This window comes from Amblyraja radiata, chromosome 3 (assembly GCF_010909765.2).
Source record: "Amblyraja radiata isolate CabotCenter1 chromosome 3, sAmbRad1.1.pri, whole genome shotgun sequence".
Classification (NCBI taxonomy): domain Eukaryota; kingdom Metazoa; phylum Chordata; class Chondrichthyes; order Rajiformes; family Rajidae; genus Amblyraja; species Amblyraja radiata.
Window position 1 is genome coordinate 19,835,088 of NC_045958.1, and position 115,562 is coordinate 19,950,649.

General features: G+C 44.0%; 1 protein-coding gene across 2 annotated transcripts; it reads left to right on the forward strand.

Annotated features, from left to right (window-relative positions):
* Positions 1 to 26,320: 26,320 nt before the first annotated feature.
* On the forward strand, positions 26,321 to 80,604 carry slc25a46 (solute carrier family 25 member 46). Of its 2 annotated transcripts, none has more exons than XM_033017413.1 (8): positions 26,321 to 26,710; positions 50,514 to 50,556; positions 53,154 to 53,211; positions 55,273 to 55,350; positions 62,007 to 62,107; positions 64,841 to 64,897; positions 70,422 to 70,479; positions 79,254 to 80,604. In XM_033017413.1, exons 1-8 carry the CDS (start codon positions 26,323 to 26,325, stop codon positions 79,830 to 79,832), a joined length of 1,362 nt encoding a protein of 453 aa, XP_032873304.1. In that variant the 5' UTR covers positions 26,321 to 26,322; the 3' UTR covers positions 79,833 to 80,604. The 2 variants fall into 2 exon arrangements, with proteins under 2 accessions (XP_032873304.1, XP_032873306.1); XM_033017415.1 differs by lacking the exon at positions 26,321 to 26,710 and adding an exon at positions 34,641 to 35,112.
* Positions 80,605 to 115,562: the final 34,958 nt, after the last annotated feature.

Below are 115,562 nucleotides of genomic sequence, written 5' to 3' on the forward strand. Positions count from 1 at the left end.
AACACTTATTGAACAGGATGCCCCGTTTTTAAAAGTAAACCTGGTTGTCGTATGGCCAAGTCAACGAAAGAGCCACGAAACAAAATAATTACAGCCTATCCTATTTGTATGGATTCAATACAAGGAGAATCATCTTCGTTATTGATCCTATTCGGTACTTAATTTTTGAAAACTCTTATCAAGTTAATTCCATACAATTCATTTTGAACAAATCCATGTTCATTTCTCTCATCAATCCACATGCGTCCAAATGACAATTATGCTCTGAATATTATGTGGGGCAGTCGGCTGTGTGGATTTACATTGAAATGTTTGAGTGCACAAGCAATTGGCAGCATTTAAAGAAATAATACATGATTTTAAAAAGTATTCCTTTAATGCACAAAAACCTAATGGGGAAAAGTTATGAAGAAGGGATTTGTTTCATTTGAATCAAAATAAAAGGTTTATGTTCCCAGAAATATCAGGAAGCCCAGGAGGAGGACTAAGAGACAGGAGATGCTGTAATTTGGAGCAAAAAACAAACTGCTGGATCAACTCAGCAGATCAGGCGACATTTGATGATGATTGATGTTTTAGGCTGAGACCCTGCATCAGAACTGAGTGTGTAGATAGGAGATATAAAGAAGTGAGAGGGAGGGACGAGGCAAGTGAATCTGAAAGTAAACTGGAAATAAGCATTACAACAGACTGTAAAGTCTGTAAGGACTTTGTAAAGTACATCAAACGTGAGGGCAATTGTGCATCCCATGCCTTGTGGTCACCAGGGACTATACTGGAAGTTGGACAATTTATACTGGACAATTTTTTACATTAATCAAGCCAATTAACCTACAAACCTGTAAGTCTTTAGAATGTGGGAGGAAACCGAAGATATCGGAGAAAACCCATGCAGGTCACGGGGAGAATGTACAAACTTCGTACAGACAGCGCCCGCAGTCGGGATCGAACCCGTGGCGCTGCATTTTTACTGTAAGGCAGCAACTTTACCGCTACGCCACCATGACAGACAGAAGTGGGAGAATATGAAATGACAGCATTACAGCTCTTGCAGCGCCTGAGACCCGGGTTCGATCCTGACTACAAGTGCTGTCTGTATGGTAAAGAAGGCAAATAGTATGCTTGCCTTCATTGGTTGGCGCATTTAGTGCAAGAGTCAGGAAGTCATGTGTCATGATGCTGCCCCACAAGTTGGAGAATTGCATGCTGTTCTGGTCGCCTTATTACAGGAAGGATGTGGAGGCTTTGAAGAGGGCACAGAAGAGGTTTACCGGAATGTTTCCTGGATTAGGGAATTTTAGCCGCAAGGAGAAATTGGACACGGTTGGATTGTTATCTCTGGAGCGCCAGAGATTGAGGGGGGACCCGATAGAAGTATATATCGTCATGAGAGGCATAGATAGAGTAGAGAGTTAAAATCTTTTTTAGCAGAGTGGAAATATCTAAGAATAGATGGGATTAAGGTGAGAAGGGCAAAGTTTAAAGGAGGTTTTATTCAGAGCATGGCCAAGAGGCAGAGGGGCATATAAGATAGTGACTTTTAAGAGATTTTTTGATAGGCACATGGATATGCAGAAAATTGAGGTATATGAATCAAGTGCATGCAGATGCAGTTGATCTTGGATAGACACAAGTGCTGGAGCAACTTGGCTGGTCAGGCAGCATCTCTGGAGAAAGGGAACACGTGGCATTTCGGGTCAGAACCCTTCTTCAGACTGTATCTATCTTGGCATCATTTTCAGCACATTGCAGGCCAAAGGATCTATTTCTGTGCTGTGCTGTTCTTTTTTTCAATTCAATTCAATTCAATTTATTGTCATTTGGACCCCTTGAGGTCCAAACGAAATGCCGTTTCTGCAGCCATACATTACAAACAAATAGACCCAAGACACAACATATTTTACATAAACATCCATCACATTGCTGTGATGGAAGGCCAAAAAAACTTTTCTCTCCACTGCACTCTCCCCCCCCGATGTCAGAGTCAAAGTCAAAGCCCCCGGCGGGCGATGGCGATTGTCCCGTGGCCATTAAAGCCACGTCGGGTGATGCAAGGCCGCACACCGGGTCTTGGTGTTAGAGCCCCCGGCGTGCGCTCGCAGTCCCGCGGCCATTCCAAGCCGCGCGGGGCGGTGGTGTAAGGCCCCGCTCCAGGAGCTCTTCAACCCCGCAACTCGGGCGGGAGAAGTCGCCGCTGCGGAAGCCCCGAAAAGCGGTCTCCCTCCAGGGACCCGCGGGCTCCCGGTGCCGCCCGCCAAACCCGCAGTTGCAGCCACCGAATCTCCGGGGGTCGGGCCGCAGCAGCTTCCACCACAGCTCCACCCGCTCTGGACTCGGCCAGCTCCGCGACGGTGAGGTGAGTAGTCGGCACCACAGCCCCCGGTCTTCCTGTTGGAGGCCGCTCCTCGTTGCAGCCCCAACGACAACGGAGACCCGACAAAGAAAAGGTCGGGTCTCCCGTGCAGGGAGAGATTTAAAAGTTACCCCCAACCCCCCCACACCACCCCAACCCCCCCACACACATACCCCAACAAAATTCTATGATCTATATGGCACATATTTGTTCGTTAACTGTTCAGCCGCTCTCCAATGCTATTGAGAAATGTAAATTGATTAAAACACGTACACCAAGGCAGAGGGGAGGGAAGAGAGATTGGATTACAAAAGAAAAAAACATATAAAATAAAAACATTCTCAAATGTAACTTGAAACTTTCAAAACTAGAAAGAAGATCCTTTGTATTCTCACCTCCCATCCCAGTTCCACATTTCCCTTTTATGCTACCCGCTGTACTTAGCCACACGCATGGGAGGAAATCCTGGGGGGGTGGGGGGGGGGGGGGGACACCTCCCTCCCATGTTTTGAGAGGTGGGGGACAATCCCCCCCATGTTTTGTAATCCGGATTTTGAAATTCAGTGAAAAGAAAATCTATTAAAATCTCCGCTTTCCGCGAGACAGTGGGGTGTCACTGTTAAGCGCTTGTTAAATGCCTCTATTAACATTGTATTAATCAATTGTATTTTGACCTTCAAGTATTACTGAAGGTATTCATGGAGAATTTCTTAAAGTTGTCTGATGCGTGCACAATTACCATTTGAACTAAGGTACACAAAAATGCTGGAGAAACTCAGCGGATGCAGCCGCATCTATGGAGCGAAGGAGATAGGCAATGTTTCAGGCCGAGACCCTTCTTTAGACTGAAGGGTTTCGGCCTGAAACGTTGCCTATCTCCTTCGCTCCATAGATGCTGCTGCACCCGCTGAGTTTCTCCAGCATTTTTGTGTACCTTCGATTTTCCAGCATCTGCAGTTCCTTCTTAAATACCATTTGAACTAATTGGATGTATTGGTGGATGGGAAACATTTAAATGGGTATCGGATTTAAATGGGTCAGGTCATTAAGGGCTCCGGTTGAACGGGTTTCCTGGCTGGCTTGCAGGTAAGTCCCTCATTCACGGTCACTCACGTTATTTAGTATTTTTTTCCCATCTCTCTCTCTCCCCCCTCCAAGGTTGGTTCTTCTGTTTGCCTTTATTTACTTCAGTTTTATTTGTTTAAGTGTTATTTATCACATTGTTGCTTTTGAAAGATTCAAGCGTGTATCAGACGTTTTCTAAGGCGCTGCGTCGACGATCGAGGCTCCCGATATTGAAGCCCCCGCTAGGCTGATTTTAAGCCGCACCGGGCGATGAAAGGCCCCGCGAACGGGCCAATTGAAGCCCCACGATCCGGGGTGGACGAAGCTGCTGTTGCTGGAGTTCGGAGTCGGTCACCAACCTGGCCAGCTCACAGCAAAGATAATCTTTGGTCCACAGGGCCCACGACTGTAGCCTCCAAAGGGGGGGGGGGGGGGGAAGGTGGTGTGTGTGTGTGTGTGTGTGTGTGTGTGTGTGTGTGTGTGTGTGTGTGTGTGTGTGTGTGTGTGTGTGTGTGTGTGTGTGTGTGTGTGTGTTTATCTACATATGTGTATTTGTGAGTATGTGTACATATACACATTGAACTTTTTTCTCTTGTTTATTATATTGTTTACAGTGTACTATGTTTACATATTCTGTTGTGCGGCTGCAAGTAAGAATTTCATTGTTCTCAGACATATGACAATAAAACATGCTTGTCTCTCTTGATTCTTTAAGTTTAACTGGAAGTCATTAGCACTATCTCTAAAGACTACCTTACACATGCAATAACAAGATTTATTTTTTTATGACAACATTTAATGGACAAATACTGCAAATTTTGCCAAAAGATAATGGGGGAAGAAATTAGATGTTTGCAACAGAGTCGTAAAACTTAGTGAATAAATCTTAGATATGTGCATTTCATCACACATTTGCTCCATGCCCTCATTCCCAATTTCTTATTTATAAATAAAATCAAGTACTTCAACCGTGCTGATATTTTGACATGAAGTTCTGGCCAGTTGGTGTGGACAAGACTTGAGAGATTTTCAGAAAAGACACAACATATTCTTCGAGAACTTTATGTCTTTGTTGCCATCTCTCGTTCATTTATGTCATGGTGTTAAAGTGAGAAAAATCTGAAGGCACACATGAATGTTGAACCAGGAAGAAAAAAAGTGCACCACACTGTAAATTAAGCTGTGTGTATAAAATTAAATGCATTAATGATAAATAAATAAGTATGCACTATTATTTGGATCACACTTATGGATCACACTTCAGACATTCCTCATTCATTTAACTAAGTCACTTTGCTCTCTCTTGTGCTCTGTACTGCTCTAATTACATATTATATCTTCCATCTTCTCTGATAAGCCAAAATCTATTCTTTATTGTAGTTAGTGCCACATGGTTATACAGCATGGCGGCAAGCCCTGCGGCCCAACTTGTCCTTGCCAACCTAGTTGCCAACCTGAACTAGTCACATTTGCCAGTGTTTGGTCCATATTCCTTGAAACCTTTCCTATCCACGTATAGTCTCATTACAATTGTCCGTGGCTCTACAGCTTCCTCTGGTATTGGTTTATTGTCACGTGTACCGAGATACAGTTTAAAAAATGTTGTTTTGCATGCTATTCAGGTAAATCAAATCATACATGAGGTCATCAGGTAGTGCAAATGAGAAAACGAAATGCAGGATATAGTATTGCAGCTACAGAGAAAATCCAGATTAAAAAAAATACAGAGGCCAAATGAGGTAAATTGGGAGATTGGGAATACATCCATAGCTTGTGCAAGGTCCATTCAAGAATGTGATAAGAGCAAAAAAGCAGCTGTTCTTGAATCTTGTAGTATATATTTATATATTTGTATTTTCTATCTAACGGTAGAGGGGAGAGGAGACAATGACCAGGGTACAAATGGTCCGATTATGTTGGTGAGGCAGCAAGATGCATAAAAATAAAGTTGATTGTCATGGGGAGGGGGTGATAAATTAGTTTGTGTGATGGACTGGGCTGTGTTTACAAGACTGCACTGTCTTGGTAGCTGCGACATTATATTCTGCACTTTGTTCACTCTCACAAAGAGACATTGGAAACATGCTGAATTATTCAGCATTCCGAGGAAATAGTGGCATTGGTGTACTTTCTAGACAGCAGCATCAATGTGCTTGGACCATGACAAATGATACCAGGAAAAGGCCGTTGTTCTGAAAGAATTAATTACTATTATCGGTTGCTGTCATATTTAAGCTTTCCTGTTGTAAAAAGGCAATTGCCATTGCATTGTGGGATACTTGGCCAAATATCATGGCAAGGTTTGTTTTAAGAAAGTTGAATAGTTTAATCAGATAAGAAGGGGCCAGGGGACGATTACTAGTGCTATTGGAAAGCCTGGCTTTTGGCAAAGAGTGAAAAGCAACTTCATATTTGGAGGTGGCTGATGTTTCTTGGGACATACAATTGATACTGAGTCTGGGGGGTATATTAACCCCGGTTTTCTGGTATTCCTGTGTGTGTTGCTGGAGAATTCAGACGTAATACTGTTGCCTCTGGGTCTCTAGAACCACACCTGTCGGACTTTAAAATTAAAGCTTTGAATGGTCTTAACTGTTGTCTTTGTCTGTTACAAAGTGAACGTTTTCAGTTCCATATATCCACCATGTGTGATAGTTGCCCCTTAGGACCCTGTTAAATCTTTCTCTGCTCACCTTAAATTCATGCCCTCTAGTTTCCTTCTAGGAAAAAGACTTTGGCACTTAGCCCAACACCTCCGCTCTGTTCACAATAACCAACCTGATCTCCCGGTGGCTCAGCTCTTCAACTCCCCCTCCCATTCCGAATCTGACCTTTCTGTCCTGGGCCTCCTCCATGGCCAGAGTGAGGCCCACCGTAAATTGGAGGAGCAGCACCTCATATTTCACTTGGGCAGTTTACACCCCAGCGGTATGAACATTGACTTCTCCAAATTCAGTTAGTCCCTGCTTTCTCCTCCCCTTCCCAGTTCTCCCTCAGCCTACTGTCTCCGCCTCTTCCTTTCTTCTTCCCGCCCCCCCTACCCTCACATCAGTCTGAAGAAGGGTCTCGACCCGAAACGTCATCTATTTCCTTCGCTCCATAGATGCTGCCTCACCCGCTGAGTTTCTCCAGCATTTTTATCTACCTTGGCTCTTCACCTAATGCCTCTCATGAATTTATATATCTCTTTAAGGTCAGCACTAGGCCATCTATGTTCCAGGGAGGACTGTCCAAGCCTCTGCCTGTCCTTATACCTCAGCTCCCCTAGTCTCAGTAACATCCTTGTGAGTCTTTTCTGCACCCTTTCCAGCTTCATGACATCCTTCTTATTGTCGGGCAACCAGAACTGCACACAATATTCTAAGTGTGGCCCCACCAGCAACTTGTGCAGTTGTAACATGATGTCCCAACATTTTCACTCAATGTCCTGACCGATGAAGGGAAGCATGTCAAAATTCTTCTTAATCACCCTATTGATATGTCTCCATTTTCAGGGTTAACAACTTTGGTAGTTTTCCTCCCACTCAGATCACAAAATGTATAATCGATCTTAAAGACTGGTAACCTAGAAATGAAATACTTTCAATTTCTTGCTCACACCTGAAGACCCACGATGTTAACTAGAATTTGTTAGAGGGAGCAAAGTTAAGAGATGTTACAACTTACATTCATGCTAAATGATTCTGCCCTCACTAGCAGGTGGCACTGGGAATACTCCAGATTACCATTTTATTATAGGTACTGTTTATTAACCATTTTCCTAACTCTCTATAGTCGATCTGCAAGATGTTGTAAGGGTTAATGCGGTAGCAGCCATTTTATTTTATTTTATTCTAGCTATAGCCGACATTTTAAGTCATGTACTAGTATATTATAGAACAGACTTTGCAGAATCGACCTTCACTATACTAGAGAAACACAGATAAGTTGTTCTCGTAGACTAAACATTCCATTGCTCTGAGCTACATCATCCTTATCACACAATGGTGCCTTCTTTCATAGCAGCTATCTAACTCCCTAGTACTCCCTAAAAACTCCTGTGTAAATCCCTGATACAATTAAAGGGACCCTATTGTGTCTTTACAGACTAGCTTCTTTTGTGCATTTATGGAAAAATACTACCATGGACTGATTACTGGGTATAAATATGCTTGTACTTCTGTATATTTTTGAGAGGGTGATCGCGGGCGCGTGAGTGAACTTCGGTACATTCAAGTATCTGTGTCCCTCTCCCGTCATGATGTTAAAGTAAAAGCTTTTGACTGAGACTTGTGTCTTTTGAATTATTTTACAATTTAAGTCTAACAGACTTTCACAATGTCATCCCTTTTTATGCTTATATCGTTGGTTCAAATGTACAAAAAACATCTGGCTCCACAACCTGCTTGCAACCCAAACCGTCAGCTGTTACCACGTGGAGCTCATACACAGCCACTCTTAAAATGGTCACTCCAAAAAATGGTCATCTTACTCTAGGAAGGATATCATTTAGCTAGAAAGGAAGCAGAAAATTTTCAATAGGGTGTTACCAGGAGCTGAGGGCTTCAGTTGAGGAGAGACTGTTTGGACTGTGACTTTTTTTTCCGCTGGAGCGTAGAAGGCTGAGAGGAGATCTAAGGTGTTCAAAATCATGAGGCATAAAGTGATAAATCATGGGAGTAGAATTAGGCCATTCAGCCCATCAACTACTCACCATTCAATCATGGCTGGTGTATCTCTCCCTCCCTACCCAATTCTCCTTCCTTCTTCCCAATAACCTCTGACACCTGTACTAATCAAGAATCTATCTATCTCTGATATCCACTGACGTCCTCCACAGCCTTCTGTGGCAAAGAATTCCACAGATTCACCACCCACTGACCAAAAACATTTCTCCTCATCTCCTTCCTAAAATAATGTCCTTTAATTCTATGACCTCTAATCCTAGATTTACCCACTAGTGGAAATCCTCTCCACATTGAATGGAATTTGAATGGAATTTATGAATGGAATTTGAATGGAATTGAATGGAATTTGAATGGAATTTATTGAATGGAATTTATTTGCCACACAACTAGGGTCGGTGGAATTTGGGTTGTCAGCAGCGGTACAATAATAAAGAACACACAACCACAATAAAAATGTAACACAAACATCCACCACAGCATTCATCACCGTGGTGGAAGGCACAGAACTTGGCCAGTTTTCATTTTCATTTTGCCCCGTGGTCGGGACCTCCACCCTCCGCAGCCGTTGCTGCGGGCGTCCAGATGGTAAGGGACAAAGTCAAAGTCAAGGTAAGTCCAGGATCGGCTCTTCCCCACCGGAGACCGCGGCTTCAGGTTGGTGTAGGCCGCAGGCCGGCGGTCGAAGATTTAATGTTCCCGCCGCGCCGCAGCCAGAAGCACCGCAGACCGCAGGGCCGATGGTCGAAGCTCCCCTCCAGGGATGATGGTAAGTCCATGCCGCACCCGCGATAGAAGTTGGCCGCAGGCCGGCCGTGATGGCTTCTTCTTCCCCCGGGTCCTCCGGACGCCGCGCCATCTGGAGCTCTGCAGAACTTGGCCAGTTTTCATTTTCATTTTGCCCCGGGCCAGCGAAACGGAGCGCTCCCCTCCAGCGAGCCCCAGCGAGGGCTCGCCCGCTCCACGCCGAGAGTCCACGCTACGCCCGCCGCTGAAGCCCCCGGGCGCATCTCCGGAAAAGGCCGCGCCGATCCTCGTTGTTAGGCCACGGGGGAGGCGACCTGGAAAAAGTCGCCTCTCCGTGGAGGAGGCGACTGAAGCGGTTTCCCCCTCACCTCCCTACACCACCCCCCACACAAGACACACAAAGGAACATTAAAACAAACTTTAAAACATACTTTAAAACATACTAAAAATTGAAAAGACTAACGCGCTGCTGACAGACGCAGCTGCTGCAGCGCCCCCTACGAACTCCCTATATCACTCTATCCAAGCCTTTCAGTATTCTGTATGTTTCAATGAGGCCCCCCCCTCAAACTTCTAAACTCCAGCACGTACAGGCCCAGTGCCAACAAACACTCATTATAGGTTAACCTACTCATTCCTGGAATCTTTCTTGTAAACTTCCTCTGGACCCTCTCCAGCGCCAGCACATCTTTCCTCAGATATGGTGCCCAAAATTGCTCACAATACTCCAAATGCCGCCCTACCAGCGCCATATCGAGCCTCAGCATTACATCCCTGTTTGTGTATACAAGCCCTCTTGAAATAAATGCTAGCATTGAGCTTGCTTTCTTTACTACATATTCGACTTGCAGATTAACTTTTTGGGAATCCTGCACCAGCACTCAAGTCCCTTTGCACCTCCGATTTCTAGATTCTCTCCCCATTTAGAAAATATTCCTGCTACCAAAATGCATGACTCCACACTTTGCTACACTATATTCCATCTGCCACTTCTCTGCCCACTCTCCCAACCTGTCCCTTCTGCAGAGTCCCTGCTTTTTCTACACTACCTGCGTTCCACCTATTTTCGTATCATCCGCATAGATAAGATGCATGGCCACAGTCTTTTTCCTGCAATACAGCGGTACAGACAACAGCCAATAGGTGCAGGAGCAGGGCTGGCCTTAAGCCGATTGGACCGATTGCTCCCAATTGGGCCCCGCGCTGATGGGGGGCCCGGCGCAGTGCCAGGCTTGGCACTGCTACTGGTTTATACCAAAGATAAACACGAAAAACTGGAGTAAGTCAGTGGGTCAGGCAGCATCTCTGGAGAAAACGAACGTGACGTTTTGTGTCGGCGCCGACGACGTAGTGCGGAGCAAAGATAAGGGGTGTGGGGTGATGGAGGGTCAGAGCAAATGACGGGCCCCGCACGACAGCAGCGGCCAACTTTGGCAGCGACAGCGATAGCGGCACCTCCTGCTCCTCCAGCATCCCGCCAATCCGCTAACGGCAATACCGATTTCAAAACAAACTCCTCCACACGCCGAGGCCGGGAGGGAGGGGGAGGCCCCCTTTCGCTGTCTGGGGCACCTGCACCACTCGGCCCCGCACCTTGCTGCAGGCGGTGGCGAGCAGATCCCAACGGCCTCCCCCATTGGCGGCGGCGGTGGGCAGAGGCGGCCAAGGTAGTGGGTCAATTATACCGTCCCTGTCCGATGAGCGCTGACCTTCCTTCCACCCCCCCCCCCCCCCCCCCCTCCCTCTCTCTCTCTCTCTCTCTCTCTCTCTCTCTCTCTCTCTCTCTCTCTCTTGTACGCCCTCCTTATCCTGTGACCCCTCCTCTCCACTGATCCCCATTCCCGCCTCTATTCAGTCCTCACTGGCATCCCCTGTGCTCCCCTCTCCATCTAACCCCCCCCCCCCATCTATTCATCCTGCACAGATCTCCCTATTCACCTCGCATTGATTCTCCTGCCACCCCCCCCCCCCCCTCATCCATCCTACACTGGTCGCCCAATTCATCCTGTACTCACCCCCTTTCCCATCCACCCTGCACTGCCACCCCCCATTCATCCTGTACTGATCCCCTCATTCATCCTATACTGACCCCCCCCCCCCCAATGCATCCTGTACTGATTCCCTCATTCATCTTTTACTGGCTGGCAACAGGGAAAAACAGTTAAGTGAGAGCCCTGTGGAGTCATCTGCTCTCGGCTCGGGTAGATCTACCCCGGGTGAAGAGGGGAGAGAGGAGTGGAGAGAGAGTAGAGGGGTTGAGGGGGAAGAAAGGGGTAGATGGGGTAGAAGCCCAAAGGGTAGGATGGGGCTGAAGCCCAAAATTTAAAGCCTGGGCTGGTTTTTCACCGATGGTTATTGGTATTCCAGGATCTAGTTAATTAAATTACTTTTTTTTTCCATTTCACAGTCACTAAAACAAGTGGTATTGTAACTATGTACTTTTCAGAGGTGATCTACACATTTTGTTTGTTACTTGTAGGCTTACATGTATGCAATCTATCTATATTACTAAAAGTCTGTTCTTGACCGGTTTTGGCCATCTGTGCCGCGATTTCCGAGAGAACGCCGCCACCTACGGCCGTCATTTTTGGGCACCTTGCTCAGAACTCCCCTCCGCCGCATGTGTGCCGAGGATTTTTCCCGTCGATTAAAAATTACAGAGATATTAATGTTTTTACAAAATTCCCCATTCTCTCTGCTGCCTCCGCTGGCGGCAACGGGGAAGGACTATAAAACCAGGAAGTGGTGTGCCACACATTCTCTTCAATATGGAGGAAGGCAGAGGGTCACGTTTCTCTGAGCTGTGAATAACACTGAACACATGTCTACTCAAATGTAAGTGCCCTTAGTGGTTCTAAAATTCTTGCAGAATGTGTCTATTGGTTCTAAACATTGCAAAAAAGTGTCTATTGGTTCTAAAGCTTGCAAAAAATGTCTCTATTGGTTCTAAAGCTTGCAAAAAGTGTCTCTATTGGTTCTAAAGCTTGCAAAAAATGTCTATTGGTTCTAAAGCTTGCAAACAATGTCTCTATTGGTTCTAAAGCTTGCAAAAAGTGTCTCTATTGGTTCGAAAGCTTGCAAAAAATGTCTATTGGTTCTAAAGCTTGCAAAAAAAGTGTCTATAGGTACTAAAGCTTGCAAAAAAATGTCTATTGGTTCTAAAGCTTGCAAAAAAATGTCTATTGGTTCTAAAGCTTGCAAAAAAATGTCTATTGGTTCTAAAGCTTGCAAAAAGTGTCTCTATTGGTTCTAAAGCTTGCAAAAAATATCTATTGGTTCTAAAGCTTGCAAAAAAATGTCTATTGGTTCTAAAGCTAGCAAAAAAATGTCTATTGGTTCTAAAGCTTGCAAGAAAATGTCTATTGGTTCTAAAGCTTGCAAAAAATGTCTCTATTGGTTCTAAAGCTTGCAAAAGGTGTCTCTATTGGTTCTAAAGCTTGCAAAAAATGTCTATTGGTTCTAAAGTTTGCAAAAAATGTCTCTATTGGTTCTAAAGCTTGAAAAAAGTGTCTCTATTGGTTCTAAAACGTGCAAAAAATGTCTATTGGTTCTAAAGCTTGCAAAAAAAGTATCTATTGGTTCTAAAGCTTGCAAAAAAATGTCTATTGGTTCTAAAGCTTGCAAAAAAATGTCTATTGGTTCTAAAGCTTGCAAAAAGTGTCTCTATTGGTTCTAAAGCTTGCAAAAAATGTCTATTGGTTCTAAAGCTTGCAAAAAAATGTCTATTGGTTCTAAAGCTTGCAAAAAAATGTCTTGGTTCTAAAGCTTGCAAAAAAGTGTCTCTATTGGTTCTAAAGCTTGCAAAAAATGTCTATTGGTTCTAAAGCTTGCAAAAAAATGTCTATTGGTTCTAAAGCTAGCAAAAAAATGTCTATTGGTTCTAAAGCTTGCAAGAAAATGTCTATTGGTTCTAAAGCTTGCAAAAAAAGTGTCTATAGGTACTAAAGCTTGCAAAAAAATGTCTATTGGTTCTAAAGCTTGCAAAAAAATGTCTATTGGTTCTAAAGCTTGCAAAAAAATGTCTATTGGTTCTAAAGCTTGCAAAAAGTGTCTCTATTGGTTCTAAAGCTTGCAAAAAATATCTATTGGTTCTAAAGCTTGCAAAAAATGTCTCTATTGGTTCTAAAGCTTGCAAAAGGTGTCTCTATTGGTTCTAAAGCTTGCAAAAAATGTCTATTGGTTCTAAAGCTTGCAAAAAATGTCTCTATTGGTTCTAAAGCTTGAAAAAAGTGTCTCTATTGGTTCTAAAACGTGCAGAAAATGTCTATTGGTTCTAAAGCTTGCAAAAAAAGTATCTATTGGTTCTAAAGCTTGCAAAAAAATGTCTATTAGTTCTAAAGCTTGCAAAAAAATGTCTATTGGTTCTAAAGCTTGCAAAAAGTGTCTCTATTGGTTCTAAAGCTTGCAAAAAATGTCTATTGGTTCTAAAGCTTGCAAAAAAATGTCTATTGGTTCTAAAGCTTGCAAAAAAATGTCTTGGTTCTAAAGCTTGCAAAAAGTGTCTCTATTGGTTCTAAAGCTTGCAAAAAATGTCTATTGGTTCTAAAGCTTGCAAAAAAATGTCTATTGGTTCTAAAGCTAGCAAAAAAATGTCTATTGGTTCTAAAGCTTGCAAGAAAATGTCTATTGGTTCTAAAGCTTGCAAAAAATGTCTCTATTGGTTCTAAAGCTTGCAAAAGGTGTCTCTATTGGTTCTAAAGCTTGCAAAAAAATGTCTATTGGTTCTAAAGCTTGCAAAAAATGTCTGTATTGGTTCTAAAGCTTGAAAAAAGTGTCTCTATTGGTTCTAAAACTTGCAAAAAATGTTTATTGGTTCTAAAGCTTGCAAAAAAAGTATCTATTGGTTCTAAATCTTGCAAAAAAATGTCTATTGGTTCTAAAGCTTGCAAAAAAATGTCTATTGGTTCTAAAGCTTGCAAAAAGTGTCTCTATTGGTTCTAAAACGTGCAAAAAATGTCTATTGGTTCTAAAGCTTGCAAAAAAAGTATCTATTGGTTCTAAAGCTTGCAAAAAAATGTCTATTGGTTCTAAAGCTTGCAAAAAAATGTCTATTGGTTCTAAAGCTTGCAAAAAGTGTCTCTATTGGTTCTAAAGCTTGCAAAAAATGTCTATTGGTTCTAAAGCTTGCAAAAAAATGTCTATTGGTTCTAAAGCTTGCAAAAAAATGTCTTGGTTCTAAAGCTTGCAAAAAGTGTCTCTATTGGTTCTAAAGCTTGCAAAAAATGTCTATTGGTTCTAAAGCTTGCAAAACAATGTCTATTGGTTCTAAAGCTAGCAAATAAAATGTCTATTGGTTCTAAAGCTTGCAAGAAAATGTCTATTGGTTCTAAAGCTTGCAAAAAATGTCTCTATTGGTTCTAAAGCTTGCAAAAGGTGTCTCTATTGGTTCTAAAGCTTGCAAAAAATGTCTATTGGTTCTAAAGCTTGAAAAACGTGTCTCTATTGGTTCTAAAACTTGCAAAAAAGGTCTATTGGTTCTAAAGCTTGCAAAAAAAGTATCTATTGGTTCTAAAGCTTGCAAAAAAATGTCTATTGGTTCTAAAGCTTGCAAAAAAATGTCTATTGGTTCTAAAGCTTGCAAAAAGTGTCTCTATTGGTTCTAAAGCTTGCAAAAAATGTCTATTGGTTCTAAAGCTTGCAAAAAAATGTCTATTGGTTCTAAAGCTTGCAAAAAAATGTCTATTGGTTCTAAAGCTGGCAAAAAAATGTCTATTGGTTCTAAAGCTGGCAAAAATATGTCTATTGGTTCTAAAGCTTGCAAAAAAAAGTCTATTGGTTCTAAAGCTTGCAAAAAGTGTCTCTATTGGTTCTAAAGCTTGCAAAAAGTGTCTCTATTGCTTCTAAAGCTTGCAAAAAGGGTCTATTGCTTCTAAAGCTTTCAAAAAGTGTCTATTGCTTCTAAAGCTTGCAAAAAATGTCTATTGGTTCTAAAGCTTGCAAAAAAATGTCTATTGGTTCTCAAGCTTGCAAAAACATGTCTATTTAGTTCTAAAGCTTGCAAAAAGTGTCTCTATTGGTTCTAAAGCTTGCAAAAAAATGTCTCTATTGGTTCTAAAGCTTGCAAAAATATGTCTATTGGTTCTAAAGCTTGCAAATAATGTCTCTATTGGTTCTAAAGCTTGCAAAAAGTGTCTCTATTGGTTCTAAAACTTGCAAAAAATGTCTATTGGTTCTAAAGCTTGCAAAAAAATGTCTATTGGTTCTAAAGCTGGCAAAAAAATGTCTATTGGTTCTAAAGCTGGCAAAAATATGTCTATTGGTTCTAAAGCTTGCAAAAAAAAGTCTATTGGTTCTAAAGCTTGCAAAAAGTGTCTCTATTGGTTCTAAAGCTTGCAAAAAGTGTCTCTATTGCTTATAAAGCTTGCAAAAAGTGTCTCTATTGGTTCTAAAGCTTGCAAAAAAATGTCTATTGGTTCTAAAGCTTGCAAAAAGTGTCTCTATTGGTTCTAAAGCTTGCAAAAAATGTCTATTGGTTCTAAAGCTTGCAAAAAAATGTCTATTGGTTCTAAAGCTTGCAAAAAAATGTCTATTGGTTCTAAAGCTTGCAAAAAAAATGTCTATTGGTTCTAAAGCTGGCAAAAATATGTCTATTGGTTCTAAAGCTTGCAAAAAAAAGTCTATTGGTTCTAAAGCTTGCGAAAAAAAGTCTATTGGTTCTAAAACTTGCGAAAAAAAGTCTATTGGTTCTAAAACTTGCAAAAAAAAGTCTATTGGTTCTAAAGCTTGCAAAAAAAAGTCTATTGGTTCTAAAGTTTGCAAAAAGTGTCTCTATTGGTTCTAAAGCTTGCAAAAAGTGTCTCTATTGCTTCTAAAGCTTGCAAAAAGTGTCTCTATTGCTTCTAATGCTTGCAAAAAGTGTCTATTGCTTCTAAAGCTTGCAAAAAATATCTATTGCTTCTAAAGCTTGCAAAAAAATGTCTATTGCTTCTAAAGCTTGCAAAAAATGTCTATTGCTTCTAAAGCTTGCAAAAAAATGTCTATTGGTTCTAAATCTTGCAAAAAAAATGTCTATTGGTTCTAAAGCTTGCAAAAAATGTCTATTGGTTCTAAAGCTAGCAAAAAAATGTCTATTGGTTCTAAAGCTTGCAAAAAAATGTCTATTGGTTCTAAAGCTTGCAAAAAAATTCTATTGGTTCTAAAGCTTGCAAAAAGTGTCTCTATTGGTTCTAAAGCTTGCAAAAAAAATGTCTATTGTTTCGAAAATGGTTCATACTAGCGCTCCAGAAAGCGCTGCCCCTCCCCCTGGTTGGCTTGGCTTGGGTGTGTCTTGAAATTGAAAGACACTACTTACTGCAAATGGTGGCATGAAGTTGAAAGGTACTACTTACTGCAAATGGTGGCTTGGGAGCTTTGGCTTGAAGTTGAAAGGCACTATTACTGCAAATGGTGGCTTGGTTGCTTTGGCTTGAAGTTGAAAGGCACTACTTACTGCAAATGGTGGCTTGGTTGCTTTGGCTTGAAGTTGAAAGGCACTACTTACTGCAAATGGTGACTTGGGTGTGGCTTGAAATTGAAAGACACCCGTTACTGCAAATGGTGGAATGGAGTTGAAAGGCACTACTTACTGCAAATGGTGGATTGGTTGCTTTGGCTTGAAGTTGAAAGGCACTACTTACTGCAAATGGTGGCTTGGGAGCTTTGGCTTGAAGTTGAAAGGCACTACTTACTGCAAATGGTGGCTTGGGTGTGGCTTGAAGTTGAAAGGCACTACTTATGCAAATTGTGGCTTGAAGTTGAAAGGCACTACTTACTGCAAATGATGGCTTGGGTGTGGCTTGAAGTTGAAAGACACCACTTACTACAAATGGTGGCATGAAGTTGAAAGGCACTACTTACTGCAAATGATGGCTTGATGTGGCTTGAAGTTGAAAGGCACTAACTGCAAATGATGGCTTGGGTGTGGCTTTAAGTTGAAAGGCACTACTTACTGCAAATGATGGCTTGGGTGTGGCTTGAAGTTGAAAGGCACTACTTACTGCAGATGGTGGCTTGGTTGCCTTGGCTTGAAGTTGAAAGGCACTAACTACAAATGGTGGCTTGGTTGCTTTGGCTTGAAGTTGAAAGACACTACTTACTGCAAATTGTAGCTTGGGTGCTTTGGCATTAAGTTGAAAGGCACTGCAAATGGTGGCATGAAGTTGAAAGGCACTACTTACTGCAAGTGGTGGCTTGGGAGCTTTGGTTTGAAGTTGAAAGGCACTACTTACTGCAAATGGTGGCATGAGGTTGACAGGCACTACTTACTGCAAATGGTGGCTTGGGTGCTTTGGCTTGAAGTTGAAAGGCACTACTTACTGCAAATTGTGGTATGAGGTTGACAGGCACTACTTACTGCAAATGGTGGCTTGGGTGCATTGGCTTGAAGTTGAAAGGCACTATTTACTGCTAATGGTAGCATGAAGTTGAAAGGCACTATTACTGCAAATGGTGGCTTGGTTGCTTTGGCTTGAAGTTGAAAGGCACTACTTACTGCTAATGGTGGCTTGGGTGTGGTTTGAAGTTGAAAGCCACTACTTACTGCAAATGGTGGCTTGGGTGCATTGGCTTGAAGTTGAAAGGCACCACTTACTGTAAATGGTGGCATGAGTTGAAATGCACTACTTACTGCAAATGATGGCTTGGGTGCTTTGGCTTGAAGTTAAAAGGCACTACTGTAAATGCACTTACTTCCTGTTTGCACTGTATATTGATTTTAGATAAAACACTACCACTTACGGCTGTGATTTTTGGCCATCTTACTCAGTCCCCCTCCGCTGAGCAGGTGCAGCGAATTCTTCCCATCAATGAAAAATAAAAGTGTTTAGTTTTTTTTTAAATGTTGAGAATCTCTCTCCTGTCAATCACTCCATGAAAGCCACACCTTTTCCGGTTGGGGGAGGGGAGGGGTTATAAAACCCGGAAATGTGGGTGTGGCTCAGTCTCTGCAAGATGGAGGAGGGAGAGGTCACGACTCGCTGTCTTTAGTGGCTTTGCACCCTACTTCAAATGGTATGAAACTGCACTTGAATTTGGTGGCCTTGCACCCTGCTAGAAGTGGTAAGAAATTGCACTTGAATTTGGTGGCCTTATACCCTGCTTGAAATAGAATTTCGAGGATTAGCCGTGAGTCAACTACCAGCCGTGAGTGAGTGAGTTGCCAGCACAACAGGCTTGATTGACTGAGACGCCAGCCCAAGAATCCATTTGGCGCACAATTTGCATACTAGCCCTCTGGAAACCAGTCCCTTCAGCCCACAACACCCATACTAGCACTCCAGAAAGCCCCCCCCCCCCCCCCCCCCCAACTGGCCACCAATATTAGAATTGGTGGAGAGGTGGAATATTGCGTTGGATGACCAGCCCTCCTGTGTGATGCTGGGACCCAACGGGTTCCACTTAGTCTAGTTTTATATTAAAATGTAGCTTAGATCTGTTTGGTCCATTAACTCGCAGGCACTGTTTAAGCGCACATTTTGATTACTTTCCATTCTACCATAGAGATATAAAGTCTATAATAGACTTTATTTGTTTTTTTATGATTCTACAGACCTTGGATGGGAACCTGTGCTCACCAAAATTGTTTCCAATTGGGCCCCGCACCTCCGAAGGCCGGCCCTGTGCAGGAGTAGGCCATTGGAGCACCGCCATTCAATGTGACCATGGCTGATCATCCACAATCAGTACCCCGTTCTTGCCTTCTCCTCATATCCCCATGACTCCGCTATCTTTAAGAGCCCTATCTACCTCTCAAGTCAAGTCAACTTTATTTGTCAGACACACACAAGATGTACAATGAAATGAAAATGGCAATGCCTGCGGGATTGTGCAAAACAACAGAACAGAACCAGTATTTACATTTAAAAAAATAAGACACAACAGTAATTAAGCCCGGTGAGATCAGAGTTTACAGTCCTGATGACCTATGGGAAGAAACTCCGTCTCATCTCTATTTTCGCAGCATGACAGCAGAGGCGCTTGCCTGACCGCAGCAGCTGGAAAAGTCCATTGCTGGGGTGGTAGGGGTCCATCATTATCTTGCTGGCTCTGTATCTGCACCTCCTGGTGTATAGGTCCTGTAGAGGGGTGAGTGTAGTTCCCATGGTACGTTCGGCCGAACGCACTACTCTCTGCAGAGCCTTCCTGTCCTGGGCAGAGCTGTTGCCAAACCAGATCGAGATGTTTCCAGGCAGGATGCTTTCTACAGCACCAGAGTAGAAGGACTGAAGGATCCTCAGAGAGACTCTGAATTTCCTCAGCTGCCTGAGGTGGTAAAGGTGCTGCCTTGTCTTTATCACCAGTGTGGCAGTGTGTGTTGTCCATGTCAGATCCTCTGTGATTTGGACTCCCAGGTATTTAAAGCTGCTCACCCTAACCACAGTAGTCCCATTTATCCCCAGTGGCATGTATGTCCTCAGTTGTTCTGCCCTTCTAAAGTCCACAATTAGCTACTTAGTATTAGTGACATTCAAGAGGAGGCTGTTGTTCTGACACCAGAGTGCCAGGTCAGCCACTTCCTCCAGGTAGACCTTCTCATCGTTATCAGAGATCAGGCTCTCTTGAAAGTATTCAGAGAACTTGCCTCCACTGAGGCAGAAAATTCTACAGAATCACAACTCTCTGTGTGAAAAAGTGATTCCTCATCTCTGTTCTAAATGGCTTATCCCTTATTCTTAAACTGCGGCCCCTGGTTCTGGACTCCCCCAATGCCGGGAACATGTTTCCTGCTTCTAGTGTGTCCAACCCCTTAATAATCTTATATGTTTCAATAAGATTCTCTCTTATCCTTCTAAACTCCAGAGTATACAAGCCGAGTTTATGAATAAGTTTATTGGCCAAGTATTCACATACAAGGAATTTGCCTTGGTGCTCTGCCCACAAGTGACAACATGACATACAGTGACATAGGAATGATACATAAAACATTAATAATAAAACATTATTGATTAAACATGTGTTTATATGGTTGAAAGGGTCAAGAGCTTCAAATTCCGGGGCGTGCACATCTCTGAAGATTTTTCTTTGTCCGAGAACACTGATGCTATTATTAAGAAAGCCCATCAGCGCCTCTACTTCCTGAGAAGATTACGGAGAGTCGGTTTGTCAAGGAGGACTCTCTCTCTAACTTCTACAGGTGCACAGTAGAGAGCATGCTGGCCGGTTGCATCGTGGCTTGGTTTGGCAACTTGAGCGCCCTGGGGAGGAAAAGACTACAAAAAGTAGTAAACACTGCCCAGTCCATCATCGGCTCTGACCTCCCTTCCATCGAGGAGATCTACCGCAGTCGCTGCCTCAATAAGGCTGGCAGTATCATCAAGGACCCACACCATCCTGGCCACACACTCATCACCCCGCTATCTTCAGGTAGAAGGTACAGGAGCCTGAAGACTGCAACGACCAGGTTCAGGAATAGCTACTTCCCCACAGCCATCAGGCTATTAAACTTGGCTCGGACAAAACTCTGAACATTAATAACCCATTATCTGTTATTTGCACTTTATCAGTTTATTTATTCATGTGTGTATATATTTATACAATGGTATATGGACACACTGATCTGTTTTGTAGTCAATGCCTACTATGTTCTGTTGTGCTGAAGCAAAGCAAGAATTTCATTGTCCTATCAGGGACACATGACAACAAACTCTCTTGAATCTCTTGAATCTTGAATGTGAATTAAATAAAATACAAAAGCAAAAGGAGGCTACAGATTTTTGGTTATTGAGTAGAGTTACTACTCGTGGATAAAAGTGATTCAAAGAGTTTGTGGCCAGGGCGAGTGGGTTATGAGATAATCTTACCCGCTCGCTTCCTGGCCCTTACAGTGTACAGTTCGTCAATGGAGGGAAGGTTGCAGCAAATAACCTTGTGAGCTGATCGGACGATTCGCTGCAGCCTCCAGGTGTAGTGCTTGGTGGCTGAGCCAAACCAGACCATGATGGAGAAGGTGAGGACAAACTCAACGATGGCCGTGTAGAATTGGACCATCATTGCCTATGGCAGATTGTGCTTCCTCAGCTGCCGTAGGAAGTACATCCTCTGTTGTGTCTTTCTGACTGTGGAGTCGATGGTAGCCCCCCACTTAAGGTCCTTGGAGATGATGGTTCCCAGGAGCTTAAAAGACCACAGATGTGACTGTGGTGTTGTTGATGGTGAGTGGGGTGAGGGGAGGGGGATCCTAAAGTCTACAATCAATTCCACTGTCTTAAGTACATTGAGCTCCAGGATGCCAGCAATGGCACCAGGACGCCAGCCCTGTCACTTCCTGTCTGTAGGCAGCTTCCTCCCCATCCTGGATCAGTCCAATCATGGTTGTGTCGTCTGCAAACTTGAGAAGCTTGGCAGAGGAGTCAGTGGAGGTGCAGTCATTGGTCTAGAGAGGGGAGAGTACGCAGCCTTTTGGAGTGCCCCTATGCTGAAGGTTTGTGGGTCCGCGAAGTGCTTTCCCAGCCTCACATGCTGCTTCCTGTCTGTCAGGAAACTGGTGATCCACCGACAGAGGGGTTCCGGCACAGTCAACTCGAAAAGTTTGGAGTGTAGTAGCTCTGGCACAATCTTATGTTTCAATAAGATCCTCTCTCATACTTCTAAACCCCAGAGTATACAAGCCCAGCCGCTCCATTCTCTCAGCATATGACAGTCCTGCCAACCCGGGAATTAACCTTGTAAACCTACGCTGCACTCTCTCAATAGCAATAATGTCCTTCCTCAAATTAGGGGACCAAAACTGCGCACAATACTCCAGGTGTGGTCTCACTAGGGCCCTATACAACTGCAGAATTACCTCTTTGCTCTGATACTCAACTCTTGTTATGAAGGCCAACATGCCATTCGCTTTCACTGCCTGCTGTGCCAGCATGCTTACTTTAATTGACTGATACACAAGGACCTCAAGATCCCGTTGTACTTCTCCTTTACCCAACTTGACACCATTTAGATAATAATCTGCCTTCCTGTTTTTGCTACCAAAGAAGGTAACATCACATTTATCCACTGCATCTGCCATGCATCTGCCCACACACCCAACCTGCACAAGTCACCCAGTATTTTCATGGCATCCTCCTTACAGTTCACACTGTCACCCAGCTTTGTGTCATTCACAAATTTGCTAATTTGCAAATGACACATAGGACATAGACCTAAGGTGACAGGCAAAACAATGTATACACCTCTGCAACCTCTTGTGTTTCCTCTTCAGCTTTCTTTAACCACAGAGAATGCAGTCTCATTTTAATTGAAACTCATCATTCCAGGCAATGTAAAGGTGAAATTTCTCAGATCCTTCTGGAATATAATGATCTTCCTATACTGTGGTGACAAAAACTCCAAACAATGCTTCAGTTGTGGATTAACCACCATTTTATGAAGTTTTAATAACCTCCTTACTTTTATACTTCATGCCTCAGCTAATAAAGTCCACTGAAAATGCTTAATTACGATTAAATTCCATATGCTACGACTTTCTCCATTGTACGAGTTGATCAATGTTGTCCTGTAACCACCCTCCTCACATTCAACAGCAGAAATGTTCATGTCATCGTACTTCATAGTTTGTATCGGGTGGTTGCATGTAACATCGGTAGTGGGGAAACTGCTAGAGTCAGTTATTAAAGATGGGATAGCAGCACATTTGGAAAGTGGTGAAATCATTGGACAAAGTCAGCATGGATTTACAAAAGGTAAATCATGTCTGACGAATCTTATAGAATTTTTCGAGGATGCTCAGTGCTGGGACCCCAGCTATTTACAATATATATTAATGATCTGGATGAGGGAATTGAAGGCAATATCTCCAAGATTGCGGATGACACTAAGCTGGGGGGCAGTGTTAGCTGTGAGGAGGATGCTAGGAGACTGCAAGGTGACTTGGATAGGCTGGGTGAGTGGGCAAATGTTTGGCAGATGCAGTATACTGTGGATAAATGTGAGGTTATCCATTTTGGTGGCAAAAACAGGAAAGCAGACTATTATCTAAATGGTGGCCGACTAGGAAAAGGGGAGATGCAGCGAGACCTGGGTGTCATGGTACACCAGTCATTGAAAGTAGGCAAGGTACACAAAATTGCTGGGGAAACTCAGCGGGTGCAGCAGCATCTATGGAGCGAAGGAAATAGGCGACGTTTCGGGCCGAAACCCTTCTTCAGGTATGGTATGTTAGCTTTCATAGCAAAAGGATTTGAGTATAGGAGCAGGGAGGTTCTACTGCAGTTGTACAGGGTCTTGGTGAGACCACACCTGGAGTATTGCGTACAGTTTTGGTCTCCAAATCTGAGGAAGGACATTATTGCCATAGAGGGAGTGCAGAGAAGGTTCACCAGACTGATTCCTGGGATGTCAGGACTGTCTTATGAAGAAAGACTGGATAGACTTGGTTTATACTCTCTAGAATTTAGGAGATTGAGAGGGGATCTTATAGAAACTTATAAAATTCTTAAGGGGTTGGACAGGCTAGATGCAGGAAGATTGCTCCCGATGTTGGGGAAGTCCAGGACAAGGGGTCACAGCTTAAGGATAAGGGGGAAATCCTTTAAAACTGAGATGAGAAGAACTTTTTTCACACAGAGAGTGGTGAATCTCTGGAACTCTCTGCCACAGAGGGTAGAAACATAGAAACATAGAAAGTAGGTGCGAGAGTAGACCACCAGGTCCGTCGAGCCCGCACCGCCATTCGCTCATGGCTGAACACTAAACAGACACACTTACCCACAAACAGTAGACACAAGACACAGAACACAAGACACTACCCTCCCCTTTATACCGCTATCACCCCTCTCCACCCCAAGAACCGCGTGATCTCCTGGGGGAGGCAAAAAAACGGATAAAAACCCAGGTCCAATTCGGGAAAAAAATCCGGGAAATTCCTCTCCGACCCCAATCCAGGCGATCGACACTTGTCCAGGAGATCACTCAGGTCTTACTATACTAACCATACCTAGGTCCATATCCCTGCCCTCTCCCCGTAGCCCCTTATCCCCTTGGCAGCTAAAAAACCATCTATTTTAGACTTAAATATATTTAACGTTTCTGCTTCCACTGCTCCCTGGGGCAGTGAATTCCATAAATTAACCACCCTCTGGGTGAAGAAGTTCTTCCTCATCTCAGTTTTAAAAGAGCCCCCCCTTATTCTGCAACTATGTCCCCTAGTTCTAGTTTCCCCGATCATTGGGAACATCCTCGGTGCATCCACCCGATCAAGGCCCCTCACGATCTTATATGTTTCAATGAGATCGCCTCTCATTCTTCTAAACTCCAAAGAGTAGAGTTCCAGCCTACTTAACCTACTTTACCTGAGGGTAGTCGAGGCCAGTTCATTGGCTATATTTAAGAGGGAGTTAGATGTGGCCCTTGTGGCTAAGGGGATCAGAGGGTATGGAGAGAAGGCAGGTACGGGATACTGAGTTGGATGATCAGCCATGATCATATTGAATGGCGGTGCAGGCTCGAAGGGCCGAATGGCCTACTCCTGCACCTAATTTCTATGTTTCTATGTTCTATGTAAGGTCATCAGGTCAAAGGGCGTAACGCATGGAGTAGTTCAATCCTTCTGGAGCACAAGGCAGCTTCCAGCATACACTAGTAACACACGAAACACGTACATTCTTTCCTGTTAAAAACCGCCAAAATTGTCAATTTTTGCGCTGTAAAATATTGTGGAAATTGGGGTAACCGTGAGAGAAAACCGCCAAAATCACTGCTACTCACTGACTTGCGAAAGAGCAGCGTGCCTGCAAAGTCCCGACCCATGACCGCCCAGGGCTGGTCACCCTCTAGTCTGAACCTGAGCACCAAGGTGCAAGCGGCCGAAAGAGAAGATCCCTTGGGACAGCCCCCACTGTCCACCCGGGGTCAGCGATGTCCTGCTACAGCCGCCCTCAGCCCAACCTCCCCCTGTGCGGTAGCACTGTGATATGCTGTGGGTCGGCAGCGCCCGCACACAAGGGGCTGGGTGGAGCGGGGCCGCGGCTCCAGGCAGCAGACACATGGGGCCATAAACCCAGCAACGTCCCTGTCAGCTGCAGCAGAGTTGGGGACAGTCTGGTCCCTCCGCCCACCCAGAGTCACTGACCACCTCCAGTTTAAATTCCATTTGGAATATTTTGGAGGACCAAGAAATCAAGAACCAAGCACCGGACAATGGGGTGATTCACCTCCCCGACCCCAACCCCCACACGGGGTGATTCATTGCCCCCGGACCCCGACCTCCACACCGGGGTGATTAAACCCCCCCGATTCACCCACCCGGCCCCCCACCACCACACAGGGTGATTCAACCGCCCCCCCCCCCCCCCGACCCGGAGTGATTCCCCTCCTGGGTGCCAGGCGTTTCAGCCACCAAACACCGGCCGCGGGGACAGACGTCCCGGGGTCCGCGAGTGTGGAACCCATCAGCGTGGAGTCCGGATGATGGGACAGAAGACGGGTCCGCTGTACTGGCAGCCGTAGTAAGTGCTTACCTGATGTTCGCCGCTTATACTCCAGAAGGTATTGCTTGGCATGGGTCGTGACCTCGACTGCCGTGCAACCTCCGGGAGGTTGGTGGTTGGGGGGGAGGATGGGGGGAGGTGGGTGGTCGGGGAGGCAGTGAGGGGATCATGGTCGGACGGGGGGGTCGGGGTGCCGGTGCAGCGCTGTCAGTGACTCTGGGTGGACGGAGGGACCAGACTGTCCCCAACTCAGCTGACAGGGACATTGCCGGGTTTTCGTCTCCGTGTGTCCGCTGCCCGGATCCACGGCCCGCTCCACCCGGCCCCGTGTGTGTGTTACACCTTGTTGCTCGGGTTCCGAGCAAAGATATCAGAGCGTTTGGTTCAGAGTGCTCAGTCACCCTCCACAATTATTTACAGTGCAAAAATTGACCATTTCTGCGGTTTTTAACAGGTAAGAAAGTACAGGTTTCATGTGTTAACAGTGTATGCTGGAAGCTGCCATGTTCTCCAGAAGGATTGAGCTGCTCCCTGCGTCACACCCTTTGACCCGATGACCTGAAGCACTCATATATATTACAATGAGGGATACAGTATCAAGACGTTTGCTAGATCATTGGTCACTGGTTTTAAAATCGTAAAAGAGCCTTCCACCATTATTCTCAACCTCCTATTTCCAAATCAATTTTCGAATCTATTAGTTCTAACCTTCAGGACCAATCTTCAACGAATGCCCTTGTCAAAGGTTCATGAAGGTTAACAAGGGTTCACAGGTAAGACACAGGTGGCGGACACCCAATTTCTACGGCAAGTATCAGCAAATAGAAGGGCATCAAAGTAAGTTACAATTTCGGACCAGTCTGATTTTGCAGGTGGATGGGAAAGATGTCTCTCCATCATTGATGCTGCCGCTCTCTGTGGCAAAGGCCCAAAGCATCTTTGATCCAAAGATCCAAGATAGGCCACTCCTGCCAAATGCAACGGGCTGACGTGTTGTACGCAACGGAGCGGAACGTGGGGCTTTTTGTCGTCCATTTCAGTAACCGGAACCGACCCGCAGTGTAATCAACGTTGCTGTAGGATCTGTGGTGGGATGACAATCCCCAGAATGCACGACGTCGCCGCCGCCCGTTATTTCCGGCTGAGGTCATTTCCTGTTGTCGGGGGTGTTGACGCCGCCGCGGACGCTTGTCGCTTTATTTCCCCCCCCATCTCCGGTTCGATGTATTCACGGCGGCCGCAAGATTTCAGCGACGGACTGAGCGGCCGAGGTTGTGAGGATGTGTCGGCGGTGGGTGGACACGCCGCCTCGGCAAGGGCATGGGATTGCAATGACCCTTGGGCAACGGAGAGCCGGTTCCGGGCCCCGGTAGTCGGGCCTTGGGGAGAGAGAGCGGCGGCGACTCCACCCCCAGCACCAGCCCCAGCCCCACCTGGCACTGCGGGGGTGGCTGCCCCAGAAAACGCGGCGGGATCCTCTGGCGAGTATTTAACATGAAGTAGACGGGCAGCGTGTGGCGGCCGAGTGTGTGCAGCAGGCGGAACCACTGATAGATACGGCTGGGCTCTCGCACCTGAGACCCAAGGCCGGTCGATCCTTGCTTATTGCAGGGTCAACTCTGCCTATTACCGTTCATGTTACGTTCAGCGATTTATTATTAGCCAACGCCAGGACGTCAGTCGTTTCCCCTTTCTTACACTTGCAATAACATTGTAGAACTTGGACAGCACCAGTTCTTCAATGGAAATTTTGATGTTCATTTGTCCAGGCAGATTTCGCCATCAGCGAGTTCACAAAATATACCTAATCAAAAGTTCCTTTTCCACTTAGTGTTCAGTATTCCTCACAGTTTTGACTGGATATGGCTTTTGACATGGTTGATCACACTCCCCTTCAGTGTCACTACACAAAGTAACTGTCTTACCCCTGGTTTACATCTGTTTTCAAAAGCTGGAGAATCTCCTGCAATTACAACATTTTGATTTGATTGTACTTCAGGAGTCCCCAAATACATGTTCCTTTATATGTTCTTTCCTCTGAAGTTAATTTTCAGGGGCAATGAGCAAATTGTATGTTGGCCTCCTGGGTATTTGAGTACACGAGCAAAAACACCTTATTTGTGAAAACACGTTTGGAATATTGTTAATTGGTGTAGTTTCACACCCAAGGAAGAATAAGATAAAGAGAAGACCATGCAGGTTCGGAAGAATAAAGTCTTGAATGAGTGATTTGTCATATGAAAAGAATTTAAGCTAACTGGGCCAAATTTAGGAGAATGAAAGATCATCTCATTGAAGTGCATAAAATTCTGAAGTTGTAAAGAGTATGAATTGATGTCTACTGGAGTGTCCAGAATCAGTGTAAAATAAGAGGCCTGCCATCTGGGCAGAGATGAAAGGTGTGGAGAGGATGTTTCTACTTGTAGGAGAGTATAGGCACAACCTCAGAATAAAAGGATGTGCCTTCAGAGATGAGGAGGAAATTATTTTATTAGAGGGTCATGAATCTGTGGAATTCATTGTCATAGACGGCAGTGAAGGCTAAGAAGTTTGGTATTTTTAAAGTGGAAATTGACTTGATTAGTAAGGGTGTCAGTGAGAAGGCAAGGCAAGGCAACTTTATTTATATAGCACATTTCATACACGAGGCAGACTCAAAGTGCTTCACATAAAAACATGTCATACAATAAAACCAAATAATAAAATGAAATAAAATAGAAGAATTAAAAGAAAATAAAAGCAAAATTAAAAATGCATTATAAAAAGTGCAAAAGTTAAAAGTGCAATGTAGTTAAGATTTAGCTGAAAGCTAAAGTAAACATAAAAGTTTTCAGTCTTGTTTTAAAAGTGGTCAAAGTTGAGGCAAGTCTTAAATCTTCAGGAAGTTTATTCCAGCTATTTGTTGCATAGTAACTAAATCCTGCTTTCCCATGTTTTGTATTTACTCTGGGAATCACTAACAGATTGGTCTCAGAAGGCTTATATAGTGGAAGCATGTCAGTGATATACTTTGGCCCTAAACCATGTAGTGATTTATAGGTGAGCAGAAGGATTTTGAAATCAATTCTCTGACATACAGGGAGCCAATGTAAGGATTTAAGAATTGGTGTAATGTGTTCAAATTTTTTGGTCTTTGTTAGAACTCTAGCAACAGCGTTCTGAACAAGCTGTAGCTGCCTGACAGTTTTTTTTCGGAAGACCTGCAAGGAGACCGTTACAATAATCTAGCCTACTAGTAATAAAGGCATGTACAAGTTTTTCTAAGTCTTGAGCTGACATGAGTCCTCTTAATCTTGCTACGTTTTTGAGGTGATAGTAGGCCGATTTTGTTACTGATTTGATGTGACTGTCGAAATGTAAATCTGAATCCATAATAACCCCGAGATTTCTGGCTTTGTTTGAAGTTTTCAGGGACAGAGAGTGAAGGTGTTGGGTTACTTTAAGCCTTTCTTTTTTAGCACCAAAAACAATTATCTCCGTTTTGTCCTTATTTAGTTGGAGGAAATTTTGGAACATCCAGTCTTTGACTTGCTCAATGCACTGGCACAGCAGATCTATGGGGCGATAGTCATTTGGTGATAGCGCTACATAGATTTGAGTGTCATCGGCATAGCAGTGGTGGTCAATATTATTATTTCGCATGATTTGCCCTAGTGAGAGCATGTAGATGTTGAATAAAGAGGGCCCTAAGATCGAACCTTGCGGGACTCCACACGTCACGTTGGTTGGTTCTGATACAAAGTCGCCAATGGAAACAAAATAGTTCCTATCTTGTAGATATGACCTGAACCAACCTAAGACTGTGCCTGAAAGCCCCACCCATTTTTCCAACCTGTCCAAAAGTATTGAGTGATCAACAGTGTGGAATGCAGCACTGAGGTCTAATAGCATTAATATTGAAACTTTGCCAGAGTCTGTGTTAAGACGGATGTCGTTTACAACTTTAATAAGGGCGGTCTCGGTGCTATGAAGAGGTCGAAATCCTGACTGGAAGTTGTCGTAGCAGCCAGTTGAGGCCAGGAAGTGATTAAGTTGCTGGAGGACAACTTTCTCAATGATTTTACTTATGAAAGATAGGTTTGATATTGGTCTATAGTTGTTAATAATAGAGGCATCTAGGCTCTGCTTTTTTAAAAGTGGTTTAATAACTGCAGTTTTCAAGGCTTTCAAGGCATTGCCTGATTGAAGAGAGCTGTTAACTATTTGCAGTACAGGTGCACAACCTTTTATCCGAAAGCCTTGGGACCAGACACTTTTCGTAATTCAGAATTTGTCGGTCTTCGGAATGGAAATTTTTTTGCGTAGATTTTAATGGCTGGCTCAGTGGTAGAGTGCTCGGCTCATATCCGCAAGGTCGCGAGTTTGCGCCTTGATCCTGGCAGTTACTCGATCGCGAGTTTGAGTCTTCAATGTCGTTTTTTCTTGCAGAATAAATGTTTATATGAAATGCAGTGTAGGAGAGGTGTACTGACTGTGGGCAGAACTTTGGAAGTGATTGCCCACCAGTCTAAAAAGCCGCTGTGTCTCCCTGTCCCTGGGATAGCAGGGGGCGATCAAACAGCACAATACCCCCCTCCCCCTCCAACTCCAGAGGAATCCGCTCCCCGATGGGCCGCTACGGCGACAAGTGGCAGTTTGCCCACAGCCCGAGCTGCGCCCCCTCATCCGCCACCCCAAGAACAAGACGTACCTTGCACACCATCAGCTTCTGCGCATACGTGTTCCTCTGGAGTTGGAGCGGGGCTGGGCTGGGCTGCTGCTGGCTGTGGGTCTCTGGGATCTCCGTGCTTGCAGTGGGCCCGGGGGTCGGTGGGCGGCGGTGGGAGCTGTGGACCTACGGACCTACCTCCGTGGAGCTAGCCAGCTTCGGAGCGTGGAGAGCTGCGGGGGCGAGCTGCTGCGACCCGACTCCGGTGGATGGTGACACCGGGAGCCCGCGGGTCCCCGGTGGGAGACCGTTTTGCGGGGCACCGGCAGCGGCGACTTCTCCCGCCCGAATTACGGGGTTGAGAATGACCTGGAGGGGGGCCTTACAACGTCCGGCGTGGCTGAGTGGCCGCGGACTTGCTAGCGCCCGCCGGGGGCTTTGACCTCGACTTCGGGAGAGGAATGGAGAGCAGGGGAGAGACAAGTCTTTGCCTTCCATCATAGTGAGGAGGAGACTCACTGTGATGGATGTTTATGTGAATTGCCCTCTCCCTCTGCAACTGCAAACAACCCCACTCTCCTGCAAGGGCGGTACAGTTCCCGGAGGATGGCAGGTGGCCGGAGACGTCAGGGCCAACAGGAACCCGCTCCCCGATGGGCCCCTACGACGCCCCGAGCTGCGCCCCGTCATCCGCAACCCAGGTTCCTCTGTAGTTGGAGTGGGGCTGGGCTGGAGTTGCTGTTGGCTGTGGGTCTCTGGGTTCTCCATGCTTGCGGTGGGCCTGGTGGTCGGTGTCCAATTGGTCCTGACGTCTCCGGTGACTGGCACGGCCGACGTGAAGACAGTGCAAAGCCCCCGCGCCGGTGCAATGGGCGGGGAGCTGGAGAGGGGAGGGAAGGGGTCACACACATGGCCGGGAAGCAGAAGGGTGTAGGTGGGGTGAAACTGAAAGGAGCGACAATCTGCACTGTGTATCGTGAGTCTACCGTGGGAACTTTTTAACTCAGCGGGCAGGCAGCAGCATATTGTCAATTATTAACCCTCCCGTGCAATATACCCTCACCTTCTCTTTTATGAATGGGGATTTAGTTCCCCTTTCTTCGAGGACCGACCGGAGGTTCCGCTGTCACCTCTGCGGGCCGCCTTCGGTGAACGTTTTCAAGGACCTTTCTTCAAGGACCGAAAAAATGGCCGCTATTCGGAGGTTTTCGTTATTTGGATCTTCGGATAAAAGGTTGTGCACCTGTATGTCTAAGAAGGCCGAAGAATGGGGTTGAGAGGAAAAGATAGATGGGCCTTTATTGAATAGCGGAGTAGACTTGATGGGCTGAGTGACCTAATTCTGCGCCTATGACTTGTGAGAAGAAATGTATTCACCCGAGGGGCAGTGAGACTCCTTTTTAATTGGCTGTGGAGGCTAAAGTTAACAGGTTATTTATGTGCATGGCATCCTGGATTTCAATTCTTCTAAACCGTATATATTTCTACATTGTTTTCTATCATCCAAGTCCTTGCCCATTCACGTAGTCATGAAGTATGGAAACTGGTCCTTCAGCTCAATTTGTCCATGTTGACCAGGGTGCCCTTTCTAAGCAAGCCCCATTTACCTGCATCAGGCCCATATAGCACTAAACCTTTGCTATCCATGTACCCGACCAAGTACCTTTTAAATGTGGATGTAGTACCTGCCACAACTACCTCCTCTGGCAGTTTGTTCCATGTACCCACCACTGTGGAAAAAGTTCCCCTTCAGGTTCCTATTAAATCTTTCCCCTCTCGTCTTCAAGCTGTCCTGACCCAGGGGGGTGGGGGGGGGGGGGGGGGGGGGGGGGGGGGGAAGAAGGGAGGCAACAGATGATCTCATATCGGATGTCCTTGTATGGAACACATCTTGGGAGCAGATGTGACGGAGACAGTGGGATTTGGAGTAGGGTATGGAGTCTTTGCAAGAGGCAAGGGCAGGGTGGGAAGAAGTGTGGTCCAGATAACTGTGGTCAGTAGGTTTGTAACATGTCAGTCGATGGTCTATCCTGTGATTTTCACGTATCCTGGATAAAGGACTGCCTTCACCCTATCAATTCCCCTCATGATTTTATTCACCTCTATAGATCACCCATTTGCCTTCTGCACTCAAGGGGATAAAGTTCTAGCTTACTCAATCTCTACCTGGAGCTCAGGCCCCGGCAACATCCTCGTAAATCCTGCATCTTTTCCAGCTTAATAATATCCTTAATATAGCAGGATGACCAAAACTGAACGCAATACTCCAAATGCGACCGTACTCATTTCTTGTCCAACTGTAACATAATATTCCGACTTCTATACTCAATACCCTACTGATTAAGGCCAATTTACCAAAAGACGCCTTTACCACCCTATCTATCTATGACGCCACTTTCAAGGAACCATGTACCTATTTAAGAGGGAACTGCAGATGCTGGAAAATCTGAAGTCTGAAGAAGGGTTTCGGCCCGAAACATTGCCTATTTCCTTCGCTCCATAGATGCTGCTGCACCCGCTGAGTTTCTCCAGCACTTTTGTCAACCATGTACCTGTATTCTGAAATCCCTCTGCTTCTACAACACTCCCCAGGGACCTGGGAATGTCCTGACCTGGTTTGACTCCATAAAATGCAGCACCTCACACTTATCTGGTATCTCCATTATAGAAAACTCCATTAGCCATTCCTCAGGCTACTTGCTTAGCGGATCAAAATATTGCTTTCATTTTTGATAACCATCTTTACTTGCTACAAGACCACCTCTTGAGCATCAAGTGCAAACATACTAATCATGCTTTGGCCATTTTCATCCGAATTATTGATATAAACCAGAAACAGCAATGAGTCATAGCCTTCTAGTCCAAAAAAATTATTCTACCACCATCCTCTGCTTTCTTCCATGAAGCCAATTCTGTATCCAGGCACCTTGGACTTCCCGGAGGGGTGGAAGATTGCAACCTTCACGTAGTCCACCCTGTTTCGACCAATGCAATCAACTCGATGTGCGCAAATGGAAGATCAAATAGAACAAGTTGTCCTACAACTTTAGGCTGTGCACGCCACACGAAAGAGGAAGAAGAAGAATTCTTCCCGGATTCCGTGCGATTTATTCTTCCAGAGCAGCTGACCATGTCGGACCTTATCAAAGGACTTGCTGAAGTCTGTGTAGACAATGTCTTGTCAGCCTCCTTTGTTACTTCTTCAAAAAATAACAAGGAAGACTTAACTTAATCCTGTGATGCTTTACTTTTACCGTCAAAGATCTCGTTGCCATCTAAATCAGTGTTATAAATTGGAAAATGTTGTGGACCCTGCATTAATCCCTGTGGCACCCAACTAACCACAGTCCATCAATCAATTTCTGCTTTCTGTCAGTTAACCAATCATCCATCCACTTCAGGTGCAGTTAGTTCACTGTTTTGTAAGGAACACTGCTCTGTCTCCAGTAGCTACCTTGAGTTTTAGGTTGCATGCCATTTCATTTCTCCTTCCCACTCTCACATAGACCTGTCTTGGCTAGCTTGCAACTCAATGGTATGAACATTGAATCTTCCAATTTTGGGTAACCCACAAACCCAGTGCTTTTCACTGACGTACTTGACTGCTCAACCTGTTTTGCATCTCCCAATGTTCATCTTTCCCACTCCCCATCCTCCTCCTTAACTGGTTCCATCTGCTCATTATCCCCCCCCCCGATCTGGTTCTACCCACCAGTCTCTCTTCACTATGTATCGCTATATACTGGCACTCCTTCCCTGTCAGTCCTAATGCAGTCTCAACCCCTGCCTCAACAAATGCTGCTTGACCCTCGTAGTTCTTCCACCATTCCATTTGTTTTTCCATCCAAGCCAGTTTATTACTCTAAAAAAATATGTACTCTCATTTTATTTAATCGTTTCTTGTGTGGCACCTCATTGAATGCATTGTGAAAGACTAAATACACTGCATTGCTTGGATTGCCCTTATTTATTCTGCAAGTCAAGACCCTGAAGACTGCAAATTTGTCAAACATAGGCTGATTGGTTCATAGTGGAGTAGAATTCGGAGAGTCTGAAGAGGGGTCTCGACCCGAAACGTCACCTATTCCTTCGCTCCACAGATGCTGTCTCACCCGCTGAGTTTCTCCAACATTTTCATCTACCTTCTGATTGGTTCATATGTTTGTTTTATCTCGCCTTCAAACAAAGGATAATTTCTTCCACTGGAAGACCAGCACGTTTTACTTGACAATCTCCCAGCAGTGGTTGTGGCTCAAAGTCCTGTGTCACACTGCTATTCTCAACAAAAGTTACTTTATCTACTTCGAAAAAAATTGTATACCCAGCACCGTGTGTTGTCAATTTTCACATTCTTTCTACTACAATGACTATAACTATGCACAACATGTTACCTGATGTACATCTGGTATTTTACACAGTTCTAGCATGATATTCCCATTCTTGTATTCTGTGCTTGGTCAATAAAGTAAGTATCCCTTCTAACTGTTTAATTGCTTATTTCCCTGCCCTGCAGGAAGGGATCTGTGGATATGCACTTCAAAATCCCTCCCTTAGCAATTGATATCCTATAATTTTGCATATATTGTCTTGCATTGTTTACCCTTCCCAAATGCATTAACTGAGCAAATTGGATTTAACCAATCATTTTCTGAAGCAAGCAATAATGCATCTAATAATAATAATATATCTTTTATTGTCATTGCACGTCAGTGCAACGAGATTTAGTGTGCAGCTCCACTGATGTCCAATTCAGAACAAGATTACACCAATTTCTGTGCAGAGGAGGACTTTGGGGAAGCTATTGCATTCTGTGTATCTACAACTTCTTGCTTTACAAAAAAGTTGTCTCCAATTGCCCCTTATTCCAGTTCCTTTGTTATGCCTCAAATTTCTTACATAGGATTATACGAATGTTTTAAATGAAACATTTAACTTGCTTTGTTGGTTGATGGATTTATTCATAAAGGGAACCTGTTCAACTTCCATTCGTCACAAGTAACAGCACTCAAAGTCTCCAAAATAATTCAAATGCTTCTATTAATCTTTATCCCACTCTCACTCTCATAGCCTGGTGTAAATTAGAGAAACTGTAAACAAAGTACATCTGGCTCCTCTTGTCAGAACATCAGTGTTATTCCTATGATGCAACTGCAGATGTTGGTGTAAACTGAAGATAGTCACAAGATGCTGGAGTAACTCAGCAGGACAGGCAGCATCTCTGGAGAGAAGGAATGGGTGATGTTTCAGATCAAGACTTCTTCAGACTGAGTGTTATGTCAGGGTTATGCCACTGGGTCAATTGGTTAGTTTTTTGACATGAAGGCAACATAAAGTAGATCTTACCAGGAAATAGATTATTTGAAAGACTAGTGACTAAAATCAGTAAAATGTAGAAAGGAGAATGGAGATGTTAAAGAAATTAGTAGTTAGTCTTTTAAAAGGACGTGAAAAGACTTGATTGGATTCAAATTTATCAGGTGTGGAATTGTTGAAGTTGAAAGTGGAAATAAAAAGGAAACTGGCATTTTGTAGGTCAGAAAAGGCAAAGAGTATTAAAATGGAGAAGGAAAAAATAAATAAAATGAAGATTGTTGTCTCTTACTTGCTTGGGCCAAGTCTCAAGAGTTTGCATAGAACATACTGGGTTAAGAAATATTAAGCCTAGCTTGTTTGATTTCTTGGTGTCTCCTGTATCAATTGTTTCTAATTTTGCTGATCACCGAGAATTGAACTCTGACATCTCTCAGCAGAATGTTTAAATATTGTAAGTCAATTCTCCGTCCAACAATGTTCATTGATCACTCAAAATTGTGTGAAGGCTAATGGTAGAATCTGTAGGCAGTTGATGGGAAATAAGGAGAAAAAAATTACCCACAATGTTATCTACTTCGATGATAGACATAGCATTATTCTGATATCATCCTTTAAAATCTTTTTGTATCCTCAACAGTGCATTTATAACCAACATTTTATAGATATTGGCAGCGTTACTAATTCTGCCTCGATAAAAATAAATTAGCATTTTTTGTTTTTGTTCCCGCTATATTAATCTGCATTACAATGGAAAGACATACCGATTTTCATTGTCCCATTTAATACTGAGGCAGAATCGCAATTTAACAGTTCAGTTATTCACATGGAAATAATTTAATCACTCAATGTGTCAAACCTTCCTAAAGCAGCAGAGGTGTCTTGGGTTTTAATAGGTCACTAATGTGGAAAAGGTGATATATGTAGCAGTCAGAGTTCTAAGAACTTGAGTTTTTGGGTCAAACATTGGGAATGGCTTGTCAGTCATGCACAGGCTCAGTGGGTGGCTATACAAGATTATTAACATGTTTTAAGTGTTAATCTGCAGGCAAATTTGGTACAAGCCTATGACTGCAGAATGATTCATGCCAATAATTTAAGAAAAAAATCAACTGTTCTCTGGCAATGTTTATACTGGTGATTACAGATTGAACCCATTCATAGTGATACAGTGTGGAAACAAGCCCTTCGGTCCAACTTGCCCACACCAGCCAACATGTCCCAACTACACTAGTCCCACCTTGGTCCACATCCCTCCAAACCTGTCCTATCCATGTACCTGTCTAACTATTTCTTAAATGTTGGGATAGTCCCAGCCTCAACTACCTCCTCTGGCAGCTCGTTCCTTACACCCACCAACTTTGATGTGCAAAAGTTACCCCTGCATTCATATTAAATCTTTTCCCCTTCATAAACCTATTTCCTCTAGTCATTAATTCACCTACTCTGGGCAAGAGACATCTACCCAATCGATTCTTCTCATGATCTTATACACCTCTAAGATCATCCCTCATCTGCCTGCGCTCCAAGGAATTGAGTCCCTGCCTACTCAACCTCTCGGGAGGTAGTCACCAGGTGCTTGTGATTCGTATGCACCAGGTGAAAAAATGTTTGTGTTCAGCATATACAGTGCCCTCCATAATGTTCGGGGCAAAGACCCATCATTTATTTATTTGCCTCTGTACTCCACAATTCGAGCTTTGTAACAGAAAAAATCCCATGTGGTTAAGTACACATTGTCAGTATTTAATAAAGGCGATTTTTATACATTTTGGTTTCACCATGTAGAAATTACAGCAATGTTTATACATAGTCCCCCCATTTCAGGGCACCATAATGTTTGGGATACAGTAATGTCATGTAAATTAAAATAGTCATGTTTAGTCTTTTGTTGCATATCCTTTGCATGCAATGACTGCTTGAAGTCTGTGATTCATGGACATCACCAGTTGCTGAGTGACTTCTCTAGCGGGCAGAGTTCTAAGAACTTGAGTTAGTGGGTCAAAATTGGGACTGGCTTGTCAGTCATGCACAGGCTCAGTGGGTGGCTATACATGTTTTAAGTGTTATCACTTAAGGTACAAGTGTAAGGTACAATCCTATGACTGCAGAATGATTCATGCCAATAATTTAAGAAAAAAATCAACTGTACTTTGGCAATTACTAGATTGAACCCATTCATAGTGATACAGTGTGGAAACAGGCCCTTCGGCCCAACTTGCGCACAAGCCTATGACTGCAGAATGATTCATGCCAATAATTTAAGAAAAAAATCAACTGTTCTTTGGCAATGTTTATACTGGTTATTACAGATTGAACCCATTCATAGTGATACAGTGTGAAAACAAGCCCTTCGGCCCAACTTGCCCACACCAGCCAACATGTTCCAGCTACACTAGTCCCACCTGCCTGTGTTTGGTCCATATCCCTCCAAACCTGTCCTGTTCATGTACCTGTCTAACTATTTCTTAAATGTTGGGATAATCCCAGCCTCAACTACCTCCTCTGGCAGCTCGTTCCATACACCTACCACACTTGATGTGCAAATGTTATCCCTGCATTCCTATTAAACGTTTATCCCCTTCACCTTAAACCTATTTCCTCTGGTCATCGTTTCACCTGCTCTGGGCAAGAGACTTTGTGCATCCTCTTATGCACCTCTAAGATCACCCCTCATCCTCCTGCGCTCCAAGGAATAGAGTCCCAGCCTACGCAACCTCTCGGAGGTAGACACAAAATGCTGGAGAAACTCAGCATCTCTGGAGAGAAGTGACGTTTTGGATCAAGACCCTTCTTCAGACTGATGTCAGGGGAGGGGGCAGGACAAAGATAGAATATAGTTGGAGACAGTAAGACTAGTGGGAGAACTGGGGAGGGGATGGAGAGAGAAAGCAAGGGCTATCTGAAGTGAGAGAAGTCAATGTTCATACCGCTGGAGTGTAAACTACCCAAGCGAAATATGAGGTGCTGCTCCTCCAATTTGCGCTCTGCCTCACTCTGACCATGAAGAGGCCCAAGACAGAAAGGTCAGTTTGGGAATGGGAGGAGGAGTTGAAGTGCTGAGCCACCGGGAGATCAGGTAGGTTAAGACAGCCTGAGCGGAGGTGTTCAGCGAAATGATCTCTGAGCCTGCGCTTGGTTTTGCCAACTAGAGAAGTTGACACCTGGAACAGTGGATACAGTAGACGAGGTTGGAGAAGGTGCAAATGAACCTGTGCCTCACCTGGAAAGTCTCTTTGGGTCCTTAGATGAAGTTGAGGGGGGAGGTAAAGGGACAGGTGTTGCACCTCCTGTGGTTGCAGGGGAAAGTACTTGGGGAGGGATTGGTTTGGGTGGGAAGGGACGAGTTGACCATGGAGTTTTGGAGGGAATGGCACCTCTAATTTCGCTTGTGTAGTTTACACCCCAGCCGTATGAACATTGACTTCTCTAACATCAGATAGCCTTTACTTTCTCTCTCCATCCCCTCCCCTTCCTAGTTCTCCTACTAGTTTTACTGTTTCTGACTATATTCTATTTTTGTCCCTCCCCTGACATCAGTCTGAAGAAGGGTCTTGACCCGAAATGTCACCCATTCCTTCTCTCCAGAGATGCTGCCTGATCCGCTGAGTTACTCCAGCATTTTGAAATCTACCTTCGATTTAAACCAGCATCTGCAGTTCTTTCCTACTATTCAACCTCTCTCGACAGCTCAGACCCTCTACCCCTGGCAACATCCTTGTAAATCTTCTCTGTACCTGTTCCAGCTTGACAACATCTTTCCTATAACATGGTGCCCAGAACTGAACACAATACTCTAAATGTGACCTCACCAACGTTTTATACAACTGCAACATGACCTCCCAATGTCTATACTCAATACTCTGACTGATGAAGGCCAATGTGCCAAACTACTTTTTGACCACCCTATCTACCTGTGACTCCATCTTCAAGGAGCCAGGCACCTGCACTCCTAGATCTCTCTGCTCTACAACATTCCCTAGAGCCCTAATATTCACTGTGTAGGTCTTGTCCACGCTAGACTTCCAAAAATGCAACTCCTCACATTTCTCTGAATTAAATTCCATCAACCATTCCTCAGCCCACCTGGCCAATCGATCAAGATCCTGCTGCAATTTTTCTCAACCATTACTATCTGCAAAACCACCCACTTCGGTATCATCTGCAATCTTGCCGTGTATGTTCTCATCCAAATCATTGATGTAGATGACAAACTGTAATGGGCCCAGCACCAAACCCTGAGGCACACCACTAGGCACAGGACTCTAGTCCACGAAGCAACCTTCCACCATCACCATCACCGCACCTTCCTTCCATGAAGCCAATTTTCTATCCTTCAGCTATCTGGATCCCATGCGATCTAACCTTCCAAAGCAGCCTACCATGCGGTACCTTGTTGAATGCTTTGCTGAAGTCCATGTACACAACATCTACAGCTCTGCCCTCATTGACCTTTTTGGTTACGTCTTCAAAAAACAATCAGATTTGTGAGACGCGACCTCTCATGTACAAACCCATGCTGACTATCCCTTATCAGCCCTTGTTGTCTAAATGCCTACATATCCTATCCCTCAGAATACCCTCTAGTAACCTTTCAACTATGGATGTTAAGCTCACTGGCCCATAGTTCCCAGCATTTTCCCTGCAGCCCTTGAATAGAGGCACAACATTTGCCACCCTCCTGTCCTCTGGCACCTCTCCTGTATTTAAAGACGACTCATAAATTTCAACCAGAGCTTCTGCAATTTCCTCTCTTGTTTCCCACAATGTCCTCGGATATATCAGAACAGGCCCTGGAGATTTGTCTTCCTTCATACACGATAGTACCTTCAGTACCTCTTTGACTGTAACATCGACTGCTCTCACGACACTTCCATTGACTGCCCCAAGTTCCACTGTCCTCCCGTCTTTCTCCTCGGTAAATATGGAGGAGAAATACTCATGGTGGATCTTGCGAATCTCTTGTGGCTCCACACAGAGTTGACGGCTTTGATTCATGAGGGGACCCACTCTCTCTCTCTCTCTCTCTAGTTACCCTTTTCCCCCTAATGTATTTGTAAAATATTTTCAGATAAATAATTGAAAATTGGCTACTTCCATAGTGATAAGTAGTATTAATGTTCAAATTAACGAGGATGAGGCCGATCTTTGCTAGATTTGGTAAATTTTCAAGGATTAAGACCAGTGACTTCAGATGAAGGATTAAAGAGACTGATGGAAAGGATCTGTGTTTGAGTTGCCTATTAGGATGGGTTTTCTTCAAAAGCCGATTTGATATTCAGAATGCTTTGAAGTAACAGATCTGGCAGAGATAACATTTGAATCAAAGCAGGGCTGTGGAGTCGATACCCAAAACACCCGACTCCGACTCCTTGATTTCTTGTGTATCTGATTCTGACTCTCACTCTCACTCAAAAACAGTTTTTATCCACGAGTAGGTACACACAATTGCTGGGGAAACTCAGCGGGTGCAGCAGCATCTATGGAGCGAAGGAAATAGGCGACGTTTCGGGCCGAAACCCTTCTTCAGACTGATGGGGGGTGGGGAAAGAAAGAAGGAAAAGGGGAGGAGGAGGAGGAGCCCGAGGGCGGGCGGATGGGAGGGTGGGAGGAGACAGATAGAGGGTTAAGGAAGGGGAGGAGACAGCACGGGCTAGCCAAATTGGGAGAATTCAATGTTAATGCCATAAGGACGCAAGGAGCCCAGACGGAATATGAGGTGCTGTTCCTCCAATTTCCGCTGTTGCTCGCTCTGGCAATGGAGGAGACCCAGGACAGAGAGGTCGGATTGGGAATGGGAGGGGGAGTTGAAGTGCTGAGCCACCGGGAGGTCAGGTAGGTTATTGCGGACTGAGCGGAGGTGTTCGGCGAAACGATCGCCCAACCTACGCTTGGTCTCACCGATGTAAATGAGCTGACATCTAGAGCAGCGGATGCAGTAGATGAGGTTGGAGGAGATACAGGTGAACCTTTGTCGCACCTGGAACGACTGCTTGGGACCTTGAATAGAGTCGAGGGGGGAGGTGAAGGGACAGGTGTTGCATTTCTTGCGGTTGCAACGGAAAGTGCCCGGGGAGGGGGTGGTGCGGGAGGGAAGGGAAGAATTGACGAGGGAGTTGCGGAGGGAGCGGTCTTTGCGGAAGGCAGACATTGGGGGAGATGGGAAGATGTGGCGAGTGGTGGGGTCACATTGGAGGTGGCGGAAATGGCGGAGGATTATGTGTTTTATGTGTTATCCACGAGTAGTTGCTCTAGTCAACAGCCAAAAATCTGTAGCCTCCCTTTGATCTGGTATTTTGTTGGTTCACATGCTTGATCAATGGTGTTTTATCAATAATGTTTTATCATTAATAATGTTTGGTGTTTTCTGAGTCATTCGTAACTGTCACTGTCATGTTGTTACTTGTGGGCGGAGCACCAGGACAAATTCTTTGTATGTGAATACTTGGCCAATAAACTTACGTACTCGCTCTCGCTCTCGCTCCCACTCTCACTCTCACTCTGACTCCTAGGTAAAATAATTCTAAATCTGCTATGATGACATTACACAAGGTGGCATTTCATAAGAACTACATGAATCATCAGGCTACCTTTTAAACCCATATATCCTTAAAGTTTTGAGTCCAATGGTTGTAGCTATGCTATTGTGGCTTTTTTATTTATTCTTGAAAAAAAAACATAATTCATTATACTAAAAGGAAAAAAAATTACATATAGGACTATGACAAAATTTAAATTCCATTTAAATTCCATTTAAATTCTCACATGACTTGAGAATTAAGGGACAGAAGTTTAGGGGTAACATGAGGGGGAACTTCTTTACTCAGAGAGTGGTAGCTGTGTGGAATGAGCTTCCAGTGGAAGTGGTGGAGGCAGGTTCGATTTTATCATTTAAAAATAAATTTGATAGGTATATGGACGGGAAAGGAATGGAGGGTTATGGTCTGAATGCAGGTAGATGGGACTAGGGGAGAATAAGTATTCGGCACGGACTAGAAGGGCCGAGATGGCCTGTTTCCGTGCTGTAATTGTTATATGGTTATATGGTTAATTAATTAAAATTATATAAGCTTTATTCCAAAATGTATTAAACTAAGGCCACAGGTATGCACTAATGGCTAAACTATGACTTAGATATAATCATCTTAGCACCAATGTAATTTCTCATTCTTTTGGGTGGAAATTCTCATTCTTTTGGGCTGGGAACTGAATATTCAAGGGTATAACCTCCTATCGAAAAGACAGACAGAGGGGGTGGGGTTGCCCTGTTGGTGAGGAATGAAATTCAGTTCCTTGCAAAGGGGTGACATTGAAATAGGAGATGTGGAGTAAGTATGGATAGAACTCAGGAATTGTAAGGGTAAAAAGACCCTAATGGGACTAATCTACAGACCCCCAAACAGTAGCCTGGACTTAGGGTGCAAGTTGAATCAGGAGTTAAAATTGGCATGTAGTAAAAGTAATGCTGTGGTTGTTATGGGAGATTTCAACATGCAGGTAGACTGGGAAAATCAGGTTGGTGCTGGACCCCAAGAAAGGGACTTTGTAGAGTGCCTTCGTGATGGATTCTTAGAACAGCTTGTATTTGAGCCTACCAGGGAGAAGGCAATTTTGGATTTAGTGTTTTGTAATGAACCGGATTTGATAAAGGACCTCGAGGTTAATGAGCCATTAGGAGGCAGTGACCATAACATGGTCAGGTTTAATCTACAATTGGAGAGGGAGAAGAGTAGATAGGAGGTGTCAGTGTTGCAGTTGAATAAAGGGGACTATGGTGCCATGAGGGAGGAGCTGGCCAAAGTTGACTGGAAAGATCCACTAGCAGGGATGACAGTGGAACAAAAATGGCAGGTGTTTCTAGGAATAATACAGAAGGTGCAGGATCAGTTAATTCCTAGGAGGAAGAAAAATTCCAAGGGGAGAAAGGGACGACCATGGCTGACAAGGGGATGTCACGGACAGTATAAAAATTAAAGCGAAGTACAATGTAGCAAAGATGAGCGGGAAGCAAGAGGATTGGTTAATGTTTAAAGAACAACAGAAGATAACTAAAAAGACAATATGGGGAGAAAACGTGAGGTATGAAGGTAAACTAGCCAAGAATATAAAGCAGGATAGTAAAAGCTTCTTTAGGTATGTGAAGAGGAAAAAATTAGTTAAGACCAAAGTTGGACCCTTGAAGACTGAAAAAGGTGAATTTATTTTGGGATGGCAGATGAGTTGAACAGGTACATTGTTTGTGTCCTCCTTAGTGAAGACAGATCCAATCTTCTCGATATAGTAGTGGCCAGAGGATCTGGGGTGACAGAGGAACTGAAGGAAATCCACATTAGGCAGGAAATGGTGTTGGATAGACTGATGGGACTGAAGGCTGATAAATCCCAAGGGCCTGATGGTCTGCATCCCAGGGTACTTAAGGAAGTGGCTCTAGAAATCGTGGATGCATTGGTGATAATTTTCCAATGTTCTATAGACTCACGATCCGTTCCTGTGGATTGGAGGGTAGCTAATGTTATCCCACATTTTAAGAAAGGCGGGAGAGAAAAAACGGGGAATTATAGACCAGTTAGCCTGACATCGGTGGTGGGGAAGATGCTGGAGTCAATTATAAAAGATGAGATAGCAAAAAATTTGGATAGCAGTAACAGGATCGGTCCGAGTCAGCATGGATTTACAAAGGGGAAATCATGCTTGACTAATCTTCTGGAATTTTTTGAAGATGTAACTAGGAAATTGGACAAGGGAGAGCCAGTGGATGTAGTGTACCTGGACTTTCAGAAAGCATTTGATAAGGTCCCACATAAGAGATTAGTGGGCAAAATTAGGGCACATGCTATTGGGGGTAGAGTGCTGACATGGATAGAGAAGTGATTGGCAGACAGGAAACAAAGAGTAGGGATTAACGGGTTCCTTTCAGAATGGCAGGCAGTGACTAGTGGGGTACCACAAGGCTCGGTGCTGGGATCGCAGCTATTTACAATATACATCAATGATATGAATGAAGGGATTCAAAGTAACATTAGCAAATTTGCAGATGACACAAAGCTGGGTGGCAGTGTGAACTGTGAGGAGAATGCTATGAGAATGCAGGGTGCCTTGGACAGGTTGGGGGAGTGGGCAGATGCATGGCAGATGAAGTTTAATGTGGATAAATGTGAGGTTATCCACTTTGGTAGCAAAAACAGGAAGGCAGATTACTATCTAAATGGCGTCAAGTTGGGAAAAGGGGAAATACAACAGGAACTGGGGGTCCTTGTACATCAGTCTATGAAAGTAAGCATGCAGGTACAGCAGGCAGTGAAAAAAGATAATGGCATGTAGGCCTCTATAACAAGAGGAATCGAATATAGGAGCAAAGAGGTCCTTCTGCAATTGTACAGAGCCCTGGTGAGACCACACCTGAAGTATTGTATGCAGTTTTGGTCCCCTAATTTGAGGAAGGACATTCTTGCTATTGAGGGAGTGCAGTGTAAGTTTACAAGGTTAATTCCCGGGATGGCGGGACTGTCATATGCTGAGAGAATGGAGCAGCCATGATCACATTGAATGGCAGTGCTGGCTCGTAGGGCTGAATAGCCTACTCCTGCGTCTATTGTCTATTGAAATAAAGTGTGAGTTTAAAAAGTGGGATTTTTTCCGATTTACGTCGTCTCTGAAATTTATGTTCAGGTCGGACTCAAGGCTTTTTTACCGACTCCGACTCCAGCAGCACCAAAATTGCACCGACTCGACGACTCCACCGTCCTGAACCAAAGGAATATAGCTTTTTCCCCCCCATTGGAAGTGATTCGTAAAGGTTGTGTTGAATATTTGTATTGTGCATTTACTGTCAGATGTTCTTGTGCTTGTCTCGCTGATCACTTTCACCAATTCCACTATTTTCTCACAGTTACTGCGTTGACTTTCAATTATTTGAACCATCTACAAACTTAGCAGGAATACCTTTTTCATTTCCCCAAACTGCAAATGCATCGAAGGAAGGCTAGCTTCCCCATTATTAGATTAATGCCAATGTGTTTGGGGTCTATATTTTCAGCTGTCCAGCTTGTTTTGTCCTCTGACTTGATGGCATTTGCTGAATATTTAAAGTCTCCACAAAATCATGGAAATGTTTAATTTCTAAAAATATTTTAAATTAAGTTCTCAGAGCAAAATTATGCAATTTGGCCCATCCAGTTTACTCCACCATTCAATCATGGCTGATCCATCTTTCCCCCTCAAATCCATTCTCATGCCCTCGCTCCATAACCTCTGACACCTTTACTAATCAAGAATCTGCAAATCTTTGTCTTAAAAAAAAATATCCTAATGATTTAGGTTTGATGTAGGTGACATAATTAAGAAGTTTGCAAATGGTTGATGCAAATGAAGTTTGATTCCTCAAAACCTTAAAACTAATTTGATGGTTGGAAAGGTGATTAAAAACAAGGCATAGAATACAAAAGCACTATGGTAATTCTTGATTATATAAACCCCACAGCTTGTATACTGCTTAAAGTTCTGGTGAACATTATGGGGAAGTTTTCCATGGATGCTAAAAGGATTAGAATTTTTTAGGTGAAAGATTGGATAGGTCAGGGATATTTTCTTTCGAGGTGTATAACAATTATGAGGGGCCTAAATATTATAAATATGAAAGGCCTATTTCAACTAGCTGAGGGTTGAAATTACAGGACATAGATAGTAATTGGTAGAAGAATTAAAGGAGTGAGAAGACTTTGTATTCCACCTTGAAGATTTCAGGAATTACTGTAAGTAAGTAAGAATCCAGCAAGTAAGAATTTCATTATTTTATCAGGGACATATGATCGTAAAACACTCTTGACTCTCTTGAATTAATAAGTTTCTAAGTTTCTGCCCTAAAGACTGTAGAGGCAGAACCTTTATCATGTTCATGTTAAAAGTCCATTTGAAGAACCATGATCTACAGAGTTATGGAGCAGCAGCTGGATGGTGAGATTAGCATAAATAGGATGTGTAGAATGATGGTACACAAAAATGCTGGAGAAACTCAGCATCTATGGAGCGAAGTAAATAGGCAACGTTTCGGGTCGAAACCCTTCTTCAGACTGAATGACTGTTCTCTGTAGGAAATCATCTGCGATGGGCAATCCACTTCTTTTGTCTATATTTCTTATGGACTGGAAACATCTTTTTTACAGTGCGTATATTGTTCACCTAGCATCGCACTGCCTTTGCAAGTCAGGCAACATTTGTGGAGGGAAATGGACAGTCGATATTTTGAGTCGAGACTCTTCTACTGGACTGAAAGAGTGGAGGGGAAGTTGACCAGTATAAAGAGGAGAGAGGGTTGGGCAAGAACTGGCCTGTGATCGATGAATCCTGGTGAGGAGGGGCGGATTTGTGGAAGAAGTCGGGGACAGAGGGATGGGGATAACAATGGAGACTGGGACGTGATTGGTGGAACTAACCAGGGGCTGCAGATGATGGGACAGGAAGGTGAAGTATGGGACATTTAAGGGAGGTGAATTGAGCGGATGGGAACAGCGGAGAGAGGAAGGGGCCAATGAGAGGAGTTTGTGGGTGTTGGGCAGATGGTGCGTGTGAGGAAGAAGCTGGGTGATACTGGGTGGACTGTAGTTGGAAAGAAGGGTACAAGTGGGAGGATGGGAGTGGATAGAAGGACTAAGCATGGAGGGAGAGACGTGTGCAGGAAACAAGCTACCTGAAATTGGAGAATTCAATGTTCATTCCATTGGGTTGTGGATATCGAGGCGGCATGTTCTTCCCATCAAACTAGATCATCAGCATCTGACATTCTGCCTTGGCAGCCTACAACTTGAAGCATCAATATTGAATTCACTGATTTCAGGGATCCAGTTTCCTTGCCCACCAACCTAACCCCTCTATCTACCATGATCCTCCAACAACCTGCACCTTCTTACCCAGCTTCTCCCTCACCTACCATCTACCCATCACCCATATGCTTCTTAATGGGGGCCCCCCCCACCTCCACCCGCCCATCCCCCAACCACCACCCACTCCTTCTGTTCTCATCTGCGCAGACTACCTCCCATACTCCATCTTCCTTTCCCATCAACTGCAGCCCCTGGTTACTTCACCAATCATGCCTTATTAGCCTCTATCTTCACCCTTCTCTCCTCATCCTGATTGCATCCACTAATCCACCCCTAGTCAAGCGTGTTTAATTGTCTCATGGGCCAAAACCAAAACAATGAAATTCTTGCAGCAGCATAACAGGTCTGTAAACACAGCAATCAGCTTCAGCTTCAGTTAGGTATGGTCCCTCATTCATATTTTCACAAAAGATAAAAAGGAAGCCATTCAGCCCATTTAGCTTATGCTGGGGTTGAAGAACAATGAGACAGAAACGGGAGGCAGAAACTGTATTACTGTGCAATCCTAATTTGCATCATTTTCCAATAATAATGACGTTGAGAAAAATTGGAGAATAAATAACAGATTTAATTGTATATGGGATGGTGGTAAAGTAGCTACACGCGGTATTGTTAACATTGGCAGAATGTCGCACTGATAAAACGGTTGAACATTGAATCAATATTTATGCTATTAACATTTCCTATTTGACTTGACAAAGCAGAGTTCTGGGTATTGGATTTCTGAAACAAAATTAACATTTTGGGGATATTCAGATCCTCTCACATATGGGGAAATTCTTGTGGTCATTCTTCTTAGTAACCTTGCGAAATGTCATTGACCTTAAACATGAACATTTTTCAAAACTGGTGTTGTCTGGCCTTTTTGGATCATAAGATCATGAGATAGCAGAATTAGGCCATTCATCCCATGAAGTCTACTCCACCATTCAATCTTGGCTGATCTATCTCTCCTAACCCCATTCTCCTGCCATCTCCCCATAACCTCTGACATCCGTACTAATCAAGAATGTATCCACTGATTTTGCCTCCACAGCTTTCTCGAGCAAAGAAATCCACATATTCACCACCCTCTGACTAAAGAAATTTCTCCTTATCTCCTTCCTAAACAAACATCCTTTAATTCTGAAGCTATGGCCTCTTGCCCTAGACTCCTATTAGTGGAAATGTCCTTTCCACATCCACTCTATCCAAGCCTTTCACTATCCTGTATGTTTCAATGAGAGTTCCCCCCTCATTCTTCTAAACTCTAGTGAGTACAGGCCCAGTGCTGTCAAATGTTCATCATGTGTTAACCCTCCTGGGATCATCCTTGTAAACCTCCTCTGGACCCTCTCCAGAGCCAGCGCATCCTTCCCCAGATATGGTGCCCAAAATTGCTTACAATATTACAAATGCGGCCTGACCAACGCTTTATAGAGCCTCAGCATTACAACCCTGTTTTTGTCTACAAGCCCTCGAAATAAATGCTAGCATTGCGTTTGCTTTCTTCACTACCGATTCGACTTGCAGATTCACTTTGAACCTGCGCCCCCAAGTCCCTTTGCACCTCCGATTTCTGGTTCTCTCCACATTTAGAAAATAATCTAGGCCTTTATTCGAACTACCAAAATGCATAACTCCACGCTTTGCTACACTATATTCCATCTGCCACTTCTCTGCCCACTCTCCCGACCTATCCTTGCCATTCTGCAAAGTTCCTGCTTTCTGTACACTACCTGTAGGTATGTTGCAAAGCCTACCTGAAGCGTCGTTGAAGATCTGCTGCTGAGGGTGTGCGCGATTTTGGCGCCGTTTAGAGGGGGCGGGTTTAAAACGCGATTTTCTCTAAGCTGTTCCAATCGAAAATGTTCAGCCTAGTTAATTATTAACGAAAAATCGCTGGAAGACCCCGTCGCAAAAGCTATTATTAGGTTTAAAGGCCTTGAATAATAGTTATAGTAGTTTAAAAATCAATCTCTAAACCCGCGACCGCCAGCAACCGCAGGGTCTCGTAAAGCAAATAGCAGAAGTTAGGTTGTATATTTTTACATTAAAAAGGGCTTCTAAAGATCCCTTTATACTAAGTTTAATATTGCGAGTAGCTCAATTTGGGCCCATTATATCGCGCAGTATTTTTCTCGGCATTTGGGGCACAAATCTACCGCAATGTGAACGTTCTAAACCAGCGCGTTCCACAGGGACCCACAGGAAAGCTGATTTAAATGGGCATTTATTTACAGCAATTAAACACTAAATTCCTTCCATTTGGCCTATAAATTAATGTAAATGAGATTTAAAAATCATGTTTTATTGTGAATTATTTGTGAATATTATTTGGACATTTAGGCTATTTAAAAATGTTAATCATTTATTAAGAAATGGATAGATGTTTAGATCTAGTAATTGAAGTCTGAAATTAGCTACAATTAGGTAACTAACTAATTATATGCTTTAATTTCAGGTCATCCAAGTAAGATTATTTTATATTTGTTTCAGAATGCTTCAATCTATGATAACTGAAAATTTCATTCAGTTCTCTTAATTTTTAAGAAAGTTATGGGCTTTTGACTGTTCACGATCACAGCTTTTTTGTTATGTCCATAGAAAATCAATAGGGAACAAGATGCTCATTTCCCAGTATGAAAATGGCCATAACTTTTTAAATACTTGAGATATGAAAGTGAATTAGGTGTCAAATTAAACTTATTTTTATGCTTTATCTGATGGGATAAATTACAGACTTGATTTTTAAAATCTCAAAATTTTGTAACATTGCTACTACCTGCCCCTCCACATATTTTTGTATCATCTGCAAACTTGGCTGCAAAAGCCTTCAATCCCCGCATCCAAATCATTAATATACAACGTGAAGAGCAGGGGCCCCAGCACCGAGTCCAGCAGAATTCTAACTTGCAGTCAACCAGAAAAAGCCCCCTTTATTGCTCGCCCTTATGGATGTTACCATTTAAATTATTTTTTATAATAATGTTGGTAAGAAGTTAACATAATTACATTTCTAAGAGGAAAATTTCAACTATTTACAGAATGCAAATGCTGCTTTGGTCCTGGTAGTTTTTGAGAGGGTGCTTTTGAGCCACCATCTCCAACCATTGCAGTTTGGACAGTGAGTGTACTCGCACTGTGCTGTTGTGGAAGTAGCTGATGTATTTAGACCCAGTGTTAATATGTTTTTTTACAAATGAAAATGGTGTGGCTTGGAGAAAGCTTTGGGTGGTGTTCCTTACATGAACTTCCGCCTCACCTGGAAGGGAGGATGTATAAGGACTAGAAAAGGAATAGGTGACATTTCGGTTTCTCCTCATTGAAGACTCATGGTATTAATGGTTTCATGCTTTCGTGCTGATATAAAAGTAGCTAAGAATGGAAAGGAACAAGTATATGTGATTAATATGTATTTTGAAAGGCCATTAACAGTAACTGTTTACCTTTCTTATTTTGTTACAGATCAGTTAAACAGATTTGCAGGATTTGGCATTGGTCTTGCAAGGTACTGTTTATGTTTCAAGTCTCTTATGGAATTCTGAGCTTACTGCTGAGCAAATTTGCATGTTGCATAAAATGAATAAGGATATTTGAAATCACTGAAAATTATGTATTGATTACTGAACTGTGCAAAGGAAAATTGATGCATTCAAATGTAAATGATTGGAAAGAAAAACTATTGTACAACAAAAGTGTACATTGTCAAATGCATGATTCAGAGAGAAATAAAATAAATCCTTTATATATTTTAATTATTTTATAGTACATTTAGATATAAATCAATGATGTGCCAAATCTTGCTGGACTTGAATTGTTACTGACAGTCTCCCTAAATTCATTCTCGTCTGACTTCTTTTGATTCCCCAGAAAATACCATACTGTTGCATGGTTTGAACTGTGAAGCTTGTTAACATACATAGGAGTATCCTAAGTATTTTGACAGCATTCAAAGCCAGCAAGTTTAACTAAAGCATCAAAAATATATAAATTAAAAGTGAACGTTACTTTTTAATAACAAAATCATACAGCATGGAACCAGATCTTTCGGCCTAACTTGCCCATGCCAACCTAACTGCCCCAGCCACACCAGTCCCACCCACCCGTGTCTGGCGCATATCCCTCTAATTCAAATGTCTTTTAAATGATGTTATAGTATCTGCCTCAACTACCTCCCATGGCAGCTCATTTCATGTACCCACCACCCTTTGCGGAAAAGGTTGCCGGTCAGATTTCTATTAACTCTTTCCCCTCACAAACCTCTGTCCTCTGGTTCTTGATTCCCCTACTCTGGGTAAAGGGCTCTTTTTTTTCCCCCCCCTCATAATCCTATACACCTCCATAAGATCACCTCTCATCCTCCGGTACTCCAAAGAATAAAGTCTAAGCCTGCTCAACCTTTACCTATAGCTCAGGCCTTCAAGACCTGGCAACTTAACAACCTATTTTCTATAGCAGGGTGACCTAAACCTGGATACAATACAATAAATGTGGTCTCACCAACTTCTTGTGCAACTGTAACATAACATCCTGACCCTGACTGATGAAGGCTAATGTGTTGAAAGCCCTCTTGACTACCCTATCTACTTGTGACACCACTTTCAAAGAACCATGTACCTGCACTCCTAGATCCCTCTACTGTAAAGCACTCCCCTGACACTTACCATTCACTGTGAAGGTCCTGCCCTGCATTGACTTCCCAAAATGCAACACCTTGCACTTATCTGCATTAAACTCCATCAACCATTTCTCAGCCCCCTTGTTCAACTGATCATGATCCTGCTGTTATCTTTGATAGCCATTTTGCAATCTATAGTACCACCTACTTGAGCGTCATCCACAAACGTACTAATCCTGCCTTCCACATTCTCATCCAAATTATTGATATAAACCACAAACATCAATGGGCCCAGCATCGATCCTGAGGCACACCACTAGTCACACGCCCCCCTGTCTGCAAAACTACCTTCCACCATCACCCTCTGGTTCCTTCCACAAAGTCAATTTTTTTATCCTGACATTTAGCTCTCACTGGATCCTATGAGATCTAATATTCTAGTGTAGCCTTCCATATGGAACCGTATCAAATGCCTTGCTGAAACCCATAAAGACAACGTCTACAGGGATGCCATCATCAATCTTTTTGGTTTCATCTTCACAAAACTCAATCAGATTTGTTAGACATCACCTCCCGCATACAAAACCATGCTAACTATCCCTAATAAGCCCCTATCTATCTGAAGGCAGCTTATCTTATCCCTCGGTATACTCTCCAGTAACTTGTCTACCACAGATGTAGGCTCACTGGTCTATAGTTCCCAGGCTTTTCCTTGCTGCCCTTCCTAAATAGAGGCACAGCATTAGCCACCCTCCAGTCTTCCAGCACCTCACCTGTATTTAATGATGATTCATGTATCTCAGTCAGACCGCCTGCAGTTTCTTTTCTAGCTTCCCACTGTATTCGGATATATTTGATCAGGCTGGGAGATTTTTCTACCTTCGTACACTTTAGGACATTCAGCACCTCCTCGACTGTAATATTGACTGTCCTCAAGAACTTGTTTTCTCCTTTGTCTCATGAAACATGGTTCTGTGGTTCTGTAATTTCCTGTTGAAATCAAAGGGATCTACTCTGTAATTTCAGCCACCTGTCCAAACCAGGATATCTTAGTTAAACCGTGAATGCAGAAATGAAAAAATATGATAATTTAGTCATCCAAATCTGTCAATGAGACCAGGACTTTTCTTTTGTCTGTATAGAAGTCCTGATCTTCAGCAACAATCAATCTGTTGGAGGAATTTTGCACGCCAAGCAGCTTCTCCGTAGGAAAATGCACAGTTGGCATGATAGGTCGGAACCCTTCATCTATATTTCTCCACTGATGCTGCTAACACACTGAGTTGCACTAGCAGATTGTTTGTTGCTCCTGATTCCAACATCTGTAATCTCACATGTCTCCAGTCCTGGTCTTCAGTTCAGAATCTCTGCTATTTCCAACGAGATTCAGGCTGATAAATTGGTACCCGCCAAAGGCGAGGAGATTTGTAGCTGAGTAAAATATTTTGTTTTTGCATTTTTATCTAATTCTACATTATCTTTTAAAGTCTCTTCACAGAAAATGTTTTGGCACATCCCTGTATTGTTTTTCGGCGGCAGTGTCAGGTATGATGTTTTGTAAGGTTTTCTTAATGTACTTGCAAAAACCTATTGAAATAGAAAGCAATAGAATGGGGCAGGTCTTCCTCCCCATCCTCGGCACTCATACCAAGATTTACCAAGTATCCCCAGTGAAATCTCCTTTTCCAGAGTGACAGATTCATTGGGTTCCTCGTGGAGTTCAGCAGGACATTGCAATCTTCTGCTGGCCTGCCATCTGAGCCGGTGCTAGGTTAAATCTGGCATAAGCACAGCAGTCCCATTGGAGTGAATGAGTGAAATGGCTACTGAGTCAAAAGTAATAACTTTTTATCATTAGGCTAAGGTTCAGTGTTTTAAACTTGTTTATTAAAATTTTAAATGTATTTATACATTTTTGGTTGTGTCAAGTATTTGTGACAGAATATTTGTGATTTCATTAGCATTCAGTAGCCTAATTGCACTGATATATTTGGCCGCTGAGTCTGAAGAGGGAAAACGTTCTGGCTGTCAGTGATATTGAGTGGTATATCAGCTTCCTTGTGATAGAAGGCTACAATGGGGCCTTACTGGGGGAAAAGAAACGTATGCTGTGGTCAAGAGTCTAGCAATTTATCTTTAAAACAACAAAAAATTTGTGCCAATGAAAACAGCTTTCACTTGCATGATGTCTTATGTGCAAGTAGCAACACGATAAAGACTAGGAAATCTGTTTTTGCAATATAAAATAAGGATTGACCAAGAGTCTTCCTCTTCAATTATCAATGGTATGGTCTTTCATGGCCATTTTGAGTGGTCAGACTAAGCATCTAATCTGAAATTAGAGTAACAAACTACTAATTTTAAATCAAGTGTCTGGAATAGAAGCCAGGTTCTTTTTGCTTAGAGACAAAAGTTCATAGGTTGAGCTCTGGCTGATACCAAAGAATAACGATGTATTCATGTGTAAGAAGGGACAGCAGATGCTGGTTTAAACCGTGCATTCATTCAGGCCACGGTGTATCGAAGAGCAAAATTGAAAAAGTCAGTTATCTGAGGTGCTCGACTGGTATATTTGTACTTTTAAATTATTTATAACTACCATTTGGAGGGACATGTGAATGGTGTCTCCAATGGTCCGATAATAAAGAACACCACCGGTTGTTGCTCTAAAACAAAAGTTATCTTATTTCTGTTCTAGACTAGGGAAATGAGAAACGAGCCTAGGTTTCCTATAACTATTAGAATCTGAAACGCACAATTGAAACGCAAAGAAACTGCACTTGTTAGATGAAAAATAAAAAACAGAAAATGGTGGAAATGTTCATCAGGTCAGGCAGTATTTGGAGATAGTGATGCAACTTAATAACTATCCTTGCCATCCTTTGTTAGCCATGGATAAATCATCGTTCTCAGAGTCCTGAGGAAGGGTCTCAACCTGAAATGTCACCTATTTCCTTCGCTCCATAGATGCTGCCTTACCAGCTGAGTTTCTCCAGCATTTTGTCTACCTTTGATTTTCCAGCATCTGCAGTTCCTTCTTAAACAATTCTCAGCGTCCTTATTTCTTGTTGGAATATGTCTTTAGTTTAATTATCCTACTGAAAGTCACTGACCTCAGTAACTGTTTCTCTAAAATGCAGAGGTTTTCCAGAACTTGATATGCAAATATGAACATATGAAATCTTTAACAAATTGCCAAGAAATGGCACGGTGGCGCAGCAGTAGTGTTGCTGCCTTACAGAGCTTGCAGTGCCGGAGACCCGGGTTCGATCCCGACTACAGATGCTGTCTGTATGGAGTTTGTACTTTCTCCCCGTGACCTGCATGGGTTGGCTCTGAGATCTTTGGTTTCCTCCCACACTCCAAAGACAGTGGCTTGGTGTATGTGGAAATTGTCCCTAGAGGGTGTAGGATAGTGTTGATGTGTGGGGATCGCTGGTTGGTGCGGACTCGGTTGGCCGAAGGTCCTGTTTCCGCGCTGTATCTCTAAACTAAACTAAAGAAACGTTTTTAAAACTTGCGGCTGTACATAAAATTATTAATATCAGGTTTGCAGTGTATGAAAAGTTTTTTTAAATTTCTAACCTCTTCTATTTTCTATTTTAGGTCAATTATCATGCAAAAAATTATCATCTTACTCCTTTCACCGTTGTTAACATAATGTACAATTTCAGCAAAACACAGGTAGGCCTTTACAACTGTCTTATGCTAGTTAAAAACAAAATCTTCCCCACATACTTGCTCCCACTCAAAAAAAATTACATTCCACTTTCCCTGTGTACCTTCCCAAGCCATATGACAGGTGAAAATAAGGTTCACTGGCGGAAGTTGTCTATAGGTCTCCAAAGAATAGTGCATTGAATGACGGAGGCACAAAAGAAAGATACTGCATTACTTTGTGGATGACTCAGATGGTCGATTCTCAGATGGTCACGTCAATCAATTCAGCTTGTTTATTTATGTATTGTATTTATTTACCTTTCTTGTACATCAGTGGAGCTGCACACTAAATCTCGTTGCACTGACGTGCAATGACAATAAAAGATATATTATTATTACTTTAATTTTCGTATAGATTAAGGATGTCAAATTGGCAAAGATAAGCTTGAGAATTTTCAGGCTTTATTTGGACATTTTCTTGAAAGTACTTGTGGACCAACCAAGAATAGACTTATTTTAGAACTCGTGTGTGCAATGAGACAAGGTTTTAATTCGTGTGTGCAATGAGACAAGGTTTCTGTGAGAGAGCGATTATTATATAATAGAATTATGTATACAACATTCGAGTGAGAATATAATAAAACAGATATGAGTGCAGAGTAGGAAAATAAACTAAAAGGGGAGATGGAGGTGCAAACATTTAGTGAAATATTTCTTAATTCGCAACAAAGACAGTCCATTGAGGAATCATGACTTTCTGAAGGATTTGTCCATAGCTAACCAAGGGAGATGAGACTGATATCAAATTGAAAGAATAGTGGTGGGCCTAAAGATTGACAGTTTTAAAAATATACTAAAGATGTTTTAAAAAGAAAAATATGAAAATATTATGAGAGTAACTTAGCAAGAAATACAAAAACAGCTTGTAATATCTTGTTCAAGTGTATAAAAATGTAATGGCTGGTTAAAGTAAAGTAAATATTTGGTCCCTTGGATCTCCAGAGGATGACTTAGGAAATAATGAGATTAGAGGAAATGGAAAAGAATTTCAACAAATATCTCCAGTCTATCTTTAAAATAAAAGATACCATAAACCAAGTATGATAGGCAATCCAGGAAGAAACTTAAAATAATCCCTATTTTATAGTTACAATTCGATCAAATGACTGACTGATATCCTGAATTTGATGGCCTTAATGACTGGTGATAATGGATGTTATCTTGCAAAAATCCGCATATATTTGAAAACAAAAGATTAACATAAATGTAGGAAAGGAGATGGAAAGCTGGAAATTACAGACTGGATTTTTAAAAATATATATTTCAGTGCGCAAATATTGGAATTCATTATTTTTCAAGTTGTAGAATGACATTCAAGTGGGATCAGCGTGTATTTAAGGAAGGGAATCCTATTTGACAAATGTATTGCTCTTTGAGGATGTAATATGCACAGTTGATAAAGAGGACCAGTGGATGCCATTTAGATTTCCAACAGGTATTTGGTTTGATATGAAAGTATGACATTAGAAGTATCGTAAATCTCCAATAATACTGCGTCTAATTGTTCTTATGGTTAGGCATCAGGCTCGATCAAAAGTAACAATTAAATGAGTATATTTCAGCCCAGTCCAGTCAATCATTTTCTGCCATCAGTGCTATCAAAATAGCAGAAATTGTTGAGCAAAACTCAAAGTGCTGGAGACACTCGGCAGGTCAGGAAACATCAGGGACATAGTTGCAGAATAAGGGGGGGCTCTTTTAAAACTGAGATGAGGAAGAACTTCTTCACCCAGAGGGTGGTTAATTTATGGAATTCACTGCCCCAGGGAGCAGTGGAAGCAGAAACGTTAAATATATTTAAGTCTAAAATAGATGGTTTTTTAGCTGCCAAGGGGATAAGGGGCTACGGGGAGAGGGCAGGGATATGGACCTAGGTATGGTTAGTATAGTAAGACCTGAGTGATCTCCTGGACAAGTGTCGATCGCCTGGATTGGGGTCGGAGAGGAATTTCCCGGATTTTTTTTCCCGAATTGGACCTGGGTTTTTATCCGTTTTTTTGCCTCCCCCAGGAGATCACGCGGTTCTTGGGGTGGAGAGGGGTGATAGCGGTATAAAGGGGAGGGTAGTGTCTTGTGTTCTGTGTCTTGTGTCTACTGTTTGTGGGTAAGTGTGTCTGTTTAGTGTTCAGCCATGAGCGAATGGCGGTGCGGGCTCGACGGACCTGGTGGTCTACTCTCGCACCTACTTTCTATGTTTCTATCTGTAGACGCAATGGGCAAACTTTTTCAGTTCAAACCCCTTTTTCAGAAATCAGTGTTCATACGGTTGTAACTTACCCAAGCGGAATATGGGGTGCCAGTTTGTATGTGGTCTCACTCCGCAATGATGTAGGCCAAGGACAGAAAGGTCAGTATGGGAACAAGGACAGGAGTTAATGGTTCGCAACTGGGAGCTCCAGCAGGCCTTGTCGAACACTTGCACTCTACCCATCGAAACAGTCACCTTGCTTGATGAGCATCGGGGGCAACAAAAAAGGAATGGACGGTTGGTGTAAGTGTAAGTCAACCTGTGTCTCACCTAGAGAGGCTGTTGAGATCCTTGAGTGGATGTGAGAGGGGCGGTAGGGACAGGTGTTATATCTGCAGTTGCAGGGGAAAGTGCTTGGGAATGAGGTGGGGAGAGGAATGAGGAGCTAAGTTGTGGAGAGAGTGATCTCTACGGAAAGGTGTGAGGGCATGAAGATGCCACTGATAGTGGGGTCACATTGAAGGTGGCGAAAATGTTGGAGAAGGATAGACATAGAAAACATAGAAAATAGGTGCAGGAGTAGGCCATTCGGTCCTTCGAGCCTGCACCGCCATTCAATATGATCATGGCTGATCATCCAACTCGGTATCCTGTACCTGCCTTCTCTCCATACCCCCTGATCCCTTTAGCCACAAGAGCCACATCTAACTCCCTCTTAAATATAGCCAATGAACTGGCCTCAACTACCTTCTGTGGCAGAGAATTCCAGAGATTCACCACTCTCTGTGTGAAAAATGTTTTTCTCATCTCGGTCCTAAAAGATTTCCCCCTTATCCTTAAACTGACCCCTTGTTCTGGACTTCCCCAACATCGGGAACAATATTTCTGCATCTAGCCTGTCTAACCCCTTAAGAATTTTGTAAGTTTCTATAAGATTCTATAAGATCCCCCTCAATCTTCTAAATTCTAGCGAGTACAAGCCGAGTCTATCCAGTCTTTCTTCATATGAAAGTCCTGCCATCCCAGGAATCAGTCTGGTGAACCTTCTCTGTACTCCCTCTATGGCAAGAATGTCTTTCCTCAGATTAGGAGACCAAAACTACGCAATACTCCAGGTGTGGTCTCACCAAGACCCTGTACAACTGCAGAAGAACCTCCCTGCTCCTATACTTAAATCCTTTTGCTATGAATGTGTTGTGTTGGATGCGAAGGCTAGTGGTATATTTAGTTTCAGAGTTGCTATTGGCATAGTCTAATTGAGAAACTGCAGTACAATTTACAGATTTCTCATAATGGACCACTAGCTTTTCAATCAATACATTAAAAATAACCTACTTGAACTAATGTATTTATGAAAGCATTCTCCTGATTTGCTCTTTATAAAGACTCCCTCAAAGTTCTGATTAAATCTTATATCTCTTCTGCTGCAAGAACAAATCCAGTTCTACAGTCTCTCCCTGTGAATGAATTCCCTCAATCCTTATTATTCTGCAAAATTTTCTAAGCTCTCTCCAGAGGGTTAATATTTCTAAACTGCAGTAGCCCAGAATTGTATGAAATATCCTGCTATTGTCTTCCATTAGGCCGCCTGGTATCCGATTACGGGTTCATCCTCATAAAGTGCAAGTGAAATGAATTTGCCAGCAGCGGTATAATAAAAAAAGAACACACAATACACAATAAAAATTTAACACAAACATCCACCACGGCATTCATCACTGGTGGAAGGCACAAAAATTGGCCAGTCTTCCTCCATTTTCCCCCGTGGCCGGGACCTCAACCCTCCGCAGTCGCCACTGCGGGCGTCCAGATGTTCAGACAAAGTAAGTCCTGAAACGGTGCCTCCCCAACGGAGACCGCGGCTACAAGTTGGTGCAGGTCGGCGGCCGAAGATCTAAAGTCCCCGCCAGGCCGCAGCCAGAAGCACCGCAGACTACAGGGCCGGCGGTCAGAGCTCCTCTCGGGGATACCAAGCTCTGGATGGTAAGTCCCCGCCGCGCCCGCAGGCTGGCGGTCTGAGCTCTTCTCCGGCATCCCCTATGAGGGATCCCAGGCTCTGGACGCAGCGCCAGCTGCAGCTCTGCAGGCCGCGGCTTCATGCTGCGTCGGGCCAGCGAACGGAGCGCTCCCCTCCGGCGACCCCCGGCGAGGGCTCGCCCGGTCCACGACGAACTCGTCCTCGCTGCGCCCACAGCTGAAGCCCCGGGCACGTCTCCGGGAAAGGCCGCACCGATCCTCGATGTTAGGCCACGGGGGAGGCGACATGGAAAAATTTGCCTCCATGGAGGAGACGACCGAAACGGTTTTCCCCCTTACCCACCACCCCCAACACAAGACACACAGAGAGACATTAAAAATACACATTACGACACAATAAAAAACCCAAAAAAGGTAGAAAAAACTAACACGTTGCCGGCAGGGCTACTGGCTCGCAGCGCCCCCCACTGACCAATCCTCTTCCATTCATTATATCCAAGAAAAATTAGAACGTTTTGGCCAGGTTAGTAACACGGGATACATCCCATCTGGACCAAGTGAATACGTTGTTTGTGGACTGCCACCCTTTAAGTTCTTTAGTTATTTTCAACTGTCCAAATATCAGTGGTATTAATCAGTGGTTTGACATGATTGGCCTATTTAAGGTTGATACTAAATACTTGGTACTTTATCTTCATGCCCATTTCCTCTGCAAGAATTGTTTGTCCGACCCAAGCCTTTTTACAAATGTGGTTTTAAAGGCAGCCTTAATGTCAGCTGCTGACATATTAATACTTTATTTGCTCACCTTGCTCCATTTTTGGTCTCATTAGTGCTTTCTACTCTCTAGTTTCTATATTCAATTTGATTCTTAGATACATCAAAGCAAAATGCTGCTTTGTTATCTTACTGTTGGAGGAACCTAAGTATTTGAAAGCTGAATTAGCTGAGTTGCTCCAGCTTTTTGTGTCTATCTTCGGTTTGAACCAGCATCTGCAGTTCCTTCCTACACATTTCTACCCCTCCTCAGATGCTCTCTGACTGCTGAGTTACTCCAATACTTTGTTTTACTCAAGAGCAAATCACGTCATATCAATATTGCACCCAAAATCTACATCCATAACAAATCTCTGACTAATTAAGGGTACTTTCATTTCCTACCCAGGTTCAACATTTAAGCGCTTACCTGGTTTAGATTTCATGACTCCTTGGAAATCATTATCATTCTTGCATCTTTGGCAAATATATCTCTCTGTGCAAAACAAGAAGTTGGTAATTCTAAATAAAAAAAGTCATCATTCTAACTGGTCAATATTTGGCTGTGTGAATAAGATCTTTCAGCAAGACTGATAATTAAATGTAAACACAAGAAACTGCAGATGCTGATTTACAAAAAAAACAAAGTGCTGGAGTAACTCAAAGGATCAGGCAGACCTCTGGAAGACAGTAGGTGACAATTTGGGTCAGGATCCTTCGTCAGATTTGGAGTACTTCCTTTGCAACTCCTTGGTTCACTCATGCCTTCCCATCAAAACCACCCCATCACAGGTGCTTTCCCTTGTATCCTCAGGTGATGTAAAGGGCCTGTTCCACTTTCATGACCTAATTCACGACCTCTGCCAAGTTTACCCTTGACTCGTACTTGCAGCGTGGTTGTAGCAGGTCGTAGGTAGGTCGTGATGCTAGTCGTAGGTACTCGTGGCATCAAGTAGGTCGGGGTGTTTTTTTCAACATGATGAAAAATATCCACGAGTAAAAAAGGTCGTGAAAGTGGGACAGGCCCTTGACTCTTGTCCCTACATCACCTACTCCACACCCATCCAAGGATCCCAGCTGACATCCCAGATGAGACAGAGGTTCAAGTGCACTTCCTCTAACCTACTCTACTGAATTCCGTGTTCCTGATGTGGCGAGACCGGGCGAAGAATAAGCGACTATTTCGCCAAATGCTTGTGTTCGGTCCCCTTTAGGCCTGCTGTATCACCCAGTTGCGAACCATTTTAACCCCTATTCCCATTTAGAATTTTTTGTCCTAGGCTTCCATTGCCAGAGTAAGGCCACATGCGAACTGGAGGAATAGCACCTCATATTCCACTTGAATAGCTTACAAACAGGACGATCATTGAATTATCCAATTTTAGGTAACTAACCAACGTGCACACTCTCCCTCCACTATTTTTCCCCCCCTCTTTCCTTTACCCCACCTGGATATGCACCCATTTCTCCAGCTTTTCTGCCCCACTGCCCTTTCCCTCTCCCCACTCCCCCTCATAGGAAATGTCAGACTATTTAAACCAGAATTCCTTTCTGTCTTCCCCCCCCCACCCTCCCACACATCTCCCATCAAATAATGGAAAACCTTGGCCGCAGTAAAAGGATGTGGTTTTTAACTGTAAATTTCATGAAATTTGTGAAAATTGCATATTTGACTACATTCTATAATTTTATTTTGCAGGGTTTAAAAGGATTATGGAAAGGGATGGGAAGTACGTTTATTGTTCAAGGAGTAGCTTTGGGTACTGAAGGCGTCATAAGTGAATTTGCACGTCTTCCTAGGTAGGTCACAGTTGTGGGCTTCTTGAAAATTGCTTCCTTTTATATGGTAAATAATTATAACTGGATAATAATTATTTTAAAACGTGATAAACAGTAGAAATCTATAAATAGGAAGTATGTGATTTGGATGTTTCTTCGAGCGGGGGAGGGGGGGGGGGGTGAGGATTAAATTTACTTGCATATTTGGAGAGATTATACAAAATGTTTCTGAATTTAGCAGTATTGTGAAAACAGAGTCATTCAAATTGTAAGTGACAGGCAAAAACCAGATTCAGATTCAAACCTTATTGTCATTGTGCAGTGTACAGTACAGAGACAACGAAATGCAGTTAGCATCTCCATAGAATATGAGCAATAAATAAATATATTTACATGCATACAGTCACCATCTCCCAAGATGAGATTTTAATTACCTCCTTTGATGTTCAAGCCCCCACCATCAATGCATTGAGCGTCACCTTTGACCAGAAACCTGCCTAAACTAACCAAATAAATGCTATGGTTGTGAGACCACCTTAGAGACTGGTTATCCTGAAGCTAGTGACTTGCCTGTCACTCCACAGCCTTTCCACTATCTACAAAGCACAGGCCATGAGTCTGATGTGCTACTCTCAATTTTCCTGGATGAATGAACGGTCTGCATGGTAGGCTGCTGTGGAAGGTTGGAACGTATGGCATCCAGGGAGAGCTAGGTGACTGGATAGAAAATTGGCTTCATGGAAAGAAGCAGAGGGTGGTGGAAGGGTACTTTTTAGAGTGGAGGCCCGTGATTAGTGGTGTGCCTCAGGGATTGGTGCTGGTTCCATTGCTGTTTGTGTCATATCAATCATTTGGATGGGAATGTGCGAGGCATGATTAGTAAGTTTGCAGATGACACTCAAGTAGCTAGCATCTTAGATAGTGAGGATGGTTTTCAAACATTGTAGCAGGGTCTTGATCAGCTGAACAAGTGGGCTGAAGAATCATTTGGTATCATTTAAAAATAAATTGGATAGGCATATGGATGAGAAGGGAATGGAGGGTTATGGTATGAGTGCAGGCAGGTGGGACTAAGGGAAAATAATTGTTTGGCACGGACTTGTAGGGCCGAGATGGCCTGTTTCCGTGCTGTAATTGTTATATGGTTATATGGTTATAAGAATGGCTAATAGGGTTTAATTCAGGTAAGTGTAAGGTGTTGCATTTTGGGAAGTCAAACCGGGGCAGGACGTAATGAATGAAAAGGCCCAAGGGAGTGTGTGGAGCAGAGGGATACAGGAGTGCAGGTATACACTTCACTGAAAGTGGCATCTCACCTGGGCAGGGTGGTAAAGAAGGCTTTGGTACTTTGGCCATCATCAGTCAGCATAATGAGTATAGAAGTTGGGTCGATATGTCAAGTTGTACAAGTTGTTGCTGAGGCCGCAGTTGGAGTACTGTGCTTAGTTTTGTGCTTAGGAAGATGTAATTAATTTAGTAAATTATCTTTTCTTGCTGGAAAGAGTGCAGAGAAGATTTACGAGGATGTTGCCAGGACTCAAGGGTTTGTGCTGATTGAGAGATTGAGCAAACTGGGACTTTATTCCTTGAAGCGCAGGAGGCTGATGGGTGATCTCATAGAGATGTTTAAAAATGTGAGGGGAATTGAGAGAACGGAGACGGGGAAACACTTTTTCTCACATAGAGAGTTGTGAGTCTGTGGAATTCTCTGCCTCAGTGGGCGGTGGAGGCCGGTTCTCTGGATACTTTCAAGAGAGAGCTAGATAGGGCTTAAAGATAGCAGAGTCAGGGGATATGGGGAGAAGGCAGGAACGGGGTACTGATTAGGGATGATCAGCCATGATCACATTGATTGGCGGTGCTGGCTCGAAGGGCCAAATTGCCTACTCCTGCACCTATTGTCTTTTGTCTATTGTCCATTGAATTGATAGGATGAATGCACAGTCTTTCAACCTGCGTAGAGGAATCAAGAACAACAGGATATGTTTAAGATAAGAGGGGAAGATGTAATAGGAGACATGAGGCAACGTTTTCACAGAGCATGGTGGGTACATGGAATGAACTGCTAGAGGAGGTAGTTGAGGCAGATACAATAACAACATGTAAAAGCCATTCGAATAGCTGCAGGTATAGGAAAGGATAAGATGGAAATGTGGGTAAATGGGATTTGCTTAATGGGGCATCTTGTCCCACTAGATGTGTTGGACTGAAGGGCCTGTTTCTGTGCTGTATGAATAGGACTATAGCTCTCAAGAAGCTCAATGCCATGCACACCAAAACCGCCCCACTTGATGGGCATTCCATTCACTATAAACATTTATTCCTGCCACTATATACAGTGGCTGCAGATATATCATTTACGAGATGGAGTTAATGGTACAGACCTGTCCGATTGCACTGTCAGACATCACAACCTCCACCTCCAAGAAAGAAAAGGGCAGGAGGTACGCCAGCACCTGCAGTTTCATCTGCCAGGTTGTGTACAATCATGGTTTGCAAAAACATCGGTGAAAGGATTGCAGCAATTCAAGAGTAGCTTATTAAGGGGAGTTGGAGATAGCCAATAAATACTGGCCTTGACTACAACACCAAAATCTTGGAAAATTCATTAGTTTTTAAAAATGCGCAGTGTGTTCAGATTATCTGGAAGAAACTTGAATTTATTTTAGCAGCAGCTTAATGTTTATTTTGTTCTCCACACAGTTTTTTATTTCGTTAATTTATTTAACATTTTCAGCATTTTTTGTATTACAGAGAGGTTTCACATAAATGGAGTCCAAAACAAATTGTTGGTCATCTTGTACTCAAAGGGTAAGCATTAAGCAGTCTGTTTCTTTTTAAACGGGCCTTTTAATTTGTTATATTATTGGTATCTATTATCTTGGTCGTTCTCAGCATTTACTTAAATTAATTCCACCTAGAAGGCAAAAGAAACTGCAAATCCTGGAATCTGGCACACAAAGAATGTTGAAAGGATTCAGTCCTTTAATTTTACGCTGTACCTTGGCTGAGCCACTAGACAATAGGTACAGGAGTAGGCCATTCGGTCCTTCGAGTCAGCACCGTCATTCAATGTGATCATGGCTGATCATCCCCAATCAGTACCCCATTCCTGCCTTCTCCCCATATCCCCTGACTCCGCTATCTTTAAGAGCCCTAGCTAGCTCTCTCTTGAAAGTATCCTGAGAACTGGCCTCCACTTCCCTCTGAGGCAGAGAATTCCACAGACTCACAACTCTCTGTGAGAAAAAGTGTTTCCTCGTCTCCGTTCTAAATGGCTTACCCCTTATTCCTAAACTGTGGCACCTGGTTCTGGACTCCCCCAACATCGGGAACATGTTTCCTGCCTCTAGCGTGTCCAAACCTTTAACAATCTTATATGTTTCAACAAGATTCCCTCTCATCCTTCTAAACTCCAGAGTGCACAAGCCCAGCCGCTCCATTCTCTCAGCATATGACAGTCCCGCCATCCCGGGAATTAACCTTGTAAACCTACGCTGCAACCCCTCAATAGCAAGAATGTCCTTCCTCAAATTAGGGGACCCAAAACTGCACACAATACTCCAGGTGTGGTCTCACTAGGGCTCTGTACAATTGCAGAAGGACCTCATTGCTCCTATATTCGATTCCTCATGTTATGAAAGCCAACATGCCATTCGCTTTCTTCGCTGCCTGCTGTACCTGCATGCTTACTTTCATAGACTGATTAACAAGGACCCCCAGATCCTGCTGTACTTCGCCTTTTCCCAACTTGATGCCATTTAGATAGTAATCTGCCTTCCTGTTTTTGATACCAAAGTGGATAACCTCACATTTATCCACATTAAACTTTATCTGCCATGCATCTGCCCACTCCCCCAACCTGTCCAAGTCACCCTGCATTCTCATAGCATCCTCCTCACAGTTCACACTGCCACCAAGTTTTGTGTCATCTGCAAATTTGCTAATGTTACTTTGAATCCCTTCATCCAAATCATTGATGTATATTGTAAATAGCTGCGATCCCAGCACCGAGCCTTGCGGTACCCCACTAGTCACTGCCTGCCATTCTGAAAGGGACCCGTTAATCCCTACTCTTTGTTTCCTGCCTGGCAACCAATTTTCTATCCATGTCAGCACTCTACCCCCAATATCATGTGCCCTAATTTTGCCCACTAATCTCCTGGGACCTTATCATATGCTTTCCGAAAGTCCAGGTACACTACATCCACTGACTCTCCCTTGTCCATTTTCCTAGTTACATCCTCAAAAAATTCCAGTAGATTAGTCAAGCATGATTTCCCCATCGTAAATCCATGCTGACTCTGACCGATCCTGTTACTGCTATGCAAATGTGCGGCTATTTCATCTTTTATAATTGACTCCAGCAACTTCCCCACCACCGATGTCAAGCTGGTCTATAATTTCCTGTTTTCTCTCTCCTGCCTTTCTTAAAGTGGGATAACATTAGCTACCCTCCAATCCACAGGAATTGATCATTGGATAGAGCATTGGAAAATTATCCAAAAACAGGATAGAACGTTGGAAAATTATCACCAATGCATCAACGATTTCTAGAGCCACTTCCTTAAGTACCCTAGGATGCAGACCATCAGGCCCTGGGGATTTATCAGCCTTCAGTCCCATCAGTCTACCCAACACCATTTCCTGCCTAATGTGGATTTCCTTCAGTTCCTCTATCACCCCAGATCCTCTGGCCAGTACTATATCAGGAAGATTGTTTGTGTCCTCCTTAGTGAAGACGGATACAAAGTACCTGTTCAACTCATCTGCCATTTCCTTGTTCCCCATAATGAATTCACCTTTTTCGGTCTTTAAAGATCCACCTTTGTTCTTAACTAAATGTTTTCCTCTTCACATACTTAAAGAAGTTTTTACTGTCCTGCGTTATATTCTTGGCTAGCTTACCTTCGTACCTCATCTTTTCTCCCCGTATTGTCTTTTTAGTCTTCCCGCTCATCTTTGCTACGTTGTACTTCTCTTTTATTTTTATACTGCCCCTGACGTTCCTTGTCAGCCACGGTCGCCCCTTACTCCCCTTGGAATCTTTCTTCCTCCTAGGAATGAACTGATCCTGCACCTCCTGTATTATTCCTAGAAATACCTGCTATTTTTGTTCCACTGTCATCCCTGCTAGTGTATCTTTCCAGTCAACTTTGGCCAGCACCTCCCTCATGGCCCCATAGTCCCCTTTATTCAACTGTAACACTGACACCTCCGATCTACCCTTCTCCCTCTCCAATTGTAGATTAAACCTGACCATATTATGGTCACTACTTCCTAATGGCTCATTAACCTCAAGTTCCTTTATCAAATCCGGTTCATTACATAACACTAAATCCAGAATTGCCTTCTCCCTGGTAGGCTCCAATACAAGCTGCTCTAAGAATCCATCACGAAGGCACGCTACAAAGTCCCTTTCTTGGGGTCCAGTACCAACCTGATTTTTCCAGTCTACCTGCATGATGAAATCTCCCATAACAGCCACAGCATTACGGGGTGGGAGATTGCAACCTTCACGTGGTCCGCCCTGTTTCGATGCAATCAACCTGGCGTACACAATCAAGAAAGATCAAATAGAACAAGTTGTCCTCCAACTTTAGGCTGTGCACGCCATACGCAAGAAGAAGAAGAAGACCTTTGCCAATTTTAACTTCTGATTCAACTTGCACCCTATGTCCAGGCTACTGTTTGGGGGCCTGTAGATAAATCCCATTAGGGTATTTTTACCCTTACAAATCCTTAGTTCTATCCATACTGACTCCACATCTGTTTCAATGTCACCCCTTGCAAGGGACTGAATTTGATTCCTCACCAACAGAGCTACCCCACCCCCTCTGCCCACCTGTCTGTCTTTTCAATAGGAGATATACCCTTGAATATTCAGTTCCCAGCCCTGGCCCTCTTACAACCATGTCTCTGTAATTCCCACAGCATCATACTTGCCAATTTCTAACTGAGCCTCAAGCTCATCCACTTTATTTCTTATACTTCGCGCATTCATATACAACACTTTGACCTCCGTATTCACGTTCCCCCTCGCACCGCTCGCAATTGGCCCTGACCTTAGTCTTTTATCCCTTCTCGAACTTTCCTTCCCAATAATTTGAGAATCATTTGTAATTTTTCCAGTACTCGCTTCCCCTTCAACTCCATCTTTATACTCCCAATTTGTCAATCATTCCCCCCCCCCACTATTTAGTTTAAACCTACACATGTAACCCTAGCAAACCTGCCTGCCTGAATGTCGGTTCCCCTCCAGTTAAGGTGTAACCCATCCCTTTTGTACAGGTCACCCTTACCCCAATTCGACAAGTTTTGATATATACAGTGCCCTCCATAACGTTTGAGACAAAGACCCATCATTTATTTATTTGTCTCTGTACTCCACAATTTGAGATTTGTCATAGGAAAAAATCATGTGGTTAAAGTGCACATTGTCAGATTTTAATGAAGGCCATTTTTATACATTTTGGTTTCACCATGTAGAAATCACAGCAGTGTTTATACATAGTCCTCCCCCCCCCCCCCCCCCCCCCCCCCCCCCCCCCAATTTCAGGGCACCATAATGTTTATGACACATGTAATTGCTCGGGTGTGTTTAAATGCCTCCTTAATGGAGGTATAAGAGAGCTTTCCTCCAATCTTTCCATCACCTTTGGAAACTTTTATTGCTTTTTATCAACATGAGGTCCAAAGTTGTGCCAATGAAAGTCAAATAAGCCATTATGAGACTGAGAAACAAGAATAACAGTTTGAGACATCAGTCAAACCTTCGGCTTACCAAAATCAACTGTTTGCAACATCATTAAGAAGAAAGAGAGCAATGGTGAGCTTACTAATCACAAAGGGACTGGCAGGCCAAGGAACACTTCCACAGCTGATGACAGAAGAATTCTCTATAATAAAGAAAAATCCCCAAACACCTATCCGACAGATCAGAAACATTCTTCAGGAGTAGGATGTGGATTTGTCCACAGAAGACTTCATGAACATAAATACAGAGGCTACACTGCAAGATGCAAACCACTGGTTAGCTGTAAAAAATAAGATGGCCGGGTTACAGTTTGCCAAGAAGTACTTAAGAGCAACCACAGTTCTGAACAAAGGTCTTGTGGACAGATGAGACGAAGATTAACTCGTATCAGAGTGATGGCAAGAGCAAAGTATGGAGGAGAGAAGGAACTGCCCAAAGCATTCCACCTCATCTATGAAACACAGTGGTGGGGGTGTTATGGCCTGGGCATGTATGGCTGCTGAAGGTACTCTCTCACTTATCTACATTGATGATACAACTGCTGATGGTAGTAGCATAATGAATTCTGAAGTGTATGGAAACATCCTATCTGCTCAAGTTCAAACAAATGCCTCAAAACTCATTGGCCAGCGATTCATTCTATAGCAAGACAATGATCGCAAACATACTGCTGAAGCAACAAAGGAGTTTTTCAAATCTAAAAGATGGTCAATTCTTGAGTGGCCAAGTCAATCACCCGATCTGAATCCAATTGAGCATGCCTTTTATACGCTGAAGAGAAAACTGAAGGGGACTAGTCCCCAAAACAAGCATAAGCTAGAGATGACTGCCATACAGGCCTGGCAGAGCATCACCAGAGAAGACACCCAGCAACTGGTGATGTCCATAAATTGCAGACTTCAAGCAGTCATTGCATGCAAAGAATATGCAACAAAATACTAAACATGATTACTTTCATTTACATGACATTGCTGTGTCCTAAACATTATGGTGCCCTGAAATGGGGGGACTATGTATAAACACTGCTGTAATTTCTACATGGTAAACCCAAAATGTACAAAAATGCCCTTTATTAAAATCTGACAATGTGCACTTTAACCACATGTGATTTTTTTTTTTGTATTACAAAGCTCAAATTGTGGAGTACACAGGCAAATAAATGAATGATGGGTCTTTGTCCAAAACATTATGGAGGGCACTGTAACTTCATGCAGAGGTTGGTGAATCGTGTTTAATTATTTTGCCAACATAGGCTGTGAAGGTTCTAACAATGAAATGAATAGATTTTAGTTATTTAAGGAAATCAAGGGATTTCGGATAGTTTGGAGAAATGTCATTGAGGTAGAAGAGAGCCATAGACTTGACACAGCAGACTTGAGGGCCCTATCACTTGTGTTTGTTGATGAGCATGAGAGGAAATCAAAACTGTTCTATTGTCCCCTTTATCAGAAAAAAAAACTCTGATAGATGGTTTAATGTTAATAAATTTTGTGTCGATTTGAACATATTCATGAGCATGTTATCATTTTTCTTTGACTAAAATTGATTCTTTTTTTTAAATAATATTATTTCCTGCAGGTTGACATGTGCTGTGGCAATGCCTTTTTACTCGGCTAGTTTAATCGAAACTGTGCAGGTAAATTGTCAGTGTTTTAACTTGTTTCACATTGATGGGCATTAAGTGTTTTGTTTGCAAGTAATTTCCCAGTGATCAAGTAGGTATGTTACAAAACTTACCTTCAGCGGCGCTGTAATTCTGCCACTGGCCGTGTGCACGATTTTGGCGCGTTTGAGGGGGGGGCGGGGTTAAAACGGGGTTTTTTCCCGACCTGGTCCTGAATTATATTTGTTGGAGTGCAAGATTTTGCTAAAGAATTGTTCCTACGGCCGTTCTGTGTGTTTAAAAAAAAAATTCACCCGGCACGTTAATCGCTGGAATAATTTTAAAAGCAGCTTCTGAAGCAGCCAATGCCGACAACTGGGACGGATTTTATGGAGGACCAGGTAAAATTATTTTTATGTATAAAAGTGTTTCTTAAGATGTATTTAATTCACATTTTAAGTTGCAAAACGATGATTTTCCCCCCCGAAGAACCGGCAGTGTATTTGCTGCAGATATGGGGGTATAAATTCACCGCAACCTCAACGTTCTAAATGGTCCTGTTCCAGAAAATCCCACTCGCAAGCTGATTTAAATGGCCATTAATTTTCAGATATTAAACATTAAATTCCTTTCATTTGGCCTATAAACCCATGACAATGAGATTTTAAAATTATGTTATATTCTGAATTATTGTGTGAATGTTATTTGGACACTTAGGCTATTTAAAAATGTTAATCTGTTAAGAAATGGATAGATGTTTAGATCTAGTAATTGAATTTTGTAATTAGCTACAATTAGGTAACTAACCAATTATAAGCTTTAATTTCAAGTCATCTAAGTAAGATTGTTTCATATTTGTTTCAGAATGCTTCAAACTATAATAACTGAAAATGTCTTTCAGTTCTCTTAAATTTTAAGAGAGTTATCGGCCTTTAAATGTTCTCAATGAAAAAGCAATAGGGAACAAGATGCCAATTTCCGAGTATGAAAATGGCCATAACTTTTTTAATACTGAAGATATGAAAGTGAATTAGGTGTCAAATTAAACTCATTTTTATGCTTTATCTGATGGGATAAATTAAAGACTTGATTTTTAAAATCTCAAAATTTTGTAACATTGCTAGATCAATACTAAGTAACATTTGGAAACTTGATGAATGATATCAGTAATTTATTGCTCACTGTTGGATAGAGCATGGGAAAGGCACCAAAAGATTACAGTGCAAATTATCTAGATTTACTTCATTAATAATCAAACAAAAGCAAACGATGAATTTTTAATTGAATGATTCGTAGCAGTGTAAATTCTATTTTAATCTTGGGTTTTATTATAATTTTCATGTTTTCCAGTGGTAATTTTTTAACGCGTTTTAAAATCTAAGCTAAAATTGGAAAATTGTATTAATTGATCAAGTGGATTTTTGCAGGAAAGAGCCATGATGTCTGAATAAGATAAATTAGAGAAGCAGTTGACTCTTCGCTTATTCGTAAAATGTTATTTTTCAGTAACAAAGTTCAGACTTTTGAACTGGTGTGGGCTTTTAAAGCCACACTCAGCAAAATCAATAACCCCACTCTCACCATCGACGGCACCACTGTCTCCCCATCTCCCCAGGCCCGCAACCTTGGCGTGATCTTTGATTCCACCCTCTCGCTTGAGCCTCACATCCGCCATGTCATTAAAACCTCCTTCTTTCATCTCCGCAACATCGCCAAACTCAGACCCTCTCTCACACCGCCTGCTGCTGAAAGACTCATCCATGCCTTCATCTCCTCCCGACTGGACTATTGCAACTCACTTCTCCTTGGCATCAGCTCCACCTACATCAACCGACTCCAACTGGTCCAGAACGCAGCCGCCCGACTCATCACCCACACCAAATCCTGGCATCACATCACTCCAGTCCTCAAAAAACTTCACTGGCTTCCCATCTCCCACTGGATCACCTACAAAATCCTGGTCCTCACCTACAAAGCCCTCCACCATCTGGCCCCCCCATATCTCACTGACCTCCTCTCCCCCTACCAACCCTCACGGTTCCTCAGATCCACATCAGCCGGTCTCCTCTCCATCCACAAGTCCAACCTCCGCAGTTTTGGGGACAGAGCCTTCTCCAGGGCAGCTCCCAGGCTCTGGAACTCCCTCCCCCAACTGATCCGCAATTCCGTGTCCCTCACCATCTTCCAGTCCCGCCTCAAGACCCATCTCTTCACCTCTGCCTATCCTTAGCCCCACGTCCCCGTCCCTTTTCATCTGTGCATTAATTGCCTCATACTGTGTTTTGTATTGAATTCTGTCTTTACTTTGTGTACTAGTCATGTCTCTACTATTTATTTCATTCCCCTTACATGTTTTTCCTCTACATGCTCAATTTTTGTACGGTGTCCTTGAGACTCTTGAAAGGCGCCCATAAATAAAATTTATTATTATTATTATTATTATTAAATTTTCCCAGTGTGGTATCAATTTTCCTTTATCTCTAAATCTATACTTGCATTTGCTGAGCACTCTTGAAGGTGTTATAAATTAACTAAACATTTTTTTCTTTTAGTTAACCTGTTTCTTGTTGATATATCTTGTTCAGTCTTATGCCTGTACCGTGAGTCAAGCTTTGTAATGGGTATTTTTGTCTCTCCCGCTAAACTTGGCACCTTGTTTCATCTCTGTCATCCAGGAGTCCCTACTCCCAAATTATAAATTCCATACCACAACAGTATTAGTCCAGGTTTCTCCTACCTAGGAATTGTCACAGATATGTAAAGCCTGCATTCCGAGCCATTTATTCACTCCCTTTGTTAACTCCCTAAGTTTATTCATATACACATACTTTTTGATGTCCCATTCTTTAATTTCCTCCTTAGCTCCTGAAACTAACTGCATGACGCACATCTTTCCTTTCTTTGCCTGAGGCTGCCCCTCCCGACACATTGATATTTACACCCATTAATTAAGAACTTTCACTTTGTCACAGAGGGGATGCCTAAATTTATGGATCATTTCCAAATTGCTCTCCCAAGTTGTCATTGCCATGGCTATTATTCAGCTTTAAATATGACTGACTGTCACTTGTTAGATTTCTGACTTCCTTATAGATTCTAGAAACCTGAAATAAAATCAAAAAATGCTGGAGACACACGGCAGTTCTGGCCCATCTGTAGAAGGATAAATCAAATCTGTTTTAGATCAAAGACCTTTTGTCAGAATGAAGTATTTGACAAATAATTTTGAAACTGCGATGTTGATTCGGTTTCTGCTTCTACAGTTGCCTGACTGTTTCCAACAATTTGTATTTTTATATATTTTGTAGCTGCACCAAAACCTCTCAGCCACCAGTGTGGCCTGGTGTGACTTTTTGCCGATCTTAAACTTAAATTTGAGTAACTGGAAGCATTCCCTTCACGCATGCTGATCCAAGCCATGTAGAACGTACTGGAGATTGCACTTGATTCTAAATTGAAACGGGAGTCTCAGATATAGTAATTTTTCAACTTATTTCACTGTGACATAGTTTCCATGATTCTATTGTGTTCTGTTCTGATCAAATAAACCTTCTATTATGGAAAATTGAGATAAAAACAATTGTATCAGGGGGCTAGGGGCTAGAGAATTTCAGACCCGTAACATCAAAGTAATTTTTTCCACTAGATTTTCAAAAACAAAGGTCTTTTTAATAGCAGTGTTATTTTTGTTACTGCAAGCTAAAAATAGTAAAGACTGTCTGTTACATTGTTCAATAAAGTATCATTGCATAGGAGTCAATGGAAGCAATTGCTTGCCAATTTCAATGCGTACTTACAGTGAAACTAATTAAGTCAGTCAATTTTATTCGTCACATGCACCCGAAGGTGCAGTGAAATTTGCCAGCAGCGATAAACTTAAAAAGAACACACAATACACTATAGAATTTAACATGAACACCCACCACTGCATTCTTCACTGTGTTCAGAAATTGTATATATTTACCAATTGAATAAAGTATATTTTGAAAAAAAAAAAAAAAAAATTATTCACTGTGTTGGAAGGCAACAAAGTTCAGCCAGACCTCCTCCTTTGTTTACTCGTGGTCGCGGCCATAAACCATCCATAGTCACCGTCAGGAACGGCCCGATGTACAGGCCCTCTCGTCGGGATGATCGAAACTCCGACGTCAGGACGGTCGAACATACTCCGCAGCTTGGAGGTCCCGAATCGGCACTTTCCTACCGGAGTCCGCGGTTTCAGGATGTTATAGGTCGCAGGCCGGCAGTTGGAGCTGTTCTCCGGCAATCCCCAGCAAGGGATCCCAGGCTCCAGATGGTAAATACACGCCTGCGGCTAGAAGCTCCGCAGACCACCGCTCCCACGGTGCCAAAGTCAATAGGCCACCTGGCGACTCCCGGCAAGGGTTCGCCCACTCCGCGATGGAAAATCCACGCTGTGCCTGCTTCCGATGCTCCGGGCCCGACTCCGGGAAAGGCCGCTCCAATCCATGCTGTTAGGCCACGAGGAAGGCAACATGGAAAAAGTCGCCTCTCCATCGAGGAGGCGACCGAAAGCGGATGCCCCCTTCCCTGCCACCCCCCACGCCAAGAGACACCTAAACTAACATTAGGCACACAAAAAAACCCAAAAGTCTAAATAACGAACACGCTCGTGGGGGGCGCCAAATGTATCTTGATTACTCAGGGAGATTACCTGGAAACAGCCTGGATACTTTTTTTCCCCCCAGGACAACTGTTTTTCTAGTTAATTTCCAAAGCAGCTTTTACGTGGCACGTTAGATCCCAATTAAAATTGTGTTACATCCAATTCGGCCTGTGAATTCCAAATAGTGTTCCCAAATTCATCTCTCGTGTTATGAAGATATTATGAAGACATTTGAGAGACTTGTCCTCTTCTACATCAGGACTAGTGTGTCAACTCAAATGGGTCCTTTACAGTTTGCATATCAGCCCAACATCAGTGTCGATGATGCCCTCATTTACATGCTGCAGAGGGCGTACACACATCTGGACATCCCTGATGCATCTGTAAGGATTACATTCTTTGACTTCTCAAGCGCCTTTAACACAATTCAGCCCCGACTGCTAGGGGAGAAGATGGAGAAGATGAAGGTGGATCCATTACTGGTACTGTGGTGTTTGGATTACCTTTTCCTCAGACCACAGTACGTGCGCCTACAGAACAATGTCTCAAGCACCATCCTGAGCAGCACAGGGGCTCCACAAGGAACTGTGCTGGCTCCATTCCTGTTCACCATCTACACAGCAGATTTCCAATACAACACCAACAGCTGCTTTTTGCAGAAATTTTCAGATGACACAGCTGCTGTCGGCCTCATCAAAGGGGGCACTGAGGAGGAGTATAGAGATACAATAAACAACTTTGTGGAGGGGAGTGAACCATGATGGATGGGTCTGGACCCTCATGGTGGGTCTGGTGGGCGTTTGAGACGAGCGGTGGGCCGGCCGACCTGCCCTGGACAGGCGGTGGCCTCAGGCTTGGGACACACTGGGCTCGTCCATTCCACTGGGTTCCCCCCCCCCACCCAGCCTCATTCGTCGCCTCTTCCAGCTTTTCCATGAAGCCCCGTTTGAAGAATCTGACCTGTGGTGGGAGGAGATTAGACTCCTTAGGGGGCAGCAGAGTCCTTCCCGGCCTATTGGTGGCAGCGGGGAGAAGGAGTGTGGGGCCCGGGGCAGCGGGGAGAAGGAGTGTGTGGCCTGGGGCAGCGGGGAGAAGGAGTGTGCGGCCCGGGGCAGCGGGGAGAGAGAGTGTGCAGCCTGGGGCAGCGGGAAGAAGGAGTGTGCGGCCCGGGGCAGCGGGAGAGGGAGTGCGGCCTGGGGCAGCGGGAGAGGGAGTGCGCGGCACGGGGAGAGGGAGTGTGCGGCCCGGGGCAGCGGGGAGAGGGAGTGAGCGGCCTGGGGCAGTGGGGAGAAGGAGTGTGCGGCCCAGGGCAGCGGGGAGAGAGAGTGTGCAGCCTGGGGCAGCGGGAAGAAGGAGTGTGCGGCCCGGGGCAGCGGGAGAGGGAGTGTGCGGCCCGGGGCAGCGGGAGAGGGAGTGTGCGGCCCGGGGCAGCGGGGAGAGGGAGTGAGCGGCCCGGGGCAACGGGGAGAGGGAGTGAGCGGCCTGGGGCAGCGGGGCATAGGAGGGGGGGAGACATTGTAGTGTGGGGGCAGGCGAGGGAGTGCCGAGGGTGGGGGGGGGGGAAAGAGTTGAGGGGTGGGATAAGGCCTAGTGTGTGTGAAGTTGTGGGGAGGTTTACAATGTTCTTATTTAATGTCCCTTGTCTAGTCTGAAAAAAAGTTCATCATTGGATCAGAAGAAATATAATTGTGTGTGTTATATGATTATATACATTTATATCACATTCATGTATGTGTGTTTATAAACATTTTATTCTTTAACAAGAATTAACAGAATTATGAACTAACAGAATTATGAATCTAACCCTATATCACACACAAAAACTTCCCCCGCAATGTCAATTACCCTGCGAGTCGGGTCGGGTCGGGTAGGTTCCGGTTACTACAAAATCAACTCAAACACTGCTTGTGAGCCATTTAAAAAGAAATGATTTAAAAAACATTAAAAAAGACAATTACCAGAGTCAAATTTTATTCTTGACAAGAAGTATGAACTGACAGAATTATGAATCTAACCCTATATCACACACACAAACTGTTGCCCCGCAACATTGATTACACTGCGAGTCGGGTCGGGTCAGGTAGGCTCTGGTTACTAAAATGGGCGGGGAAAAATGCCCAGGATCCCCGCCGTAGCGTACTACACGTCAGCCCATTGTATTTCGCAGGAGTGGCTTATCTTGCTCTGCTCTAAGATCTTTGCTTTCCGGCCTGTCGGGGGCAGCACTGCCTCCTCCCAGCCCGTAGGGGGCACTACTGTCCCTCCTGGCCTTTAGGGATCAGTCCTGTCCCTGCTTTTCAAGAGCGTTAAGCCCCTGTCCCACTTTCCCGTGTTACCAATTCTCCCGAGTTTTCCCCTTGATTCAAACTCGGAGAATTATGGTAATAGCCAGCCATAGGTACTCGGGGCTATTTTTTTTACTCGTGGACATTTTTCAACATGCTGAAAAAACGTCCCGACTTACCTGATGCCCCGAGCACCTACGGCTGGCATCACGAGCCACTATGGACTCGCTACGGACATTCTCCGTGTTTGAAGCAAGGGGCAAACTTGGGAGAATTCGTGAGTAACTTGGGAAAGTGGGACGGGCTTAAGATTTAGTTTTTTAGGCTAAGGGACTCGAGGGATATGGGGATGAAGCCGGAACGGCATTGATTGTGGATGATCAGCCATGATCATATTGAAGTGCCGAATGGCCTACTGCTGCACCTATTTTCTATGCTTATTGTCACATGTAACTCAGTACAGGCACTCCCCAGCTTGCATGATAGGTGAATTATGCAAACTCTCACTTAAGTAAATAATTTACAATGGATGAATGACCTGAATTGTTATTGTGTTATTGCAACAGGAAGATGGCGAGGGTTTCCCATCAGCTTCATAGATTTTAAAAAGCGGCCACTGTGAGTACGATACTGGGAAGGCGAGCGAGAACGAGGAAGGGGGTCGGTGGCAATTCCCAGCCGTTGCACAAGTTGCACCAGTGAGCCTTTCACCAGCTGCCACAGTTTTGTTAACTGAGCTGGTGTTGCGGCTCACATTGTAGCCCCTGGCTTACAGTGGCAGACTACCAACACTGACAGGATATGCTTGTTCACCATGGGGCCTCCCTCCCCTCTCACCAATTGCCACTCCTTCCTGTTGGCCGTCGCTTTGTTTGCTCCTTCCTCCACAACCGCCACCCTCTTTCTCCCCCAGAGTCACCGACATCTTCCTCCTTGGAGAAGGAGGTGACTGCAGGGGAGCGGACAAAGCGACAGTCGACAGGGTGAAGCAGCAGCTGGTGAAAGGGGAATGAGCCCTGGTAACCGATGCACCCTGTCAGTGGCCATAGCCTGAATAAAATGCTCTCAGCCAGGGGCTTCCACACTCGCCGAAACAACAGCCACGTAAACCGGATGGAGTGGCAGCTGGAGAAGAAGGGCTCACTGGTGCAGACCAGCAGCTTCAGAGCCTAGTTTTAAGATGAAGCAACACAAAGTACTGCAGTAACTCAGCATACTGATCAGTTTGAAGAAGGACCTGACCCAAAACCTCACCTGTCCATGTTCTCCAGAGATGCTGCATGACCTTTCATGTGATTCCGACTTGTCTAAAATATGACTTGCGTAAGGGTTTTTGGAACGTAACCTTGGCATAAGTGGGGGAGTGTCTGTACAGTGAAATCCTCCTTTTGCACATAGTTCAGTGATAATCCTGTTATACATTAGGCACAATCATTCTATGTGTGTAAGACAAGTGAGATTGCAGTGAGTCCATAAAGAAGAGTCACCATGTTTTAGGTACCATCTTGCACCCTTCAAGTACAAAATTTGGGGGGGAAAAATAGTATTAGTTTGGTCATAAATGTAATCAATTGAAAATAAATGTTACTTTGAAATCATTTGAAAACATTGTACCCTCATTTTATAGCAGTTTGGGTAACAGAAATTCACCCTTTTGGAATTCACGAATCACTACCAAAAATTTAAGATACAAAATAAAAATTTGCGAAAACTTGTGAGTAAAGAAATCAACGAAATAAACACAAAATACCCCCAAAAAAGTCAATTTTTGTCAACAATTTGAATCATAGAAAATGACAACGTGGACGGTTTTATTGGAGCACAGCTCATTCATAACACAGGTATACTGTATGGTACATTTAAAAAGCTGATAACATTGTCTCTTATATTTCCAGAGCGAGATCATTAGAGACAATCCAGGAATATTTGATTGCGTGAAGGAAGGTGTATGCAGACTGGTGGGAATGGGTGTCCCACACAGCAAGCGCCTGCTTCCTCTTGGAGTCTTAATCTTTCCAACTGTCTTGCATGGAGTGCTCCATTACATCATCAGTGCCATCATTCAGAAGTTAATTCTATTTTTTCTACGGAGGAAGGCATCACATCAGTGCCCAGCTGATGCTTCCAGTTCCATACAGACTGTGCTGGACGCTTATTTCCCTGAACTTTTTGCTGCTTTTGTTGCTAATCTTTGTGCTGATGTTTTAGTTTATCCATTGGAAACTGTACTTCACCGCCTTCACATTCAAGGAACACGCACCATCATTGATAACACAGACCATGGATATGAAGTTCTTCCTATTAACACCCAGTATGAAGGAATGAAAGACTGCATTAATGTAATCAAGAAAGAAGAAGGCATATTTGGCTTCTATAAGGGTTTTGGGGCAGTTCTTGTCCAGTACACATTGCATGCTGCTGTACTGCAGATTACTAGAATAATATATTCGACATGGTTGCAAAATACCACTTAATCCAGGAGTTTAAGATGTCATTGGTAAATAACCAATAGTCATGAAGAACAAGTTATTAATTTCCTATGATGTATGTTAGAAGCACTAATAAAATGCACTCTGTAACTATTTAAACTACTGAGTTGTTAAATCTAGTTTTAAAAATAAGTATTTGTAAAATTGTAAAGCTGCCCATGATTTATGACTTTTAATGTCCTTTTAATTTAGATTCCTGCCATTCCCCATGATTCTCTTTTTGAAGTATCATTTTCTCCCACAATGCAGTATCCATCCAAATCAGAATAAGCCAAAAGGAATGATAAACATATTCTCTATTACTTAACATGAAAATAACTGATAGAGCTGTTTCCTTTGTAATTTTTGATAAGCATCTTTACTTTTATTGGCACACCTTCTGCATGGAATAGATTTTTCATGTCTCCTTGCCTCATTTATTTCATGGAAGAATGTCACAATGTGGACAAACCGAATTCTTCATCCCTAGTGAATTTATCTGCTGAAAACTATTAAATGGTAAGAAAAGGAGAATCATAATTTGGCTTAATGTTTAGTTAAAGTTAGAGTGCTTTATTACTGCAGTGTTGTAATTTACTAATTTTGACTGGCTTTGCCTTATTGGATTTCTTTATTTCCAGGTATCAAGAATGTGGCTTTTTTGTATATAATAATTATCTTTATCATTGTACAAACCATAATATGATGAATGAAAGCTAACGCGTTCTTTGAGTTCCATTTGTGATCTGGATACAAATGAACATACTTCCTATTTTTTCATGGTGAATGCTTGCCAGTTTAGTCAACTAAGTATATCAATTTAAAAAAAGATGGAGTAATTCGACAGATCAGGCAGCATCTCTGGAGAACATAGATAGGTGATGTTTTGGCTGGAGACACTTCTTCAGACTGATGGTGATTGGGGGAGGGGAGGACGGAGCCTATCCAGTAACAGGTAGATACAGATGTGGGAGGGGGTTGATAGGCAGATGGTTGGACAGTCCAGAGATGCAAAGACAGAATGTTGGAGACAAAAGGATTGGGGAGTTGTACATTGTGAAGCTTGTGGAAGAATGTAGGGAGGAGGGAGAGGGGGGGGGGGGGGAGAATAGGTGCAAGTCCAGGTGGGGGGCAGGAAAGGGGAGGGGGGGCGGGGTGGATGCTTTGGTTGTTTTGTTACCTAAAATTGGAAAATTCAATGTTCATACCATTGGGTTGTAGCCCACCCACAAGGAGTATTGGGGGTGTTCCTCCAATCAGATAAATTGTCAGGGGAAGAAAAAACATGACGGTAAAATTGATGCCCACATCTGAGCTTTGTTTTTAATCACTATAAATTATGATTATTGAAATCTGTCAATCTCATTTCCTAGTTTAGTTTCACTGAATAAATACAATCAAATGGTACAATAGTTCCCCCTAATTTTCCCTCAGTTTCAGGATTTAAATATTTCTAAAGATACTAGACTTTGTTGCTATCATGGAATTAGTGTACATCTGAAATGAGAGGTGTAAAACATTCTCTGTCAGCACTTAATCTTAAAAAAAATATCCACTCTTAGATCCACTCTTTAGAGCTTACTCCATTATCAATGTGCAGGTTTGTCTCAAAGCCAAAAATTGAAATTGTAATTGTTTTTTTGGATTTTAAGTTGGGGAGGGGGGGGGGGGTTGTTAATAGAAAAAATGTTCAGGCAGGATAGGATAGGAACAGTAGAAAGCAAATACTATTAATTCACGACTGCCCGATAGATGCCAGAGCATAATTTCCATAATAGGATTTGAATGTTCAAACTGAATGGTTAAGTCCCAATAGAGAGAGAATTTAATTGTAGTAATCCAAGTAGTTTATAGATTGCCAAATGATGGGAAGGAAATTCTTGGGTTTAATTCATAGCAACTTTCATTCAATGTAAATTGTACATTGATCAATATCCAATGTATATCACTACTGTTTCATAAAGACCTTACAATTCACTGTTTCAAGAATGAGAAATAGGGTAATTCTTTATAGATTGTGATTGGTGTAATACGTAATCCTGTTATTGATTCCAAGCAATTTCATGGGAAAGATGCTGAAAATATTCGGGCACATCTTAAAGTATGTTACATTGTCTCTATCTGAAATTATTAGAAAAGTACAGATGGAATACCTATTATCTGCAGACCTTGCCTACACAGTAAGTAAAATATTATCCAAATCGTCTAAGAATAATGTAGACATTGACTTCAACAAAAATGCTTGGATACAGTGGAAAATATATGACCTAAAAAAATGGGGATAACCTTGTGTCTTCCCAATGCTTATGGCAGGAGAGTGTATTAGACTTCACTCATCTAAGGTGGGCATCAAGCTGACAAAAAACATGAAAAGTGTTGATTTAAGTCCAATGCACACAATTAGGTGAGTGATTGTGAGCTAATATTTGTCTTTAAAGGAATGATAGTATTTGTAAGGTAAAGATTTAAAATATGAATCTTTTTCAAAGTTTTAAAGGAAAGCATTTTACTTCAAATTGTAAATTGTATTCTGCTGCCTTCAGTAAATGACTAGCTGTAACTGGTTGGCTTAGTTTCCTCTTCTCAGTTATACATTTTCTTAGCTCATCAATGCCGTAGTAGGCATTGGGTTTAATGACAGTACATTAAAAGTACACACTTCAGTAAATGCAGAACATTTATCATGGTACTCCTCCAGCTGACCATATCATAAGCAATATCAAGTTTAATTTGGCGCTCTCCACTGGTGCAATGAACAAAGACTTTGGCAGCAAAGTCCTAAATTGCTTATCCCAGAACCATTGTTTCTTGGGGAATCTTATTTTAAATAGAGAATTCAAGCTTTGTTTAATTATAAAATTGAAAACTCGTTAAATCTCGTTATTTCTGATCAAGTCCACAATTGGGGGTGAATGATACCTGGTAATTGTTATGACTAATTTGCATCTGGATGCAAATCTGATGCTTCAATGAGTAGAGTCCATTCTTGACCTTGTGATGACTGTCAAGTTAATCTATGACCAATTACTTGCTGTTGCAATGGGTTCTTGATCAATGGGCTGAGGAATGAGCTGCACGCCGTGGTCAACAAGTACCAGACCGCTTACCCCAAGACGTTTACCACTATAGCCGGGAACTTCAACAAAGCCAACCTGAATAAAATCACTCCCAAACTACCATCAGCATGTCTCCTGCAGCACCAGAGGATCAAACACCCTTGACGACTGTTATACGACGATCAAGGATGCCTATCGCTCTATCTATCACCCTCACTTCGAAAAATCCGACCATACAGCGGTTCTGCTTCCTCCTGCATACAAGCAACAACTGAAGAGTGCACCCCCAGAGGTGAGGACTGCACAGAGCTAGTCTGGGGAGGCAGAGGAACAACTCCTGGTTTGCTTGGAGTCGGTAGACTGGACAATGTTCAAGGACTTGGCAACGGACCTGAATGAATACGCCACAGTGGTTACAGACTTCATAAGGAAATATTCCTACAAAAACCTTCCGAGTGTTTCCTAACCAGAAGCCTTGGATGAACCATGAGATCTGGATTCTTCTGAAGACCAGATCCCGGCCATTCAGGACTGGTGACGTAGAGGTCTATAAGAAGTCCAGATACAATCTTGATAAGGCCATCAAAAAGGCCAAAAGGGACTTCCGTTCAAAGCTGGAGGATGGGGCAGATGTTCAGCAACTGGCAGGGCCATCACCTCCTACAAGGCGAAATCAAGAGGCAACTCAAGCGACAGCGAAGCATCACTTCCTGATGAGCTCTGTGTTCTACGCACGCTTTGATAGGGAGAACTCTGATGTGCCCTCCCGAGCCCCCATACGCCCTGACGATATCACAGTCACTGAGGCCGACGTCAGAAGATCCTTCAAGGGGGTGAACCCTCTGAAAACGTCGACTTGAAGGTATTCCCAGTCGAGTTCCCAAAACCTGTGAGGCTGGGGTTTTTACAGACATTTTCAACCACTCACTACTGAGGTCTGAGGTTCCCACCTGCTTTAAGAGGGCATCAATAATACCGGTGCCCAAGAAGAGTAAGGTGATGTACCTCAACGACTATTGACCAGTGGCACAAATGTCTGTAGTGATGAAGTGCTTTGAGAGGTTGGTTATGGGGCATATCAACTCCTACCTCAAGAACCTCGACCCACTACAATTCGCTTACCGTCACACTAGGTCCACGGAGGACTTTGGAAGAGGAAGGATGAGGACCCACAATCCTGTTTACATCAATGGGACAATGAAACATCAAATTCCTGGGCGTGCATATTTCCGAAGATCTTTCCTGGACCCAGTACACTGTTGCAATTATAAAGAAAGCACATCAGTGCCTCTACTTCCTGAGAAGATTAAGGAGAATCAGTATGACTGCGAGGATTCTCTTGAACTTTTACAGATGCACAGTAGCGAGCATATTGTCTGGTTGCATCATGGCCTTGTTCGGCAACTTGAACATCCAGGAGCCGGAAAATCTGCAAAAAGTTGTGAACACTGCCCAGTCCATCACTGGCTCTGACCTCCCCACCGTCGAAGGGATTTATCGGAGTCGCTGCCTCAAAGGCAGCCAACATCATCAGAGACTCGCACCATCCTGGCCACACACTCATCGCACCACTGCCATTGGGAAGAAGGTACAGGAGCCTGAAAACTAACGGCCAGGAACAGTTTCTTCCCTACAGCCTTCAGGCTACTAAACACTACAACCTCATATAAGCTCTGAACTACAATAGACTATTATTATTATTGCACTATTATTGTTTGTTTTTTGAGTGTGAGTGTGTATACACACAACTTTTTTTTTTTCCTCTCGTTTATCATTATTTACAGTGTACTATATTCTGTTGTGCAGCAGCAAGTAAGAATTTCATTGTTCTATCTGGGACATATGACGATAAAATACTCTTGACTCTTGATGGAGTTTATCTCCGATAAATATGAGGCGTTTCATTCCGGAAACACAATGAATTAAGTCACATGGCAAGTGGGACTGGCTTGTTTTGGCAATTTGGTCAGCATGGTTGAGTTGGGTCAAAGGCCACGATTCCATGCTATATAGCTCTATGTGTATGTCCTTACCACTTTAATCTCTAATCCAAGAAAGGAATTATCTTCACCCCACCCACCCCTCTCCAATTATTTGAACTTAAGAACAAGGAATCAGCTCTGTGTGGTTTTGATTTACTCCAGGATAGAATAGCAAAATGATTAAATTGCCAGAATAATAGCCAGGAGTTCAGAACCATTGATAAGTTCAAAATCCATTATGGCAAGTTGGAATTTAAATCTGAATCTTTTTTTAAATGCTGATGTCTGTCACAGCAACTGAATAACTACCAAATGTCTGCGAGAACACATTGAGTTCACTGACGACCTTCAGAGAAAGAAATTTGCCATCCATACCCAATCTGTTCAGCAGGTAGCTCGCAAGTTCAATTAGGAATGGGCAATAAATGTGAGTATTGCTATCTGCTGAATACATGAATGCCAAAAGACTCCCTCACCTTGATCTTATATGTCCTCGTCCTCAAGATTGTCTGACCCACTTGTATGCCCCCCCCCCCAAATCTTGGCAGCCTTAGGGTTTGGCGTTTTGCACACAATTGTATTCTGCTTTTGCGGTCTCCTCTCATCTCTAATCTCTTCAAGTATCTTCATGTGCCTCGAAAGATCATAGATCTCTAGTGGTGAATGTGAAAGAACGTTTTGATGTTGAGCTAAAAAAAAAAACTGGTGTGGAAATAACCATTTCTGGTTGACAGACACACACACACACACACACACACCCCTCAAGATTGTCTGACCCACTTGTATGCCCCCGACCCCCCAAATGGCCAAATCGTCGCAGCCTTAGCTTTTGACCTTTTGCAGACAATTTTATTCTGCTTTTCCGGTTTCCTCTAATCTCTTGAAGTTTCTTCATGTGCCTCGAAAGATCATATATCTCTAGCGCTGACTCTTAAAGAACTTTTTGATCTTGAGCTAAAAAAAACTGGTGTAGAAATAACCATTTCTGGTTGAGAGACACACACACACACACACACACACACAAACCACACCACACACACACCCCCGTCCTATTGAATTCCGCCAGCATTTTGTATGCTGCTCCAGATTCTCTTGTGTCTGCCTTCTGATCTGACTGCTCTTTGCACTTTTGATGTTTTTTCTCTTTAAAGGCAAGTTTTTGATGTGATCAACCACATTATATCTTCAAATGCCATATACTATCAACTTTGGTGGGACTGTCCATATTGGTTCCATTCTTACTCAAAGAATGCCTCTGATCACTCTTCCAGTCCCACCAACCTGGCTTCAATTATCTGAAAGCCTATTCATAGCTGTCGCTTCCATTATCTGTTTGGTGTCCACCAATGTCTGCTGATATACAAGATTAGAATTCCCCTGTGATGCCTACCTCCTTATCGTGGCACTGCATTATTTCTAATCACTACTTTCATTTTCAAAAACGATACCTTGTTCCATCTTTAATGTTGCTCCATTTAACACTACTTTATTGTCAAAACTTGCTTTGCCTGCTGCCTCCAACATTGCCTATTACCAACCTGTGCCCTCTGTGGAAACAACCCGTCCAACATTCTGCTGAACATTTTCCGTTTTGTACAATCATCAGTCCCCTTCTTACCAAGTTCGTATAGATTATAACTCGCAAAAACAGAATTTTAAAGTTCTAATTTTTTTTATTTCAATTTGATACCGCTATTTCTCTTCCCATCTCCATATATGCACCATGCAAACAACACAATTTTTCCTATATTAATATGTAATGCATTTTTAAGTTATTTTGTGCTAAGAAATATCAAAGGCACCATATAAATGCACTTCCTGCCATTTTAACCAAGATTTTTTATCCATATTTTTTCCTTATGGCTTGGTATCCATATGATCCTTTCATCTGCGCCTGGCCAATTTGAACAACGTCATTCTGCTCTGAGTAATATAAAGTCCTACCAACAGGAAGAGCTTCCCCAAATGCTGCACCTTTTAAAGCAGTGGTATGCTCCCGAACTATTTTGTAGCTAATGATGCAGCATTCAAGCTATGTTCCATTTCAGTTTTTATAAGCCACCAATCAAGCCCTTCTCAGCCACTGTTAACATAGATAGAACAGTGCAGCACAGGAAAGGTTCTTCATCCAACAATGTGTGCTCTGTCAATTCTCTGCCCGCACGTGATCCATATCCCCCCCAGACCCTGCATATCCATCTATAAACCTCATAAATGTGACTGGCCCCTGTCACATTCACCACCATCCTTGGCAGCAGATTGAAGGCATGTACTACTCTGTACAAACAAAACATTCACCGCACATCTTTAACATTTCTCACTCTGATCCCGAAGCTATGCTCACTAGTCTTAGATTTTTCTACCTTGGGAACATATTCTGAGTAATCTAATATACTTCCACCAGATTTTATCATAATTTAATATACTACCAGATTTCCCCATAATCTCTGAAACTCCAGAAGAAACAATCCAAGTTTGTCCAACCTTGCAGCTAATATCCTCTAATTCGGGCAGCATTCTAGTAAACCTTTTCTACACCCAATCATCCAAAAATACTATATTGTCACATGTACAATGCTTTGTAAGTGCAATGCTTTGTTTTACGTAAAACCGGTAAAATCATACAGCAGTCCTCACCGCGGCAGTACACAAGAACCGCCATATTTCTGGCACCGACAAAGTTACAAAAGTTCACCAAATAGTCCTATCAACTCCCCGCAAGGTTCCCCCTTCATTCTTGGTGGCACCCTGTCGGGTGCTCGGAGACCCTCCTCGCTCTCTCTCCCCTCTGCACTCGATGGTCCCCCGAGGCATTAACCCCTGTCCACATTGGGCGCGCTGGGCCTATCGGGTGGGTCCTTGGTCGAGCGGTGGACGAGCCGGTTCTGCGGCTCACTGGAATACTCCCGGCGCATGGCTTCCAGGATACTCCAGATCCTCCGTATCCATAACGTAATGGGGTGACTAGACTGCACACAATACTCCAGATGTGGGCGAACCAAAGTTGTGTGAAGCTACAACATGACTTCCTGGTTCTAATAGTCAATGTCTCGGCTGATGAAGGCAAGCATACCATATGCATTCTTTACCACTCTTATCTACTAGTGTTGCCACTTCCAGGGAGCTATAAATTAAAGCCCCAAGATCCCTCTGTACATAAATACTGTTAAGGGTCTTGCCATTAACTGTGTACTTTCCCCTTGCATTCAACCTCCCAAAGAGTAATACGTCACTCTTGCTCAGTATTACCTCCATTTGTCTGCTCATATTTAAATGATCTAAGTCCTGCTGTATCCTTTGACAACCTTCGTCACAGTTCGCAACTAGCATTGGTGTCATCTGCAAACTTTCTAACCATCTATATTTATGTCCAAGTCATTTATAACAAAATGTTTCTGAAATACCTATAATATCCCAGTCTCCTGAACCAATTCATGCCCTGAGTTTGGCCACCTTACTTGTTAAGTCTCTTGAATTGAAATAAATTCAGTTGAAATCACTTCTTTCCTCCCTTTGCCATACAATCCTCTATTTATTTGATCAATCTTGCCCTCTTTCAAATAGTATTTGCACCAATGTCTCATCTGAGTTAATGTTGCAGGAAAAAACAGGAAAAGGGTAACTTTAGAGGTAACTGGATTGTGTACTATTTTTTTCTGTGGATATCAATTGGCTTGGATTCCAATCTGAATCTGCTCCTGTGTACCCTGTACTGCTATTAAGTTGAAATAAATGTGACCCTCCTCTTCACATGTGAATAATGATAACTACTTCTGATATTAGTCTCTGTGTAATATTTTATTGAAGTAGACGCACAGAGTCTTTTGCCCAGAATTGGGGAATTGAGAATCTAAAGACATTGGTTTGAGATGAGGGGGGAAAGGGTTAAAGAAAAGTCAGCCAGAAAGGCCAAAGGAGGAGAAGGACTTGGGTTAGGAAAGACTGCACTTTAACTGTCTTCAGCCTGTACTTTAACTAACCTCTGTACAGCTTCTGTCACAGAAATATTTGTATCAATTCGGCTGTTAAAGGTGGATCTTTAAGATGCCTCCATGTTATTCCAGGAACAGCAGTGTCATAATTTGTAGGCCATTTGTTGCATGGTAAAGCAATTTAACCTTTTTGAATGTTGAGAGCAACACACATTGTGGTCTTACAGATTTCATGGTCTTGTAGGCAACAGCACTGGAGGCTGTTTAGCCCATTGAGTGTCAGCTCTATCGATCTCACTTGTCCTACTATCCTGTCTTCGCCTTAGCACTGCAATTTTGTTTTCCTTTCCAGTACTTAGAAACAGAGAAAATAGGTGCAGGAGGAAGCCATTCGGCCCTTCGAGCCAGCACCGCCATTCATTGTGATCATGGCTGATCGTCCCCAATCAATAACCCGTGCCTGCCTTTTCCCCATATCCCTTGATTCCACTAGCCCCTAGAGCTCTATCTAACTTTCTTAAATCCATCCAGTGATTTGGCCTCCACTGCCCTCTGGCAGGGAATTCCACAAATTCACAACTCTCTGGGTGAAAAGTTTTTTCTCACCTCAGTCTTAAATGGCCTCCCCTTTATTCTAAGACTGTTGCCCATAGTTCTGGACTAGCCAGGGCCAGATTTAGATGAAGAGAGGCCCTCAAGTTATTTCACTTGTGAGGCCCCCTCCCCTCCCAATCCCCCACCCCCACGTCTAGAGGACCATGACTACTCGATAGTAACAGTGTGACACTTTTAGATCCTACTGTATGTTGTCATTGAACAGTTGGTTTTAAAATACATATTGTATTCACCGCGGAGCGGGCAATGCCTTACCTGGATCGCCGTTTGAAGCTCTGGACTGTTGAGCCTGCTGCTTCAACATCATGGAGCTGTGGTTTGCGGGGCTCCCAGCCTCGGGCCGCGTTGATTTTAATATCGTGGAGCCCTGGGAACCTTTTGCCGAGGGCCACCAGCGTGAATCTCCGCCCAGCTCAGCCTGTGCACTTCGGGAGCCGTGGTCTCGGTAGGAAGTGGCCGATTCGGAAGTGCAAGCCGCTGAGAATGTTCTCCCGTTCCCACGTCGGATGGTGACCCCCAAATTTCATTGTACCAATGGCCATGAGGGGGGGGGGGGGTGTCCAAGAGGAGGGGGTCCATTGGAGACGGGGAAAGGGATCATCAATGGGGGCGAGGACTCCTTCCCATGGAAAAACGGTGTGAGGTGGAGGCGACTGATGAAGAGCTCCAAATCGCGGCGGGCGTGGAACTCATTGCGGTGGGGACGGAGGGGCACAAAGGTGGGGCCTCTGCTGAGGACCAACCGTTCAGTATCTGAGAGGGGGAGGTAAGGGGGGATGGTGAACACACGGCAGGGATGGCGGTTGGGTCCGGAGGAAGGCAGGTGAGTGGACTGAGGCCAAGGCTGGTGGAGGGGTGGTGGGTGGTCAGGGGGTAGGGGGGATATGAAGACTAGTGTGGGTGGGGAAGAGCTGGGATCACATGATTTAAGGGGAATGGGGAAGACCCAGTGGAACAGCCACAGATTACCAGGGTTGGGGGACTAGCAGTAGGACCCAGCGCAGTCAAACCCAGGGGAGTGGGAATCTGCAGCGTGGAAACCTCAGGCCCGGTGCTGAGTCCAGGCTGCAGGTAAAGCGACTGCTGGAGGGCGGGGGAGTGGAGTCCGGGTCAGCGGGCAAAGAGTAGGAGGTCCCGGTGGGCGGATGGTCAGTGGGGCAGCGAGGTGAGTAGGCCCCCCTAGATCTCGAGGCCCTAAGCTTAAGCTTGTCTAGCTTATACGTAAATCCGGCCCTGGGACTAGCCCAACATTGGGAACACTTTTCCTGCATGTACCTTGACCAGTCCTTTTATAATTTTATATGTTTCTATAAGATATCCCCTCATCCTTCTAAACTCCAGTGAATACACGCCCAGTCTTTTCAATTTTTACTCGTATGACAGTCCCGCCATGCCAGGGATCAATCTTGTGAACCTACGCTGCACTGCCTCAATCACAAGGATGTCCTTCCTCGAATTAGGAGACCAAAACTATACGCAATACTCCAGATGTGGTCTTACCAGAGCCCCATACAACTGCAGAAGAACCTCTCTACTCCTATACTGAAATCCTCTTGTTATGAAGGCCAACATTCCATTAGCTTTCTTCACTGCCTGCTGTACCTGCACGCCAACTTTCAGCGACCGGTGTACAAGGACACCCAGGTCTCGCTGTACCTCCCCCTTACCTAACCTAACCCCATTGAGATGATAATCTGCCCCCTTGTTTTTGCCACCAAAGTGGATAACCTCACATTTATCTATATTATACTGCATCTGCCACGCATCTGCCCACTCACTCAACCTGTCCAGGACACCCTGCAGCCTCCTAATATCCTCTTCACAGTTCACACTGCCACCAAGCCTTGTGTCATCCGCAAACTTGCTAGCGTTGCTCCTAATTCCCTCTTCCAAATCATTAATATTTATGGTAAACAGTTGCGGCCCCAACATCAAGCCTTGCGGCACTCCACTGGCCACTGCCTGCCATTCTGAAAAGGACCCGTTCACTCCTACTCTTTGCTTCCTGTCTGTCAATCAATTTTCTATCCACGTCAACACCCTACCCCCAATACCATGTGCTCTAATTTTAGTCACCAGTCTCCCATGCAGGACCTTATCAAAGGCTTTCTGAAAGTCTAGATACACTACATCCACTGGTTCCCCTTCATCCATTTTACTTGTCACATCCTCAAAACATTCCAGAAGATTAGTCAAAATGATTTTCCTTTCATAAATCCATGCTGACTTGCACTAATCCTTTTACTGCTATCCAAATGCCCCATTATTACCTCTTTAATAAATGACTCCAGCATCTTTCCCACCACCGAAGTCAGGCTAACTGGTAAGTAATTCCCTGTTTTCTCTCGCTCCTTTCTTGAAAAGTGGGATAACATTAGATATCCTCCAATCCACAGGAACTGATCCTGAATTTATTGAACATTGGAAAATGATCACCAATGCGTCCACTATTTCTAGAGCCACCTCCCTGAGGACCCTGGGATGCAGACCATCAGGTCCAGGGGATTTATCATCCTTCAGTCCCATTAGCCTACCCAATACTATCTCGAGCCTAATGAAAACTTCTTTCAGTTCCTCGACCCCCCTTAGATCCTCTGTCCTCCAGTACATCTGGGAGATTGTTTGTGTCTTCCTTAGTGAGGACAGATCCGAAGTACCTGTTCAACTCTTCTGCCATTTCTTTGTTCCCCATAATAATTTCACCTGTTTCTGCCTTCAAGGGACCCACATTTGACTTTGCAATTCTTTTCCCTTAACATATCTAAAGAAGCTTTTACTGCCCTTCTTTAAATTCCTGGCCCGCTTCCCTTCGTACTCATCTTTTCAGCCCGTATTGCCCGTTTTGTTTCCTTCTGTTGTCCTATGAAAGTTTCCCAATCCTCTGGCTTCCGGCCACTCTTTGCTGTGTTATACATCTTTTCTTTTAGTTTTATTCTATCCAGCCACGGTTGCCTCCTACTCCCCTTAGAATCTTTCTTCCTTTTTGGAAAGAAATGATGTGTTTAAGAAGGAACTGCAGATGCTGGAAAATCAAAGGTACACAAAAATGCTGGAGAAACTCAGCGGGTGTAGCAGCATCTATGGAGCCGCTTGGAGGGTCTGAAGAAGGGTTTCGGACCGAAACGTTGCCTATTTCCTTCGCTCCATAGATGCTGCTGCACCCGCTGAGTTTCTCCAGCATTTTTGTGTACCTTGGAATGAAATGATCCTGTGTCTTCTGGATTATGCCCAGAAATTCCTGCCATTGCTGTTCCACCATCATTCCTGCTACTATCCTTTTCCAGTCTACCTTGGCCAGCTTCTCCCTCGTGCCTTCATACTCCCCTTTGTTCAACTGCATCACTACAACTTCCGATTTAACCGTCTCCTTCTCAAATTGCAGATTAAAACTAATCATATGATCACAACCTCCAAGCGGTTCCTTTATCTTGAGTTCCCTTATCAAATTTGGTTCATTAGACAACACTAAATCCAGAATTGCCTTTTCTCTGGTCAGCTCCATTACAAGCTGCTCTAAGAATCTATCTCGAAGGCATTCTACAAACTCTCTTTCTTGGGGTCCTGAACCAACCTGATTTTCCCCGTCGACCTGCATATTGAAATCCTCCATCACAACAGTGGCATTACCTTTGTTACATGCCAGTTTTAACTCCTGCTGCAATTTACACCCTACATCCGGGCTACTATTTGGGGGTCTGTAGATAACATCAATTAGTGTCTTTCTGCCTTTGCAATTCCTCAACTCAATCCACAGTGACTCTACCTCGTCAGTCCCTATGTCTTCTCTCGCAAGGGACTGAATTCCATTCCTCACCAGAAGAGCTACCCCCCCTCCTCTGCCCACTTGTTGTCCTTTCTATAGGATGTATAACCCTGAATATTAAGTTCCCAGACCCGATCCTCCTGCAGCTACGTCTCGGTAATCCCCACAATGTCATATCTACCAACCTCTATCTGAGCCTCAAGCTCACCTACTTTACTTCTTATACTTCGCGCATTCAAATACAGTACTTTTAATTCCTTACGCATCTCACCATTCACATCGATCCCTACTACACTTGGCCATGCTCTCCTATCCCTTTGTGAGCTTTCTTTCCCGTTAATTCTGGGGTTATTAACAATCCCTTTACTCCCTTTCCCTTTAACTCCGTCCTTGACTATTCCATTTGACACCCCCCCCCCCCCACCCCCCTTATTTAGTTTAAAACCTGTGTCGCAGTGGCAAACCTGCCTGCCAGAATGCCGGTCCCCCACCTGTTAAGGTGCAATCTGTCCCTTTTGTACAGTTCCCCCTTACTCCAAAACAGATCCCAGTGGTCTAAGAATCTAAATCCCTGCCCCCTGCACCAGTTTCCCAGACACACATTCAGGTCCTGTATCTTCCTGTTCCTGCTCTCGCCAGCACGAGGAACTGGAAGCAAACCGGAGATAACCACCCTGGAGGTCCTGCTTTTCAGCACTTTTCCGAGCTCTCTAAAGTCACGCTTCAGACTATTCATCCCCTTCTTTCCGACATCGTTTGTGCCAACATGCGCTACAACTTCCGGCTGTTCACCTATGCCCTTGAGGATTTTCTGCACTCTGTCCGTGACATCCTGGATCCTGGCACCCAGGAGGCAGCACACCACCCTCGAATCCTGTCTGTTGCTGCAGAAACCCCTGTCCGTACCTCTCACAATGGAGTCTCCCAGTACAATGGCGTTGCCTGACGTCGGCCTCTTTGGTTTTGGCTTAATAGCACTTTTCGCTTCGCAAGCCAGTCCGCCGTTCAGTGTAATAACGTCTTCTGTCCCGACAGCTTCTAAGTGGATGAACCTGTTCACAAAAGGTACAACACCCGGGGACCTTTGCATTCCATGTTTACTTCCCTTTTTCACTGACACTCACCTTCTCTCTTCCAGTACCTTAGGTGTAACAATCTTGCTGTAGGACTCGTCGAGGAACGACTCAGCATCTCGGACGAACCTGAGGTCATCCACTTGCTTCTCCAGTTCCCCAACTCAGTCCTTCAGGAGCTCTACCTGGATGCACTTCTCACGCGTGTAGCAGCCAGAGGCACCAGCAGTGTCCTTGACCTCCCACTTCTCTAGTTCCCTTTGAAGTTCCCTAGGAACTTCTCTAGTTCCCTTTGAATACAGTTTGAAGCTGCCACCAATCTAAGATAGCAATGTATTGTACATAGTAATCACTTGCTCAGATTCCTTTTTGAAAAAAATGTTGCCATTGTGTCACTCTGATAGTTTTGCCAAGCATCTTAATTATTTCTCCTGTGGGGTGATCCTTTAGTCATAGTACATTATGTTATCACTGTCGGCTCTATCTGGACTTCATGATTTTCAATATCTCTATCAGATCTCTCCTGTATCTCCTCCGTTCCAAGGATAACTGCTACACAGGAGTTCAGAACCATTGATAAGTTCAAAATCCATTATGGCAAGTTGGAATTTAAATCTGAATCTTTTTTTAAATGCTGATGTCTGTCACAGCAACTGAATAACTACCAAATGTCTGCGAGAACACATTGAGTTTACTGACGACCTTCAGAGAAAGAAATTTGCCATCCATACCCAATCTGTTCAGCAGGTAGCTCGCAAGTTAAATTAGGAATGGGCAATAAATGTCAGTATTGCTATCTGCTGAATACATGAATGCCAAAAGACTCCCTCACCTTGATCTTATATGTGCTTGTCCTCAAGATTGTCTGACCCACTTGTATGCCCCCGACCCCCCCCCCCCCCCCCCCCAAATCTTCGCAGCCTTAGGTTTTCACCTTTTGCACACAATTTTATTCTGCTTTTGCGGTTTCCTCTCATCTCAAATCTTTGGAAGTATCTTCATATGCCTCGAAAGATCATATATCTCTAGCGCTGAATCTTAAGGAACTTTTTGATCTTGAGCTAAAAAAAACTGGTGTCGAAATAACCATTTCTGGTTGAGAGGCACACGCACACACACACACACACACACACACACACACACACACACACACACACACACACACACACACACACACACACACACACACCCTCCTATTGAATTCCGCCAGCATTTTGTATGTTGCTCCAGGTTCTCTTGTATCTGCCTTCTGATCTGACTGCTGTTTGCACTTTTGATGTTTTTTCTCTTTAAAGGCAAGTTTTTGATGTGATCAACCACATTATATCTTCAAATGCCATATACTATCAACTTTGGTGGGACTGTCCATATTGGTTCCATTATTACTCAAAGACTGCCTCTGATCACTCTTCCAGTCCCACCACCCTGGCTTCAATTATTTGAAAGCCTATTCATAGCTGTCGCTTCCATTATCTGTTTGGTGTCCACCAATGTCTGCTGATATACAAGATTAGAATTCCCCTGTGATGCCTACCTCCTTATCGTGGCACTGCATTATTTCTAATCACTACTTTCATTTTCAAAAACGATACCTTGTTCCATCTTTAATGTTGCTCCATTTAACACTACTTTATTGTCAAAACTTGCTTTGCCTGCTGCCTCCAACATTGCCTATTACCAACCTGTGCCCTCTGTGGAAACAACCCATCCAACATTCTGCTGCACATGTTCCGTTTTGTACAATCATCAGTCCCCTTCTTACCAAGTTCGTATAGATTATAACTCGCAAAAACAGAATTTTAAAGTTCTAATTTTTTTTATTTCAATTTGATACCGCTATTTCTCTTCCCATCTCCATATATGCACCGTGCAAATAACACAATTTTTCCTATATTAATATGTAATGCATTTTTAAGTTATTTTGTGCTAAGAAATATCAAAGGCACCATATAAATGCACTTCCTGCCATTTTAACCAAGATTTTTAATCCATATTTTTTCCTCTTGGCTTGGTATCCATATGATCCTTTCATCTGCGCCTGACCAATTTGAACAACGTCATTCTGCTCTGAGTAATATAAAGTCCTACCAACAGGAAGAGCATGCCCAAATGCTGCACCTTTTAAAGCAGTAGTATGTTCCCGAACTATTTTGTAGCTAATGATGCAGCATTCAAGCTATGTTCCATTTCAGTTTTTATAAGCCACCAATCAAGCCCTTCTCAGCCACTGTTAACATAGATAGAACAGTGCAGCACAGGAAAGGTTCTTCATCCAACAATGTGTGCTCTGTCAATTCTCTGCCTGCACGTGATCCATATCCCCCCCAGACCCTGCATATCCATCTATAAACCTCATAAATGTGACTGGCCCCTGTCACATTCACCACCATCCTTGGCAGCAGATTGAAGGCATGTACTACTCTGTGTACAAACAAAACATTCACCGCACATCTTTAACATTTCTCACTCTGATCCCGAAGCTATGCTCACTAGTCTTAGATTTTTCTACCCTGGGAAACATATTCTGAGTAATCTAATATACTTCTACCAGATTTTATCATAATTTAATATACTTCTACCAGATTTCCCCATAATCTCTGAAACTCCAGAAGAAACGATCCAAGTTTGTCCAACCTTGCAGCTAATATCCTCTAATTCGGGCAGCATTCTAGTAAACCTTTTCTACACCCAATCATCCAAAAATACTATATTGTCACATGTACAATGCTTTGTAAGTGCAATGCTTTGTTTTACGTAAAACCGGTAAAATCATACAGCAGTCCTCACCGCGGCAGTACACAAGAACCGCCATATTTCTGGCACCGACAAAGTTACAAAAGTTCACCAAATAGTCCTATCAACTCCCCGCAAGGTTCCCCCTTCATTCTTGGTGGCATCCTGCCGGGTGCTCGGAGACCCTCCTCGCTCTCCCTCCCCTCTGCACTCGATGGTCCCCCGAGGCATTAACCCCTGTCCACATTGGGCGCGCTGGGCCTATCGGGTGGGTCCTTGGTCGAGCGGTGGACGAGCCGGTTCTGCGGCTCACTGGAATACTCCCGTGGGCATGGCTTCCAGGATACTCCAGATCCTCCGTATCCATAACGTAATGGGGTGACTAGACTGCACACAATACTCCAGATGTGGGCGAACCAAAGTTGTGTGAAGCTACAACATGACTTCCTGGTTCTAATAGTCAATGTCTCGGCTGATGAAGGCAAGCATACCATATGCATTCTTTACCACTCTTATCTACTAGTGTTGCCACTTCCAGGGAGCTATAAATTAAAGCCCCAAGATCCCTCTGTACATAAATACTGTTAAGGGTTTTGCCATTAACTGTGTACTTTAATATCCCAGTCTCCTGAACCAATTCATGCCCTGGGTTTGGCCACCTTACTTGTTAAGTCTCTGGAATTGAAATAAATTCAGTTGATATCACTTCTTTCCTCCCCTTGCCATACAATTCTCTATTTATTTGATCAATCTTGCCCTCTTTCAAATAGTATTTGCACCAATGTCTCATCTGAGTTAATGTTGCAGGAAAAAACAGGAAAAGGGTAACTTTAGAGGTAACTGGATTGTGCCCAGAATTGGGGAATTGAGAATCTAAAGACATTGGTTTGAGATGAGGGGGGAAAGGGTTAAAGAAAAGTCAGCCAGAAAGGCCAAAGGAGGAGAAGGACTTGGGTTAGGAAAGACTGCACTTTAACTGTCTTCAGCCTGTACTTTAACTAACCTCTGTACAGCTTCTGTCACAGAAATATTTATATCAATTCGGCTGTTAAAGGTGGATCTTTAAGATGCCTCCATGTTATTCCAGGAACAGCAGTGTCAATGTTTGTAAGCCATTTGTTGCATGGTAAAGCAATTTAACCTTTTTGAATGTTGAGAGCAACAGACATTGTGGTCTTACAGATTTCATGGTCTTGTAGGCAACAGCACTGGAGGCTGTTTAACCCATTGAGTGTCAGCTCTATCGATCTCACTTGTCCTACTATCCTGTCTTCGCCTTAGCACTGCAATTTTGTTTTCCTTTCCAGTACTTAGAAACAGAGAAAATAGGTGCAGGAGGAAGCCATTCGGCCCTTCGAGCCAGCACCGCCATTCTTGTGATCATGGCTGATCGTCCCCAATCAATAACCCGTGCCTGCCTTTTCCCCATATCCCTTGATTCCACTAGCCCCTAGAGCTCTATCTAACTCTCTTAAATCCATCCAGTGATTTGGCCTGCACTGCCCTCTGGCAGGGAATTCCACAAATTCACAACTCTCTGGGTGAAAAAGTTTTTTCTCACCTCAGTCTTAAATGGCCTCCCCTTTATTCTAAGACTGTTGCCCATGGTTCTGAACTAGCCAGGGCCGGATTTAGATGAAGAGAGGCACTAAGTTATTTCACTTGTGAGGCCCCCTCCCCTCCCAATCCCCCACCCCCATGTCTAGAGGACCATGACTACTCGATAGTAACAGTGTGACACTTTTAGATCCTACTGTATGTTGTCATTAAACAGTTGGTTTTAAAATACATATTGTATTCACCGCGGAGCGGGCAATGCCTACCTGGATCGCCGTTTGAAGCTCTGGACTGTTGAGCCTGCTGCTTCAACATCATGGAGCTGTGGTTTGCGGGGCTCCCAGCCTCGGGCCGCGTTGATTTTAATATCGTGGAGCCCTGGGAACCCTTTGCCGAGGGCCACCAGCGTGAACCTCCGCCCAGCTCAGCCTGTGCACTTCGGGAGCCGTGGTCTCCGGTAGGAAGTGGCCGATTCGGAAGTGCAAGCTGCTGAGAATGTTCTCCCGTTCCGACGTCGGATGGTGACCCCCAAATTTCATTGTACCAATGGCCATGAGGGGGGGGTGTCCAAGAGGAGGGGGTCCATTGGAGACGGGGAAAGGGATCATCAATGGGGGCGAGGACTCCTTCCCATGGAAAAACAGTGTGAGGTGGAGGCGACTGATGAAGAGCTCCAAATCGCGGCGGGCGCGGAACTCATTGCGGTGGGGACGGAGGGGCACAAAGGTGGGGCCTCTGCTGAGGACCAACCGTTCAGTATCTGAGAGGGGGAGGTAAGGGGGGGATGGTGAACACACGGCAGGGATGGCGGTTGGGGCCGGAGGAAGGCAGGTGAGTGGACTGAGGCCAAGGCTGGTGGAGGGGTGGTGGGTGGTCAGGGGGTGGGGGGGGATATGAAGACTAGTGTGGGTGGGGAAGAGCTGGGATCACATGATTTAAGGGGAATGGGGAAGACCCAGTGGAACAGCCACTGAGATTACCAGGGTTGGGGGACTAGCACTAGGACCCAGCGTAGTCAAACCCAGGGGAGTGGGAATCTGCAGCGTGGAAACCTCAGGCCCGGTGCTGAGTCCAGGCTGCAGGTAAAGCGACTGCTGGAGGCTGCTGGAGGGCGGGGGAGTGGAGTCCGGGTCAGCGGGCAAAGAGTAGGAGGTCCCGGTGGGCGGATGGTCAGTGGGGCAGCGAGGTGAGTAGGCCCCCCTAGATCTCGAGGCCCTAAGCTTAAGCTTGTCTAGCTTATACGTAAATCCGGCCCTGGGACTAGCCCAACATTGGGAACACTTTTCCTGCATGTACCTTGACCAGTCCTTTTATAATTTTATATGTTTCTATAAGATATCCCCTCATCCTTCTAAACTCCAGTGAATACAAGCCCAGTCTTTTCAATTTTTACTCGTATGACAGTCCCGCCATGCCAGGGATCAATCTTGTGAACCTACGCTGCACTGCCTCAATCACAAGGATGTCCTTCCTCAAATTAGGGGACCAAAACTATACGCAATACTCCAGATGTGGTCTTACCAGAGCCCTATACAACTGCAGAAGAACCTCTTTACTCCTATACTGAAATCCTCTTGTTATGAAGGCCAACATTCCATTAGCTTTCTTCACTGCCTGCTGTACCTGCACGCCAACTTTCAGCGACCGGTGTACAAGGACACCCAGGTCTCGCTGTACCTCCCCCTTACCTAACCTAACCCCATTGAGATGATAATCTGCCCCCTTGTTTTTGCCACCAAAGTGGATAACCTCACATTTATCTATATTATACTGCATCTGCCACGCATCTGCCCACTCACTCAACCTGTCCAGGACACCCTGCAGCCTCCTAATATCCTCTTCACAGTTCACACTGCCACCAAGCCTTGTGTCATCCGCAAACTTGCTAGCGTTGCTCCTAATTCCCTCTTCCAAATCATTAATATTTATGGTAAACAGTTGCGGCCCCAACATCAAGCCTTGCGGCACTCCACTGGCCACTGCCTGCCATTCTGAAAAGGACCCGTTCACTCCTACTCTTTGCTTCCTGTCTGTCAATCAATTTTCTATCCACGTCAACACCCTACCCCCAATACCATGTGCTCTAATTTTAGTCACCAGTCTCCCATGCAGGACCTTATCAAAGGCTTTCTGAAAGTCTAGATACACTACATCCACTGGTTCCCCTTCATCCATTTTACTTGTCACATCCTCAAAACATTCCAGAAGATTAGTCAAAATGATTTTCCTTTCATAAATCCATGCTGACTTGCACTAATCCTTTTACTGCTATCCAAATGCCCCATTATTACCTCTTTAATAATTGACTCCAGCATCTTTCCCACCACCGAAGTCAGGCTAACTGGTAAGTAATTCCCTTTCTCTCTCGCTCCTTTCTTGAAAAGTGGGATAACATTAGCTATCCTCCAATCCACAGGAACTGATCCTGAATCCATTGAACATTGGAAAATGATCACCAATGCGTCCACTATTTCTAGAGCCACCTCCCTGAGGACCCTGGGGTGCAGCCCATTAGGTCCAGGAGATTTATCATCCTTCAGTCCCATTAGCCTACCCAATACTATCTCGAGCCTAATGAAAACTTCTTTCAGTTCCTCGACCCCCCTTAGATCCTCTGTCCTCCAGTACATCTGGGAGATTGTTTGTGTCTTCCTTAGTGAGGACAGATCCGAAGTACCTGTTCAACTCTTCTGCCATTTCTTTGTTCCCCATAATAATTTCACCTGTTTCTGCCTTCAAGGGACCCACATTTGACTTTGCTATTCTTTTCCCTTAACATATCTAAAGAAGCTTTTACTGCCCTTCTTTAAATTCCTGGCCAGCTTCCCTTCGTACTCATCTTTTCAGCCCGTATTGCCTGTTTTGTTTCCTTCTGTTGTCCTATGAAAGTTTCCCAATCCTCTGGCTTCCGGCCACTCTTTGCTGTGTTATACATCTTTTCTTTTAATTTTATTCTATCCAGCCACGGTTGCCTCCTACTCCCCTTAGAATCTTTCTTCCTTTTTGGAAAGAAATGATGTGTTTAAGAAGGAACTGCAGATGCTGGAAAATCAAAGGTACACAAAAATGCTGGAGAAACTCAGCGGGTGTAGCAGCATCTATGGAGCCGCTTGGAGGGTCTGAAGAAGGGTGTCGGCCCGAAACGTTGCCTATTTCCTTCGCTCCATAGATGCTGCTGCACCCGCTGAGTTTCTCCAGCATTTTTGTGTACCTTGGAATGAAATGATCCTGTGTCTTCTGGATTATGCCCAGAAATTCCTGCCATTGCTGTTCCACCATCATTCCTGCTACTATCCCTTTCCAGTCTACCTTGGCCAGCTTCTCCCTCGTGCCTTCATAATCCCCTTTGTTCAACTGCATCACTACAACTTCCGATTTAACCGTCTCCTTCTCAAATTGCAGATTAAAACTAATCATATGATCACTACCTCCAAGCGGTTCCTTTATCTTGAGTTCCCTTATCAAATTTGGTTCATTAGACAACACTAAATCCAGAATTGCCTTTTCTCTGGTCAGCTCCATTACAAGCTGCTCTAAGAATCTATCTCGAAGGCATTCTACAAACTCTCTTTCTTGGGGTCCTGAACCAACCTGATTTTCCCAGTCGACCTGCATATTGAAATCCCCCATCACAACAGTGGCATTACCTTTGTTACATGCCAGTTTTAACTCCTGCTGCAATTTACACCCTACATCCGGGCTACTATTTGGGGGTCTGTAGATAACATCAATTAGTGTCTTTCTGCCTTTGCAATTCCTCAACTCAATCCACAGTGACTCTACCTCGTCAGTCCCTATGTCTTCTCTCGCAAGGGACTGAATTCCATTCCTCACCAGAGGAGCTACCCCCCCTCCTCTGCCCACTTGTTGTCCTTTCTATAGGATGTATAACCCTGAATATTAAGTTCCCAGACCCGATCCTCCTGCAGCCACGTCTCGGTAATCCCCACAATGTCATATCTACCAACCTCTATCTGAGCCTCAAGCTCACCTACTTTACTTCTTATACTTCGCGCATTCAAATACAGTACTTTTAATTCCTTACGCATCTCACCATTCACATCGATCCCTACTACACTTGGCCATGCTCTCCTATCCCTTTGTGAGCTTTCTTTCCCGTTAATTCTGGGGTTATTAACAATCCCTTTACTCCCTTTCCCTTTAACTCCGTCCTTGACTATTCCATTTGACACCCCCCCCCACCTTATTTAGTTTAAAACCTGTGTCGCAGTGGCAAACCTGCCTGCCAGAATGCCGGTCCCCCACCTGTTAAGGTGCAATCTGTCCCTTTTGTACAGTTCCCCGTTACTCCAAAACAGATCCCAGTGGTCTAAGAATCTAAATCCCTGCCCCCTGCACCAGTTTCCCAGACACACATTCAGGTCCTGTATCTTCCTGTTCCTGCTCTCGCCAGCACGAGGAACTGGAAGCAAACCGGAGATAACCACCCTGGAGGTCCTGCTTTTCAGCACTTTTCCGAGCTCTCTAAAGTCACGCTTCAGACTATTCATCCCCTTCTTTCCGACATCGTTTGTGCCAACATGCGCTACAACTTCCGGCTGTTCACCTATGCCCTTGAGGATTTTCTGCACTCTGTCCGTGACATCCTGGATCCTGGCACCCAGGAGGCAGCACACCACCCTCGAATCCTGTCTGTTGCTGCAGAAACCCCTGTCCGTACCTCTCACAATGGAATCTCCCAGTACAATGGCGTTGCCTGACGTCGGCCTCTTTGGTTTTGGCTTAATAGCACTTTTAGCTTCGCAAGCCAGTCCGCCGTTCAGTGTAATAACGTCTTCTGTCCCGACAGCTTCTAAGTGGATGAACCTGTTCACAAGAGGTACAACACCCGGGGACCTTTGCATTCCATGTTTACTTCCCTTTTTCACTGACACTCACCTTCTCTCTTCCAGTACCTTAGGTGTAACAATCTTGCTGTAGGACTCGTCGAGGAACGACTCAGCATCTCGGACGAACCTGAGGTCATCCACTTGCTTCTCCAGTTCCCCAACTCAGTCCTTCAGGAGCTCTACCTGGATGCACTTCTCACGCGTGTAGCAGCCAGAGGCACCAGCAGTGTCCTTGACCTCCCACTTCTCTAGTTCCCTTTGAAGTTCCCTAGGAACTTCTCTAGTTCCCTTTGAATACAGTTTGAAGCTGCCACCAATCTAAGATAGCAATGTTTTGTACATAGTAATCACTTGCTCAGATTCCTTTTTGAAAAAAATGTTGCCATTGTGTCACTCTGATAGTTTTGCCAAGCATCTTAATTCTTTCTCCTGTGGGGTGATCCTTTAGTCATAGTACATTATGTTATCACTGTCGGCTCTATCTGGACTTCATGATTTTCAATATCTCTATCAGATCTCTCCTGTATCTCCTCCGTTCCAAGGATAACTGCTACATATGGTCACAGCAAGGAGGTGGCCATTACACCCATCAAATCATTACTGGTTCATGTAGGAGTGATCCAGTTTGTCTCACTTCCATTTGTCCTGCAAATTCTTTCAGATAATGTCGGCTCCCTTTTGAACACTACAGTTAGATCTGCCTTCCAAAGCAGACCGTGACCAGTTGCTCCAAACAAGGGGAAATAAACCATTTTGGGTTTCTTGGAGGATTAGCCACTGGGCTTTTGAGGAACAGACTATTTCTATTGTTCTTAATTGCAGTAGCTGTTAATTACTTTAAAGAAGATAGAAACATAGACAATAGGTGCAGTAGTTGGCCATTCGGCCCTTTGAACCAGCACTGCCATTCAATATGATCATGGCTGATCGTTCAAAATCAGTATCCCGTTCTTTCATTCTCCCCATAACCATTGATTCGGTTAGCCCTCAGATCTCTTGAAAACATCGCGTGAATTAGCCTCCACTGCCTTGTGTGGCAGAGAATTCCACAGATTCACAACTCTGGGTGAAAAGATAGACAAAAAATGTTGGAGTAACTGTGGGACAGGCAGCATCTCTGGAGAGAAGGAATGCAGGCCCGTACGAAGCTTTTCAAAAGGGGGGGGGGCATGACAGGATTACAAAAAACTTAATGTGAAATAATGTGTGCGCTGCACACACCACGAGCGCGAAGCGTGAAGTCCCTCGATGTCGGGGTCCAGGGCCCGCTTAAGGGCCCTGGAAGCTCAGGGGTTTTAGATGCTCTCTGATGCATTCTGAGCCTTGTTTTGGAGCATTTTTGCCAATATTTCAGAAATTAACAGGAATCCGAGGTAGCTTTTTCACGTAAGGGTGCTGGGTGTATGTAACGAGCTGCCAGAGGAGGTAGTTAAGACTGGGACTATCCTAATGTTTAAGAGACATTTGGACACGTACACGGATAGGACAGATTTGGATATGGGCCAAACGCGTGTGAGTGTGACTAGTGTAGATGAGACATGTCGGTCCGTGTGGGCAAGTTGGGCTGAAGGGCCTGTTTCCACACTGCATCATTCTATGACTAAAAAGTGAAGAAGAAAAATGCATGTAGATAAGTAGAGCAGATTTGAAAGAGGAGTGAAATGTAAAGGCAGAGAGAGGTTTATGGGTGGAAAGGAACATAGGAAAGGAGGGGGGAGAGTGGGCTTGGGCAGATGGGTGAAGGGAAAATAGTCACAAAGTGCTGGAGTAACTCAGCGGGTCAGGCAGCATCTGCAGAGAATATGAATAGGCGACGTTTCACAGAATGCTGGAGTAACTCAGCGAGTCAGGCAGCATCTGTGGAGAACATGGATAGGTGACATGTCACAGAGTGCTGGAGTAACTCAGTGGGTCAGGCAGCATCTCTGGAGAAAAGGTATAGATTATAGTTCGGGTCAAGACCGTTCTTCAGTAATATTCATGATGTGGCATGCATAGACATTCCTGAATGTTACCCAAACCATCGTGAGCTACTTTGTTACTGTGCTTGCCCTCTCCTATAACGTCTCTGCTGCCTTGGGTGATGCAGGACAGGACACAAGCTTTGGGACATGGTGTGAAGTTGTTGCCATCTGTCCCAGCCTGATAAAAACCTGGATGGAGTGGATTTGGAGAGGATGGTTCCATTAGCGGGAGAGTCTAGGACCAGTGGCCACATCCTCAGAATTAAAAGACATTCCTTTAGGAAGGAGATGAGCAGGAATTTCTTAAGTCAGAGGGTGGTGAACTGTGGAATTCATTGCCACAGACAGCTGTGGAGGTCAAGTCAATGGACATTTTTCAGGAGGAGATTGATAGATTCTTGATTGATAGGGGTGTCAGAGGTAATGGGGAGAAGGCAGGAGAATGGGTTTGAGAGGGAAAGATAGAGTCATAGGGTAATACAGTGTGGAAACAGGCCCTTCGGCCCAGCATGTCCCATCTGCACTAGTCCCACCTGCCCACGTTTGATCCATATCCCTCCGAACCTGTCCTATCCATGTACCTGTCTAACTGTTTCTTAAATGTTGCGATAGTCCCTGCCACAACTACCTCCTCTGGCAGCTTGTTCCATACACCTACCACCCTTTGTGTGAAAAACATACCCCTCGGATTCCTATTAAATCTTTTGTCCTTCACCTTAAACTTATGTCCTCTGCTCCTCGATTCACTTACTCTGGGCAAAAGACTCAACAATATCTATTCAAATCATGATTTTATACACCTCTATTAGATCATCCCTCAGCCTCCTGTGCTCCATGAAATAGAGTCCCAGCCTGCTCAACCTCTCCCTATAACTCTGGCCCTCTAGTCCTGGCAACATCCTCATAAATCTTCACTGTACCCTTTCCAGTTTGATGACATCTTTCCTATAACATGGTGCCCAGAACTGAACACAATACTCTAAATGCGGCCTCACCAACTTCTTATGCAACTGCAACATGACCTCCCAACTTCTATACGCACCCGACCCGTTGAGTTACTCCAGCACTCTGAAACGTCACAGAACAGGGCAAGATTAGCAAGTTTGCTGATGATACAGAAGTGAGTGGTTTTGCAGATAGTGAAAATGGTTGTGAAAGATTGCAGCAGGATCTGGATCAATTAGCCAGACGGGCAGAGGAATGGTTGATGGTTGCATGGTTCCTTGAAGGTCGTGTCGCAGGTATATCAGGTGGTCAAAAAGTATTTTGGCACTTTGGCCCTCATCAGTCAGAGTATTGAGTATAGAAGTTGGGAGGTCATGTTGCAGTTGTATAAGACGTTGGTGAGACCGCATTTAGAATATTCTGTTCAGTTCTGGGCACCATGTTATAGGAAAGATGTCAAACTGAAAAGAGTACAGAGATCTGAAGTTTAGGGGTAACATGAGGGGGAACTTCTTTACTCAGAGAGTGGTAGCTGTGTGGAATGAGCTTCCAGTGAAGGTGGTGGAGGCAGGTTCGTTTTTATCATTTAAAAATAAATTGGATAGTTATATGGATGGGAAAGGAATGGAGGGTTATGGTCTGAGCGCAGGTATATGGGACTAGGGGAGATTATGTGTTCGGCACGGACTAGAAGGGTCGAGATGGCCTGTTTCCGTGCTGTAATTGTTATATGGTTATATGGTTATATCCCCATCCTGGATCAGTCCAATCAGGGTTCGCCATCCACAAACTTAAGAAGCTTGACAGAGGTGTCTGTGGAGGTGCAGTCATTGGGTGTGAAGTGGTGATTGGAGTGGGGTGGGTGTAGAAGGGCCCAGTCTTTGCAGACTGAGGTCAGGCTGTGAGTGGGTGTGAAGTGGTTGGGTGGGGTGGGAAAGGTTCCACTCTTTTCATACTGGAGTCTTGCCTTAAGTAGGTGTGAAGTGGTGAATGGGAAGGAGAGGATGCCGGGTCCATTCTTTGCAGACTAGGGTCTGGCTGTGTTGGGGAGGGTTATATCCAATTGTTTGATATTATTTGATATTGTTTAATATTATTCATATGGAGGAGAAAATGTAATAGCTCTAAAACCTACCTTAATTTTGCAATCTCACTCAAGATAATTCCCCTTTCCCTCTCCCCTCCCCATCTCTCTCTCCTCTCCCTTCCCCTATCTCTCTCCCCCTCCCCCCTCTCACATCCCCCCTCTTTCTTCCGGGGGGGTGAAGATGAAGGTGGCGCGGGCCCAGCGGGCGGGGGAATGAAGGTGGCGTGGGCCCCGTGGGGGTGGTGGGAGCCCAGTGGGTGGGAGGAATGAAGGTGGTGTGGGTCCAGCGGGGGTGGCGTGTGCCCAGCGGGGGCCAGCGAGGGTGGCGTGGACCCAGCGGGGGTGGCGTGGACCCAGCGAGGGTGGTGTGGGCTCAGCGGGGGTGGCATGAGCCCAGCGGGGGTGGCATGGGCCCAGCGGGGGTCAGCAGGGGTGGTGTGGGGGGAAGATGGCTTGGGCCCTGGCGGCGGGGGGAGACGAGGGGAGCGGGCTCCGCCGCAGCGGCGACTGGTGTTGGGGTTACAGCCGTTGGGTTCAGATTCAACCACTCCCGCCCGGGGACGAGAGAACAGAGAACTGGCCGTTTCCAAAGTGGAAACATCGATTTCCCCCCCCTCCGATTTATTTATTTATTTATTTAAAGGGAAAGGAAAATGTGGAAAAGATCATTGTTAGTTAGGAGTTAACAAGAAAGCAAACAGAGATAAAATGTAGTCAGAGACTGTAAGACTGGTCGGAGAACAGGGAAGGGAGAAGGATGGAGAGAGGAAAAGCAAGGGTTTCTTGAAGTTAGAGAAGTCAATGTTCATACCGCTGGGGAGTAAGCTGCCCAAGCAAAATATGAGGTGCTGTTCCTCCAATTTGCGCTGGGCCTCACTCTGACAATGGAGGAGGTCTAGGACAGAAACGTCAGATTGGGAATGGGAGGGGGAGTTAAAGTGCTGAACAACCGGGAGATCAGGTAGGTTTAGGCGGACTGAGCGTAGTTATTCAGCGAAACGATCGGCAGGCCTGCGCTTGGTCGCTGAATATCTCTGCTCAGTCTGCCTAAACCTACCTGATCTCCCGTTTGCTAAACACTTTAACTCCCCCTCCCATTTTTATGATACAATGTCATTTATTAGGGAACCGTTTAAAAACCAGTGGGAGCCAGATGACATATGACGCTGGCATGGTTTAGAGAAAAAGTGGTGATTCCTGCTGAGGATGATGCGATAACAGAACAATGGAATCAGATTGCGCTTCTATGGTGCTGAAAGATCCCAGCTGCTGTTGAAAGAGTTTAAAGATTTAGAAGTTACAAAATGGATTCTGCTGTAGATTTAGAAGCAATAACATGAATGCTTAGCCTTTCTCCTACGACACTAGCAAGAGTACAGCACAATAACATGAATGTTTTCGCCTTTCTTCTACAACACTAGTGAGATTACAGCACAATAACATGAACCATTTGCTCTGATGTAAACGATCAGAAAGATGTTCAGACAACTCGTTCCTACCCGTTACTCTACAAATTGTAATGTACAAAAAATAAATCAACAAGGTCAAAAAACGAGTGCTTGAATCTGCAAAAAATAGCTCCTTCAGCATAAATACATATGGGCTAAACTTTCCTCTATCGGAAGAACCTGGCAATCCTCTGATTTTAACAGGCAAGAGGCTGAACAATGCTCTGTAAGATAAAGAATAGCTGAATTGCTGATTATTAGGGTATAAATATATCTGATTGAACATTACATCTGTGTGTGGAGAAAGAGAGACTGTAGTCTGTATTTTACATACTGTGAGAGTTGACTCCCACACCCGCCTGGCGAAATAAAGACGTTACTGTATTACTAACTTTTGTGTTGTTAACTGTTTGAAGCAAATTGAACCATAAAACTGTGATTATGCATGGTTGTACATGGTTCGAGTTTATTTGGTGTTGCACTCTCTCAAGGAAGCTGGGTTTCAAATAAGCACCTTCACCCAACCATGTGTGTTCCAATCTACAAAAAAGTGGCATATCATAAATATTTTAGTAGTTATTCAGGGAAGTATTCAAGAAAACCGAAGTTGTAGGAACAATGGCCAAGGTGACCACTCGAGTTGAATTTGGCCAAACAACTTGAGCTTTGTGGTGATGAAGGTATTTGGCCACTGGCCTTTATCAGTCAGGATATTGAGTAAAGGATTTGTAACTTTATGTTGCAGTTGTATAAGATTAGATTAGATTAGATTAGATTAGATTAGATTATTTAATGACCACACAGTCAAGCTGGTGGAATTCAGGTTCAGTACAGGATGTTACAAGGTAGGCTGATTCCCGTCAAACATAACATAAAACACAACATCATACAATATACAGTACATGCATGGGGAGGATATGTGCTGTTGTCATAGTGTGTTCAGAATTCGGATTGCGTGTGGGTAAGAACTGTTTTTAAATCGAGATGTCTTGGCGGGCAGTGAGCTGTAGCGCCTTCCTGATGGCAGCAGGTGGAAAATGTGGTGAGCTGGGTGGGAGGGATCAGAGATGATTTTCTTCACCCTTGACACGGACCGTTTGTGATGGAGTGATTCTATTGATGGAAGGGGAGTGCTGATGATTTTGGATGCTTTGTTAACTATGCGCTGTAATTTATTACGGGAGTGAGTGTCTAAACTGCTGAACCAGACTGTAATTGATGAAGTGAGCATGCTTTGGATGATGGCTGTGTAGAATCGGATTAGGAGGTGTTCCTTACTCTAAGCTTCTTGAGCTGGCGGAGGAAGAAGAGTCTTTGGTTGGCTTTTTTGTAGATGTGATTTGAATTGATTTTCCATTTGAGGTTATTGCTTATGTGAGTGCCAAGAAATTTGAATGAGTCAGTGGTGGATATTGGTTCGCCTGAGATGAGTAGGGGGGTCTTGGGTTGTGCCTTACGTCTGAGATCAATGATGAGTTCGTGTGTTTTTGATGTGTTGAGTAAGAGGTTATTATCTGTGCACCAAGTGACTGCTTTGTGTGTTTGAGTGCGGTATTCTGTTTCATTATTGTTCGAGATGAGACCTATGATGGTTGTGTCATCTGCGTATTTATATATTTTAACTGAACTATGCTGGGATGTGAATTGGTTTGTGTAGAGTGAGAATAACCAGGGTGACAAGACGCAGCCCTGAGGGGCTCCTGTGCTGAGGTGCAGGGGGTGAGATATGGTGTTATGTATCTTCACCCTCTGTTGTCTGTTCCAAAGGAAGCTGTAGATCCAGTGACAGATGCAGGGGTCAATGTTCATGTCCGTTAATTTATGGAAGAGTTTAACCGGGTTGATGGAGTTAAATGCCGAACTGAAGTCCATGAACAGGATGTGGGCGTACGTGTTGGCGGTTTCCAGGTGTTGCAGAGTGTGATGAATGGCCAGATTGACTGTGTCTTCCACTGACCTGTTGGCTCTGTATGCGAATTGGTGTGGTTACACTTGGAGTATTGGGTTTAGTTCATATTCTACAGAAAAGTCATTATAAGGCTGGAAAGAGTGCAAAGATGATTCATGAACATTTTGCCAGGACTCCAGACCTCGAGTTATAGGCAGAACTTGGGCAGGCTAGATCTTTATTTCTTCGAGCATGGGAGAATGTGGGGTGAACTTGTAATGGTGTGTAAAATTAAAGGCCAGAGATAAGATGAACATACTGTTGTTTTTCCCAAGGATAGGAAATCAAAAGTTGGAGGGCACAGGTTTAAGATGAGAGGGGAAAGATTTAAAGCGTTCGGCGGGGCAACCAGTCCACACAGCGTGATGTGTATACACTATAGAACAAGCTGCTGGACAAATTGGTTGAGCCAGGTACAATAATATTTCAAAAAATTTGGAAAGATACATGGATAGGTCATGTGACAGGAGTATAGTTAGGCCATTCAGCCCATCAGGTCTTGTCTGCCATTAAATCATTGATGATCTATCTCTCCCTCCTAACTCCATTTTCCTGCCTTCTCCCCATGACCTCTGACACCTGTATTAATCAACAATCTATCTATCTCTGCCTTAAAAATATCAACTGACTTGGCAGTTCTGTGGCAAAGAAATCCACATATTCACCACTCTCTGACTAAATAAATTTCTCCCCATCTCCTTCCTAAAAGAACATCCTTTAATTCTGAGGCTATGACCTCTTGCCCTGGACTCCCACTAGTGGAAATGTCCTCTCCACATCCTCTCTATCCAAGCCTTTCACTATTCTGTATGTTTCAGTGAGAGGCCTCCACTCATTCTTCTAAACTCCAGCGAGTACAGGCCCAGTGCGACAGACACTCATCATAGGTTAACCTACTCATTCCTAGGATCATTCTTGTAAACCTCCTTTTGGACCCTCTCCAGAGCCAGCTCATCCTTCCTCAGATATGGTGCCCAAAATTGCTCACAATATTCCAAATGTGGCCTTAAATGTAATGCAGACGCCTTATAGAGACTCTGCATTACATCCCTGTTTTTGTATACAAGCCCTCTTGAAATAAATGCTCGCATTGAGTTTGCTCTCTTTACTACAGATTCAACTTGCAGATTAAATTTTGGGGAATCCTGCACCAGCACTCCCAAGTCCCTATCAATCTCTGATTTCTGATTTTTCTTCACATTTAAAAAATAATTTACACCTTTATTCCTACTACCAAAATGCATGACTCCACACTTTGCCTCACTATACTCCATCTACCACTTCTCTGCCCACTCTCCCGACCTATGCAAGTCCTTCTGCAGTCCCTGCTTTCTCTACACTACCTGCTCCTCCACCTACTTTCGTATCATCCGCAAACATGGCCACAAAGCCTTCAATCCCCTTGTCCAAATCATGAATATACAAAGTGAAGAGTAGCGGCCCCAGCACCGACCCCTGCGGAATAGGAAAGGTTGAGGACTAAACTAAGGCAAATGGATCTATCTAAGATAGGCAGAAAACAAAATGCTGGAGTCACTCAGCGGGACAGTCAGCATCTCTGGAGAGAAGGAATGGGTGACGTTTCGGGTCGAGACCCTTCTTCAGACTATCTAAGATAGGCATTTTGGTCAGTATGGATGAGTTGGACTGAAGGGCTTGTTTCCATGTTGTATTCCTCAACGACTATAACTTAATAGAGGCGTACAATCTCTGTCCCCTTCCACTATGTTAAATGCTATGCCTTACGCTGGTACTATCAAAGAGAAAATCCGATAAGTAAAGAAAGTCATCATCAGAATACAGAAAATTCAAATAGTACATTGACTTAGTGCATTGCCAAATGAAAACAGGTACACCCTTTTAGGGAGCTATTGGGGCAGACGACACTTCCAGTCCGAGCGGCGGTCAGGTCGGTGGCTCCAATCCTAGCGATGAGACTCGACTGGCGAGACTGACATCGAGCAGAGCTATAGTGGTGGGTGACTCCACTGTCCGGGGTGTGGACTGGAGATTCTGTGGCGGCAGGCGAGACTCGAGGGATGGTCTGTTTCCTCCCTGGTGCTAAGGTTCAAGATGTCACAAACTGACCTCGAGAGAGAAGGTGAACAGCCGGAAGTAGTTGTGCACGTGGGCACAAACGACGTTGAGAAGAAGAGGAAGGAGGGTCCGCAACGCGAATTTAGAGAGTTGGGAAGAAGACTGAAATGCCGGACTTCTAGGGTGGTTATCTCTGGATTGCTTCCAGTACCTCGTGCTAGTGAGGACAGGAACAGTGAGATAGGGGATTTGAATGTATGGCTGGGGGCCTGGTGCAGGGAGCAAGGATTTAGATTTATAGACCACTGGGATCTCTTCTGGGGTAGGGGTGACCTGTACAAAAGGGACGGGTTACACCTTAACTGGAGGGGGACCGACGTTCTGGCAGGCAGGTTTGCTAGGGCAACACGTGTGGGGGGAGGGATTGACAAATTGGCAATATAGAGATGGAGTTAAAGGGGAAGTGAGTATAGGAAAAGTTGCAAAAGACTCTCGAATTAATGGGAAGGAAAGTTTGAGAAGGGATAAGAGAGGAAGGTCAGGGCCAATAGTGACCAGTGTGAGAGCGGATGTGAATACCGAAGTTAAAGTGTTGTATATGAATGTGCGAAGTATAAGAAATAAAGTGAATGAGCTTGAGGTTCAGTTAGAAATTGACAAGTATGATGTTGTGGGAATTAGAGACATGGCTACAAAGGGCCAGGGCTGGGAACTGAATATTCAAGGGTATATGTCCTATCGAAAAGACAGGTGTCAGAGGGGGTGGGGTAGCTCTGTTGGTGAGGAATGAAATTCAGTCCCTTGCGAGGGGTGACATAGAATCAGGAGATCTAGTCTGTATGGATAGAACTGAGGAATTGTAAGGGTAAAAAGACCCGAATGGGAGTTATCTACAGGCCCCCAAACAGTAGCCTGGATATGTTGAATCCAAAATTAATATTGGCATGTCGCAAAGGTAATGCTACGGTTGTTATGGGAGATTTCAACATGCAGGTAGACTGGGAAAATCAAGTTGATACTGGATCCCCAAGAAAGGGAGTTTGTGGAGTCAAGTCAAGTTTATTTGTCACATACACATACGAGATGTGCAGTGAAATGAAAGTGGCAACGCTCGCGGACTTTTGTGCAAAAAGACAAACAACCAAACAAACTATAAACACAATCATAACACACATATACCTTTACATAATAAATAATGGAAGGAAAAACGTTCAGTAGAGTTAGTCCCTGGTGAGATAGGCGTTTACAGTCCGAATGGCCTCTGGGAGGAAACTCCTTCTCAACCTCTCTGTTCTCACCGCATGGCAACGGAGGCGTTTGCCTGACCGTAGCAGCTGGAACAGTCCGTTGCAGGGGTGGAAGGGGTCTCTCATGATATTGTTGGCTCTGGAGTTGCACCTCCTGATGTATAGTTCCTGCAGGGGGGCAAGTGAAGTTCCCATAGTGCGTTCGGCCGAACGCACTACTCTCTGCAGAGCCTTCTTGTCCTTGGCAGAGCAATTCCCAAACCAGAGGTAATGTTCCCGGACAAGATGCTTTCCACCGCCGCTGCGTAGAAGCACTGGAGGATCCTCGGAGACACTCTGAATTTCCTCAATTGCCTGAGGTGGTAAAGGCGCTGCCTTGCCTTACTCACGAGTGCTGAGGCGTGTGATGCCCATGTCATATCCTCGGAGATGTGGACTCCCAGATATTTAAAACAGTTCACCCTATCCACAGGATCCCCATTTATCCTCAATGGAGTGTACGTCCTCGGATGATGTGCCCTCCTAAAGTCCATGATCAGCTCCTTCGTTTTTTTGATGTTCAAGAGGAGGCTGTTATCCTGGCACCAGAGTGCTAGATCAGCCACCTCCTCCCGGTAGGCCTTCTCGTCGTTGTCTGAGATCAGGCCCACCACCACAGTGTCATCAGCAAACTTAATTATTGAGTTGGAGCTGAACCTAGCCACACAGTCATGTGTGTACAGGGAGTACAATAGGGGGCTGAGGACGCAACCCTGGGGCGATCCTGTGCTCAGGGTGAGGGACTTCGATGTATTCCCTCCCATCTTGACTACCTGGGGCCTGGCGGTGAGAAAGTCCAGGACCCAGGCACACAGGGAGGTGTTGAGCCCCAATTCCATTAGCTTCCCGGCCAGTCTGGTGGGGACTATCGTGTTGAAGGCTGAACTGAAGTCTATGAACAGCATCCTCACGTAGCCCCCCTTCTGGCTGTCCAGATGGGAGAGAGCGGTGTGCAAGACCTGGGAGACCGCATCGTCTGTGGATCTGTTCGGACGGTATGCGAACTGCAACGGGTCCATGTTCCGAGGGAGGAAGGCGCAGATGTGTTTCTTCACCAGCCTCTCAAAGCATTTCATGACTACCGAGGTAAGGGCCACCGGACGGTAGTCATTCAGACAGGCTGGGGAGGCATTTTTTGGTACCGGTACAATAATAGATTTTTTGAAGCAGGCAGGGACCACGGACTTATCCAGGGAGACGTTGAATAATGTAGTGAGCACTGGAGCTAGCTGCGTAGCCCAGGACTTGAGTACTCGCCCCGAGATGCCATCGGGGCCTGCAGCTTTCCTCGTGTTCACCCGTGTCAGAGCCCTCCTCACGTCGTGCTCGGACAGCGAGAATGTGTGCACATTCCTCCCTTCAGCTTCGGTAGCCAGCCTGCTGGTGGTATTGTCGATAGTCGGCAGACCTGGGGTGGTGTTGCCCCTCTCAAAACGAGCGTAAAAGGAGTTCAGGTCACA

Bases quoted from the DNA above. Each gene is read 5' to 3' on its own strand.
- slc25a46 (XM_033017413.1), top strand. From the start codon at position 26,323: ATGACAATCCCCAGAATGCACGACGTCGCCGCCGCCCGTTATTTCCGG. The intron at 26,711-50,513 runs GCGAGTATTTAA...ATTTTGTTACAG, and splicing joins AAACGCGGCGGGATCCTCTG to ATCAGTTAAACAGATTTGCA. The intron at 55,351-62,006 runs GTAGGCCTTTAC...TTTATTTTGCAG, and splicing joins ACAATTTCAGCAAAACACAG to GGTTTAAAAGGATTATGGAA.